Source organism: Prenolepis imparis, unplaced genomic scaffold, assembly GCF_030444845.1.
Source record: "Prenolepis imparis isolate NDT839.2.m4 unplaced genomic scaffold, iyPreImpa1.0 SCAF_6, whole genome shotgun sequence".
NCBI classification, from domain to species: domain Eukaryota; kingdom Metazoa; phylum Arthropoda; class Insecta; order Hymenoptera; family Formicidae; genus Prenolepis; species Prenolepis imparis.
In genome coordinates this window covers 16,257,783-16,401,961 of record NW_028141164.1, presented here as the reverse complement: position 1 = coordinate 16,401,961, position 144,179 = coordinate 16,257,783, and the positions used below count along the sequence as shown (strand labels likewise).

The 144,179-nt window shown below is 34.4% G+C and overlaps 1 protein-coding gene, 3 long non-coding RNA genes and 3 pseudogenes across 9 annotated transcripts; 2 read left to right on the top strand and 5 right to left on the bottom strand.

The window, feature by feature from the left end:
* Nucleotides 1–25,968: 25,968 nt before the first annotated feature.
* On the bottom strand, nt 25,969–28,205 carry LOC145937101 (uncharacterized). 3 transcript variants are annotated; one of them, XR_014425480.1, is made up of 4 exons: nt 27,372–28,205; nt 26,904–27,024; nt 26,770–26,826; nt 25,969–26,683 (listed from the first exon to the last, which is right to left on the bottom strand). It is a non-coding gene; the product is annotated as an uncharacterized LOC145937101 (long non-coding RNA). The 3 variants fall into 3 exon arrangements; XR_014425479.1 differs by having other exon boundaries at nt 26,770–26,812; XR_014425481.1 differs by lacking the exon at nt 26,770–26,826 and having other exon boundaries at nt 25,969–26,729.
* A 4,395-nt stretch (nt 28,206–32,600) lies between these two features.
* LOC145937150 (uncharacterized) lies at nt 32,601–109,491 on the top strand. Of its 4 annotated transcripts, none has more exons than XR_014425505.1 (9): nt 32,601–32,648; nt 33,531–33,709; nt 34,182–34,393; nt 34,494–34,722; nt 36,267–36,513; nt 45,652–45,888; nt 46,708–46,751; nt 108,548–108,683; nt 109,229–109,491. It is a non-coding gene; the product is annotated as an uncharacterized LOC145937150 (long non-coding RNA). The 4 variants fall into 4 exon arrangements; XR_014425506.1 differs by lacking the exon at nt 109,229–109,491 and adding an exon at nt 43,774–43,904 and having other exon boundaries at nt 108,548–108,763; XR_014425507.1 differs by lacking the exon at nt 109,229–109,491 and having other exon boundaries at nt 34,210–34,393; nt 108,548–108,763.
* LOC145937392 (uncharacterized) lies at nt 78,264–83,393 on the bottom strand (annotated as a pseudogene).
* Nucleotides 84,159–85,538, bottom strand: LOC145937391 (uncharacterized; annotated as a pseudogene).
* LOC145937633 (uncharacterized) lies at nt 89,701–90,500 on the bottom strand. Its single transcript, XR_014425592.1, has 3 exons — nt 90,455–90,500; nt 89,853–89,923; nt 89,701–89,733 (listed from the first exon to the last, which is right to left on the bottom strand). It is a non-coding gene; the product is annotated as an uncharacterized LOC145937633 (long non-coding RNA).
* LOC145937728 (uncharacterized) lies at nt 92,545–94,761 on the bottom strand (annotated as a pseudogene).
* Nucleotides 109,492–117,649: 8,158 nt separating the features above from the next.
* On the top strand, nt 117,650–118,534 carry LOC145937821 (uncharacterized). The gene has a single exon (XM_083041191.1). It carries the CDS (start codon nt 117,650–117,652, stop codon nt 118,532–118,534), a length of 885 nt encoding a protein of 294 aa, XP_082897317.1.
* The last annotated feature ends 25,645 nt before the right edge of the window (nt 118,535–144,179 follow it).

Here is a 144,179-nt window from a genome sequence, read left to right as displayed (position 1 = left end):
GGACGCACTAATAACGACGAAACCTGTAAGGGCACTCAGTACTCTGACCCTTACGGAACCTGGGACAACGTTATCGTTCAAGCCGTCGTCAAAATCTCCTTGAAGACATCGCACGTTCCTGTACAATTAAATTCCGGGAAAATAATATTAAAATCCGGAACCATTTGTCCCTTGAGCGAAGGATTTTGCATCGATTCCGAAAACGGATACTCGTATTGGAAACCCGTGCCAACATCTCCTTACAATTTCCATCAATATGACGTCCTTTACGAGGGTTTAGCAATTAAAATTACAGACGATACAACTAACCCTCCTTCTCCGATTATTTATAGCCTGACTACGCAGGACATCACGTTTGCACTTACGAAGACAAAAGAAAAACCCTTGTGCGGATATACCTTATTTCGCACAGAACACCCTAAACTCTTTATCTTAGAAACAAAGAAGGGAGATACTTTCGCTAGCCGAGGCATCATCCCCGTGGACAACCTGGATATATACGCGTATATGAATTCTAAATTCGTATACGTGGAAAAACACATCAGACAACAAATGATTTCATTATATTATAATTTTATGCAACAAAAATGCGAATTAGAAAGACAGGTAATCACCAACGCTGTCTTTCGCTACTTTTCAACCAGATGAATTCGCATATCGCCTTATGAAAGGACCCGGCTATATGGCAGTCACGACCGGAGAGACCACACACATCGTCAAATGCATACCCGTATATGTCATAGTAAGAAAAACAAAGGAAATACGGAATTACCTGTAACCGCCCGCAACACCTCCTTGTTTCTCACCCCGAAATCCCGAATAATTTCTAAATTCGGAAATCAAAGGGAATGCAGTTTTGAATTACCAACTATGTACCGTATCGAGGATACCTGGGTTCAATTTATACCTGAACCTCAAATCAGACAGTTACCTCCGCAACAATTAGAACCAATGACAACATTAACCTAGGATTATTTGACGCAAGGACCCCTCGCTGTCAGCGGAATATACTCCGAAAAGGACATAGAAAAGCTGTGGGATCACATTATGTTCCCCGCGGAGAAACCTTAGAGCATATAGACATGGAGGGAGAATAGTATATACTTTCCGGGAAACAAAAGTGTCCCCAAGATTGTGCGAGAGAGAAAGGTATAGTAATTCCTATTCGTTTTCTATACGTGTGCGCTAAATTAGCAGACATGAATGACAACTCCAAATTTCTTTTAAAATAGGTAACAACTGCATAGCAATAACAGTTGCTTGGAAACAACATTTGCGCACAGAAGACGAATAGGAACTTATACCTTTCTCTCTCGCACATATGTTGTGAACACTTTCAGACTTCTCCCTCCATATCTATATGCTCTAAGGGAGAAACCCACTCTTCTAAATACAGTCGCAAGAGGAATTACGGGATACTCCATTAACTCGGATGCTGTCTCCATGTATAATCTATCGGACGAAGCCTCTCTCAATAAAATTGCCGAGAGTGCCGCCTCACGAGTATGGAGCGGATTTATTTCATTCGGATCCGCAACTGCTGGAATCCTTAGCATTCTGATAATTATTCGCATCATAAAAATCTTCGTTGATACAGCTATTCACTTCTACGCCTTACATTCCGCCTATGGATGGAGCATGCATTTGCTTGAAGCCATGTGGAGCTCTCTCACTCATCTGTTACTTCATCTTGCACGAGGACCTGTCGATAAGACCGATAACAAAAAACAAGTCAAGGGATCACCTTCTGCCCCTGAAGACCTCTTCAAAGAACCTACCGTAATCGTTACTGGGTTTTTAGAAACAAATGATAATGCCTCATCTAACATCCAATCAGCAACTACTAATAATGTTTCTGATATTAATTCATATCAGAATTTAAGAGATCGGTTAAAAGATCTCGAACAAATTCCTTCGAATACATCGCAATTTGTTCTTAAATAAGGGGGGAGGTGTAACGTCCCGCCATTTTCGCAAAACCATATTTTTACGCGCTACAATTTTTCCTGCATCGATACTTAGAATTTAAGAATAATTAATGATTTTTCTCTTTGATTGTTTAAATTAAAATCAAACATTTATATTATTAATTACTAAGGCAACCAAAAATAAGCTGTGAAAATCTTGTTTTAAGCGCTTAAAATATGCTCCATAAAATAAAAAAAATACTCTAAAAACAGAGAAATATACTCTTAAAAAATTACAATTTAAATTAAAATTAAAATAAACTTAATAAAAAATTATTTACATTGTATATATTCTTATTTTTAGATTTATTAATTAATTCCATTGAATTTATAAAAAACACAAAGCACATACATTTAAATTAACGCATATAAAAACGCATAGTCATATTAAAGTCAAAAGTTTAACTCTTAATTTATATTTTGATTACAGTAAATAATAAACATTTCACTTAAGTTTTCAAACAAAAAGCTTTGCCTATTTGCTCGCAGAACATTTTTATACATTGAAAAACTTCGTTCGACAGAAGTTATAGGTGCATATTTAAATGCCAAGGTTTCTTGAACGCTGTACTTGTCCGTTTTTGTAGTATCCGTATTATCAGATTTTCCAATCAATCGTACTGAAAGTTCCTTTAAAACAGTAAATCCACTATTCTTCGCAATAACGTTTGCACATTTTTTCTTAATAAAATTCGCTGGCTCGCTGTTTATTAATTGCTTCCATAGCATATGTTACAACTTCAATCTGCACAGTAAGTGATAGACCAGATGTCTCGAGCTTTTTTATGGATACCTCAAGAAAGCCATAATTTGATGCAATAAAAATCAAATCAGATTTTATTGTATTGTCACGTAGTAGACTCTTTGAAATTTTAATCGAAGCAGCCTCTTCATTGTCCAATGCATCAAAAATTCGCACAATTTTCTCAAAATTGGTCGCGTAATAATTTACAGCATTAAGCCATGTTCCCCCCCCTCCATCGTGTAGTTATCGGTTGCGGAAGAAGTGCGAGACCAGGTTCTAAATTTTTGAAGATCTCTACTCTCAAAGGAGCTTTTAAAAATACCTTTTTTACGTTAGAGATAAGACGATCAACGTTAGTATACAGACCTTGTATTTGTTCGCATACTCGGTGAAAACCATGTGCAACGCAAGTTACATGTGTTAATTTTGGGTAAAATATCTGTATTGCCTGGGCTGCTTTCATCATATACGGCGCAGCATCTGATATAAAAAGCAAAATCAAGTCTTTATCAAAGCTTTCGCCTAGGATTTTAATGGAATCATCGAAAAGTCGTGCAATGGTGCTGTGATTTGCTTTATGCAGAACTGCAGTATTTAACAAATATTTTCGTGTGGGGCTTAATTCTTCAGAGTCTAAAATACCAATAATTACATTTGCTACATATCTGCCAGTTGCGTCCGTAGTCTCATCGATTGATATCCACAAAAAATGATTTTTGATGAAGTTTTTGATGTTGTCAATGGTCTCTTTGTAAAGATCTTTTACGCTATTTGTGCGAAGAGTAGTTTCCGATGGCACTTTATATTGCGTGTACTTTTCCAAGAAAGACACAAAGTTTTGATTTCGCATTTTATATAACGGTATATCCGCGGAAGTAAGAGCAGTACATAAATCTTTTGCGAATTCAGTATTGTTTGTCTTACAAGAAGATTCGCCAAATAGTTGCTGCGTACTTTTTGTCGCTTCATTCTTGTTAGCAAGCTCAATATGTTTTTTACTTGCCAGGTGTTGTTTTACTGAAAATATTTTTTTAGCTGATACAGATTTATTGCATATTTTGCAGAAAAGAACCGTGCCATTAGTCTTAAACGATGGAAATTCACGTACATATTGCCACAACCTGTTTGAACTTGATGTCTTTGCTTTGGCATCTATAAATAATTTGAAAATTTGATATTTTAGACTTTCGCGGGGTACACACAAATATTAGAATTGGTTTTCAGATTTGAACTGCGTAGACTTTTTGTTTAAATCAAACAAAATGTTTACGCGGTTCAAACCCGAAAATCAATTCTAATAATTAAAAATTTAGTACGATTTATAATTTTAATTGAATTTTTTATAGACTTACTTTTCCGTTTATACACAAATACAATAGCAGTAAATTAGTAGCAGTAAATCACTTTTACATGTGAATCTTAAAACAGCAACTGCGTAGCGCCTAATGTTTCTATCATGTCGAGCACTTTTATCTCCTCTACGACAGGAATCGGCAGAAACAATTGAACGCCAAAACAATTGAAAGAGTACCAATATGTGAGACGCACTGTTTAAGAATTACTATATTACCGAGTTTTTACCTTTATCAGTCAAAACAAAAAATATGTCGCAGCATATTTTCATTTTAGTTATACTATTTATTGCCTTATCAGGAAAAACTAAACGTGAATCTAGATCAGAAAATAATGTAAAATGTAAAATAAGTAAATATTTGATCATTTACATTATATAATTATTATAATTATAATAAATATATATATTATTATTTTTTATTATTTTTATAATATAAAAAGTAAAATAAGCAAAAATATATGCACTTATAGCTAAAATATGCAAAAATAAGTACTGTTCGAGAATTAAGCGTATTATCTCACGATGCTCAAAATAACAAACGCTTGTTATTATCGCGTTTGGCGGGTGCCCGAGACGAACTGCCTCTAAAATCTCCGGTTAGAAACGAAAACAAAACCGTTCTCGAATCTTCGCCGTCCTTTCAGGCGGCTTGATACCGGTAGCCTAGTAAATATAAGAAATATCGCGATTTTATCCGACAACAGAAAATTCTTCGAGAAGGGCGAACCGACGAGTCATCATCGCTCCAGCTGACACTCTCTCACTATCGAGCCTCGCTTAAACACGTGCATCCGTGATCCGTCGGTGAACGAATTCGATAGCAATATATTCTCTTAAAGTTGTCTCTCTTAGAAAGGATCGCTAGTCTTGCAACAGTCTGTAAGAACTCCGATTCTACTCCTTCGGAGTCGATCTTGACATTGAATTAGTGTAAGGAACTTTATTAATTAAATAGTGATTGTTAAACTAGTGAGCCTTGTCTGTTACTTATCCTGCTCTTTCTCTCTCTCTATCTCGCTTTACGCTCGCGACTTTCTCGCGCAAAGTTCTCTCGCGAACAAGTACTTACGACTAAAATATGCAAAAATATGCTGTTACATATAGGGTTTAAAATGCATAGTTTCTTCCGAAATAAATTTATATGTAATCTATTTCTTTATTAATCAAATTAAAAAAATATGCTTTAACATATTTTGATTGCCCTATTAATTACTAACCATACTAAAACTAGGTTCTGCAGTTATCTAGTTCCAACTAGTCACTACCAGGAACTAGCGATCCGACCAATCAAACGTCGTTCGAGACGCCTGAGCGTATACTTCAACCTAACCAGCCGCTATTATATGGAACTAACCCTTAGCAATAAGAATAAATATTTTAATCATGATTAACCCACCTATTTATGAATATTCAATATTAATTAAGCAATATAATAATATTATTTATGGAATCAGAAACATAATAACTTGTCCTTAACAATTTACTATTTACAGTAATGAGTTTTAACAGCATTTTAATCATTGACAGAATTATTGTGACGAAGGTTCCATAAATCTTTATCTTGCGATGCATTGTAATGACAAACTTGCGACAAGCATTTGATAAATTACTAAAAGTGTTCAAACACTTAATATTTTAAGATTCTATTCGCAATTATACATACAAAGCTTTATTTTCAGTCATTAAATGATTTCAATAACGAACCCAAGATCATTAAGATTTATTGTGTAAATTATTAAATGAAGACTCACAAATGAGGCCTACGTAGATATAATTAAAGAGAATATTCTACTAGAATTAAGCCATCCGAGAACAAGAAATTCTCGATATTACGTTATGGAATCATAATTCTATAATTTAGAAATAATTTGACCCTATTCTATTGCATTTAAACTCAAGCTTGACTACAAATTACCAAACCTTAAGAATTTTTATTAAATAAATAAATTATATAAGTAGTTAAATTTCAAATTGAGTTGACTATGAGAGCCCGGGCGCAGTTAATCAAGCGCATGCTTATTAGATTGAATATATTTAATCCCATCGGTGCTTCTTAAGTCATGCAACTATATCTTGTCTAGAGTTCTGTGGATAATTTTTAATAAGTCCTTATCAAGTGGTATCTTTCCGGAATCCTGGAAGCTATCTATCGTTACTCCGATTTTTAAGAGCGGGGATGGGTCTTTAGTCTCCAACTATAGACCTATAAGTAAGCAAAGTATTATACCAAAAATATTTGAGAATTTGATTACTAATAAACTTGCTTTAATGTTGAAGAATGTAGTGATTGAGCAGCAGCATGGATTTATTGCTGGTCGTTCTGCGGTTACGAATTTATTGGTGTATCAGGATTTTATAAGCGCGACAATTGAGGATGGCTCCCAGGTAGATGCTATTTATACCGATTTTAAAAAAGCTTTTGATAGTGTTGACCATGCTATACTGCGTTGCAAATTGCGTGCCTTTGGCATTGGGGGTAACATATTAAAATGGATAACTAGTTATTTAACTGATAGATTGCAGACCGTTAAGTACAATAATTGTCTATCCAGAGTTATAAAAGCGTCGTCAGGCGTACCACAGGGTTCTCATTTAGGCCCGTTACTATTTAATTTATTTATTAATGATATTGGAGAAATATTTTATCATAGTAAATTTTTGCTCTATGCTGATGATTTAAAGATTTTTCGTCGGGTGGATAACTCTGTAGATGCGGATCTTTTACAGCAAGATTTGCTTCGCCTTGACCATTGGAGCAATAGGAATAAATTACACTTTAATTTATCTAAATGTCATGTAGTTCGTTTTAATCATAAAAGATTAGTGTATAAGCACGACTACATGATAGATGGGTTTACTCTATCAGTTGTTGATGACATACGAGATTTGGGTGTCACTTTTAGCGCGGATTTATCGTTTGGTAAACATATTCGAAATATCACGAGTTGGGCGTTTAAAAAACTTGGCTTTATAATGCGCTCTCTCAAGTATTTTAAAAATGTTTTTACTTTAAGATTGTTGTATTGCACGCTTGTTAGGTCTCAGCTGGAATATGCATCGATTGTCTGGGATCCGTATCGGAAGAGTTGTTGCATTCTAATTGAAAGAGTGCAGCATCGATTTCTCCGCAGGATGAGTTTTCTTACGGACAGGCCAATGCGTTTCTCCGATCATACGTATGATGTAATTTTGAAGAAGCTTAATTTAAGCACATTGGAAGATAGAAGAGTTTTTTTAGATTTACTGTTTTTATATAAATTGATCAACGGCCATATCTGTTGTTCGGAATTATTGGCACGAGTAAATTTGCGTATCCCAGCTAGGCCTCTCAGAATCAGTCCAATTTTCGGGGAAGAATTTCATCGTACCTCATTTGGTAAATTTAAACCGCTAAACAAACTTAGCATATTGGCGAATAAATTTTCAGATCGTGTCGATTTCTTTCACTGTTCGCTCTACTCATTCAAACGATCTCTATCGAAATGTTTTCACTAATTTATCATGTATTTTTTGTTTCTGATTTTTAATACTTATATTGCGTTGTCTCCTATTATAATTATTTTAATTATGTCTTTTACTGATGTTAATACATAAAATTTTCAATTTTGTTTTTTGTATTAGAGGGATGAGTCCCGTTAAATAAATAAATAAATAAATAAATAAATAAAATTACATAGATGATGATAGCGATTACATAATTAATAATAGCGAACTCTTTCTTTGAGCTTTCTTCAGCGCATACAATAGATGAAGGTATGAAAATTAAACGGATAAATTAATTGGTGATGTTCAAGCCGCGAGGAACTGTATCATTCCGCAAGAAGTCATGTAAAGTCGACGTTTTTTTTTTTTTTTTTTTTTCCCCTTCACTAGGTTGAAAAGCCCAGAAGTTGATAATGAGAAAATTATATTCGTGTTATCGCATCTAGATGCAATATTTCTTTTTTATAGAGTGAAGCTTAATGTGAATGTTACATTTTAATTCAAAACAAATCCAATTAACTCACGAATGTGTAGATCTCGTTATTATCTAGCGTCGCAACTAGAGGACGGAGGTATAGCATTAGATAACATACAGCAGAACGATGTTAACATTGTAAGGCGGGTGGTTGAACTAATCTGAACAATAGGCAAATTATATAAGTCAGCTAAATAATGGAAATAAAGTCAAGTAAAGGTTAGATGTGTGAACAAGTGAGCCCGTCGAAAACAAAAAACAAAATATAATAAACATACGAAGGAATCTCTCTGTGAATAATTATAGATAAATATTAAATCAAAAAGATTAGCGTTACAATTTTTTTAAAACATAAAGGACTAATAACCAATAAAGTATATTTATGTTAAAATAAAATTAAATAAAGGATAATAGATGAAAATGATTTAAATTTTGGGCAGTCTGTTAATTACGGTAACATAAGAATCTGGCAAGAGTTCAGTGTCTGTATGTGAATTTAAACTGTTCTTTTGTCTCTTAATATGTAGCATTTCGGAGACAAGTCTTTTTTCAAAGATAGGTGTCTAAAATTTGTGTTTCGTCCCATTTAAAGTCATGGTTAAATTCACGCCTATGTTCAGTGATGACAGAACGATTTGCTGTGTTTCTTCTTATGTGGTTGCGATGTTCAGAGACTCTTGTATGTAACTGTCTGCTGGTTTGGCCTACATAAGAGGCGTCACAATTGTTACAGTTTATCTTATAAACTACATTCATGCAGTTTGTGTTATTCAGAGGGTCTTTATGGACTTTAATAATATTGCGCATCTTATTGAGACCAGTGTATGCAATTCTAGTATTAATCTTTTTTGTGATAGTTTTGAATTGCTCCGATATGGTTGGAACGTACGGTATAGTAAAGAAGAAATCTCACTCCTCGTTCTGTTTACAATATCACTTTTTATTTTAACATAAATATACTTTATTGGTTATTAGTCCTTTATGTTTTAAAAAAATTGTAATGCTAATCTTTTTGATTTAATATTTATCTATAATTATTCACAGAGAGATTCCTTCGTATGTTTATTATTTTTTGTTTTTTGTTTTCGACGGGCTCACTTGTTCACACATCTAACCTTTACTTGACTTTATTTCCATTATTTAGCTGACTTATATAATTTGCCTATTGTTCAGATTAGTTCAACTACCCGCCTTACAATGTTAATACGATCGTTCTGCTGTATGTTATCTAATGCTATACCTCCGTCCTCTAGTTGCGACGCTAGATAATAATGAGATCTACACATTCGTGAGTTAATTGGATTTGTTTTGAATTAAAATGTAACATTCACATTAAGCTTCACTCTGTAAAAAAGAAATATTGCATCTAGATGCGATAACACGAATATAATTTTCTCATTATCAACTTCTGGGCTTTTCAACCTAGTGAAGGGGAAAAAAAAGAAAAAAAAAAAACGTCGACTTTACATGACTTCTTGCGGAATGATACAGTTCCTCGCGGCTTGAACATCACCAATTAATTTATCCGTTTAATTTTCATACCTTCATCTATTGTATGCGCTGAAGAAGACCCAAAGAAAGAGCCGAAACGTTCGCTATTATTAATTATGTAATCGCTATCATCATCTATGTAATTTTATATTAAATATATTCAATCTAATAAGCATGCGCTTGATTAACTGCGCCCGGGCTCTCAAGCCAACTCAATTTGAGATTTAACTATTTATTAATACTTAGCAAAGCTAAGTAACGATTGTTTTTAATTTAATTCAATCTTGTCATTAAATTATATAAGAAATGATTCCATGAACGTATAAATAAATATTTAGCGAATTGTAAGAAACTTTAACATGTATCTATGCGCGGACCCCTCTAAAATCAGCTCACGAAAACAGCAAGTAATTAAAAGCCGAAAAACACTCTTTGATCATAGGCGACAATCCGTATCCGTTCGTTATCTCCCCTGCACTATCGGATGCTAGCGCATAAACAGCAAAAGAATTATATAAATTAGACGCTTCTTGGAATCGTCGCTTCTCATCTCAAGCGCACTGCCGAATTTTGATATCCGGTCCAGATTACCTAATGTTCGTAAATTGATAGTTGACACCTAGAGCGCTCGCTCTTGCGGGTCATCGCATCGTGACCCCTTAGTACAATTTATTGCGATATATTCCAAGAAAACGTTTTTCTTAAAAATCCCCATCAAAAGGGAACTGCACACGACACTAAGATTTTTCTTGATTTGATGGGTATATAAACCCTTAATTCTTAGCTTCACTACGGCATATCATCATCGGCATTTTACCGTAACACTACGGCATCTCATTATCGGGATTTCACCGTAGCTCTACAGCATATCATTTCTGTAGCTCTACGATACTTTGTGTAAAGTTACGCGTTTGCCGTTAACAGCGTTGACCCGATTTGTTAGTTGCGCATAGAATTATAAAGTAAAAGTTAAATAAAGAACTCTTGTGCATCAAAACTCGAGTACGTTGATTTTGCCAAAACATCCCGCGACCAAGGTCCTAGAGAAGGGAAGAAGGCGAACGAGCGTATAACTCCACTGCCTGAAGTTCACGGTCTATCACAAGGTAAGTACTTATAATTACCCAGACTATTTAACACGCCGCTTCACACAAATTCTAATTCTTTGTTGCACTAGACTAACAATTCTCTTTCAATCATTATTTTCTCCTAAAACAAATAAACGAAATCCACTGTTAAGCACCGCATGCAGCTAACAAATTCCCGTTGTTAGTCAAGATTTATTAAATCAGAGTCCAATTACCTTCGCATATTTTATTTAAGGTATCAATATCAGAAATTAGTAATATTAACGTAGAAACGATACTCCTGGTATCACTCGGACGTTGTCCAATCCGCATTTTACCTCTAACCGTTGGGCGTATCTTTCGTAGATCCACACGACTCTCTACCATTTCCTCAACTTCCCATCGTTGTCGAGCATCCATCGCTAGTGCCCGATGACAAAGCTCCCATCAACACCCTGCGTATCTCCATCGTCGACGAGGCATTCTTCGTATTTGCCCGAAGACAACTCTTCATTACCTTCTCTCTCCTAATAGAAATCGATAACAGGAGACAAGATATCATATAAGAATTCTTAAACAGAATTCCGGAACTAATTTCACTTTGGACGTGGTTCAATCCTCATTTTACCTATAGTGGCAACGCATACTTTTACCGTAAGCACAAGCAACTCTTTGCCATTTCCCCAACTTCCTGTCGTTGTCGAGCATCCATCGCTAGTGCCCGATGACAAAGTTCCCATCAACGCTCTGAATAATCCCTCTCGTCAACGAGGCATTCTTCGTATTGCCCGAAGACATTCTTCGTACCCCTCGACCTTCCTTTTGAATTCGTATTTAAAATCAAATGAATAGACGTATCGGATATTGATACCCCACTCTCTCAAGTTCCCCTTCATGTTATCTCACGATAGTTCTTATCTAACTCATTATAAGCCCTTTATTTTGACCATGTAACCCCTTGTAGATGAGCAACCCGAGAAACAGAGAAGCACGTCGGAAGAAGAGGAATCATCGAGCCGGCTTGAAAACTCGCGAAACACGCGTTGTATCGACTTTACGCTGGTTTAAGCGTAAAGCACATAAAAATAAGCCGCGTATCAAATCTTGCGAGATAGTATCATTTTCTCCAGATACATTGCGTCGCTTAAAAACCTCCTCTTCTCAAATTAATACCCCAAGAAGCTTAACTAATGAGCACGAAATAACGCCTGTAATAAACTTACCTTCAGGTTTAGATTCATACTCTCCAGAATTAATATTATTCTCTGAATGGTGTCAATGTTTTTAAGTGATACGCTAACTTTCGATCAAGTTATTATTTTAAACGACATCGAAGATATCGCTGGAAGATTCGACACTCCCAACCATAGACATATTAATATGGACTGCTCATGAGGCAGTGGAATCGGGATTGGGGGCGTCCTCCTCTGAAGTAAAGGATGACACGAACAGTCCTAGCTTGCTGTTTTCTTCTAGTGGACGTGGCTTATGACGTAATCTGCGCACCAGTATGCGCAGTATACCATTAGAAGAAGACAGCAAGCCAGGACTGTTCGTGCTGTCTTTTTCCCTCAGGAAGACACCTCCCACCACCTTATGAGCAGTCTATATTAATATGTCTATGCTCCCAACTAGTAACTAATACCCCCACTCCTGTGACCTACAACATTCCCTAGATCCGTAACCTCTGTCCTAGCTCTCGGCGTCCCTGAGGTATAACAGATTGCCTTACAAAAATAGAGAGCGCCCTTTTTCTCACTAGGCATAGAGAGAGAAGAAAGGTCACCCAGACGTGACACTAACAATCGTAAAACCGCGAACACTCCCAGATTTTACGACCTCCCATAGAAGAGATACACTTTTCCCATCTCCGCACAACTGAATGACATATTTGGTCAAATATCTAGTACATCCGATCTCATTGGCCTCCTAGCTGTGACCCCTTTATATTAAATAATTTATTATAAAAGGTTCTGAGAAAGAATTTTTCAAGAAACCCCCACCAAAAGAAATTGCACACGACACGGAGATTCTCCGCGTTTCGGCGGGTATATAAACCCCTAAAATTCGAGCCTCAGCGCGGCATTTTAATACTAAACGACATTGCAACATTTTCTGCATCGCCATAAGGCACTTCAATATTACACAGTATTACGTATCTCGACGTTATTACGTTATAAAGTCACGCGTTGGCCGTCAACCGCGTTGACTCTTAGAATTGTCAAGTCACTCATAGAATTGTAAAGTGAATTGAAGATAGAATAAAGAACTCTTGATCAACGTATCCGAGTACTCTTGGTTTCGCATCTCGTGACCGAGGTCCTATTGTGGGAGCGAGAACGAACGAGCAGTGGGTCGTCCGATAAAAGCTCATCGTCATTGCGAGGTAAGTACCAAACTACCCCGACGAACTCATATCCCCTACTTTACATAAACTGCGCTAGACTGGTGATCCTTCTTTAAATTTTATTTTATCATTCATTCTCCCAAATAAAGAAAAGAAATTCACTATTAAGCACAGCACGCTGCTAACACCAGTCAACTTTTAACCTAATTTTCCATTACCCTTATAAATAAATATCAATATCAATCGTTGATAACATTAACATAGCAATCAGAACTCCTGTTGTTATTCGGACGTGGTCCAAACCCTTAATTATCTATAGTTGCAGAGCGTACTTTATGTAAGTTTTGCAACTCTCTATACCTGCTTCCTCAAGATCCTTTCGCCCCCGAGTATTCTAGAAATGCTCCGATAGGCAACTCTCCTCTTACCACCCTGTGAAATTCCCATCATCAACGAGCATTCTCGGATTGCCCGAAGACACTTTTCTTTTGCCCTGTCTATCCATAAAAAATCGATAACAGGAGGCAAAGTATTTAATAAGCATTGTTTCAAGAGAACTTGATATTACTCTGACGTGGTCCAATCCTCATTTACCCTGTTATCGAGGGCACGCCCAGGCAACACTCTGTTCCCGTACCCTTAAAATCCTTTCGCCCCCGAGCATTCTAGGAATGCCCTTGATTTGGCAAATCCCCATCGTTACCCTGAATAATTCCTTCGTCAACGAGCATTCTCGGATTGCCCAAAGACACTTTTCTTTTACCAATTGACCTTCCCCTTTGTATTAGAAATTAAGGATACATAAAAATATTGACTCGATATTAATATTTTCCCCATGAATCATATTAAAACCCTCATCAGAATTATAATAAATACTAACTATTCAAATGACCACTTTTGTAGATGAAAAATTCGAAAGATAAAACAGTACGCCGGAAAAAACGAAATCATAGAGCCGGTGCGAAAACACGCGCTAATAGAGCCGCTTCTTTTTGCGCTGGCTTAAGCGACACGCAATAGGAAATAAGCCGCGTGTCAAATCCTGTGAGACGATTTGCCTGTCTCCAGAAACGCTGCGCAAGTTGAAAACTTTGTCCACACAGACAAATTCTACCAGTGTCCCTCGCGAACTAACAATCGTTTCTGCAACAAACAGCCCTTCCAATTCACCAGTAGACTCTCCGGAATTATTATTGTTTGCTGAGTTATGTCAATTTGTCGTTCATTAAAAGGAAAACACTCCTCAGGAATTATCTTCCTCTAAAGATCTTATTCCACAATTAAAAAACCAAACTCCAGAAAATTCATATTTAATAGATGAATACGCTAATTATTTGATCTACTAATATAGTTGTACATTTTCTTACAAATAAATAAATCTATCGTTACCATCATCTTGTCAATTTAATTCAAATGCAACCCGAATACTCGGACGAAAACATACAAGGAATAACGAGTGACGAGACTTTTTCAATAATCTCTTTAATTATCGGACTATTGACCGACGTTGTGGCAGGACATATTGATATAGACCAATTTCTTGTTTGTTTAGACGACATTACGATCCTTGACAGTAGAGCAAATGCAGACGGCCTAATTAACTGATTTAATTAATCAATCACCATAAGTTATTAACTGAAAATTTGACTAAATAAAAATTCAGATGAAAAATTCAGATGAATAACACTTGCAAGAGTTAGAATTAGAAAGTTATATTATAAGTTGACTAATTTCTTGTTTGATGTATGATTATTTAAAAGGCGACATAACTTTAGATCAGATGATCTCCATTTTGGAGGAAATCGAAGAATATTCGCGAAGCGAAGCTCCTCCCCCTAACCATTAACGTTCCCACTTCTGTGCCTTACGCCTATTCCAAGGATCCCTAGCCAGAATAGCTCTCGACGTCCCTAGGGTTGCCGGTAGGTAGCCGGTAAATGCAGGTTGCCCCACAAAAAATAAAGAGCGCCTAGCCTAGGAATAGAGAGAGAGAGAGGGAAAGTCACCCGGACGTGACAACGCCCATCCACATCCCGATCGCGCTGTGCGTTCGCGGGAGTTTGAATCGCGGATTTGTTCGCGCATTGCGTTTATTTTCGTACGCATTTTTGTTCGCAATTTCCGCATGCCTTGTATTATTTCGCATAGCAGAGGATTTTCTGTATCCATATTATGGTGACCTATGTACGTCGACTTCTACGCACCGCTCGTTGCCATGTGTTACAGTATTGCGTAGGCGAACGATTTCACGGTCGATGGCACTCTCGGACGTTAGCGATACCGTTCGGTGAAGTGTGCATTAATGATATATTGTCCTCGTTAGGATAAGAAATGCTGCTATCGTACGAAGTACGATAATTTAACGAATATTTATCTTTCTGCGATACGTTATTGGAGGTTTGGCTTACGCGTATTTTAATTTCTTTCCTACTTTCGTTATTATCGTCAGTTTGTCTCTTCAGTACACTTTCGTCAAAGCTATCAAACTCGCGTTTGATGGTGATATTCGCGGGTAATTCGGCTTCGCTTTTGTTCGAGTATTCGCTCTCTAATTTCCTTGAACTTGCTCGAGATTTTCTAAAGTCAACGGTAACGCTTTTATCGCTAGCTTATCTGAGTCGCTTAATAGTCAAGATTGGTTCGCTATCAGTTGTCGGGGTGTCAAAAACATATAAATAAAATTTGCTTCAATGTATATTTTCAAAAATTTTAGTTTAATTATAATACAGATTCATATTACATAACTGTGCGCGATCTAACAATAAATGACTAAGAACATTGTTGTACAAAAGTTATTATCTCAAGTCACATGTAGAAAAACAATGATTGTGTATCAGCAGAGACAATATTAGTTAAGAGATAGAACTGATAGACGCTGAATAAATTAAGGGAAGCGATCCAGGCAAAAGATGGAAACAAAGCGGAAAGAGGTCCAAGCGTTTGTTCCTACCTCATCACGTGTTAGATATAGTTGGAAAAAGAGACTCTCATTCTGTAATACAAAATCGATTAATTATTAGATATAGATTATATTATAGATTAATTATTAGATATAAATTATATTATAAATAGATTATACTACTAAAAACATGCTTTCTTCGATACTACTAATAATACAAGAGTAATATTTATTCCGCAGAAAATATAAAGTGTATATTTCATTACGTATAATATGTATTTCAAGATTGTTGACTTTTATATCTGAATTCGTTGTATCTTTGACCTTAGAGGTGCTCTCGTATACTGGATCAACCGGTGGTGGTTTATTTTTATAAGAAGAATGCAGTATTTCATGTGAATTTCTATTATAGGACCCCGCATATAATACATAGAATTTTCGCTCTCAGTGGAATTGGCTGAATTTTTAATATGTTGTAGTTTAAGACATTCTGATCAAAGATGTAATAACCTCAAATAATGGATAGTTACGGAGTTACAACCAGTCAAACAACTCGCAAAGTCCTAATTTTTCGTGTTTGACTGGCTGTAAAGCAGTAACCATCTATTATTTAGCTTTGAGCCTATTACAATTTTTTGTTTAGTAAATCATAAGTTACAACATGTGAGAAAATCAGCTAATTTTACTGGGATTCAATTTTATCTAGGATTTTATATAAGTTCAAAAATCCCGTACTAATCATATAAAATTGAATCTTAGTAAAATCAGCTGGTTTTCTCATATATTGTAGCTTATGATCTGCTGAACAAAAAATGTAATGTATAAAAGTCAACAATCTTGAAATACATATATACGTAATGAAATAAATACTTTATATTTTCTGCGGAATAGAGTGGATATTACTCTTGTATTAGTAGTATCGAAGAAAGCAAGTTTTTGCGAGTTGTTTGAATAGTTGTAACTCAGTAACTATACATGAGGCTATTACATCTTTTGATCAGAATGTCTTAAACTACAACATATCAAAAATTCAGCCAATTCCACTGAGAGCCAAAATCCTATGTATTATGTGCGGGGTCCAAAAGATGAAAGATATAGGTTTTTCCGAAGTATCGAGAAAGATTCTGGTTCCGCTGTGCAAGGCGATTGCAGGAAATTCATACAAGGAAGGTAGGTGGGTATTATTTATTATATACTGTATTGTACCTAACTGATCTTTTCAATCTGACGGAGAGTTAACAATTTTAGTTAGCGAACTCTTAAGGAAGCGATTGGCTCTCTCTGCCAAGCCATTCGCCCAAGGGGCTGCGACAGCTACCTTCCTGTGTTTGATACTAAATCTATCCGTGAAGTTTGTAAACTCCTTTGATGTGAACGCGGTTCCACGGTCTGTGACTATTTCCATGGGTTTACCAAAAGTGTGAAATACCTCACGTAAGTTAACTGTCACCTCTTTCGTGCTAGTGGATTTCGTGGGGAACAGCGACGTGAATCGCGTGTACGCGTCTATCATTAATAATATATGCTTATATTCATCTTTAGTCTCTTGTAGGGGACCAAAATGATCGACATGCACTATTTCGAGGGGAAGCTTCGGCAATGGATATAAATGTGTCTCTCCCTCAAGGCGGTGCGGTGAACGGTTTGCCATTACGCATGTAAGACAATTTTCTATGTAATTATATATTTTTTTCCGCATGTTGGGAAACCAAAAATTCTGTTTAATCTTCTGCAATGTCTTTTCAGCGGCGCAATGGGCCATATCGTCGTGGTGGACGTGCAATAAATTGACCACTGGTTGACGTGCAATAAATTGACCACGTGCAATAAATTGACCACGTGCAATAAATTGATCACAAAGTGATACCGTTGGCTGATACTATGTATCCCAAAAATTCTATTTCCTTCTTCAGGAACTGACACTTTAAAATTTAATTCGTATATTTTTTCAGCGTGAGCAACACTTCACCTAATACTTCAAGGTTTTCATCTACGGTTTCCGAGGATATCAACACGTCGTCAATATAGACGACGACCTTGTCTTCGCGAATAAGCGGATTCAAGATTTGTACGATCCTTTTTTGGAACTCGGCCGGAGCTTCAAAAAACCGAAAGATAATGTTTTGTATTCGTATTGCCCGTCAGGCGTCGCGAAAGGAAAATACTTCGTGTCGTCGCGATGTACCTTTATTTGATGGAAGCTATCTTTTAGGTTAAGAGCGTAAAAACCATTTTTTTTATTTAAACGCGACAAGCAGTTTTCTATTAAAGGGAAGGGATATTTCTGCTTTTCTATTCTGCTATTAAGAGGTCATAGGTCCACGCAGAGCCTCATTTGCCAATTCATTTTTTTAACAGGGACTCGCGTAGTATGGAGAGACGCTCGGCTGAATTATACCGCGGCTCAACAAATCATCGGTAATCTCCCCAATTTGCATTCGCTCCGTATAAGCGAATCGACGGGGCGCGTAGGCATACGTTAAAGCATCCTTTAAATTAACGCGGACAACATAATCTTATGTTTACCGGTATTATCTTATTTACTTTGTTGTATGCTCATAACTAAGTCCTTGAAACGTTGCTTAATATTTGTTTCGAAATCTATCTTGCAGGTATCAATTATTTGCTCAACGAGAGGCCGTTCTTCCTCGATACATAATAGAAGGAACGTAAACAAGTTTATCTGCTCCTGTTTGCTCTGCAATCCCGGTTTATATACCAAGGTGAGTTTTTGTTTCTCTAAAAACTCGCGACCTAATACAAATCGCCTTCGAACGAATTTCCGTCTAATATATACAAGTCTACTTTGAAATTTATATTTTTCAACGGTAACAATAACAAATCTGTTTTAATGATACCAATTAAATCCAACGGCCGATTATTTAAATTTCTAAGATTTTTGATTGCAGGCAATATCGGATTGCCAAAAGGTTCAATAAACTTCGCGTATATTTCGTACTTAATAAATGAAACGGAATTCCCCGTGTCTATTAATGCTAATAATTAATTTTTTTCGTCTCTTAATGCTCTAACCTCGACAAATGGCTGATCTACTTCTAACCTGGTTTCTACGTCCTGGACTGTAGCGGCTGTGCTCGACGACGGTGCCTTGTCCGTTACGGGAGCCACTGAGATCGCCGCCGTCGCTCCTTTTTTTCAGGGATAGGCAGTCAAACTGGCGATGACTCTTCTCTTTACAGTAGAAGCAGGTAAGGTCGGTTCTGCAGTCCTTGTGTGCATGACCTTTTTTGCCACAGTTCTTGTACGCGCCATCCTTGGATTTTTGTGCGTCGCTCGGCGCGGAAGACTTCTTGTCCAAGTCCGTGAGACCTTCAGTTATATGCCTCATTTTTTCCAGGAAGCCATCTAAGGTATCCGAAGATACGAACAAAGCGGTGGCCCGAAGCGAGCCCTGCATAATGCCGCCGATCAGGAGATTGATGGCATCTTTGACCGGCAGTTCGAGGCGGTGTATGAGTGCCAACTTGTCGATGACATATTGGTCGAACGTCTCTTTGTGCTGGTTCCATCGTCTGGCTTCCATCTTCTGCATTGCTTTGTAGAAGGGGATCCTCCGGTCGAAGATCCTCGACAGCTCCTGGCGAAGATCTTCCCAGGATTTCAACACTGAACCGATCTGGATTTCATACTATCTGCGTGCCGCTTTCACTAACTTGCTGGAAGCGGCTAATAACGTCACCCCGTCTGAGGCGCCGTAGACCTGCGCGACCTTGGTCACCCTCTGTATCCAAGCGGACACATTTTCGTCCTCCGAGCCGCCAAATTCCGGAATCTGCGACGGCAGCCACGAGACTGCATTCTTGGATGGAGCGCCTTCGGTCGACCTTAGCGGAGTCGACGCCGAACTCGGAGACGAGCCCGCATGATTAGGAAACGACTCACCTCTTCCTTCGGCCAAGGCTGCTTCCCTCGACGTTGACGCCGTCGGAACACTGCCTGCCTGAGGCGTTAGCAGCTGTATTAGCTACATAAACTGCTGTTGCTGCATGAACTGCTGCTGTCGGTGCTGTGCCTCCTCCTGGAGCTGCATCATGTTTGATGTAACCGAGGTCAGGATTCTCTGCAGTAACCGGCTGGTCTCCCTCGCTCGCAGACGGAGCACGCGGTTCCGCTGTGGTCGCTGCTTATGGTGGATCTTGTTGATCGCTCCCCAATAGATCCATCGGAGCATTCCTCTCCAAATGAGCCATTATCGTATCTATCAATTTGTTTCTGTCTCCTGTTACAGGAAGTCTAAATCTAGCGGCCTCCTCTTGCAGCTGCTTAAGGTCGAGTTGCTCCAAAGCGTTGCGGTCCATGGCTATCTGCTTCCTGGTCCTGACCATCAACGGAAAAGCTAATTCGAGATCGAGAGGACTGAGGACTAACCCACTTCTGAGATGAAAGAAAGGAAACAACGGGAGAGAGCGGTCGCTCTCTTTGATATATCGAAGAGAAAGCGGGCGGCGCGCGATAATTCGCTTGTACGGAGCGGGCGATGATTCACGCGTACGCGAATGTAATGCAACGCGGGGTGGATCGGCGTGCCACGGCCGTCCGCAGTTAGAAAGTTTGAGTCTTAGGAACGCACCGGCTGCCGCGAAAACTAGGCGCAGGCGGCGGAGCTCTATCCACTTTTGGCTGATGCGTATATGAGAGCGTGGTTGCAAGACGGAATTCCGGTTCCCGAGAATATCTCGGGAGAAGCGGAGTACTCTTCCACCTCGAAACCGGAAATGTGTTCTGGATCGGAAAATCGAAAATAAGGAGTGCTGAGATTATCTCAGCGGATGTAGAATACGCTTCTGCCTCGGACTCGGTATTCCGGTACGGTTTTAACTGTGCGATGCCGGAGCTGCTTGCCGAGTTAAAAGGATTTTGATCTCTCCGTCCCGGGGCCCGGCTTTTTATTCGGATCCGAAATACGGGAGATCAGTACCGAAATTCGGTATTGTAGTGGGAGAGGCGATATTTAGGAAATTCTGACGCGCGTCGGAAATTCTCGGTATCGAACTCGCTCCCCGCCCTTAAGGCCGTTTTAACGGCTGTTAATTGTTTAAAAAATAGGCGCTACGCGCCTGCTGCCCTGTCCGATGGTTGCCGGACGCAGCCTTTTGATAGGTGGATAATCGGGAACGATGGAGGATGCCATCGTTACAATGTACTTAAAAGTTCGAATCAAACAGTCAAGTTTTATTTTCTAGGATTCGAATAATACTTATGAAAAATATTATTTGTTTATAAAATATATTTGCAAAATATTCGAATCTAGAACAGTTTTATTCGAATTTTCGATTAAGTATGAATATACTTCAGTACTTAAGTATACATTTAATATACTTAAATAATATACTTAAGTATATTAAGTATATAAGTATAGTACTTAAGTAGTATATTTATTAGTAGTATACTTAAGTACATTTAATATACTTAATATACCTAAGTATATTTAATATACTTAATTACTATATTTAAGTATATTTAATATACTTAAATAATATATTTAAGTATAAATATACTACGTAGTATAATATACAACGTAAAATTTCTCGTAAGTACTTAAAAGATTCCAAATAACCATCGAAAGCATGCAAAAAAATTCGAACTTGTAAGATACTTAATCTCATCACTAGAGAGGATAGCATACCAAAGATACTTACAAGTTTTTAAGAAGTAGGGATTCTTGAGTACTTGCTTTATATAATTATATATAAGCAAATATATATATATTTAATATTATATAATATTTAATTTCGGACTTACAGTACATTATCTTATTGTTAACTCTTTCGAATAGGTCAAAGTACCATTTTAGGAATTATTAAAGAGACATGTAAAGCTTTGTACACTGTCGTAAAGGACACGTATCTCAGGTTCCCATCTGCAAAAAAGGAATGGATAACTGTGGCTGCTGAATATGGTGATAGATGAAACTTCAACAACTATATAAGCGCAATGGGTGGCAAACTGTTGTAATTTCCCTACCATTATATATAATCAGACTCTTTATATTACAATTATAAGGTTTCTTTTAACATTGTCTTTCTTACTGTTATGGATCCTCAACTACGCATCATCTATGCAGATATGGGCACTAATGGGCGCATATCAGATAAAAGTATGTGGAACAAATGCTCACTGAAGCGGCATTTAGAAGAAAATATAATAAATTTTCCCCCACCACACAGCACCTCTTCTTGGCATACAAAAATCATTTCCATTTATTATTGTGGCAGACGAGGGGTTTATGTTAACCAACAAAATATTAATCCCAAAAAACAACTCCGAAACAAGAAAAATCGTCGAATATTTAACTATAGGTAAGCTTGGTGTCAGAATTCAGAACTCTGTAATGTGAATGAATTCAATGGAACTATATAATAATTTTGCCTTTACTTTCAGGTTGTCTCGAGCAAGACATGCCTTTGGAGTTATGGCAAACAGGTTTCAAATTTTTCGTTTTTTAATGCGCTACGATCCAGATAACGCACATAACATAAGCATGGCTATTTTGTGCTTACATAACTTGTTACGCAGTGACACTATTGGACGTGCACTGTACACTCCTCCTAACATGATAGACCATGAAGATGAGATTACTAGACGGATTAGACCTGGAAAGTGGCGTCAAGAACCTGTTTCTGAAGGATTTTTATTTTTTGGTAATCTTGGAGGAAATCGTCATACCAATGACGCATTAACTTTAAGAGACGAATGGTGCGCTTATTTTAATGGTGTAGGAGCAGTATCTTGGCAGGACCGAATGATTAGTTCTTGAAATAGAAACTGATTATTATTTGTCATTAATTTAGATTTTCTACCTCTGAAGATATAGTATTACAATATGTTCATATGTATAAAGATGTACTATATATATGTTTATATTATATAGGGGAGACTGGGGTAAAATTGTCACCTTAAGGAAAAAATGCTGCAATTTCTATATTAATTTTGTTTTCTCTCTCAAACTTTGCAAAATTGAAGAGACATTTTCTTACTTTTTTTAGTGGAATAATTACAAATTATTTATTAGTTCAAATTTTTCTGCAGTTAAAAATTTTCTATATGCCTTCATAGTGACCATTTACCCCAGTCCCTGGAGTAAAATGCTTCCCCAAAAATATTTTTGATACAGGTAATAATTTCGATTAAATAATTATATTTATAATTTGAATTTATGTAACAAAAAATGTATTTTAAGCATTTTTATCTAATAGTGCATATTAACTTAATGTTGCAAAAAAAATTAACAAAATATAGCACTGAAATTTTAATTGGGCTTCAACTTTATTGTGATTTTATGCGAGAATGATTTCTAGGCATTTTTGTACTATATTTACAATAAAAACGCAGAGTAATGCATTTAAAAATTTTTGGGACAGAGTGATTTCTTAAAAAGAAACAAGGACTGTTTTACCCCGATTGTTCTATTTTTATTAAAAAAAGGCTACGAAAAGAGACTGCCATCTTGTAGACTTTTTAAACTCATTAAAATATATAGCATGAAATTGTATCTTACTATCTTACTAGTATAATAACTTTATATAGAATCTCACTTAATCACAGGACGTACAATGAAACAAAACAGGAAGTTTACCTTATATCAGATCTCTAAGAAATTGAATTTTTTTATCTTATTGTTAAACATATCCAATCGCTTCAACAAACGTTCACATGATGGCAGGACAAAGATAGAAGTAACATAAAATTCTATACACGCAGATAACAATACTAATCGGAGAAATAAGTACAGGGTACCATTTTACACCGGGGGACCATTATAGACGGGTTTCCCCTATGTATATAATATATGTTTATATTATGTATGTATTATTATATATGTTTATATTATGTATGTATTATTATATATGTTTATATTATGTATGTATTATTATATGTATTAAGTAATATGTATTATTTTTGGGAAATATATAAAATAATGTGTACTAAGAAAGATATTGATGTTATTAATTACTGTTTGGTTATTGACTGCTGATTCTCTCTCGACGGGGAGACGGCGTTTTGGAAGGAGATCAATAATCACTTGCACTAGATTTTACTATAAAAGTTTATTGAATCACGCTGAGCTTGACAATCGGATGTCCGCGAGTCACTTAATACAGAAGCGGTTGGTTTATCGTACGCGAATATATGTATACTTTTATTGAGCGAAGAGACTGTCTTTCGATCGCTCTATCAAAAGGAATGCTGCTCGATTCTGCGGCGAGCGCTCTCGCATTTGCTTGGAAGGCGGAATTTTCTCCCTGCCAAACGCGAATTGCCAACACGATCGACCAAACGTGACATTGATCGATAGCGAGAAAAAAGGGGGGTCCTGAATCAGGTGTGAGACACGTGCCACGGACAAGTCGAGACAACACGTGTAAATCACATGATTCTAAATGTGAATCCTTAGATGTTCTCAATAAGTTTCATGAAAAAGGGAGAACACAAAAAAAAGTTAACTGATTGAACAATGAGATATACATAAGATATCAAGCTAAACATAATTACATGAGAAATTAACGGAACAATTACTGTTAAACAAACTTCATATATAATTGAGTTAATATTGTGATAAGGCAATATAATTTAGAAGTCATATATTTTTCAAGAGATTTATCTTTTTATTATAACTTTAGTAATTTCAATATTGATACACCAACTAAAAATATTTCTTAGAACTTAAGTAATAAGACCTACTAAATATCACAGTTCTATTCAAATACTATTTTGGCACTAGCTTTGATATAAAATTCCATGCATCCCGTAGATAAAAGCCTAAACTATCTTTGCAACAGTTCAAATAATAATTTAAATGACATCCTCAAACTTTCTTAATGATGATGACAAAACCAATAATAAAATAAACTAATACTAGTATTTGCTAGTTAAGAAATTTCATATTTATTTTTTCATAGATATATTAACTTTCATATACATAAAAACATATAATATAATAAATATATAATAAATGTATAATATATATAATAATTTTTTTTTATGAGTTATTTTTATATCGCTAGTACATTAATCGACAGGGTAGTTGTAAATTAATCGACCAAACTAGCCAATAAATTTTGTTTATTTAGTACAAATTACGACGTTTCGACCATATGGTTGTGGTCCTTTTCAAGTATGAACACATCATCAAACGACATATACAAAAAAGAATTAATGTACTAAAAAATTGTAACCACAATGCTGATAGTGATGTGAATCGTAGACAACTTGACAGGACGTCTTTTATTTCATTACCTTATGCGAAAGATGTGAGCTATGATTTATGCCGTGTTTTGCGTGTATAGGCTTTAACGTTGTCTATAAAATAACAAAAAAACTAAATATATTAATTAAACGTGGTAAAGATTGTTTACATAAAGATCACAGAACTAACATTGTATATAAATTAGATTGCAAAAATTGTAATGCGTCATATATTGGCCAAACAAAAAGGCATTTACGTACTCGAGTGAGAGCATTTTAACAATATAAAATTGCATGAAACTAATCATTCCGTTATAAGTAAACATAAGTTGGAATTTGGACATGAATTTGATTGGACAAAACCTAATATATTACATAACGAGAAATATGTGAGAAAGAGAGAAATTGCGGAAATGTTATATATTAAAAAATTCAATAATACAATCAACCTACAAAAGGACACGGATAGTTTAAATAAAATCTATGACAAAATAATAAAGGTCGTTTAGCTGTGTTCCTAATTTAATATTCAGTTATTGACAAAGTCTTATACTGATACAATGTTTCTCTCTTTTATTAAAAAATTTGACAAGATGTTAATTAGCTCGTAACTAAAACATGTAAAGTGTTTTTCAACAAGAACGTATGTACTCAAAGTGTTACAGCAAATCCATTGTATTACCGTTTTTTGAACTCAAACCGTTTAAATTAAATTAAATTATTATTTCAGTTCATACTTGAAAAAGACCACAACCATATGGTCGAAACGTCGTAATTTGTATTAAATAAACAAAATTTATTGGCTAGTTTGGACGATTAATTTACAACTACCCTGTTGATATATAATAATAACATATAAATATATAATAATAATTAACAGTATAAATGAGCAAATATATAATAAATATTTTATATTTTATAACTTTTATATTTTGTTAGAGATAGAGTTGCTTTAATGCGTATTTTGTCAAAACCTTTAGAAACTTAGTAATACAAAAACAAATATTATCTGTATGTAAACTAAACGCAAATAATTAAAAGAAATGAAATAAAACTAGAATTCACAACTTAGAAATCTTAGTAATATTTGAGAGTGACTTCTAAGAGCAAAACTTCAAATTTTAAAAAATGTCAATCTTTTAAAGTTAAAAAAGTTGTCATTTTATATTTGGTTTTTGATAGAGTAGCTACAATTAGTATTTTGTTAAAATTTTAAGTATCTCGTTTTTACACTCTTTACGAGTCTCCTCTTTCATACTGCAGAGTCTGGTAGCAACAAATGAACAAAAATCATCAGGAGCATCTACTTCTGAATTGAAAGATGGTACTGGTTGAGGTGCAATTTTTTCCATAGCTTTCACAGCGCCTTCAAGGAGGCGCCGTTGACGTCTTCTTACCAGAGCCTCTTTCATTAAAAAAATGATCTTCCTGACATGGACGTTTTGTTGTTGTTTTTATATTGATGGGTGCTGAGGCTGGTCTGGGTGGTGGTGTCGAAACGGTTGATGATAATATTATGATCTCAGCAGAATCAGAGTTTGGGTCAAGTGATACCACTAGAGGTATATCAGCCGAAATATCACAAACTGCCAAGACTCTCATTAGAGTTAATGGCATTTGAAGTATCTTCGGGCACTTTCATAAATTTCTAACGAATAAGAATTTTAAAAAATTATATTTTGGAAGCTGCACATCTAAAATAAAGATAAATTGGTAAACTGTACCTGTACTCACCCGAGTATTTTCATCGTAGTAAATGAAAGTTAAATTAGTATCGCTGCAAATAGCAGACTAGGTAAATTTGATTCAGATTCTGCCTAAGCGTAAATCTTAATCAAAAACAATAGGCATTTATAAAGTATGAATACCAAGTAGACTGGAATCCATCAGCATCATTTCCACTGCTCTTGTTCTTGCATTCTTCGATTTTCGCCAAGTTTTTCATGAAAGTCTCCTTCATATTTTTCTAGTGCTTTGCAACAATTACAGCTGTAAATAAAACGTACATATATTAATAATGATCAACACAATGAAAAACCTTATTTGCTGCTAGAAAATAACATTATCACTGTTCTGAGCTGAACATAGTGACACATTGTAGTGAAATTGAAAACTTTCGTTTTTTTAATGATTATAATTTTTATAAAAACCTACTGGTAATTAATGGAATTCCGAAAGCATTGGCAATTTCTGCCCATGTCACCATGGTTTTAAATCGGCACGTTTATAAATCGAAGAAGTGACATTGTGACTGGTCACTTGTGACACAGCGTAACAATATGCCAAAATTATGCCACGATGGCTTAGAGAGTATTAGTTCCGAGTACTTGACTCACCTTTAGTATTTAACTTTAGGTTCTTCACGGTCGCCAGGTAGTTTTGACCTCCAAACTCCAAGGTATTGACCGGAAGACAATATGCCAGAATTGCTTGTTTCTCTGAACGGACAACGCTCTGCACTAGTTCTGCTAGGAAGAATCCTGTTGCCGCCACGTTGCAGGCGCCCCTTTCAATCCTCCGCTGTTCCTTTCCCGGATATAACGCTTCCTGCCACGACGAATGTGTTGGGATAGCGAAAGTAAAGGACTGAGCGATAATAAGAGGATTCCCGAAAATCACAAACACTCCAACACACCGAATTCCAATTAAATAATAATTTATTCAATTATATTTGCTGAATAGAGCATTTCGAATACATTTGGTACCGAGTATGTGTTTATATTGATGTTCGGGTGACATTGACCCTTCGCGGACAATGCTACGCGACGTCTCGTCGTAACAAACAAGTTTTTCCTTTCACTAAGAAATTTCGATAACGCGCGTGTGTAATGTATGCGTCGCAATGACGAAGTGAATGTTAATAATTTTAGCGCGGCGGCAATACGCGGTGGCTCGATAGTAACAGAGCAAACGCACCAGCCTTACAAATAACTGGCTTCACTATTCGAGCGAATTACGCGCGTCAGTACAATTGCTCGAGCCGATACCAGACTTACAGCGACTAAAACGGATAACGAGATGCCCGAGCCCGATACCTTTCCCGACACTCTCCGAGATTTAATTACATCAACGGTTGTTATAGGTGTGCGACTCGCGAACAATTTCATGTAGCGCGACGGTATATATGCCGGGTCCCGGGACAGCGACGTACGTAACGCTTGTACGACTTTATTTTGCCGACTGACCTCGATCGCTTCGTGGTCATCGCATATATCACGTTAAACTCCTCCTTCGACATACTACGGAGCATCCGCTTTGCGCATACAGATTACGCCTTGGGAGATACAATGTCAACCGTAACAAATTTTATCCAATGACATTGTTGACCCGACGTATAATTTATCCGAGAATAAATTATGACATAGCATTCATGACCTGTTCATAAATTATCGAGTATGTAAATAATGATAAAAGTTCAATAATCTATTCATGGCTCACTTTTTAAAATACTAAGATGGGGTAATATTGGCAATACAAGCCTATGCGCGGTCGTTAGGGCGCTCAATAAAAACTAAGACACATTTAATTATGTCAGTATATATTAATTTAAAACATTTTTTTATAAAATGTTTTTTCTCTTACAAAAGCGTACGTTTCGATCCCTTTTTTTGGGCCATCTTCAGCGCATTGAAAATAATAAAAGAAAAGAAAATTAGAAGTAATTTTAACGGTAGTGGTTAATAAAATTGGAGTTCGCCGTCATTACCGCAATTCGCAGTCGTATGATTACAGAGGTTTATATTTAATTCGATATCGGAATGCAATGTCGTTTGACGTTGAGATTGATCGATGACAGTATGATATTCTTGTAAACTAATAATTTCGGAATGTACCACTCCAAAGTTGGTCGGCCATGAAGTAGTGTCAAAATTTGTTGTGACGGTCTCCATAATGCGAGCTGGTAATTAAAGTTTCAATAAATTACTTACGTTTGTATTATATCAAACTTGTGTGACTATAAGTTTTTAGATCAATCTACTTTTGCATTACAGGCTATTATTTTGCGTTGCGAGAGGATGGACTAAATGTGCTGATAATGTTGTCTTACAAGACATTTATACGAGACGCATTTTTAAAGTAAGGTCCGTTTTGAAATAAAAAAAGGATCTTAACATACGAGGGTTGTCTGAAAAGTTTCTGACCTAACAAAGATACAAGACATTTTTTCTTCAAATTAATTTTTATTTTTCTACATAGTTTCCTTGTAAGTCTATACACTTCTCCCAACGATGCTCCCATCTCTTCAACCCGTCCAAATAGTACTCGGCGTCTTTGGTTTTCAACACGTTTTTGGTCCAAAGTGAGCAAACGCGGCACCCAACGCGCGGACAGCTTTCTCATGCCTAAATCTTGATTCAATATGTGACAAACACGTTCTTTGGATATGTTCATAGCCTCTGCTATCTCTCTAACTTTAATTCGACGGTTGTCTAGCACCATTTGGTGAACTTGAGCGATATTATCGTCAGTGGTTGCAGTTTGTGGACGTCCCGAACGTTCATCGTCACCCAAGCTGGTACGGCCACGTTTAAATTCAGCAGCCCAAAATTTCACAGTGGTAAATGATGGTGCAGAGTCCCCGTACACAGCGTCCAACTCGTCTTTGATTTGCGTAGGCGTATTGCCTTTCAAAAACAAATATTTAATGACAGCTCGATACTCGATTTTTTCCATTTTCACAAAAACACTCACATCGACTCACTCAAATGATTGTCAAACAACAACTGCGCGTCCAAAATGGCTGAAATTTTGGTGAGTGCCTTTCAAAGCATGCGCAAACACATTCCCCAACTTTTGTTTACGAGTGCTGCCATCTTCATGTTGAGGTCGGAAACTTTTCAGACAACCCTCGTATATCAAAATAATTTATTATGGCCAAAAAACTTCTACAAGTTTATTTTTCCATATAATCATTATTGACTTCCACCCATTTTTGATATCGTTTCAACAGCTTCCTAATTCCATTGTTTTAAGAGTCTGCCGCCTGTGTCTTGAACTAGTTAGTAAATAGCCATTCTTTAGTTCGCCGTTAGGAAATTGAATAGACAACTTTGTGAGGTTTTTGGATCAGATGTTATGAGTGACAGTAAAGTTAGGAAATGGTGTCGTTTGTTTAGAGAAGGACGAACAAATGTTCATGATTAAGAGCGTAGCGGTTGCCCAACAATGATGATAGAAGGTTTAATGGAAGAAGTGAAAAAATTATTGAAAATTAGCGGCTTACGGTTTCAGAATTGTTTATTTAATTTCCTAAAGCAAACTAAAGAACGAAAAGAAAAGCGTACTAAAGAACGGCATTAATAACTGATTCAAGACACAGGCGACGGACTTTTACGACAATGGAATTAGGAAGCTGTTGAAACGATATAAAAAATGCGTGATGGAAGTCAATGGTGATTATGTGGAAAAATAAAGTAAGCTTGTAGAAGTTTTTTGGCCATAATAAATTATATTTATATGTTAAGATCCTTTTTTATTTCAAAACGGACCTTACTTTAAAAATGCGCCTCGTATATACTTTTTTCTTTTCTACATATTTAAAAATGAAGAGACTTTTATATAATGATAAGATGTATCATATAAAATAAAATATTGTTTTTCTGTATGTCGTAAAATTTTGCCTGACAGTAATGGGCATATATACTGTTATGGTTCAAAGACAACTTTAATGTATAGCGCAAAGTATGGTTCGCCGAATCTGGTATATACAAAAACAATATACCAACCAGTTCTAATTCTTATAATGTCAACTATCCATCTTCGGAGATCAAACCAAGGATAAAAGAACGAATAAATTCAATATTACTATTTCAAATTTTTTCAGTTATTTACATACAATATTTTTGTTGCATTTAAATAGGTACTGCATTGAATAGAATGATTTAAATGTACAATAAATTAAATTTAAATGATTTAGATATTTAGCCTGTGTTTACCATAAATATTACATATATTCTAGTCATCTTAGTTAATAATAGTATAACAAAATACGATCAAATAAAGCTATGTTGTATTATATTACATACACCTGTAAACGGCAATTTGACAATACAAGTATGAATAGATGTAAAAATTAAACAATTAGCACAATTTTTTGTATTTAAAATAAATAATATTTGCATGTCGAATTTACGAAAATATATTAAATTCAAGTTTCCAGGGACAAATGTTTGTATTAAAAAAGTATTTATTAATATTAATATATAATAACAAGTGTGTATTTAATAATTGTATATTTTGCACATTCTCAAGGAAGACTTTATACTAATGGTTAATTCAGCCATTTTCATTTTCTATTTTGTGCAAATTATTGAGTGGATTAAGCAATTTTCACAGTTCTAATAAATATGCTCAAGATATTGCTACACTATATGTATATAGTTATTAGTTATTAGCAGCTAGCAGCTAACCAGAGTGCTAACTTTTATATTAACTATCCATCTTCGGAAATTAGATCAACGAGGTAAAAAAACGAGAATAAATTTAATTATGACTATTTCTTTTCAATTATTTACATATATTTATGTTGCATATACATTTGCTATTACATTGAGTAGAATAGTGCATAATAATTTAAATTTAAATGATTTAAATATTTTAGCCTGTGTTTAAAGCAAATATTATGTATATACAATATATACATATATAGTATATTCGAGTCCTTAACTTATTTAATTTTACATCAAAATACAATTACACAAATTTGCTTTATGTTGTATTTTATTTCTGTAATCGATAATGTGTGATAGTTTAAGTATGAATCTTAAATATAAGAGTAAAAATTAAGGAATTGGCAAGAATTTTTGCATTTGAATAGTATTTGTATGTCGAATTTATATACATAATGTATATAAAAATGTATCGAATTCAAATTTTCAGCAACATATATTTGTTAAATAGAGTGCTTTATTATTAATTACAATTTGAGCTTTATAATTATATAGTCTGTAAATGTGATTCAAACACGATTTCGTAATAATGATTAACTTCAGATGCTGTACTTTGTATAATACTATGCTGTATTATACAAAATTACATCTTATGATAATAAATTTAATTTTTAATTTTTAATGATAATTGTTATTAATAAATATGTTGTGGAGAAATTTGCTTTAAATTAATAACATTTATAATTCCATTTGAAATTTATTAATCAGTTAAGTTACTTTTTTCAATAAAAATAAACCTGAAATGCTTTTTCAATTGATTACAATTTATCGATGCTTGCGTACATATTATACATGAATATATGGATACGTTCCGATATAAAGCCAATACTGAAAATCTATAGTTTTGTCGTACCGACAGTGTATATCGGAACATGCCCTGTATATGTATCTATAATCCTGTTCTGTTTTGGCACGCGCGATAATTCCTGGACAAGCAAAGCGCGTCGCGCGTTGCGAATGTCAACAAATTAGGACGTTCGTAGAGAGCTAATATTTACATATAAGAATCGCCTTAAGATTTCCGAATATTACACACCTTGCTATCTATTTATCGCACGTTTAATGCTTCTTTTCATCATCGCCATGTGGCATTCGCTATTTCTCCCTCTTTTCCATTTGGGATTTCACGACGAACAGACGTGTGCGATCAACGATATTCAAACTGTAAGTAATATGAAAAATTATATAACAAATATTATATAATATTTATAATATATAATAATATAATAATATAATAATATAAATTAATATAACAAATATGATGAGAAAATTTATTAATTACACAAATTCAAATCAAAATTTTGTAATTAACTTTTATTTTATGATTATTAACTTTCGTATTTATATTAATTATTATCATATTTAATACTTTTCTCTATTGTCTGTCATGTGTCATGCGATGATTCGCTCCTAATATAATTTGTAGTGGTAAGTGATATTTATTCCTAAAAATATTGGTAAATCCCACGGCCCTGTGTGTTTTTGCCCGATATCTTTTCGTCCTACTAATGTAATTCACATGTTATAAACATGAGATCACAAACGTGAAACGATGAATTTGATATACAATAGAATATATATAGAAATATATTGTGCGTAGAATTTGTCGATTTTGCTGACTTCGATAATTTTCGAGGAATGAGAAACGTGTTTAATTAAATTAAAATTAAAATTTTTATTTAATTTCGTCAAAATTTTCTATGAATATAGTTTCTGTTACTATACTAATAATTATTGAAGGTACAATATTAATTTTGCTTGAAAGGCATTTTTAAAAAAACATAATATTATATCGTCGATTTATATTAATTTATCTCCAAATAAGTACATGTAAACTAGTATATATAAATATTTTTGGAAAAGACAGATGAATTAAATGCATTGCAGATATCTCAAAATAAGTATTTTGGAATATTGCAAAATATTAGGCATGAAATATCGCGCGAGAGAATAAAGAACATTTATATTAAAGTATAAAAGATCATTCAATTATAAAATTTTTATAGAAATTCATGTATTTAATAAATTATATTTTTCCCATATTAGGCCGAATCAAAATTCAATGTGGGTCTGGTTTCAACAGTTGCACCAAATATATACATATCTACAAGATTTATTTAAGAATTGGATATATTGACAGCTCAAACGCAGACTCAGATATTTCCACTTATATCAGTAATCTAAATCCAACTACATCTGTAACAGTGCCGAATAACTAGGATTGGGTAAGTTAATTTTTTAAAATTAAGTTTAGTGGCTTATAATATTAATTTAATTAAAAGTTGCATGAACAAATCTCAGTTAAAAGTTGAGTTAAGATTAAATTAACTTAAGTTAATTAATTACAGAGAAATTTTTTTTTATATAAAAATGTATTTTTTTATATAACTGACTTCGATAATTTTTGAGGAATAAGAAACGTATCTATTTAAATTTAAATTAAATTTTTATTTAATTTCGTCGAAATTTTATATGAATATAGTTTCTGTTACACTCATAATAATCATTGAACTTAATATAATTAAAGATACAATATTAATTTTGCTTGAGAGGGATTTATAAAAACTATAATATTATATCGTTGAATATATATTTATTTATTATCATATCACGCAATATCAAACATAGATTCATCGAATATCAAACTGAATATACAAACACTGAGTCCTGTGAAACAAACTCTTTTCTCCTATTCAGGTTCAGATTCAAATTGGTTTTCCTACAGGACATGTAACCTCGCCTAGAATGGAGTTGGGAACACAAGAAGATTCAGATTTCTCTAAAAATACGACAAAGTAACTCATCAGGCCCAATAGCAACTCCAATCTTTACTTAAGTCCGAGGCAAGGCGTAAAGAGTGCGGCTAATGCGACTAGTTCGATTTGTAGGCAATTGAATCATGATGATTTGTACGTACTTATATAAAACTTCTGTTACATTTAATATAATGATTGTCTTGTAGATTCAATGACATTGATATATTTAATTATATTATTATTTTTTGCACAGAATGAAACAACACAGCTAAGAATCAATCAAAATGGTGCAATCAATTCAGATATGAATACATCATTCTCAAGAACAAGCGTTTAGTGAGAAATTATTATTTAAATGAGCAAATATTAAGTCTCAAGTATTTAACAAAAGTAAATAAAAAATTTGAAGAGATGGAAAAACATCTGTTGGACAAATTCAATGTTATGATGAATAAATGCACTTCCTGTTAATGGAAAATATGGTATACGAATAGTTTACTTATGAAATGTATAAAATTAACGTTAACTTTTGCCTCTTGTTTTTGTAACTACAATTACTTATTCGAAAAGGAATTAAAGATTTCTAGATTATAATGATAATTAAATAATAATAACTGATATTAATCATTTAAATATTTTAATTGTTAGGTTGGAATTTTTATCCATGATTAATGCGCAAAGAACGAAAATTTGTTTAGAAATTAAATTTAATATACATATTAAATTTAACAAAATTAAATTTCTAAACAAATTTTTGTTAGTATCACTTTAATCATCCAGAAAAATGATTTAATTTGACAATTGAAATAAAATATTTAAATTGTTTATATCAATTATTATTATTCGACTCTTATTATAAACTCTAATTATATGTTAGAAATATTCTAAATATTCCTGTTCGAATAAATAATTGCACTAACATTTGTGAAGTTATAGTATAAAAAAGTGATGACGTCGGAAATGATATAATGATTGACAGAACTTTTATAGTTAAAGAACAAAATATTCTCAACAAGAGCAGGAGGCAAAAGTTATCTATATGTATATACAGGGTTCGACAATAGGTGATACAAAAAGGAATAATTCTACATGATAAAACAAGAGACGCAAATTAAAAATAATAAAATGAAGGCTTGATAAAGTAGAGTGGCCGTTAAAATACACTATAAATACTATTAATATACTATAAATAAAATGTTAATGTACTATAAATATATTCTTCTGACGTAGTTTATGCACACCAGAGATCGGCGGATTGCCGTGCTTCAGGCACCTTCCCATACAAATGCGAATTTGCAAACATTTGTAACTAAATATGGAAACGTGGAAGCCTCTACTTTAATGTTTTATTATTCTTGATTTTCGTCTTATTTTATTGTGTAAAATACTTCTTAAATGTTGTCCTATCTGTTGTCGAACACTCTGTATACATATATATAAAACATTTTACTATATTTAAATCACAATTATAGAAGCAAGTATTGCATGTATACAAGGTATATTGGTTTCTTCTGGAATTACAAAATCTTTCATTCTGTAGTTACGTATCTACTTATTTTATACTTTGAACATATACATGCAAAACACACTCACTATTACTGTCTCTGTGTTTACATTTCCAACAAAGCGTCGTTAACTGTCTTTCTTTTTTTTTCACATGTTTCTTTTATTTAAAAAAATTGTTTTTAACATTATATATATATATATATATGTATACAGAGTGTCTCTAAACAGAAAAACATTTTTAATGAAACCTTGAATATTTTTACAATAATTTCACTATTATCAAAAGCATCCGATTCATGGGACCGAAACTAACAATAGTGAAATTATTGTAGAATTCATAATCTTTAAACTTTTCTTATTTGAAAAATACTATATCCTCGACATTTTCGTATTAGAAATTTTGTCTTAAAAATATTACAAAGAATTTATAATTAAAATCTTTATCGCTAGTTTAGGGACATCCTGTTTATATGTATATGTACTGTAAATAATAAAATATACTTATTTTACAAAATTGTAGGAGAGTTTAAGAAAGAAGAAAAACCGTTGGTATCTAAAATTGAACCTACTTTTAGAAAAGGACAAATCGACATTAACAACGTTAATCTGTAAAATACGAACTAGATGATGCAAATTCAGAAAGAACTGGAGTATGCCTATCCATTACAGATATGAAATCCTTCAGATATGAAAACGGTAATCACAGTAGTGGTGATAATAGTGCTGTTACGAGATCATCGAAAATTGGAGGAACATAGCTGCCAACGGTGAGTACCTTCATGCAAAAATATCTAACGTCGAATATAAAGTTGCATGTAAAAGGACGTTGGAGTAATGGCTCGGATCTCAAACAAGATTTATTTAATATTGAGATTTGTTTGATAGCTTGAACGAATTGATTTTGCATTTACAAACGTAATGTCCAAGTATTGTACATGTAACGAGAAACGATATATAAATATTTATGTATTTAAAAAATTTTTTAAAGTAAATATTTCTCATCAAGTATTTAATTTTTAAAAGTAAATATTTCTTATCAAGTAGGAGAATGAAATATTAAGTTTAACCCTTTTGCGACTGAGCTAGATGCAGGGTCTCTGTCACTTTATATACAACCCTGCCACCGAACGCTCGTTATTGATACTCGCAATGCGCGATTGATGTATGTTGCTTTGCGCTAAATAACTTATTTATATTTATATTTATATTCATATTTATTTAGTGTATTACAAGTAATAATTAATTATGTTAGCATGATTGTTTCTTTATACTATGCAATTCATCAAAATTGTGTAATATAAAATAATAGCTAATAAAGTATAACATTTTTATTTATTTATATGCAATAAACTAGAAAGAAATACACTATAATATAACATTAATATTCTTATAAAACTCTTACAACATATAAAACTCTTTAATATTTAATAATTTAATATTTTTTAATATTTTACTTTAATATTTAATATTTAATAATATAATTGCGTGTGGTAAACTTTGAAACAAGGATTTACGCATAATCCCACATTTCATCATATCATCATATCACATTAATATCTTGATCTCCGTCTTTTATCATTTTTAGCACATACTACACAATCGCGTAATGCTTTCATTGCTTTACTATTCACAAATAGGGGGAAAATGTCTTTCATAAAGTCGAAGAAGATGATCGACAGTAGATTTTTTTCCTTTATTGCAATTATTATTTGTTGTATAATATTTACGCAGTATTTCTTTAATTAATTGCAAATGAAACTTTTGCATTGAAATATCTTTTTTGCTATTGAATTTATATAAATAATACGCATTCTAAATGGATATACGCATTCTAAATGGATATATCCAACAAATAAAAGAAAGATTTTTGGTACCATTTCGTACCTTTTTCTGTGAATTCAATATTATTTATTACCATGTCAGTTTTATCTACAGCACTCTCATAGAGAAACTATAATTAACTACGCAAGAAAGTTTCTGAATTATGTCTCCTGTGTGATAATCTCTTTTTGTTATATGTACAAACTCTGCTGAATGATAAGTAGATAACATGTATTCTTCTCGCTTATTTTGCCATTTGATTGCAAATAACTTGTTTGTAAAGCGGAAATATATATTCACCCTTTCTTAATTTTTCTTCCATTTTGGCATATATTTTTGTCGTCGTTTCACTGTACCTCAAGCATTTGTATTATTTTTATGAAGCAAACTAAACAATGTCGGAATATCAATTATCAACAGATAACATATGCCCTTTGCCTAAATATGGCTCTAATAATGTAAGTACATTTTCGCCTGACATTCCAAATGCTTTTTGATTTGATACATTAAAATTACATTAGAATTACATTAGTATTATAGCCTATATGAATAATAAAAGCTTGGATATGTCCACTTTTACAATCGCACAAAACGAAAGGTTTTATGCCGAATCTGTTCCGTTTAGACGGAATATACTACTTAATCTTTCTTTAAATAACAATAAACTTTCATCTATTACGAAATGGAAACAAATAATTTTTAAAAGATGCGCGGAGTTTATTAACAACTTCATGTATTTTTATCAATCGATCAGAACTAACTGTTATTAAAGTAATGTTTTTAAAATAAGTTATTAAAATAATGTCATTAAAGTGTAACATTTTTAATAAAAAAACATATCTGTCTCGAAACATAATCTGATTAAAAATATCTGTACGCAAATATCTACCTTTTGACCAGAATTCTGTATAATGTAATTTTTTTACTCGCGACATCAGTAATCTAATGGCTAAAAAACAGAAAATTTCATTTACTGTAGTTTCTTTTTCATAATTATTTGAGAAAAAACGTTTGTTATTATTCATTGCATAGTGACTATAAATATTTGCTTTTACTGCAATAAATGCGACTAATTCTTCAGAAAAAATAATTGAAAATAATCCAACGCAGTGGAAAACCAATAAAGATTTTATGCCAGAACCATTTGTATCAAATTTGAATATTTTTAGTTCTAAATTTTTATGTGACCTATTAATTTCCTCACATTCTACTTCTTCTAAACTAAATTATCGACTTCGTTTTCCGATTCCGATGAATTCAATTCGTCTTCGTACTTTATGTAAATTTGTACTATTATTTAATGCAAGATGCGAACATTCTCTATCAACATCTCCCACCATATCTGATTCTGTATCGCTTATAATTTTTCTTTTATTATACTTAATATAATCATATTAGGACAAACAAGTCTACAAAATTAAAAGAAATAAAATAATGAAAAATAATACTACTAATACAACTACAAACTCAAAAGCAATAATATCTGATAATGATACGTCGACAAACAAATAATAATTTTTTTTTTAAGATTTTATCAATATGCTATTAAGAAATGGAAGTATATCTTAATTGTGATGTGAACTCTTGGTGGTCATGCTTAATACTGCCGTTGATTATTTTTTTTGATAAAACAAATTCAGACAAATAAAACATGAAAATATTTCTATGGTGACAAAATATAATAATAAAAAAAAAAAAAAACTATAAGCAATACAAATGAAAGAAATGGAAAAAGATGTTGATAGAGAATTTTTTCATCTTGCATATTAAGTAATAATAATAACAACAAAAATTTTCGTAAATATTCCAATAATAAGATATTTAGCGATATTATATATAAAATATAAAAAGAAGTCACTATAGTGACGTTTCGTCCCAAACAATCGTTTAGAGGGACGTCACTATAGTGACGTCTTGTCCCAAAACATTGTTTAGAAAGAAGCCACTATAGTGGCGCATCGTATTCAAAGGTTATATCTTTTATTCCATTTACATTTACATTCAAATGATCTTGACAACATTATAAGTTTGATTTTGTTAGCTTATATTCATGTCGTACAAGTTGAAACCATTGTTATCGTCTTTTTTCGTCTTAAGGGACATACACGAACATTTTTTCATGTATATTTTTATGAATTTTTTTTGCAGAATGGAACAAAACAAGAACGACATTCTTTCAATTGTTTTAAACCACCAATTTTTTTGCGTTCATATTATTTATGAAGAGATACACAAAATTTTAAAAATTGTAAACTGTATATTTTATCATATATAAAATCGGTTTCAACTTTGCGTCGCGATATTTTCGGTTAACTTTGGGCATTTTCGGAACATTACTGAACATTTTGAATATTCATTTTTAAAACACTTCAATTAATAATAAACTCAAGTTTTTTTGAGAGTAACCAATAAATTACAATAAAATTTATATACAAACTATCAAATTATGTTTATAAAAAAAATTGTTTTACTCACTCTAGGCGCAAAGATTATTGATAGAACTTGCGGGAAGTAAAATTAAATTATTTGCAGCTAGAAAATCACAGTGCAATAAAATTAGTTGAAAACTTAATCGCAGAATCAAATATATTAAAAAATTATACTGAATGATGTTCATGATTTCTGTACGATTTTGGTAATTTTTATGTATTTACTGTCAGTATTCGATAAATATTATTTGTCAGAATATCAAGTTATTTTATGTTAATATTAATAGAATTTTGGTGTAGAGAGATAATATATAGTTAATAACACTGGTCAACATTTTTCGACTTTTTTTATGTCACAAAAGGAATGACAAGTGATTTCGATAGGATTTCTCCCGTAGATTACGAATCTGAAATTCAAAATGTTTCATCACGTCACGTTTGTGAGAAAAACGGGGTCAAAGTGTTAAAAAACCCGTTTTTGGCACTTTTTGAATCTCTGTCACAAAGAAACGGGACGTGATAGAATACTTTCTATGGGCTCAAATTAAAGCTTGAACCTTAAACTTTAATGTTATGAAGCAAAAAAACATGTGATAATACTGTGAAATCGTGTAGCACAAGTTTTTTGACTAGCCGTGCGCCAATTTTGATCTCGTAAGTAAGTGGAGTCCTAATATGCTGGCTGACTACTGTTGGACACTTAAAAGATACTTTCCTGGAGCAAAATACTCCAGCAAATCATAAAATTATAGCCCCGTAATTAAATTATGGGTCTTATCATAAAATGATTTCTCTCGCCTCTTACTACTCGAGGTGTTTTATTAAGTAAATAAAAAAAATTTATTGATGAACAAACTAATTTGAGGCTATAATTTTATGATTTTCTGGAGTATTTTGCTTCAGGAAAGTGTTTTAAGTGTCCAACAGTAGTCAGCCAGCATACTAGGACTCTACTTACGAGATCAAAATTGGGGCGCGCCCAGTCAAAAAACCTGTGTTACACAACTTTACAGTATTGTCACATGTTTTTTGCTTCATAACATTAAAGTTTAAGGTTCAAGCTTTAATTTGAGCCCACAAAAAGTATTCTATCACGTCCCGTTTCTTTGTGACAGAGGTTCAAAAAGTGCCAAAAACCGGTTTTTTTACACTTTGACCCCGTTTTTCTCAAAAACGTGACGTGATGGAACATTTTGAATTCCAGATTCGTAATCTACAGGAAAAATCCTATCGAAATCACCTGTCATTCCTTTTGTGACAAAATTAGTGTTGACCAGTGTAATTTTAGCATGTTCTGAAGAATTCTCAAGTGAGAAGAAAATAATTCTAAAATATCATTCAGGTAATAAAATTCTTTATCAGGAAATAAGATAAAAAAAGAGATAATATTATGCTATTAAACAATTAGCATAATTGTATTGCTATAATATTAATTTGTTATATATTTTATATCCTCTTAAGTTGACTACGATAGTGACAAAGAATATGTTTTAGAAATATTATTTGAGATAATTATTTAGGATATTATTGTTCCTTATATTAAAAAAGATAAATAATTAAATACATCATGTGTGTGCATTTCAATATTTTGTACAAAAATATTCTTTCTTGTATATTTTAAGTTTTACTTATTTTTCATTGCATGTCTTTTTCATGGTCTCCATATATCTTTTTAAATTATAACTCTGTACAATAATTGCAGTAATTGCAAGTAAGTTCCTGAAAAGAAGAGAAAATAAATTATCAAAAATTTATTTTAAACTATTAGTCTTTAAATAAAGTCTTGGCATAAGTACCAAGCAAAAATTCGTGCCTCGTGCACAATGAATTAAATTCCAACGAAAAAATTAATTTCATTGGAAGTATACGTACTGACATCCACGTTTGGCTCGCATAGCCAATGTAATTTTCATTAAACTATTAGATAAAAATATATATTATGTTTGTTTATTATTTTTTGGATACTTTATATTATCTTTCTTTAAAGTAAAATTTTTATTTAAATTATTTTCTACCAGCTTATCCTTCAAATCTTCAGCTTTTTTGTCATTAATTGTTAATTTTTCTACTTTGGGAATATGCTCTATACAGAAAATCATCGATTAACATAAAAATTAAATTGTTGATTCAACAAAGCTATTTGTGAGTTAAATTTAATATTTGTAATTAAGCAGATTTGTTGGACAGAAAGTTATATATAATATTTGTTCGACAGAAAGCAATTATATACATGTCCCATTTTAATCTATCACCCCTCGTAACTTTGCAGGAAGCGATCGTAGAGAAAAATGTTTCATACAAAAGTTTTTTGACTTTGAGGGGGTCATAAGATGGTGTCATTGATTTGACCTTGGATAGTCGTTTGACGGTCACGTAAAGGTCACCTTTAATTTCTTAAACGGAACCCCCTATTTTTCATTGCATATTCTTGTAGCTTACCTCGAGAGCTTTTCAAAACCCTATATATGAGTTATTTTTTATTAAGTACTTTCCGAGTTATGAGACTTGAAGTTTATAGTATTTTGACATAAAATATAAAATATCTTGTGAAACATTCACTTTTCGGTAATCTTACTGTAATACTTTTATGTACAGAATATTAAGACCAATCAATTGGTGTAAAAAAACACATGATCTCTACGATCGCTTCCTGCAAAGTTACGAGGGGTGATAGATTAAAATGGGACACCCTGTGTATGTATACATATATGCATTAAAGCAATTGTGTCAGTATGCTCATGGAACAAACTCTTTTGTTAGCAAGTTTAGTCATAGCAGCAAATTATTTTGTGTAGTTAATTAATAGTAAATTAATAGTATAAAAAAATAATTTGTTTGAAAAATATAATTCAATAATTTTAATAAAAATAAAGCAATTAAGGTAAATGTCCCAGTGATTGGACGTTTAAGGATATAGATTTATTTGTTTAGATTTGTAATATATTCAAACAATTTATTTTTTAAAGTATTTTCAAAGTATTTATCGGATAGATTGGAATCTCTACTATTAAAAAAGTGCACAAATTTTTATTTATTGAATACTTCAACATAAAAATTAATTAAAATATTAAACTATATAAATGTCCCAATGTTTGAACAAGAAAAAACATTCGTTCCAATAATTGAATTATGCTGTCCTAGTGTTTAAACTAAGAAAAATCTTTTTATCGGCTCTCAGTATTTAATAACTAAAATGTGATTCTTAAAATCGGCCACAGAGCCAAGCCCGAAAATTAATTCCAATTTTTCGGCACGGTATCTCGAATTGAGATTACAACGTTCCATCAAATTAATAATCCTCGACTTATTACAACGGGAACATAGGCGAGAAAAATATTGGTCCGAAAAGTCGCTGAAGCGGGAATTGAACCCGCGTCTTTCGCTTGCCGGGCGACTGCTCTTACCACTAAGCTATTCAGACCCTTTCAGTGTTTAAACATAATAAGTTGAAAAATATTTATATTATTTTTAAATTAAAATATCCTTTAAATTAATTTATAATTTTACCAATTTAACTTATAACTTATAACTTTTTAACTTATAATTTAATTTGATCTAACAGGAGAAATACTTTTATAGTCATAAAATAAAAATAAAAAGTTTACTTATTTATGAAAGAATAAAAAGAAAAATAATGAGGAGGCCTCAACTAAATAACATTTAATTATTTAAATACAATTAAAAACATTTAATTAAATAACATTTAAATTAGTCAATATTTTGTTTTTCTTTGGATTTTTTCTTATTTTCTGTCTTTTTTTTTTATTATCATTCCAGAGAAATCCCATTACTGGGCCAGACATGGGCGCCATTATCGCGCCAATATTGGTAGTCTGGCAACCAGGTTTGGGCCAGAAGCAGGTCGTTAGTAAAATCCTATATGGGATGGTGGCTGCTGCGACAGTGAGGTGGTTTTTTTAGTTCCTGCTCTTGTGCCTTTTTTTCTTTTCTTGCGTCTATCTGCTATGTCTTGTTGCTTTTTAAGTTTTCCCTCTTCTTTTTTTAAATGATATTGCAACCACACATTTATCAGACGTTGCAACCGTTGGAATTTTTTCTCTTTTTTCCGCTTTTTTTAGTGGTTGTGGCCAAAACAATTTATTTTTAAACAGCAAAGGAATCTCACTTGGCACAATAGATTTATTTTGAATTTCCAAATTTTCTGTAAAAAAAACTGGTTTTACAAAAAATACTGATTATAAGTATATTGATTACTTTTAGTTCTTATATGTGTACCTTGAATAATATCAGTTTCAGAAACATATTATTTGATGCAATATCATTTTCAACGATTGAGTCGTTCATAACTTCTTGATTTTGAATTTTTGTAAATATATATAAATAAAATAATATGAATAATAAAATCAATAAAATATATAAATACATATAAATATTTATTATATTAGAGTAGATTAAGTATTATAATCTTAATTCACAAACTTTGTAGAATTCTGTTGAAACATTTTTCCACTGCTCTGATTATCTATTTGTACCAAGTTGGGTTCTTCATTATTTACAAATTTTATTTGGAAACATATCAGAATTAATATCTATATCTATATTATTAATATTTATTATATCTTCATCTATGATTATGTTATTAATGACCGAATCATATACTGTATCTTCTGTATTTATATCATGAGCTTCAATAATAATATATATTTTCTGCTAAATTTTTTAATTAGTAAAATATAAAATTACTTGAAAGATTTACAAATTTACAACCATTCTGAGGAATAAATTTGATTAAATATCAACTAAAAATACTTAATCAAATTTTTTTAAAAAAATAACTTCTTTTATTATATACCACATTGCTTTTTTACGTTCATCCAATATAAGGAAAATCCTTCATTTTGTACGTCACCATTGTACAATCCACTGAATTCGTTTTAAAACTTTCTAATATTTGTTTGCTTAAATTTTTTTTGAAAAATTCCAAATGTCTCTTATATTCCTTCTGATTATTCGAAGTTGCATTTGTATCCCTAATTTCTTGTTTGTCTGTTGTATCATTTTTATTTTTATTAAAAATATAATTTATTGCGTCAGCAGAAAAAGGCAACAGACCACATGCTCTGAATCCATGTTTTATAGTATCGGTCAAATTTATAGATTCTATTGCTATTTTTAATAATGGAGCAAAGTTTTCTTTTTTCAAGCGTTCTTCTGCATTTTCTAATCTCCATTTGCTCACTGTTTGTTTCTAAAAATTTTTGAGAAGACGTAATACAGCAACATCTAAAGGTTCAATACATGAGTTGCATTTGGATATAATGTAATCAATACGATATTTACACTCCGACAAAAATTGACTACTGGCATGGTCAAATGAGACGAATGTCAACATATAAAATAACTGGGAATTCGATATTATTTATAAGCCATGGATGAAAATAATTTGAAATGTATTCAAAAAAAGTTTCAGCAGTCATCCATCCCTTATTATATCCCATATTATATTATTTTAATATATTATTATTTTAAAAATTAATTAGCAAATTAACGCTTTAATCAGCTGATTTCTGTCAAAAAATATTAATAAAGCAAAAATTTGCTAATTAAATATTCTAGCTTACATATTTATATTGTATGTTATAATGCGTAATAATAAGATTATTCTAATATATGTATGTATTTTATTTGTTACAGGTAGCATTGCGATACACTGCGATTCATGCGTCGTGTCGGGAGTGCCGTGTAAAGTGTCGCGCGTCGGGAGTGTCGTGTAAAGTTTCGCGTGTCGGGAGTGCCATGTAAAGTGTCGGACAATCGTAATTATTCGTGTTTTCGCGAGTATCGTGAGTGCTACGAAGGAGCAATGACAGTCGACCAAGAGAGGAGGAGGAGATCCGGGGAGGCATCGGGCGACAGCGGAGCAATTATGAGGTATGCAATATTGTTCGAGATTCAACTCAAATTCGCGGTAGAAAAACTTCGAGCGCGTGTTATTGTCGCGCTTAGCGGGTACCCGGCGCGGCAATCTTGAGCGATAGAATTAAACATCATTCACCAAAACAAATAAGTCGAATATCTCGTCTGCCCTCCTAGAAAGATTCAAAGCCTTCGATAAATAAGGATCGTCAAAACGAACGAGCTGTGGAATGTTGTCGAAATAACGAGATCCTTCTAGAAGGGCGACGATATAAAACAGCTCCGCTCCTGCGGCTCCCCGTTAGGGCCTGAGCAGAATAGCTGACTTATAAGATTTGAGACAATGTTTTTTGTTTTAAATCTTTGTCTTAAGTAACGCACAATACTGTCTTTTGTCTCAAATCTTGTAAGTCAGCTATTCTGCTCAGGCCCTTACTCTCGCGCAAGTCTTGAGTCAGCGCTTATTGTCGTAGTCGTTCCGCTTCAAGGATCTATATCGATCTATCTCCGATTAAATTTCGAGCGAAAGGAAATATCGTTTCTGAATAATTCTCGCGTAAATTAGAGGACAATTTCCGGGATTTCTTAATAATTGTGAAAGATTTATGTACTGTGAGCTTTAATTAAATTTATTGTGTTAGTTAAACTCGGACTGTGTTAAATTGTTGGATTATACTTCTCTCGCTCCGTCTCTCTTACGTTCCTCGCGGCTCTCCCTTTCGCGCACTCGTCTATTCGCGAACAAATATAAAAACATTTTTTCTAAACTACATTGTTTATAAGATATTCGACACACACATATGTATGTATATAATTTGAATATTTTATTTTCAGATCAATGTGTACTGTGTACTACAACTCTGCTATTGTACGTATCGGTGAGTGAGAAATTGTTTATTTTATAACATTTCTATAGTGGTAATGGGAGTGTATAAAATATGTTGAAAATATTAAAATAATAATATGTTTCAAATAATATGTTATATCTTATTCGCGATTAATATTTTTTGACAAAAATCAGCTGATAATTGTCAAAAATATTAATCAAATTAAAAATATTATAACATTCCTTTTTAAAAACATATGTTTAGTCGATTCTTCGCCGGGGGTGTAGTTCCGAAAAGCCGATACCTCCAATTGTTTTGAAATATCGTATACTTATGTATTTTGACGCACTGATTACGAATATGACAATGAAAAATAGCGACAAGGTCATCTTCAAGGTCAAAATGAAAGAAAAATGGCTTTTTTGTATATTTTCTTTCATAACCTTAATAAATATTTATCCTAGTAGAAAAAGTTCCAAATAAAAGTTGTACTTTTAAAAACTCAACTTTTATGTTCTATACACTATTAATGTAAAAGCAGTACTTTACGACAAAAACGCAAATTAACATTGTAACATTTTAGGTGTTGTATCAACTGGGGCACTAATGTTTCTACAATTTCACATGGGTTTATATAATTTTCCACGCAAACCTATTTGTCTAGTTTTTTGGTAGTGGAGCCTCCCGCAGCGGGGCGGAACCCTAGTTTACACGCATACACTTTTCCACGCGAAGCGAGGTTCCACATGGGTTTGCAACTTTCCACGCGAAGCGAGGTTCCACATGGGTTTGCAACTTTCCACGCAAAGCGTTTACCAAACAAAATGTTTTAGCAAATATTCTTTTATAGTTGTACTAAAAAGTGCATAAAAGAGATGAGGGCCAGTCTCTATATGTATTTTGCGTGATGAATTTGGATTGGAAATGAAAAGCACCTGGCCGTGTCGCACTATAGCGTCTAACAGCAGCGGCGCAGCGCTAAAGTGCTCAGCGTTGTTTGCTTGAAATGCTAGATTAAATTTATATGGAATCTTTCAGTATTTTGGATTCTGAACGTAATTGTAAAACCGAGGCGCAAGTGCATAGAACTGTTATTACATTAGAATAGCAACGTACTCCAACGTAGTAAATGAGCTTAAAGTTTAATGACTTTATTAAAATAAAAAGAAATGTTAATTTGCGTTTTTGTCATAAAGTACTGCTTTTACATTAATAGTGTATAAAACATAAAAGTTGCGTTTTTAAAAGTACAACTATTATTTGGAACTTTTTCTACTAGGATAAATATTTATTAAGCTAATGAAAGAAAATGTACAAAAAAGCCATTTTTCTTTCATTTTGACCTTGAAGATGACTTTGTCGCCAATTTTCATTGTCATATTCGTAATCAGCGCGTCAAAATACATAAGTATATGAAATTTCAAAACAATCGGAGGTATCGGCTTTTCGGAAATTTATCCCTCGCAAGTATTGTCGCATTTTTTCCGCGATGGTGATTGACTGTTTCGATTTGCATTGTGCGTTATATTCATAGCATCGAGAGGCTGTCATCGCGAGAGTTAGTAGTTTAACAGTTTATTCAAAATAAAATTAAATAAAAAAGCGACAATAATAAACTTCGACATATGCGAGTATCGACTTTACATATCTTTTTTAGAAAAGGATTGTGTTTATATGTCAGCATGAATTAATGCTTTGTCTAGATATTCAATTTTTTGATAATAACGTGAAGATTCTGTCTTGGATTCTTCTTCCGCTTGTCGTCTTTGGGTGGGAAAAGCCAGATTTACAGGAATTCGCTATGAATAATTAATAACGATTAAAAATTTAATCTTATAATATAATCACGGTTTCATATTTTTTTCTAATCAAAAGTATAGAATAAAATAATTACCTAATAACTGTATCCCTCGATAATTTGCGATTAGGTAGGCTATATACCCACCCACATCTTTGTCTCGTGTTGGAAACTTTCACGCATAAGTATTATTTCAGCGGCGAAGTTTAACAAGACCGCCGAATTGCCCCAATCTATATAAAATTCCGAGTGAAAAATTGAGGCTCAAGCACGCTAATTTCGTAGAAATATTGTAATTATTAAGCGACCTTTTTCCGTCAGCCGCGATAAATACGAAATAGCATTTATGGTCAGCACTAAATTCTTCGGCTAAAATTACGCATTCAGATATTGAATTTTTGAGAGCTGTCATTTTTTTTTCCTCACTCACACGTTCACACATAACTTATAGCATTAATACAACGCACTAATATGATATGTCGCAACGCGCACATTTACGAAACGTGTAAGTTCGGACAATGTCAAACTCAAAATGTTTATTTTCTATTACACAATGCATCGAGTTGACTCTGATTGTTCATGAATTTTAGCAACAAGCTATCGGAACAAGTGCTTAAATACAATAGCACTGTTTTTGCATTATACGATAATACTTTTTCTAAATATTTTGCAACTTGAGAAATAATACATAATTTTTTTTGTTTCATTATAGTCACATATTTGACGGCGTTTCTTACATCGTTTATCTTTATCAAATATATGATTAGGAATATTTAATATATCTTTTTGTAATTTTTTCTCTAGTCTTATAATGGTCAAATTGCTTTTATTATCTTTGTAAATGAATTGCTTTTATCACTTCTTGTTGTATCTTCAAAACATTGTTTTTTACAACATTTCGTAGCTGGATAACGCTTTCTATGCATTTCTTGCTGAGTTGTCTCTGCTACAGCTCTTAACTTTTTGCATAGATTGCGAAACAAGTGATTGATACATTCAATATTTGAACGGTCACCATTTGGTCGCGGTATGGTCTCTATTATCATCGATGGTCTGATATACGCTGCTATTACTATCAATAGCAGTTCTTTAAATCATTCCATGCATTTCCAGGCTATTTTTAAAGTCTTTTATAATAGTATCGCTCTTTATGTTGTGGAGCTTGTGTTACGATCGAAAATTTTGTAGCATTTATGGTTTCTTGATTCGATTTAGTTTTGTAGACTACATCACATATCGTGCAAAATTTATTGCGGACATCGACGAAGGAATCTTTTTTGTGCAGTAACCAATTATCAAGAGACACGGTAGCGTCTCGCGCCAAGTTTAATAAGTGTAGCTTTGCGTAGCGACCGCGAGCCGCGAGGCATGCCGTGTGTATTATACGCGAGTCGGACAGTTGAGAGTATCATATTTCAGATACGTAATAACGGCCTAAGCGATCGAGTTCTTACTACGCTCAATCGATAGATTGAGTTCAAATTATATAATAAAAGTGCCTTTATTTTTTCTCTATGTGCTTTATAAACGGAGATATTATAATGTAAAGATTGTTTTTATAAAAAATTTATTTAAGTTTTGGTCGTCATCGACCTTCTCAATACGCATGTACCAGAAAATGTCCAGTTCGAACATTCATTGCAAGACAGCGTTGATGTCGCTCCATGAATGATGTCATTAGGTTATTAGTTTTGACACATAGGATAGGTTTTTTAACTAAAATTTTTTAATTTTTTTATAATTTGTATTAAATTTTAATTTTCGTATAAGTTTTTAATTTTCTATTTTCTTGTATACATTTTTATTTATTTGGCGCAACTTTTTGATATCATTATTTTTTTTTAGAAATATTAATTTTACCACACAAGTTTACAGTACTTTAAAACACAGTTTTTTTTATAACACACACGTTTTCACATGGCGCGTAAACTTGGCGTTTTTTTTACCTTTTTTTAAAAAGGTAAGTTTTTTATGTAACATCAACGCCGGAAAGAGAATCGTAGGCGTTGATGTTTTCATCCAATTATTGCCCGCTATAACAGTTATATACAGTTTATTGTTTCTTTCCTTTCGAGATCGAGTTGCTCTTTTCAACTTCGCCAGTATTTTTATATTTTCCACGGTTGTTTTCTTAAAACCATTGATTAAATTTTCTTGATATTTAATATACATAAGTTTTATCGGACATGCATGGAATATTCATGACTGCACATAGCTCTCTTCCAGAAGGATAAAACTAATTCCAACTATAATAGTTCCTGCTACAACAGCCGTATTAATATGTATTTAATGTTTTCGGCTCTGTAGGTTCTGATCAGATGTTGGCTTCATAATTACACATTTGAAATTTGAAGACTTGAGTCATTAACTCACGCTGATGAGATTTTATGAGTTTTCAATCTTTAAATTGCTCTCTATTCCTCGCACATAATTATTAAATATTCTGTAGATTTTATTTTATAAAAGAAATATTGACAATGCGATGGCCTTCAGGCATGGTTTCCTGGATACAATTTATATCCAACCGGCTATTAGAGTATATATATATATATATATATATATATATATATATATATATATAGATAGGGTAAACACATAATCGTAATAAATGAAGAAAACTTTGCTATAGTAAATAATATAATGATGCTATGATGATAACATAATTGTTTGTGTGTGTGTAATAGAGCGCTTTTCAAGTAATACAAGCAAATAAGAAATAATATTTGTTCACTATATTAGAGTTACAAATCTATATAGTCTACACAAATCTATATAAATTATTGATTAATAATTCAATGAATAATACAAGAAAATTATCGATGGTTATTAATTATAGCAAATAAGAAATAATATTTTCTCACTATTAAGGGGGACACCAGGGTAACTACTCAAAAAGTAAAGGTGTTTTTAGGAATTTTTTTCAAAGAAACTGTACAACGAATCTTTCTGTGACTTTCTGAATATTTCATTAAATGTTTAAAAAAAATAGAAATAATCTTTTTTAATTAATTTGGAGCCTATATATATTCACTGTCCAGAGCTCGAAAGTCAGCGCTTCAAAAAAAAGATGGTGGTCGCGTTGACAGCATTTCAGTCGTACAGTTCATCTGAAATAAAAATCCAAAATATTTATGAACTATATACCAACGACTATTACCTGACGTAGAAAAAAATAAAAATATAAAAAAATGACAAAATAGCAAACCTTTGAAAAAAATAGACGAAAAAATGAAACCCTTTCATCGATAAAAAAAATAAAAGGGAATAACTTGTCAAAAAAATCCTACGTCGGATAAAAGAGATAGATTTTGTAAACAAAATTATATTATTACGACCTTAATTATAGTAATCGGATGCATAATTTTTTATATCTATTGTGAACGCGGTTAAAAAAATCCTTTTTGAGAAAAACGCGTTTAAAGTTTCAGTAGTCATTTATTCAAAAATAAAAAATAAAATTAATTAACTTATTTCTAATTAGCTATTCCTGAACCATATAGCAGCTCCTCAGCATGCGAGTTTTCGTTGGCATTGTTGTTTCCACCTTTTTAGCTTGCAAACGGCCCTCGTGCGTTTTCTCACGCGCGACGCTCGGCTTTAATGATACGTTTCGTATGTCCATTGTACAATATGATACAAAGTTTCGCCTATCCTCACACCTAATATCTCCAGAACATTCACGAGGCTTGTATGTTCATCATTAAATAATATTGTGGCAATATTAGCAGCAGTTTCTATTGTAGAACAGCCGTTAAACAATGTCTTCGGCGCAAATTTCCAAATAATAATAGCGTTGAAACTCTCGTTATTATTTTGGTTAAAAATACTGCTTGTACTCGGACAATATCCTTTTTGCTTTTGTTTGCTGCCAAGAGTCTTCGCCTTTCGCACAATTTTGATGCTAAAGAATTTTTTCGGTAGAAATTTTATGAAAGAAAAATTAGTAAACAAGCTCTAATAACGTTAAAATATAAAAATAAAAACCGGCTATAGAGAGAGAGAGAGAGAGAGAGAGAGAGAGAGAGAGAGAGAGGGAGAGGGAGAGGGAGAGGGAGAGGGAGAGGGAGAGGGAGAGGGAGAGGGAGAGGGAGAGGGAGAGGGAGAGGGAGAGGGAGAGGGAGAGGGAGAGGGAGAGGGAGAGGGAGAGGGAGAGGGAGAGGGAGAGGGAGAGGGAGAGGGAGAGGGAGAGGGAGAGGGAGAGGGAGAGGGAGAGGGAGAGGGAGAGGGAGAGGGAGAGGGAGAGGGAGAGGGAGAGGGAGAGGGAGAGGGAGAGGGAGAGGGAGAGGGAGAGGGAGAGGGAGAGGGAGAGGGAGAGGGAGAGGGAGAGGGAGAGGGAGAGGGAGAGGGAGAGGGAGAGGGAGAGGGAGAGGGAGAGGGAGAGGGAGAGGGAGAGGGAGAGGGAGAGGGAGAGGGAGAGGGAGAGGGAGAGGGAGAGGGAGAGGGAGAGGGAGAGGGAGAGGGAGAGGGAGAGGGAGAGGGAGAGGGAGAGGGAGAGGGAGAGGGAGAGGGAGAGGGAGAGGGAGAGGGAGAGGGAGAGGGGGGAGAGGGAGAGGGAGAGGGAGAGGGAGAGGGAGAGGGAGAGGGAGAGGGAGAGGGAGAGGGAGAGGGAGAGGGAGAGGGAGAGGGAGAGGAGAGGGAGAGGGAGAGGGAGAGGGAGAGGGAGAGGGAGAGAGAGAGGAGAGAGAGAGAGAGAGAGAGAGAGAGAGAGAGAGAGAGAGAGAGAGAGAGAGAGAGAGAGAGAGAGAGAGAGAGAGAGAGAGAGAGGGCACGGGTCAAAGCGCGAACAATAAACATTCGTCTTAAATACAAGAAATATTTTATTAATTTAAAAACCAAACGTTTCGGTCTCTCTTCGAGTCATCCTCAGTGACTACATGAAACAGATAGATACAATAATAAGCAAGTGCCAATCGTGCGACCGAAATACGCGATTCCCACTTAACGCCAAACACCATTCTCTCCGCGAGGCGCTTCTGATCGGTTAGTAGAGAACGGATAGAGAACGGATGTGTGTCGTATGTGCATCATAAATCACTATAAAAACAAGTGTTAAAAAGCTAAAGCTGAGAGATTATGAGATAGACAAAAGAGTTAATTCTCAAGAGGTACTATTCACCGAGAGAGCGCGAAGGCATACGAGGGAGCACACGACCGATCTGCACTTGTCAAAATAATCATCGCGAGTAATTCAAAATATAACTTTGACATTTAATAAGAAGTTAGATGTTTGTCGTTAAATAAACATTGGGGGGGACCTTGTGACCGAACGTTATTATATTTTTGGTAAACTTTCGATAATAGGGACATAAATATGGTCTAGACATTCCGTGTGTCACTATGTAAATTAATTACAAATTCAAAAGGAGGCTATATGGAGCCACGCGTAGGGTGTAGGTACGCAAATATTAAAAACAAACTTGTTGGAACAACAAATTTATTGAATCTAAACGTTTCGGTCCTTTCTTTGGACCTTCTTCAGTAAATTTAATACAATAAATTATATTATTATAAATTATAAACGGATCACATGAATAACCACGAATTTGATTGGGATAACGTTGAGATCTTGGATGAGGAACCGTTTCTAAGGAAGAGACTTGTTTCAGAGATGCTGTTTATCAGGCGCCAGATAAATGGCCTAAACCGACAAGAAGACACAGAGTGTTTAAGTCAAGCATATATATCTGTTGTGACAAATATGCCTCAAATTTCTTGAAAGACGGTCTTCGTTTAGTTGTTATCGAATTCCTTTAGAGAGCCATAAATCATTTGTAACATTAATCTCCATACATTGTATGTTTGAGAGAGGGAGATAGAGAAAGGGGGGTAAGCGAGAGGAAGGGGGGACAGGGATAGAGGGAGAGAGACGGAGGGGGGAAAGGGAGAGAGGGGGCGAGAGAGGGAGAGAGAGAGAGTGGAGAGGGAGAGGGATAGGGAGAGAGAGAGAGAGAAGGAGAGAAATAAATTCCACACATTGTTTGACATTGACTTCGATAACAGGCTATGAGCCGTGGTAGGGCGCCTTATAAATAGCATCAAAACGAATATCTTCTTCACTCGTGCGTCGGGCGCGTCCGCGTACGGTCGTGTGAACGTGCGATGGATGAGTGTATGAGTAAGAGTGAGCTCCCTTTCGGAAATTCCTCACTATACTCGTCATTAGAGTCCACTTTTGAGTACCTCATGACCATATTATGTCACTTTGTCTATTTAATGGGATATCGATAGGGGGGGCTCACGGCTTTTGCGCTACGTGCGGTAGTATGTAGATTCCCCATTATAATTTATTGTATTAAATTTACTGAAGAAGGTCCAAAGAAAGGACCGAAACGTTTAGATTCAATAAATTTGTTGTTCCAACAAGTTTGTTTTTAATATTTGCGTACCTACACCCTACGCGTGGCTCCATATAGCCTCCTTTTGAATTTATAATTTATCAATGCAGGGAGCCTACATTGTTACTTATTATGTAAATTAATACTGTTTTTTTGTCGTTTAATATAAAATATAATATTTCTGACAACAGTCTTTTTTATAAATTAGGTTCCTTATCCAATATCTCAACAATATTCCAGTCAAAATCTTGATTAAATAATCTGTGATCGGTAATTACTGATTGCTGTACCGTATGTGTATTTGTGTTTATGATTTCGGTGCTCACTTAATCTGGTTTTTAAAAATCTTTTAGTTTGTCCAACAAAGGGGGGATGCGTCACAATCGGTACACGATATTTTGTACACGACATTTTTATGGAAATATCTATGTAACGTGTCTTTTCACGTACTTTGATGAACCGATTTAATTTATTAAATCCCGTATATGTCAATTTTGTATTTGTTCCCTTAAGTAAACGATCAAATCGTTCTGAGATTGTTGAGACATCTATATGGAATGTTGAAAAAAGAAGCTTATGAAAGAACGTTGCCCAAATAGCCTTTTTCATATCTTGTATAGAGTTACTATTGCGACGTATTGCAAGGCCATAATATGTAGTCAATTCTTCAATTAGTTTACCAGTTGATTTTCCTTTTCTGCCGAGGCCCTTTTTTCTTTTTTTGCAGCTACGCAATCTAGAACCCATGCGTTTTTGTACGAGATTTACACATTCTTTTTTTCAACATTATGCGAAATAAACTGTACAATTTTGACATAAGTTTTGGAATCACCATCGCCTATGTAATTTACTATGTATATTTTGCTTTATGTAAGTTTTCAGCTCTCTTAAACATTTCGACGATGGCATCAAGTTCCATTTTACCTGCGGTGCCGCTGTGATTTGAGTCGCATTTATCAACGTGATCCTCCTTCCAAGTTTCATATTCTTCTGTACCAACTTTTTTCCCCACAGTGTACATGTCTTGCAGTATGCTGATTTAACATAAATATCCAGGATTTTTTTTGGAGTAGTAGCCAATAATACTTACTACACCATGTAAAGAGCTAAAAACGCGTTTACGCCACGAGCCATCGTCGGAAACGGATTACTTGATTATTTTTTCCACATTGTTTTGTAATTAATTTTTTTTCTTCTTTGTCAGTTTTTATTAATGATAAATTTTTAATACATTCTGTAGCTTGGCAAATTTTCTTTACTATATCATCGCAAAATAATTGAAAAATTGGGCGCAGTAAGTCCATGCATGCAGAAAACTTTTCTGCTCCAGCTAATGATATTCTCAATAATCGCATTGCAAAAATAAATCGACGATTAATTTCATATGCATTTTTGATTGTTGGGCACGAGAGAATTTTTTTTAGCTTGCACGAGTTGCATTTTAACACAATTTTAAATCTAAGTCCTCGTCGATTAGTTTCATAAAATTGCACGTCACTTCCGCACGCCTTACACTTGACAAATTGACTTATTGCTACGAAAACTATTTAGAAATTTAAAATTGTATAGCTGATTGTTTGGTCTAATTTTATATAATTGTTGATGCTTTTGTTCTGCTTTTTTGAAAAGAAATGCTAATATTTAGATTTAGATTTTCTTTTCCTATTTGATATCGATTAACCGGATTTGGCCTGCGTTGTTTTCTATCAACCCTTTTTTCTGACTACGTGACTTTCATTTCTTCAATTCATAATAATACAACACAAAAAACAAAAATAAAAGAAACTCGAATAATTATTATTAATATGATGCGAAACGTAAGTATACTTCGCGCGTCCCTCTGTATACGATCTCAATTATATACAAACAGGTTTACCAATCGAAATATATATTAAAAATGAATTAAAAGAAAGTGTCAGAAAGGTTACATTAAGTTTTCGTTGCTATGGATAATCCTGCTGCTTAGCGCAGTCAACTTCACGTCAAATGCTATAGACACAACTTCACGGGAAAAGATATACCTTAGCCAATTTTACAGATTTCTTTCTGAAACTTTTGAGAGAATATTTTTGAAATGTGTATATTTCAAAATAAGTAATAACTAAAAATTTGAATTTTCGAAAATTTTACAGTGATGTATTCCCTTAAAGTTACAAATCTATATAGTCTAAACAAATCCCCTTTCTAAAAAAGGCATGTCATTGACATTGTTGTCGCTTTTCCGCGATGCTGATTGGTTGTCTCGAAGCTCGCAAAATAAAAAATCGAAAATTCTATCTCACCTTTTTAATCTCGGATTTCTTAGGGACGTCTAACGCGTCCCGCAAACCCTTTCGATTGTTCATCACCATGGTATACAGCGATTGTGGAGCATACTTAATATAAGGTTGCATCTCATTTGCAATAATTTGCCAAATTTGGGCATGTCTTGTTCGAATTTTCTTAATGCCATATTCATCGATATAAATTCATTTATCAATATTCATTTTATGCGAAATTATTATTTTTGTAAGTATTTCTGTCAAGTCATTATTCTGTCTTTCTTGACGATGCATTTTTAATTTAAATTGAAGAAATCTGCAATAAAACGGTAAAACAATTTAAAAATATTATTTTTGCGTTATATAAGGTCTTGAAGAGACGCGCTTACAGAAAATTTTGTAGACCTTAATTTTTGCAATCAAAATTGAAAAATTTTTCGCCAAAATTAAGGTCTCTTCAAGACCTACAAGACGAGCCGATAGAGCTCGAACATACAGTTAATCTGTTCTTCAGATATATTAGCTTTTATATTTAAAATAATTTTTCATGAAAAGAAAAAATCCAATCAGAAAATTGTACAATTACAAAAATGTAAAAAGAAATATATATTCTGTACTTTCCTCTGATTTTTATACAAAATTAATGTATTTATTGTAATAATTTTTACTAAATTTTGTGCAAAACAAGAACAACATATCATAATTTCTTCTATATCTTTATCTTATTGTTTTATTTTTGTATATTTTGCCGGATTTTTTATATATTTCTTTACAAAATTAAGCTACATAACTATATCTAGCTGGTGTAACTCTGGAATCAAGATCTGCATTTAACAATATAACAGGTTAAGCCCCTCGCACAATGCCAGGCAACAGGCAATAGGAACAGGAAATAGGAAATATCCACCAATAAAAGCAGGGAATAATATCTATTCCCTGCTCTTATTGGTGGATATTTTTTATTTCCTGTTCCTATTGCCTGTTGCCTCTGGCATTGTGCGAGGGGCTTAAAACGCACTTATATTAATTTACATTGACGCACATTAATATTTTAATATTCCAGAAAAATTTTAAATTAAATTGTGCCAAAAAATACTATGATAAATATGTATTTCCAAGAAAAGGATTGGTTTTTTTGTTAATATATCATAACTAGTCTATATAAATTATTGATTAATAATTCAATAAATAATAAAAGGAAATTATCAGATAATTCAGTAAAAGATGGCAGAAGAGAAAAAAGATATAAGTATTCATAAAGTAAGAATAAGGAGAGTTATCTCGATAGTGTAGAAAGAAAAAAGTTGATCACGAAAAATGTTTCCTATATAGCCAGGGTTACCAAATGGAATAACTTGGACCATTTTGTCGACATTTTGAATATTCATATATATGCATTTAGTTATATTAAGTAATTAGAATTAGAGTAAGTGTGTAATGTTTGATTGATATTGGAATTTTAATAATATATTTTGAAATGAGTTTACATTTAGTTACAATTTTATTTGTAATCGCAATAATATTAGATTTTGAAGAAAATTATAGAATTTGTTTTAACATAAACTTTAACTAAATTTTTAGCTTTTATAGCCTAATTTTATTTATATGTTAATGTTAATCCTTTTGTGCTTTCCAAAATAATTCAGTTTTGAGATAAAGAGCACAGATAATGAAAAAAACTCCACTTTTCGAAGAATTAATTAATGAACAAAAACTCACTTTTCGTTAGAAGTTTTATACTTTATTTGTTACTTATATACTTGGATAAATCTTAATTTGTGATAAGATTTGGCTTGAATAAACTAACGAACGATGTGATCATATAAATAGTCGAAAACCGATTGACTTTAAAAAAAGATGTTTAAAGATAATAATGTCGAATCCGTTAGAATAGACGATCAACGATGAGCGCTTCGATCAGCCGAGCCGAGCGCTCTACACGTGATGAGACGAGCGAATATGCCAATAAAAGCGTAAACACTAGCGATCGATATACCGCGACGTTGCACTGGAATTGATGAGAACTTTATTTATAGATTGATTTATAGATCGAAACAAATAAAGCATATTAAAATGATACCGATTTCACTCAGCAATTATGCGAATAATTAAAATATCTTGATATTACCGACATTCTTAGGGACGTAATTAAGGGAATCTCTCAATTGTCTGTATTATTGACAAAATTGTTATTTTTGTATTTCTCGTTTTTCGTCGCATTAATTTGACAGAATTAAAAATGCTCTTTCACGATTGCAATATATCAATGATCTCAGGAAACTCCGGTTTCATATGGAAAATGAGAAATAAGTACAAAATTATACAATTTTCTTTATCTATTTTTATCTCAATATGGCGTCTTAAATTGCAGATGAGCTGTCAACTTATCATAATATTATATAAAAACTGCTTCCTATAAAAAGTGTACACTTTGTATGAATCTAAAATAAGTTTCCTGAGATTGAAGTACACGAGAAAACACTGTTATTCTCTAAATCTAGATTAGAAATCTAATATAACAATATAGTTCGTATTACGGTTCATGCGTATGTGAGCGTGCGTTGTAGATATAGTAGAGCGAAAAACAGCAGTACATATTTGCATCCAAACTTATAATAGTATTGAATGTAGCAAAAAGTGATTTAATGTGTGCAATATATACATAGATTTCTAATACATATTTGATCTGCGATGATTGATAATATGGAATTCAAAATGTCAGTAATTACTCTAAGAGTCAGTCGGTCATTATCGATATTTTTAATTCCAAAATGGGGGCGCTACTATTTCGGCGAAGTTCGCCGTTCGCTGAGGGATTCCCTTAAGGCTCCTGCATACTCGATTGCCAAATCCGTAAAATTTGTACGACAGTGCCACATTTGGCAAAACTATAAACTATAAAGCGTGAAAATGACATAAATTATTCTTGCGACTTACAGCGTCATTTATCATTTTAGTGCAGTGTTTCTCTTTTTAAAATATTTGTTATAGTGTTAAAATATACCGAAGACTCTCATTTTGTTATAATTTAATATGTAAAAGCAAATATTTATTTCATTTCGATACCTGTCAAATAGCGGGTTTTCGTCCTTGATTAGGTTCAATTCAATTCGAGATATACAATGTTATTTATTGCTTACCCAAACAAAAGAAAAGTTTTCGATATATTTTACAAGTCGGTTCTATCGGTTACAAACCTTATTTTATTGAAAAACATTTTTATTTTAGCGTAAGTCGCAAGAATTTTCATGGTATATTTTCTCGCTTCTGACGTCATCAATTCAAGATGGCTGCAGTGAGCATGCAGGAGCCTTAACGTCGCTGAAACTAATAAAATTTGTAGAACGCGAAATAATGATATAAATGATGAGACAACCAGCGAAATAAATGAATGAGTGAATGAATGACAATGATAATTTTATACATTTTTTGTGAATTGCGTCAAATTAAATTGCGATTAGAAGTGGGCAAAGTTTGAAAGTTTAACGATTGGCCGTTTAATTTATTCTACTATCGGATCTGGGATGAACGGCAATGATGTGCTATTTCATAAGTAAAATCGTTCGTTGAGTATTAGCACAAAAGATCTGATGTGAGTGGACAGAGTGGTTGCCATTTATTTCTGGTCTCCTGGCGTTATAAATAATTCGATGGACCAGCAATTCTAGAAGCGATCGAGCATGTAACGGAGGAGTTGCCAGCGTGACAATGTTGAAACGTCGGTTAGCGAAAGTTTTGGAATGACAATCAAAGACATGTTGATGAAGAAATGAACAGGTGTAAGTCGGCAGAATCGTCGGAAAGAGCGCAGAGCGGACACGAATTTAAGATCGCTTCTACTTGAGGAGTGTGCTGAACTTCTCATAAGTAAACACGATGTCACCAAGAATGCATCAAAGATGAAATTTCGTTGATTTCACCGCTATTCACTTACCTTTGAAGTGTGAGGTAAAGGAAGGATTAAATTTCTAAGCAGTTTTATTAGTGGCGAGAAGATGAGCCATTTCCGTGTTTCTCTTGGATGTGAACTAGAATGGGCGAAGTTCGGCGTTAGCGCCGACGAGATTTGTCTCACAATCACTGGTGAGAATGAAGCATCGATCTCACCGATAAATCATCGATTGGCCACAAAGATTCCTTGTAATCCGTGGCTAACTCGAGATGGATTGCTGAATGGGAGCACACCAAAATGACTAAGTATCCCTTGTATGTTTGAGAAGCGTGTCAGAATGTAAAAAAGAGCGCATCAAAGTGAGGCAGAAAGTGAATTCTTCATTTCTTTGGACTATGCGGTGTTGAACGCACTGAATATATAACGCGCTGATAAGAGAGCGTTCGCTGATGATCCAATACTGTTGACGCAAGATTGTGAGAACCATCTGCACTCTATGAAACGTTTGTTGATGAGCATCTGTAATTAAAAGACGAGAAAAAAAGGAATCACGGAATAGGACAATTGGATGCTTGCTGTCTGGATCCAGCAAAGAGTTTTTGAGATGTCTGTCCACGCGAAAAACTCCTCTCGATGAATGACGCCAGATTCAACATTGGATGAGAGCGCGGAAGTAGTTTATCCAGATAGAATATGCAATGCCCTGGAATATGTCATCGTCATTCGCTCATTTCTGCAGTTGAAAGTCGACTATCTTAAGAATCTGAATTAGCTGCATTGCCTTGTCTCGAGTTGCGGAGTGCTAGTGCCAGAAAGAATGTCGTCCATATAGGTTTATGTCCTTAAGATTTCGGCTGCTTGCGGAAAATTCCTCTCCTCATCGGTTTTGAGCTGGATCACTCAAAGAGCGAAATACGGAGTGCAAGTCAATTCGTATGTAATCCATACGTGCAGAATTGATATTTCTGAGGAGCTCCGGGTGCATTAATATATTTTAGAAGAATCGATCTTCGGAAAGTTTATTTGCGCATATACGCGATTATACACGCAATCACTCATATTGATCAGTGCCTAGAGTCATTAACACGATTAACCAATCAGAGAGTCATATGTTTAATTGACCAATAAACAATGTGTCCAATTGAATGCCACTTTCGATCTTCAGAGTGTATCAGAATCTGTCAATACATCTTTTCGATGTCGATTGCGAAGACAAATGCATGCGTTCGCCAACATAAAAATGACGGTGTTCAAGTTTTGCTGTAGTTTAGGTCCAGCATAAAGATAGTCATTGGAGAGACTCCACTGGTTGCACGCGATGAGTCATTAAACACGCAGACTTGCAGCTTAGTTGTGGCGCTAGATTCTCGGAAGACTTCGTGCTGTGGAAGAAAGACCTTGTCATGTCTGTGAAAAGGAGCTACTGACGTCATGTGATCCAAAGCACTGTATTCTGTCATAAATTCGGTGTAAAGTTGACCGAAGGACTTTCGCGCTGAATTTGTTGGCGAACTCGCTCAAGTAGGCGATCCGAAGAACGGGAGTCCCCCCGACGCTTGTGAGCGGACCGGAATAGTAAATGAACGATGTATCGCTCGGTCTTGTTGCGAGAATGCATGGTTAGAAAATGATCTTGTTTTTCTGGATTGAGTAACTGACGAGTCACTTAACTTCTTTCTGCAGCCAAAACCACTCAAGCTCTTCGTTGAAATTTACGTCTTTTAAAGCGGAATAGAAGATGAGCACAGTTTGCTGAAACTTTAAAGTGTTAGTGCGAATGGGTCCAGAAACTATTCAGAGTGACATTTGTTGTCGACATTCAGCGATGGACACGTTTGACGGTCTTCGCTTGATGGATTCGACTAACAGGAATCCGTAAACGTCTGCTTCTAATATGATGTTGATTGGATCAGGAATCGTGAAATTCGGATCGGCTAACGGCAGGTAAGATAAGTCCAGAATATAATCGTTATTGAATGGATGAATGCAGCCAGTGATCTTAGGAGGACGAATACAGAAACAATGAATTCGATCGATACGTGGGCGTGGTTGCAGAGAAACGACGCCTCGAGTAGAGCAGACGTTGTGAACGCTGACGCTGATGATCGACATTGAAGATACATTGAGGATGGAGCAACTGCACCAACAACTTCTGGTTTGAGTCCTTTGATTCTTGATTTAACAACGCACGAACGTTGTCACCATACTTTTGATAATCGTCACACAAGCTGTTGCAAGTAAAACCTGCGGACATTTAAATTAAGCAGCTGCGAGATGGTGAGACAGTCGTGATTGACGCTCCCGATCTGCGCACTGGATATCGAAGCAGTCGAAGCAATCTCCGGACTTATGGTCGCAGCAATGGAGGTGGATGCAGCTTTTCAATGGAGCAATGTGTGATGCTGGCCTTTGCATTTTTAACATTGTTTTATAGTACGACATTTGCTGAGTCGATTTGATCAAGACATGTGATGAAGACAATTGAAGCAGAGGTTCTGAGTAGCGAAATCATGTCGCTAATTGAGTGATTTTGACGCAAATTCCGGACATAATGCGATGTAATTAACGGCATTACAGAAGAAACATCCAGAATTACTTACAACAGTGTGAACGCAAATTGAAAAATTGGACTTGTTAAAGTTTGTTTTTTGCGACGTTGCGGATTTTGAAGTTAGCGCGATATTGCATCGACTCGAAAGCACGAATGCGACTTTCCAAGAAGAACTCGAGTTGCGCAAAAGTTGGAAGATGGTTTGAATGTCCTTGTTCGAGTTTCCAGACTTTGATGGCTTTTGCGTCGAGTCGCCGAGCAACAAAATAAATGATAAAAATATATGTGAATGCATTCGAATGCATGCGTGCGTATGCATCGACGTTTATATAAATGTGTGCGGATGCGTATATGCGTATGCAACAATGCGTATATAGAAATACATAAATATGTGCAAATGCACGCGCATGCGTGTGTGCGTATGCGTGGGCCCGTATATAAATGTGTGCGGATGTACGCGGACGCGTGTATAAATGTATGGATACGTATTCTTAAGCGTGTACACAACTTGTGTAACACAAACAGTATGCATGCGGATGCGTATATGCGTATGCAAACGCTTATACATCAATATGCGGATGCAGAAAGATGCGTATGCATAGAATCCCGGATGACCGGGAAACGTGCCAGTGGACGAGAGAGTTCATCAGAGACGAGAACTCTCCATGAATCGGCCGGCAGTGCGGGCGGTCGAATATGTGAATAGGTGAGATAGCTCGGCGGAGAAAAAGCATGCTTTACCCCGTTTATATCGCAGAGAGATTTGTGTGAGTGATCTAGCGAGATGCCGAGAAGGTAAAGCAGAGATAAAGTACGCTCTATCTTGTTTCCGTGTCAGGATTCGGAGAGGCTAGGCGTTGTACTAGCTCCAACCATAGACATATAAAATAGACCTAGCATTCCTTAGGTTATAAGTTGGGTTTGGCAGAATGGAGAGAGAGGCAAAACATCGGTGAATCTTTGTCCTTTTCTTGCACACGTATTGTGACAGCAATGGCCGGCAATTGACAATAAATCTAACCTCACCTCACCTGAAAGTATAAATTCTCGTGATGAAAAGAGAAAATTCCCCTATGTTTTGCATTTTTGTCCGTTCTGCCAAGGAAGTAGGGGTATAATGCCGATTCTAACTACATGGCAATGAGGGGGAGGAGAGGGGCGAGGGGAACCCACGGCGTTGGGGAATGACGTCACGCGGGGAGGGGGAATGACGACACGCGGGGCGGGGGAAGCGTTCGCGAGGGGTGCCGCGGGGAGGGGGAAACGTCCGCGATGTACCGCGAGGGGTCCGCGGGGTTGGGGGGAAGCGTCCGCGAAGTGGCCGCGGGAGGGGGAGGTGTCTGCGAGATGGTCCGCGAGGTTTGGGTCCGCGAGAGGGCCGCGGGTAGGTGGTGGACCGCGTGGAGGTTTGTTGGCGAGGGGTCCGCGGGGGAGGGGAATGCGAGGCGCACGCGAGAGAGATATAGCAAGAAAGAAGTAGCGCGAAGAGAGAGATAACGCAGCGACAAGATGACGCGAGGCGTTCGCGAAGGAGAGAGAGGTAACGCGAGACGCATGCGAGCGCAACAGAGAAAGAGACAGCGACAAGATGACGCGAGGCGTTCGCGAAGGAGAGAGAGGTAACGCGAGGCGCATGCGAGCGCAAGAGAGAAAGAGATAGCGACAAGATGACGCGAGAGAGGTAACGCGGCGAAGGAGAGCGAATGAGAGAGGCGTACGCAAGAGAGATTTTTTCTTTCTTAATAATAATAAGATTTTAATAGGTGGAAAGGAGAGGAATTTTAAATAAATACATTTATTTAATAATAACAATTTTTTAATTAATATATATATGTATACACATATGTGTGTACTGTACAAATGTGTGTGTGAATTTAAAATATAAAATATACAATATATAAAATATACAGTATAATAATATAATATAAATATAAAATATGAAATATAAATAGGGGATGTGGGGCGGTGTTGAGTGATGATGCGACGGCGGCGGCATGGCGAGGTGGATGCGGTTTCTGCATAACACAAAATTTATTAATATTTTCCTAATTTTTTAATTTATTCTAAAATAAAAAACTTACCCAGATTACCAAGAAAACTAGTTTGCAATACAACCAGGATTGAGTTCTGTTACATAGAAATTATGAACTCGCTATTCAAAAAAGTCGAGTGGAGAATGATATAAATTATGCGTAAAGATGCAATCATACAGGTTTTTCGTGTGACGTTTTTTGAAACCTATTTCGCGCCCGCGTATTGCCTGCACGATTGAATTTACTGGAGTGTTTGTCGATAGTGCTGGAACATTGGTATCTACGCTTAAGTAACGTCTGCGTAGCGATCTTCTTATTTCTTCAAGTCGCGCGATTCGAGCGGTCCGTGACTGCAAATCTCCGATCAATAATTTTGGATTTATTTTTATTTCATAAAATTTCCAAAAAAATCTCCATGGTTGTGGGTATTGTCCTTTCAGCAAATCGATACATCCATCGCACTCCAACTCCCATTTACTATAACTCATTTTACGTTCATTTGGATGCACTACAAAATTTTCTTTTTCGAAGAAATCGGCTTTCTTCAACACATTTTTTTCCAGCGATGCAATGTATTCGTCCTGAGTTAGCATCTTCACATCACTCGCCATTTTCACAGCACTTTAAGTGTTTTAATTTTTAAACAGTTTAATGTGTGCAAATAGGACACACACTGCACGATAAAATTTGATTTAGGGAGCATCTACAGTTGCAACACGTTTTCCCTTCAATTAAAGTATATCTTACAGTTTCATGCAACCGCACAGCACGAACATGTGAGTATAAGTCTGCTACTCGCAGGAAGCATGTAGAACAAAATTTTTCATGTTCATTAATTTTATAATAAAAGAAAATATTGCACATTTTTGTCAGTTCATTAAAATCATTTATATCGGCCTGTTTTAAAACTCGTACACATTTGTCATTAAAGTCATCGCTACACTCACTATCGTAATCAGAATCTGCTGTCGATGATATTTCAATTTCAGATTCTTCTTCTATAATTTCTTCATCATTTACTTCTTCGGCATCTATATCCATGTATTCATCACTATCATCAATTACAATTACTTCTCTATCCATTTTACATTCAAGACTGTCAGAAACGTGACGATGGGGACACATATTATACTGTTGCTCCCCTCTTGATTTTTAATTCTACATCTCTCTTGTTCTAACTGGAGTATCACGTCTCAGCTAGCTCATCACTTTTCTAGAGAGCGAAAAAGTTTTGTCAACTATGCACTTATCAGGCAGGGAAAAAATAATTAAACGCAGATTAACAATGAAATAATTTATTTGTTAGAAGCATCGTGAAGAATAACATTTACAGCATAAGTTATCAATTCACAATCTATAAGTGATTCGTTGTCAAACATACGACTTTCACGTATCGCTTTTGCGGCATTGCTCGCATCGCAGATATTATCACGTTGTAAAACATTTACAAATTGTTTAAAATTTTCAGTAACAATATGCATATTTTTACACAGCCAGAAATACATATGATCAACACATTTTTCAAAATCGAATAAATGTAATAAAGTTGATGATTTCATGTACAAAGTATTATCTGATAATGTAATCTTTATAATTTTTGAAGTATGCATATTAACCACTTCGAGTGTCAGATCTCGAATCCATAGTGGAGTGTCAGTTAACCGCTCAATGTCTGCTCGTTTCTGCATTAGCAATTTCCACGTTTCAATAGACAATACTATTTGATTGCTTCGATTATCTCCGAGAGCTAATTCCACAGAAGATATATTTCCAACGCTGATACCAATTTCCAAATATTTGTACGATGTTGATGTTAGGGCATATCTTCTTCCAAGAATACGAACCGCACGATGAGCGCTATAAATTTGAGGTTATTTAAAAATCATTATATAACAAAAAAAAGTATTAAAACTTACATGTCACATTTCTTCTTGCACAAAACATCGCTCTCCTGAATTCTTCGAACGTAATAATTCATGCTGCTTAAAAGAACTTTTCACTCAAGTAATCAACGCAATACTAAATAATTATTATTACAATTTTACATTTTTGCATTGCAACTGCAATTATTGCTGACGCGATAATATTTTCAACCAATCAAAGCGCCGATGCACGGCTGCTGTCATCCCCAGGTGTTCAAAACCTACGTGACAAAATCAGCTGATTAGCAAAATGTATCAAAGCGCCAATGTACAGCTGCTATGATATCATCTTCAATGAAATCATCGTAAAAATGCAACATATCTAAAATTTCAAGCTCCGCTATACGGCTGCTATGACATCATCTCCTCAGATGAACTATTAGATGTAAAAAATGCAACATATTCACAATTTCAAGCGCCGATGTACGGCTGCTATGACATCATCTCTCTGCTCAATGAAATCATCGAAAAAATACAACATATCCAAAATTTCAAGCACCGATGCATGGCTGCTGTCACCCCCAAGTTTTCAAAATGTACGTGACAAAATCACACCGATTTGCAAAATCACAATTTTCGAGCGCCAACGTACGCCTGCTATGATATCATTCTCAATGAAATATTAGACGCAAAAATGTATCAATTTCAAAGCCGATGAACCGCATGTGACAAAATCGCAACATACTCGAGGTTTTCAAGTGTCAGTGATCAAATAAAAATGCTGGTAAGGAGGCATACTCTGTCAGTAGCTTTGTCAGAGGTTCAAGAAGTGCATCTCGAGTAAAGAAATATGGCACAATTGGAAGCAAGTTTGTTGGAGCAATCCGCAAGGGTGAAATCGGTGGAAGAATTCATTGTGTGGGAGCAGCGATGTGACGAATACATCGAATCATTGCAAGAACACAGCCGAATCAAACGCCCACGATTACCGATCGGAGTTCGACAATCACTTGTCGCCCAAATTGCTCGCCTAGAATGGTTGAAAAATTCGGTACGCAGATGTTTCGTACATGCAGGTGCCGGATGCAGTACGCAAAAAAAAACAGATTATTTTGGCGAGAGATTGATACAGCGTTCGAGAGCCGCATCTTGACTGGTGCGGTAATAAACTGTAATCACATCGAACCTCGTCAATTTTTCGAGGATGCCAAAGACATTGTGATCGAACATGTGCGACAAGTTATGCAAAAACATTTTAATGTAAAAGTGAACACTGTGTTTAATGGTGAGTTTGTGTCGGGTGATAAGCGCGCCAACAAAAGTATCAATACAAAAACTGTGAACTCTTTCGCACGTCTGATTTGCGCGAATGGTACGAGCGTCGCATTATTGAGCCCACATTGACATCGCTCGAAGAATTTCAAGAACGCGATAGTGGGTGGGCATTGTCGCGAATAAACAATTTGACTATAAATGTAAACAAATACAATGCAATGCGTGCGGGATGCCACATTAAATTATCGCGAGAAATAATGATGAAAAGAGCGGTGGTGAACGTGCAATCAAAAGACAATGCATGTTTTGCGTGGGCGGTGGTCGCTGCTCTGTACCCCGCCGAAAGAAAAGTGGAACGGGAATCTTCATATCCTCATTATACGACAGTACTCAATTTCCAGAACATTGAGTTTCCAGTGACTGTCAATCAAATTAAAAAGTTTGAACTTGCTAACAACATCACCATCAACGTTTACTGTATCGAGAACGGCATCATCCCGATGCGTCTCTCGGAGCAAAAGAAAGACAGACATGTCAACTTGTTGTACGTGGAAGATGGCAACAGCGTTGGACATTTCACATGCATCAAGAATCTCTCCCGCCTCGTGAACACACAATTAAGCAAAGATGGTCACAAGAAACATATCTGCGATCGGTACGATATTTATTGCAATAAAATTAGATATTAAATAATCATAAAATAATTATAAAATTATAATTTTACAGATGTTTGCATTACTTTGGGTCTGAGGACAAGTTGCAGACACATATGGTAGACTGCGGAGAGATGAATGACTGCGCTATCCGGTTACCGAGCGATAAGGACAAGTGGCTCACGTTCACCAACTACAACAGAAAAGAACGGCTTCCTTTTGTCGTATACGCCGACCTCGAATGTGTGCTAGCAAAGACGGAAGAAGAAAAAAACTTTCAACATCACCAAGTATTTAGTATAGCATATTATGTACAATGCTCGTACGATAATTCATTATCCGAGTATTATTCACGTCGTAGTGTAGATTGCGTTTCATGGTTCGCCGAACAACTAAAAAATTTAGCACAACGCGTAAAGACCATTTTAACCACAAATGTTCCCATGGTAAATTTAACATCGGATGAGTGTGAAAAATTTCACAGCGCGACGCATTGTCATATATGCGAAAAACCGTTTGCAGAAGATGATACATGCGTACGCGATCATTGCCATCTGACCGGGCGGTACAGAGGTCCCGCGCACTCAAATTGCAATCTAAATTATAAATAATCATTCTGCATTCCGATAGTTTTTCACAATTTATCAGGTTATGACGCACATTTCATTATCGAGGATATAGCTACAGCGTTTGAAGGGAGCATCGAATTACTTCCGATAACAAAGGAAAAATATATATCATTTACAAAAACTGTAAAACTCGAACAAGACAATTCGAAAAATCATATTAAATTACGTTTCATCGACTCGTATAAATTTCTCACGACAAGTCTCGATAAATTGGCATCTTTTTTGAATAAAGAAAAACTCAAAATTTTACATTCGGAAATTAAAATTTTTACCGACCGAAAATTTCAATCTATTAACACGGAAGGGTGTCTTTCCGTACGAATATATAGACTGTGTCGACAAGTTGCAAGATACATGTTTACCGCCGCGCGAATCATTCTACAGTTCCTTGACCGGTGACACAGTATCAGAGAGCGATTACGCGCACGCCGAGAACGTCTGGAACCGATTCTCCCTTCGAACGCTAGGCGAATATAGCGATCTGTATTTAAAAATTGATGTCTTGTTATTAGCAGATATTTTTGAAAATTTTCGCGATAGTTGTATCAAAAGCTATGGACTCGACCCCGCGTATTATTATACTCTTCCCGGGTATACATGGGACGCCATGTTAAAACATACAAATATTACGTTCGAATTGCTTACCGATATTGACATGGTTATGTTTATCGAACGCGGCGGTCTAAGTCAATGTTCCAACAGATACGCTCATGCTAATAACAAGTACATGCAGTCGTACGATCCATCGAAACCATCATCATATCTCATGTATTTTGATGTAAATAATTTATAGGGATGGGTAATGTGCCAATCATTGCCATATGCCGATTTTCGATGGGTCGACGACGTATCTAATTTCAACATCTTGTCAATAGCGCTCGATTCGCATATAGGCTATATCCTCGAAGTAGATTTAGAGTATCCACAACATCTTCACGACACACACACTGACCTACCGTTTTGCCCGACACGTGACAAACCGCCCGGGAAGCGGGAAGATAAGCTTCTCGCAACGCTATATGATAAGAAGCGTTATACACTACCGCAACCTGCAGCAATGTATGCGACAGGCCTTCAAGTTACAAAAATACATCGCGTATTACAATTCACTCAATCTCCATGGCTCCGAAATTATATCGAACTTAATACAAAATTTCGAACACACGCGAAAAATGATTTTGAAAAAAATTTATACAAATTAATGAATAATGCGGTATTTGGCAAGACGATGGAAAATGTGCGTAATCGTGTCGATGTAAAACTCATCACACATTGGGATGAACGATACGGTGCAGAGGCAATGATTGCGAAACCAAATTTTCACAGTAGAAGCATCTTTTCTGAAAATCTAATCGCTGTCGAATTACGCAAACTCGAGGTAAAATTTTATAAACCAATCTATGTCGGCATGTGCATACTCGACATCTCCAAAACGTGTTTATATGAATTTCATCACTAGTACATGTCACCGCTGTATCGTGACAGATGCCGGGTAATGTACACCGACACAGACAGCCTAATATATCACATTGAATGCGAAGATGTATATGAGAATATGAAGCGCGACGTGAGCAAATTTGATACGAGCGATTACGCTGTGGATAATGCGTACGGTATACCGCTCGTGAATAAAAAGGTACCCGGTCTAATGAAAGATGAAAACAACGGCGCGATAATGACCGAATTTGTAGGGCTTAGAGCAAAAATGTATGCCTTGCGAGTGGATGGCAAGAAAGATACCAAAAAAGTAAATGGTGTCAAGAGTAACGTCGTCGCGAGAACGATAACGTTTGACGATTATACGGTGTTTGGATGATGATATTGAAATGACACGTAGTCAGTCTTGTATAAGATCGAAATTGCACGAAGTATACACCATTCGCGAGACAAAAATTGCTCTAAGTCCGTACGACGACAAGCGATATATCATACCTGAAACCACTGATACATTACCGTGGGGACATTATAAAATACTATTGTAAATAATAGATATATATTTGTTGTAAATATGTATATTTTGTAAAATATGTAAAAACTGTATATTATATGTATGTATATTATATGTATATTAGTATGTATACCATGTAAAATATAAAATTGTATTATTTATAAAGATTATGTGTTAGATGTTTTTACAATATATTATTTGTAAAATAAACAGTGTACAGATATTTTAAATAAATGTTTATAATACATTATTTTTATGTATCCATGAGTTGTGTGATTTATCCAGTCCCAACCATTTCACATAAACATCATCGCCTTTATCGAGGTACAAACGTGGTTCGAAAGTGGTTCGAAGGTGGTTGATCGAGATACAAACGTGGTTCGAAAGTGGTTCGAAGGTGGTTGATTGAGGTCTTTTGGGATTTGGGATTGAGATGCTATATATTATAGATATATCTGTAGTATATCGATAGAACGTTGCCGGTATATTTAGGTATATCTGTAGTATATCGATAGAACGTTGCTAGTATGTATAGGTATATTTATAGTATATCTATAGAACGTCGTCAGTATGTTATTGGTATATCCATTAGGATTATAGGTTAGGGTTAGGTTAGGTTATATTAAATAGTAGTTAATATTTGGTGAATTTATTAAAAATATGTATTTCAATAAATTCAAAATATTGTTTTACATTTTTATATTTACATACATTTCTCTATCTATATATACATATATATATCTATATATACATTATCTACATCTACTACATATATATATCTAATATTATCTACATATATACATTATCTTATATTTTTCAAGAGTTTGACTAGCAAAGTCAACTGCATCTTGCTACATCTTCTCTGACATAATACTATATTTAGAAGATACGTACAGCTACCGGAATTACGTCCTACAATATACGTCACGTTGAATTATACTTTTTCGAATTCTTTGATAAACACCGCAATATGTCTTTTTTAATAATATATTTTGAATTATTCGCTACTCTGGGGGCCAAGATAACGTGAATCCATAAGATTCAAGGCACAATGCCTGGCAACAGTCAATAAGAACAGGTAATAGAAAATATTCACCAATAACAATTAGAATTAGAAACGTTTATTGCTGCCCCAATTGGGGATTACAAGGCGCTTTTTCCCTTAAGGAGCGGTCCCAAACCTTTACACACTTTTTACATCCACTTATAATCTATCCTTAACCTATGACTTAGCCTATAAAATATACAGAAAAAAAAACGCCACGCAACTCCGCCTTACTCTCGCCCTATCTCGTCGCACCATTTACCTCTCTTTCATCTCTCTCTTTACGCTCTATCTACCCCTACACACACACTCTCACCCTTCCCCTCCTATCTTACGCAATCTTATTACTAGCTTAATCTAATGTGGGACCTCCGCTTCCGGTTACTTCCGCCTTTCCTCCTCCACTTTCTCTCTCTCTCTCTCTCTCTCTCTCTCTCTCTCTCTCTCTCTCTCTCTCTCTCTCTCTCTCTCTCTCCCTCTCTCTCTCTCTCTCTCTCACTCTCTCACTCTCCCCCTTTCCCCTCACCTCCTTCCCCGTCCCCTCTCGCTTCCTCCAACAGTTTTACCCACAATTCCCCTTCTCCTTCCTCTCCCAGTACCTCCCTCACCATTTCCTGCCAGCTTTCTCCCCTTCCCCATTCCATACATTCCTCCCATACATGTTCCCATGTCTCCACCCCTCCCCCACACATCCTACACCTCCTTTCCTCCTCCTTCGCCCAATATCTATTTCCCCTCATCCCATTCCCCAATCTGTACTTCGCCATCCTCTGCCACCTTCCTTCCGTCCATCCTTTCCTCAGATACTTCGGTACTCCCTCCCCCTTTACCTGCTTGTACCATTTATTATATACCGAATTCTCAATCTTTTCCCATCTCTCCTCCCTCTGTCCTTTCTTTTCCCATTCCTCAACCTCCTCCCACCTAAATTCCCCTCTTTCCCTTCTTTCCTCCACCTCCCTTAAATTCATCCCTTTACCCTCAAAAAACTCTTTTCTTTCTTTCTCCCACTCCGATATTTCCCCTCCCTTTTTAGCCCTCTCCTTAATTTCCTCTAAACATACTCTCGCCAACCCCCCTCCCTTACCCTCCTCCAACCTCTTCTCATATCCCCACGCCCTTCTTCCCATCCTTGATCTTAACTTTTCCCTTTGGAGCTCCTCCCTTATCATATACCCCGGCGTTCCCCAATCCGCTCCTAACATCCATCTCATATACCTTTCCTGCACCCTTTCCAATCCCTCTCTCTCCTTTCACCCCCATATCTCAACCTCATACCCTAAAACCGTCCACACTAACGCATCAAAAAGCCATAATCTCCTCCCCCAATTACCCCCAAATCTCCTCTTTCCTATCCCCCATACTTGCCCCAATACTGCTGCCCCCCTCCTCATCCTCTCCCTCACCTGTCCATCCTGCCTCCCATTCCTTTGTACTACATAGCCTAAATACTTGTACTCCTTTACCTCCTCCAACTTCTTTTTCTTCCAATACCAACTAGCTTTCTTCAGCCTCCCTCCCCCCTTCCTGCACCTCATCACATTCGACTTGCTCTCATTCAACTCCAATCCCTTCTCCTCCAAATATCTACCTAATCTTTCCATCATACACCTCATTCCCCCCTCATCCTCTGCCATCATCACCACATCATCCGCGTACGCTAGCGTGTATATCCTATCCTCTCCCAACCTCACTCCTCCCCATCTCCCTTTCCTCATCTCCTCCTCCAAATCCGCCATCATCATATTAAAAAGCAGCGGACTCAGAGGACACCCCTGCCTCACTCCCCTCCCTGTCCAGAACTTTTCTCCCCTCTCCTCCCCTATTCTAACCCTGAATCCTATCTCCCCTACTAACTCCTCACATCTCCTTACCATCCCTTCCTTCACCCCCTCCCTCTCAACGCCGCTATTAATTTCACCCTGTTCACCGAATCAAACGCCGCCCTCAGGTCCACAAAAAATAGTACCATTTGTCTTCCTTTCCTGCTTATCTGTCTATTTATCAGATAGTTTAAAACGTAAATATTATCTACTATCCCCATCCCTCTCCTGAACCCCGTTTGATTCGGTGGCACCATCCCTCCTTCCTCCACTTCGCCCCTCAGCCTCTCTGCTAACACTGTCGCATACACTTTGTATAACGACGGTGCCAGCGTTACTCCCCTGTAATCTGAGACCTCTCTTCCCTCTCCTCTTTTCAAAATTGGTATCACCAACCCCTCACACCATTCTCTAATCCACCCTTCCCCCTTCCATATCCTATTACATAATTCCCACACCCACTCTTCTAGCCCCTCTCCGCCATATTTCCACACTTCTCCTGGTATTCCATCCACCCCCACCGCCTTCCTATCTTTTATCCTTCCTATCGCCCTCCTAATTTCTCCCCTTTCTATCTGGTCTTCCTGATCTTCCACCTTCTCCCTTATCCTCCTGCTTCCTCCCAACACCACTCTCGACTCCACCCCCCCCTAATAAATCCCTAAAATAACTGTTCCATTCTTCCATCTCAATCCCTTCTCCCCCCTCCTTTCCCCCTTCTCCTCTCCTTCCTAATTACCTCCCATACCTGCCCCTCCGTCCTCGCTTCCATTGCCCTCCTAGTCCATTCTTCATTCTCCTCCTCTTTCTTCTTCCTACATAATCCCTTGTACTCCTTCTTCCTTCTCTTATATTCCTTTCCCTCCCCCCTTTCCTCTTCCATCTTTTCAACTCCTTTGCCACCCCTTATCTTTTCTGCACTCCTCATCAAACCACCCTCCCCTTTTTCTTCTCTCTTCCCTACTTTCCCCCCCATTTCCCTTACTTAGCACTTCCTGTATTTTTCTTTCCATCCTCTCCCACTCCACCTCTACCCCTCTCTCTTCTTGTTCATCTCCCTGCCTCTCCCCTATCACTCCTAACCTCTCCCTGAATTCCTTCTTCCCCTCTCCCGACCAGTTCCACCTCTTTTCCCTCTTTTTTACCTTCTTCTCCAATCCTCCTCTTTCCCCTCTGATCCTTACCACTACCGGCATGTGGTCCGAGTCAATCCTATCTCCTATCTCTACCCTCATAATTTCCTCCATCACCTCCTCCTTCACAATCACATAATCAATGACTGATCTCCCATTCGGCCCCATGTACGTCCAGCTCCCCTCCTCATCTCCTGCTACCCCTCCATTCACAATTGCCCACCCTATCTCCTCTAATCTTCTCACTAACAATTTCCCTTCCCCATTCACCTTTGCATCCTTCGACCTTCTTTCCTTTCCCTCCTCTTCTCCCTCCTCCCCTGTCCTTACCCTTCCCCCCAATTCTCCTGTTCTAGCATTAAAATCCCCCCTATTATCGTTCTAATCCCACCTCCCTCCTCCTCCATCCACTCCCTCATCTCTCCTAATTTTTCTTCTAAATCCCCATTTACGTACACACCCACCAATCTCCATCCCTCCCCCTTTTTCCTTATCATCACCTCCATCATTCCTTCCTTATCCGCCCCATCCTTTCCTTCTATTCCTACTCCTTTTCTTACCCCTACTACTATTCCCCCCATTGCCCTTCCTTTCCTATTTTTCTTCCTCGCATATTGCACCTCCCACTTAAATCCCACAGGCAACCTCCCTCTTATCTTCTCCCACCCTTTTTCATCTACCCATGTTTCTAACAAGAACATTACGTCCCATTCCCTTATCGCTTCCCAGAATTCCGCATCCTTATTCTTTAGCCCCGCTACATTCCAGAATGCCACTTTCCATCCTTCCTCCCTTCCCTCTTCTTCGCTCTTACTTTCTTCCCCTACTCTTCCCAACTCTCCATCTCTCCCTATCCCTCTCTCTCTACCTTTTCCCTTTTCCACCTTCCTTCTCCTACTCATTCTCTCCCTTCCTTTTTTGCCTCCTGCAATATGTCAATCTCCATTTCCCCCTCGTCCCCTCCCCTCCTTTCTACCCCTTCCCTTCTTCTCCCCCTTCCTCCTTCAGCTCCTCTCTCACCTCATCCCACCTCCACCACTTCCCCCTCATCCATATTCTTCCATATCGTACCCCTCCCTCTCTTTCTTCCCCCCTAGCGATCTCTCCTAATCTCCACATCATCCTTCTTTCTTTTCACGTAAGATCTTCCTCAATCCTCTCCTCTCTCCCCCTCAATCTTCTTTTCTTTTCCATTATTTCCCTCTTAACCTCCATATTTCCTACCCTTACCAATGCCATACTAGTCCCATCTCTCCTTCCCTCCCCTATTTTCCTCACCTCCCCCACCGGCCCCTCTACCCCTATCTCTTTTAATATTCTCTCCACTTCCCCTTTTACTCCTCCTACCCCACCCTTTATATCTTTTACTATAATGTTCCCTCTCCTTTCCTCCCTTTCCTTCCTCTCCCACCTCCATTCCATCATATTAATCCTACCTTTCATCTCAACCATCTCCTCTCCCTTTCCCTCCCCCTCCTCTCCCCCTCTTCCTCAGCTCCAATTCTTCCACTTTCATCCCTAATTTTAAAATCCTCCCCTCCAACCCCTCCTTCTCCCTCCCCCACCTTCTCTCCTTCTCCTCCATTTCTTTCTTCAGCTCCCTTATCTCCTCTTTTATTTCTTCCTGTCCTCTTATTCCCTCCTTAATCTCCTCTTTAATTTCTCTTCTTATCTCTCTCATCTCTCTGATTATTTCCTCCTTCCATTCCCTCCCCATCTCTCTTATGCTCTCCCCCATCCCTCCTGCCTCCTCTCTCCTTTCTGTCTCTGGCGATCTTATCACCTTTTTACTTTTCCTAAATAACCACTGTATGTCCCCTTTCTCCTCCATCTCTTTTCTCAATCCTATATCTTCTAATTCATCTCTTTTCCTTTTCAAAACCTCTTCCGGCGTCCCCGTGCTACCCCTTCTCTCCCTCTTCTCAACATTCTTTATTCTTTGCACCTCATCCATTTCCCTTCTATACTTCTCTTACTCTATGTCTAGTGACTTTTCTCGCGCCACCTACCTCTTTCTCTTTCCCTATACCTACTACACCTGCTCCGATCTCTCTACACCTGTTCTCACCTTTCCTAGTTCCCCTCCTCTCCCCCTACGCCCCTGACCTATCTCCCTAATTGCTGACTCACTCCACCTGCACCACTTTACTCTCTTCTCACCGCTCTTTTCCCTTCTCTACCAACTCGCCTGCAATCCCCCGGCATGCACTCACTCCAGACTCTCACTGACTCACTCTCTCTCACCTCTTCTCCTCCTCCTACCTCTAATAACCACTCAAAACACACTCTCTGACAGCACTCCAACCTTCTATCACGCAACCGGAAACGGAAGTGCACCAATAACAAAAGGGAATAAATATTATTCCCTGCTTCTATTGGTAGATATTTTCTATTCCCTGTTCTTATATTGCCTGTTGCCAGGCATTATGCAAGGGCCTTCATTCTTGCTGCAGATTTCGAGAACGCTCCATGCGCTCTTTAGCATGAGCTAGCCATATTTTTATAGGTGCAGCAATCTGCTCATCTGTTACATTTTCATGCGATTTTCGTATTACACCTGGAAAAGTAATATATTTTTATAACTTAATTATTTCTCAAGAAATAAGAACAAATAGATCTATAATTTATTTCAATCAAGTAATTAATTTAAATCAACAAATTAGTATACGTTTATTTTTAATATACAGGGTGTCCCATAATTCGCGAACCACCCGTCAGTTGCAGGTAGAGTAGGTTAAACTGAGTAAAAAAGTCCTCTACCATTTTGCGATTTTCTCAATAATTAATGAGAAATAAATTAAAGAAAATCAGCCAATTCGAGCGATGATAAGCGTGCAGCGAGAAGAGACAGCCCACTCGGGGGTCCAAAGTTAGCGCTACTCGTATGTAATTACTGTCTTTTATAAAGCGCTCCTCCCCGCTTCATCGTGCGCCTAGCAACCGTGTAATATTATACTGTTTCTTTTCGCCGCATGCTTAGTAACGATATGAAACTGGGCTGTCTTTTCTCGCCGTCGTCACGCGAATTGGCTGATCTTCTTTAATTTATTTCTCATTAATTATTGCGAAAATCGCAAAATGGTAGAGGACTTTTCTATTCAGTTCAACATGCTCCACCTGCAACTGACGGGTGGTTCGCGAATTATGGGACACCCTATATATACATATATGTTTATTTCTAATATATTTTTATTTCTAATATATACAGGGTGTCTGATAGATTATGCCAACGAAAGTTTTCATCGTTTTGCAATTTTCGCAATAATTATTGAAATAATAATTTTATAAAAATGGCGAATAAGTGCGCATTTAGGATGTATGCTCTCTAAGTATGCCAGCAGTGAGTCAGCGAGTGTCGCAAGGGCCAAATTTCGTCGCGCAATTAAACTTTTCGCGCCGTGAAACAATCGTCGACTGGCCATATTTTTTAATTAATACTTTATTAATTATTGCAAAAATAAAATAGTAAAAAGAAATTTTTGTTCAGTTACAATATGTTCTAACTGTTCATGAGCGTTGGCACAATCTTTATCAGATATCCTGTATGAGATAATTAAAAAATATTAATATTTTGTGGACATGTTTTAATAATTATAATAACAAAAATTTACAAAATGTCTTTCAATTTGTAAGCAATTATCAAATTTATTAATAAAAAAGATAGATTACTTTTATTTAAATATTTTATTATACTTACTCATAATTATTTTGCATATATCCAGATTTGAAAATATTTTTTTTTTCTTGGCCCCGTACCAACTGTATTTCTCCGCAAGTTCATTTGCTAATATAGATTTTATTATTTGTAAACATGAAGTTTTCAAGTTGTTGCAAGTTAGACGTGTCAATTGTTTAATCTGAAATTATTTTATAAAACTAGCATTATTAATAATTATTTTCGAAATATATATAATCGAAATTTTATATTATTTTTTAAATAATATTCTTTGCATAAAACATATGAAAATGAGAAGGGTATAATCTTAGGATTTGCAACTCTGAATAAAAATATTCCAGTAAATTCATTTACATGTTTGTAAATGCTTTTTTTAAAATTGCTATTAAAAAACTTGTTTCATATAAATATATAATTTATATACATATGCGTCCGCTATCTGAGAAATTTATGTATGTTGCATGAATCAAATACATATTATACAATGCAGGAGGTAATAAATATGATTTTATCATGCAAGAAATACGTAAAACTTTTTTAACGACTTCTATTGAGGGCCACTTCGATCAACTCCGATTAACTTTAATCGACGATTAAACTATATCTTTGTCTCTTTTTAAGAACGTATCTTTGTCTCTTTTTAAGAACGTATCTGAAAAGAGACAAAGATATAGTTTAATCAACGATTAAAGTTGATCGAAATTGGTCGAAGTGGCCCTGCTACTCTTTTCAGAATTGTCCTAATTAGATCCTAAGCTGTTGTCCTTCTTTTTTTTTAAAGAAATATAATATTGAATTATTTTTAATATTGAAATATAGATCTTCGACTTACTATTTGATTTCGATAAGATGAGTCATTTTTTAATTTTTCTTCCACGAGTTGAAGACTGTTCTCATCTTTGAGCGGTAAATCTTCAAAAACATAAATTTCTCTTTGTTCCATATCCAAAGTTGAGCTGACTGAAAGTTTATCCAATATGAGCTTTTGATTTGTATTTATTACTTTCACTTTTTGGCTTATATTGTTGATTTTTAATTCCAAATTTGTTAATTTTCTAATTACAAATTTTGAAAATTTTCCATTCCTATAAAATATAAAATATTGAAAAAAGTTAATTCATGTACGAAAACAAAAGACAAAATTTTTAAAAAATTTTAGTGATTAAAAATATAAAAAATTGGAAATAAAAATAAAAAATATAACGCAAAATTGTTTCCAAATAAATAACATTATGACAAAATATCATAAGTAAAATAGAAACTATTTGCATACTAACTTTATTCATTCAAGTTTGGACCTGACGTGTTATTTGCTAATATGATTGGAGGGTTAACATCATCGTTATTGTTGTCATTCTTATCATCATGATCATCATCATCCTCTTCTGAGTTAAACAAATTTTCAGTACATTGCGGCTTTAAAAATAAAATTACTATTATTACTATTTCAATACAATTTAAACATAGATTTAATTATACAATTATAATATTGATCTAATTTTTTATACATTAATGTTTTTTTAATTTATATAAGAGCGTCAAAGTTGGGTGTTTTCCAGCAAAAAACATAGAAAACAGTGTAACACATCAACTGTTTCTTGTTAAAAATCTCCCATTATAAAGAACATATTTAGATGTATAAACAAAGTATAAAATTTTTTAAATATTTTAAGAGTTAAAAATATGAAAAAAGGTGTAAGAGATATATTACGTTAAATTGTTTCATACTAAATAACATTATGGCATTCTAAATTATATCATATAGTCATATTATATAGTCATATTATATAGTCAAGTAAAGTAGAAATTATACTAATTTGGTTTAGAATTTTATTTGGTTTAAAATACGAACCTGTTGTCAACGTGTTGATTGCTATTACAATTGGGTTATTAACATCATCATTAACATTATTATGGCACTTTTCTGGGTCGGGTACATTTTCCATATATTGAAAATCTGAAACTAATAAAATAGTATTACCATTATATATATTTTTATAAATTTTTCGATTTATCTCAATATACAATATTTATCATAAACACAAGGTTATAAAACAAGTGAACTAAAATCAAATATTTTTTACTAATACATACACAGGATGTAACATGCGCATTTACAAATTACGTAACATCATTTCTTAATGAAAAATAAATCGAAAAGTACTTAACTATTTTTTCTGCGACACTTGACGATAAAAGAATTATTAATTAAATATCATCTAATCAGCGCCATTTTTTAGGCGGGCCGCACATCGAGTAGTGTGGCTACACATTTTACTTGACGCGCAATTCACAGACGTCTGCCTAAAGAACGACGCTAATAAGATGATATTTATATATATAATAATACCTCTATATATACAATATAATATACACATATATATTTAAATTTATTCATGTATACCTGGTGCATTATAGTTGCAATCGTACATGGTCATTACATTATTCAAGTCAGCATCAAAGAGTTCAATATTTTTATCCTTTTCTGAAACAAAAGAGGTTAATATTTTTATATGTCATTTACTCCTCATTCATTTTTGATGTTTTCTTTCAATATTTTTTCTTATAAGTACGTTAGTTTTTTAATCTTTCTTTAATATTACATATCTTTATATTATCTTATATATTTTTAATATTACATATCTGCTTTTTTTACATTCAAATTTCATGAAAATATAAAAGTAATAGAAATTAAAAAATATAATTTTATTATGTATTTATATATTATATTAAAGCTTAATAAAACAGTTTATTTTTAACTGTTAATAACATTATAATTATTTACTCCGCAAAAAATAGAATCCAAAAATGTACTAACATTTACCAAAAGTTAATTATTTATCCAATAATACCAAAAAACTCTGTATACAAGTGCATGCGTGCAAATTTGTGTATGTATGAGAGAGAAAGCATATATAATATATTACAGTATTCAAATATATAAATCTCTTGTACAAATCTTAATTTCAACAAAAGTTATACTTACGAGAATCAATTTTTCTTCCTGTTTCTATACAGTGTAATGTAGTTGTATTTTCCACTTTATTCTCGATTCTTTTGGCACATTTTCTTTTAATATTTCTCTGATTAAAATCTAAAATTTATGCGATAATATATTTATATTTAATTATTGAAACAATATATTTTTTTAAAATTTATTAGTGTTTTATAATGCTCTTATCTTTTTGTTCTTTTCTTGCAATTATTGTTTTTTTTATATGTAGTCATGTTTGTAATTTTTGGAACTTTTGATAATTCACTTAAAAATTCATCGGACAATTCATCGGACAATTCGTCACTGCTACTCATTGATGCGTCATCAATGGTTTTAGCAGCTCTAAGTTTTCTCGATTTTTAAGATACTCTTCTTTTTCGGTATTAGAAGTCAGATCTGACTCTTCTTCGGCCTGCTTTAATTTGTGTCTTGCCACTGTATAATTTGCTGCAACAAAATATAATCGTAATAAAAACGTATCATTTTTCTATAATTATTAAAAAACAACATACATTAATATTATATGCGTAAAAATAATAATAATACATTCAAGAAAAGAACGTTACTTACAATATGTTCCATATATTTTTGTAATAGTATGTGCCGTCCAAGTAGATTGCGGTTCCTCCATAAATTTAACGGCTTTATCATATCTTTTATTGTTGGTGAAATTAGGCCAAACTGCTTTTTTCAAATCTTTATCCAACCAATTTTGTGGAATAATTTGAAGTCCATCTTCAAATTCCACAATTACATAAAACTTTGTTGTCTCAGTTTCTGTCATTCTGTTATTCAAAGCAATATATAATTTTGTATCACATTTTACTATGAATCAATGGAAAAACTGCAAATTTTTCATTTTTATATGGTAATTTCACATATTTCCTAGTTACATTTTTTAATGGCCACGATTTCAAATCTGAGTACAAGTGTACAATATAAATTCCAAGTAATGAAGATGGACAAGGCATATTAAATAAATCCTCTTTTTCTAAAAATTCGTGGCCTATAATGACAGGAATATTTTGTTTTGTGCAGTATGCTATATTTTTTATAGCTACAATGCTGCCACAACAATTCAAGCCACAACAATTATCCGCAAGTGTGTCACATTTCAATGTTATTCCGTTGTATTTTACAATTTTATATTGTGGATTCTTGCAGTTGGATATAAGTGGACCATTCTGATGCAACGATATTAAATTTGGATGTACCAGAACAGAATGTGATAAAATAGTTGATGAACCTGAGTTAATTTCTTTTTCAATATATCTCCGTATAACTTGTTGCAACGGTTTGTCCGCTTTTCTAATGTATTTCTTCAATATCTGCATATAATTTTCAAATTTGAATGCACTGAAATTATCAAGCGGCCCAAATTTTTTGACGTCATCAACAAGATGTATGAGATTGTGAATATTATGTGACATATTCTTAACTCCATAAAGTTTCATAAATATTTTAATAAAGAAAAGTATTAAGTCTTGCGCATAAGTTACATATTCGTTTAAATCTTGCGAAGACAGAATTCTGATAATCACATGTAATGTTAGAAAATGTATATACACATTCTTTTTTAATATAGATTTAAAAGGACCAGTGTATAACAATATCAATCTATATTCCGTAGCTTTCCATAGCTTCACACAGTTCATTGATCGTGGCTTTCTTGCAAATTCTACAGGTATAAAAGGCTTCAATTGTACTACCAAACGTGTAGAAATTTCTCCGACAACTCTAGATGGTAGTCGATAATGTAACTCTCCATCAAGCCATAAGTATATTAACTTGTGCATAATTCCCAGACATATCAAATGCATATAATCTAACGGGACACCAGTAACAGGTTTAAAATGAGGTATTTGTAGTAAACTACAAGTGATATCTGGTTTGTGGTAATTCTCATCTATCTTTTGTTTGAAATCATCATCTGTTTGAAGAGGTGCATCGACCTGTGGAAAACATATTCGATTTTCTACAAATTCTCCTTCTGTCTGACACTTGGTACAACTGGAATATCCAGAATGTCCCTTTACACACAAAACGAATGATTTCGCTGGTGTATCACAAATTAAAGCCGCAAGTCTGCATGGTATGTTACGACCATTTATGTTAATGTCATTTTTGCATATATCTTTAACTTCATCAACAAAATCTTTTAAAAAATCATTGGAATTTGCTGGTTTTTCATTTCCATGATAAAGTCCAATTAGAAAGACATTATCGTATGGAAAAACTGAACCTAATATAGGCCAGAATTGTTGTGACGATGATCTTGACAGTGGTAATCCATCAATATTGATGCTAATTTTCACACAATCAATATTATCTTTTATAGATGTCAATATATGTAATAGAGAATTCAGTAATCCAAAATGATGATATATTCCTGGTGTTACTGTACGTATTTCTTGTCTTCTTGGTGTTTTTAGAAGTGAGCGTGCATCTAACGTTAATGTTGAAAAGCAAGAATGTTGTTTTAATCTTTCAATTCTCTAAGAGCAGTATGTGAAATTTGATGGTTTGTAGCCCACACAGCAAGACTATTTTTAAAATCGTTTGTTGTATTTGCATTTTCAGATGCAATATAAGGTAGTGATTCTTGAGAAGATTCTTGATAAATGCTCACAGATGATTGTTCTGAATCTGATTCATTCAATTCCAAATATTCATCATTTTCACATTTCATAGATATATTATTTTGTCCATAAATAGTGTCATTTTCAGTTGCAAATGTCTCATAACGATTATGTGAATTAATTGTGGAACTGGTTATTCTCAAATATTCTGGATTTTCATAATTATTATCTGATAATATATTCGTATTTAATAAACTGTCACATATAAGTTTTGATTTTTCTGCAGCTAGTCGATTTAAGTGCCTCTTCGATATATGTGAAATGTCTTTTCTGGGTCGCTTTCGATTCATTGTTGTATTTCTATTCAAATATAAATATAAATAATTTGTGGTATGATATTTTTAAGTATATTGGCACCTTGTGTCCTTGTCAGAGCGCGAATATTAGACAAAGACAGAAGGGGCCCATATGCAGCTTTCTCTTTCTATTGCTATATCGCTTTTTCAGCTTGCTCGCGCACTCTATTTTTAATATCTCTATGATTTTAAATAGATGCGTTTAAAATGGAAATGTACAATGCCTATTTTGTTTTTTTTTCAAAAATTAGTTTACATTTCCATAATTAAATGATATATTTTCTAGTTGAAATGCAGTTTTCTTGCAAACAAAATTAATCGAGATATCAATAATATATATGTGCGACGCAGTGATACCATTGGTAGAACATTTTCTCATATGATAGGTTAATTATGACCTCGCAAAAAAATGAGGGATAAAATCATGGCCGGCAACTTAATAAAATTCCGAGTGTGGAGTTCTGCTATCGGTTAAGTTAGGTCGAAAGGGGGGAAGTGGGGAGGGCCAAAAAACTGTAACAATATTCTTATTCTTTGATTTATCGAACATTGAAAAATCAATGAAATATATGACAATATTATAGTAATATATATATATATATATATATATATATATATATATATATTAGTGCAAGACAAGTTTAAATCTTTTTATAGAATTCATATCAATAAATAAAATTTATCTTATCTTTTATTGCTGTTTACTATTGCAAACGTTGATCGTCGAATTGCATTTGCGCATATAAATCTATTTGCAAGTTCGTCCAAATCTAAATTTTCAGTTACATTGCGATGAACGTGGAGGATTGCAATGCTATTTAAGCGACTTTGCCACATCGTTGATTTTAAATACGTTTTTAACTTTCGCAAAGTTGAAAACGACCGCTCAGCAGTGCATGACGTTGTCGGGATTGTGAGCAAAATCCTAATTAATTTGGAAAACTCACTAATCAATTCACATAGAGGCAAATTTTCTTTTAAAAATTTTACGACATCTTTCAAAATAGTAATTGCGACTTTTCTTTGTTTGAGAATGTCAAGAAATATGTCACGATGAAGTTTCAATTTTTCTTCCTCAAAGTCATCTTTGTAAAATTCTACAATAGGAGTCGAATCACTGACTTTACATGTAATAAAATTTTCGCATATATTTAAAAATGTCATTGTTTCGGAATTAAATCTTTCTTTTAATGAAAAAATCAATTAATCGTATATTTCATTAAAATTCTTTTGATAATATTCGTCAACAGATTTAAATACGTGGACATCTGCTGTTTCAAAACGTTTCGGAGCTCTACGAGTGCGAGGCAATTTAGGTTCTTTTAAATTTAGTTTTTTTGCTTCATTTGTCGCTTTTTCCCATAAGGGATCGAAACCAGATTGTCTCATTTCTACAAGACACTCTAATATGGCTTTTACTTTTTCAGCTCTCATTTTCAAAAATTTGATAAGATTTGAATATTCATCATTATTGTTTCCTCGGAAGGCTATACCTTGTTGTGCTAAAACACTTACAGTGCTAAATATCTTTAGTAATGCGACTCGAGAATCAGCCATTTCTTTAGCTTTTGCATGAGAAATATACTCAACAATAGACTTATCTTGTAAGTTTTGTAATGCTACAAATGATTTTCTATGAAAACTGCTTGTTTCATGCTTATTAAAGCGATCTAGCGCATTCTTCCAACAATTAAAGCCATTCGTGACAAATGATTCAACGGAGCGTATAGCACGGCTATCTAAATTTGATGATAGATTTTTGCTCACTGCTTCTGAGCATACTTTACAGATTGCTTTACCCTCTGAATTAAATTCTAGCCATTTGTATAGGTTTTGCCATCTTGCAAAAGATAATGGTTTTTTTTATCTATAAAATAACAATATATTGTTTACGTTTTTTCTAAATACTTTTAATTTTAAGACAATTTTATAATTAATGCATCTAAATAAGATTTCGAAATTATTTTTTAATATTTAATTTTTTAATTAATAATTATAATTAAATTCTAATATTTTAATACTATAAAAATGTTATATTTTAAAGTAAGTACCATACTTATTAACTATTTAAATATATTTATACAAAAAATTGCATTTTACTCAAAACAAACATACATACTTTTGTTTAATGCCTTTTTAGACGCAAAATTTTCTTTGTCTGGGTTTTGTTGAGTGTCGCTATAATTTATTGCTTCCGTGATTTCTAACTCCGACTTCGAACTATCAACTATCTCTATCTTATTGCTTGAACAGCTCGGCTTCGAAACTATAGAATTTGGTGGCTCTTGCTTTCTGTCTCTTTCTCTTACAAATTTGTCCATGGTCCATGATGAGTGACAAAGAAAGATATATTTTGTTGGGTTAGGGGAAGAACCGCGATCTCAGGTCAATAGGAGTTTCGTCACGAACTGTACGGACTTAAGAGGAAAGGGCATCAATTCGGACATGAACAATGAGACGCCTACAGAGACGTTTTGCCACACGCACATCTAACGCCCTCTACCTCTATCATATAATGTTATAGTCTATGGCGGTAGATTTCGTCGCAATTCCTAAATAATTTTAAAATTTTAGAATAAATTGGTCAAATTCCGAGTGTGGAATTTCCACACTCAGATTAATCCGAGTGTGGAATCCTCCACACACTCCATATATAAGTTGCCGGCCCTGGATAAAATAACAAGCTTTTGAAAGAAAGAATTCCTCTCTTTAAAATGCTAATTATTTTAAGAGCACATTACGTTTCTAAAAATTACAAATGTCTTAAAAGAATAACTGAATATCTGTTTAATTATATAATTTTATAATTCAAGTTTAAAATAAATAAAAGTTAGTATAAGAATATATATAAGAAATAAAAAAATATAAATAATAAAAAATATTTAAATATAAATAAATATTAAAATAATAAAAAATATAAATATAAAAATATAAATATTAAAAAAACTATTTGTATTTTAAAAAACCATTTAAAAAATGCCTACTTTCCATGTCCTATTTTAAATGCGTGTCTAAAAAACATTTTGCATTTTTAAATGAAAAGGCTTCAACTATTTTGCAATTTTTATTTCAAATAAGTTTGGACACTCATTTATTTGCACATTTCTGTATATCTATCTATATATACAACAGGATGTTTCAAGAAGAATGGTCTATATTCTAGGATTGTACACATTATTTTGAATAAAAAAGTTTATACATATAAAGTTTATATATATATAAACATGTGTCCTATTCTGAACGGTTATAAAGATACACCATATTCAATCTAAAGAACGAATACATTTATTATCTTAGTAGAACCAAATTCTATAAAACAAAATTACATTAAATTTTCATCAAATCCTGTTACGAATGTAAACATTAGATAACGTTTGATAAATCGTGTTAGTTTGAAATTTTTAGTTTCCGATATAATAAAAATACTTGATATACACTCCAAACTGCCAAAATTATTATTAATTTAAATTATTATTTTTTAATTATTCAAATTTATTGTAAGCTTAAACTGCTTTAATGTAAGTTTTGTTTCATAGAATTTGATTCTATTAAATTAAAAAATGTATTCTTGACAGAACACACTTTATCTTTATAACCGTCTCTAGAATAGGAAACATGTTTATATAAATTTTTTCTTTAAAAATGTGTACAATCATGTCTTAATAAAATACTAACCATTCCTCTTGAAACACCTTGTATATGTGTATATATACAATGATCTATCAGAAAAGTAATGAAATTAATTATGTAGTGCATATTGTGGCAACAGAAATCATAATTACGCGGAATATAAAAAGTATAATCCTTTTTTCAAAAGTAATACTTTTCAGTGTTACTTTTCTGACAGACCATGTTTATATATACTGAAAGAAAAGAATGGTTGGATTGACTAAATTTTTCAACAAAATTTTTATTTTATTTTAACAACAAAATGTTTACTCATTCTAAGAAAAATTTAGAGCAGTGAAGTAAATTATTCTTTGATTGAGCAAACATTTTGTTGAAATAAAATAAAATTTTATTGAAAATTTTAGTCAATTCAACCAATCTTTTTTTCTCAGTGTAGATACAGATATGCAATACATAAAAAATGGCACTTACTTGATGCTCTCTGACCAGTAATAAATACGTAGATGTGCAGATGATGTGCAGAGTGGACGGACACTAAGGCAATTTTCTCTTGGTTATTCTGCAACATAAATATTATAAATAAAATTACTTAATAATACTTTAAACATATAAAATCTTTAACATGTATTAAATACAAAGCTAACAACACACATGCGATACACAAGAGTTCATACTTACTTTAGGTTTTGCGTTCCAGTAAATAGCTGGACAGACTGGTCGCACACTCAGCCAATCTTCTCTTGATTATGCTGCAACATAAAAATTACAAATAAGAATGACATACTTTACATGTATTATGTATATACGAAAAATAATATACTATAAAAGATATTATAGTATATTCTGAGAATATACGAGAAATAATATACTACAAGAGATGTTATAAGAATGTTCTAAGAATATACGAGAAATAATATACTACAAGAGATGTTATAGGGATGTTATTAGTACATTGCGTATATGTACAGTGCGTAAATAATATACTGATGATTCACAATATATATAGAATATTCGTATATCATGTGTTAATTATTGTTAGGGTTAATTATTTGAGGTTTGATGTAAATGAAAAGCAAGTAATAAATTCATTGATAATTAATTATATTTTTATATTTCTCATGCGACTTTCTTAAACATAACCTCAATTTTGTGAAATGTTTTACCGTGACAAATTATGAAATGTAGCAAGAAATACTAAAAATATATAACAAATAAAATATTCTTAAACTTTATTTTATGTCTAATAAAATATTTAGAAAAGAAGGAGAAAGATTACTTACCTCTGAATTCGTCGATAATTCGTAGAGAGAACCAACTACAAACCACGCGGTATCAAGCGGTAGTCAAGAAGACCGGTACCGGTAATATATCGGAAATGACGCTCTCAAATGGCGCTATTATCTGCGTAAATTAAACGTATATTCTGAGAATATACGAAAATATACGAAAAATAATATACTGTTCAAGATATTAAACGTATATTCTGAGAATAAACGAAAATATACGGAAAATAATATGCTGTACAAAATATTAAACGTATATTCTGAGAATATACGAAAATATACGAAAAATAATATACTTCTTAATATATTACAAGTATATTCTGAGAATATACGAAAATATACGAAAAATAATATACTTCTTAAGATATTACAAGTATATTCTGAGAATATACGAAAATATACGAAAAATAATATACTGTACAAGATATTAAACGTATATTCTGAGAATACACGAAAATATACGAAAAATAATATACTGTACAAGATATTAAACGTATATTCTGAGAATATACAAAAATATACGAAAAATAATATACTGTACAAGATATTAAACGTATATTCTGGGAATATACGAGAAATATACGAAAAATAATATACTTCTTAAGATATTACAAGTATATTCTGAGAATATACGAAAATATACGAAAAATAATATACTGTACAAGATATTAAACGTATATTCTGAGAATATACGAAAATATACGAAAAATAATATACTGTACAAGATATTAAACGTATATTCTGGGAATATACGAGAAATATACGAAAAATAATATACTTCTTAAGATATTACAAGTATATCCTGAGAATATACGAAAAATAATATACTACAAGAAATGTTATAGGGATGTTCTCCGTATATTATATACGGTACGTACATTCACAGTATGAGTATAGAATATTCGTATGATATCATGTGCTGTTGCCCTTACATGTCAATGTTACTTACAATTATTATAGTTTTACTATAAGTACTTTTTGAATAAAACTTAAAATATTCGTATTATTTTTAACGCAAAATAAAATAAATTATAATAATTGTTGATAAAATCTTATCGACATTATATTTGAAAACATAAAATAAAATAAATTATATTTGCTTTGGTTTTGCATTTTTGGTATTTTACTTAAATTTAGTACTTATAACCCTAACAGCACAGGTAGATTCTGAGAATGTTCGGAGGATATCGCAAAAGTACATTGTGTACATTCTCAGAACATTCGATATACCGACTACGATATACTGAGTACATACTATAAACGTTCCTATGTCCCACTTATTTTAGTTCGTAGTATATACTGCGAATATCTTTCAGAGTATATTCGTTGTATAATTCAGAGTTTATCTTTTTTTCAAAATATATAAAAAAGATAAACCCTGAACTAGTGTAACCAGTTCAGCTAAAAAGAACAGACCTATTGATTAGGATAAAGATAGGATATTAGGTTATATTTTTTAATTTGTATTCTTTATTAAATATTCCTTCATTAAATACACACACACACACATACACAGACAATGCAATGCCACGTAAGATTGTACTTTTTTATCGAACTCTGAAATAATCCTAAATTATCGTCGAGAAGAGACTGAGTTGTGAGACCGCTGTAACAGAAACAAAGAAAGATCGATACTGACAATATCGGAAATTACGTTTTTTAAGGTGGCGTTGCTATCAGCGTAAATCAAAAGTACATTCTAAGAATATACATAAAAGTATATTCTGAGAATATATGTAAAAGTATATTCTGACAATATACGAGAAATAATATACTACAAGAGATGTTCTGAAAACATACTGAGAATATATGAGAAATGATATACTATAAGAGATGTTCTGATAATATCCTGAGACTATACGAAAAATGATATACTACAAGAGATATTATAGAGATGTTCTCAATATATTATATACAGTACGTACATTCACAGTATCAGTATAGAATGTTCGTATGATATCATGTGCTGTTAGGGAAGTAACTATCATAAATCCAGTATAACATATAAAATTTTATCCACGTCTTTATAAAAACAATACGGTTATTAAATTTGTACTTTAAGGTACTTTAAGGAACTTTTAACATTTTTAATGTTCGCTATCACATGAACGATTGGCTTTATTTTGCTATATTGGTTGTTTTGTTTTTAATTTGGCTTTTACCAACCAAGTTTTAATGATGTTTATAATTTCATCATCTGTTATATTTACATGACTTTTCTTTGTAGTAAGTCTTACGGATTCTGAAATGATAAGGAATATTATTTTGATTGTTTTTTTTAAATAGATATTCTAGCAAATTTCTTCGAAATTTCTTTTATTTTCCACTGCAATTTAAACATTTTCTGAACAAATAAACTTCACTAAAATCTTGAATGTGATTTAAATATTCCCAATATATTAATTAGTTTAAAACAAAAAATAAAATATAACTTTTCTAAACATCATATAGAAATCAAGATAAAATTTGTATTACTTACTAAGGACTAATTTTGCCAGAATTAAATCCTTAAAAATCAGGTTTCCCTTGTGCCCCTCCCAGCTGTATTCTCTTCCAATTTCCGGTGTTAAAATTCGGCACATCATTTTCTTGACAATGATTCGTAGATTACTACCGCCCATTTTCGACAATTCCGTAGCCTAAAAGATTATCATATAAAATATATTTATTTATATTTATATTTAATATATTTAATACTATTATTATTATATTCTTATATTTATTATATTTATATTATTATATTTTTATATTATTATATTTATTTATTTATATAATTATAGTATAATTTTAGTAATGTAACAATCTTCTTACCACATTATGGAATATTTATTTATCTTGTAAAGTTCTCTCAATTTCTTGAAGCTCGATTTTTGATTTTACTGGCAAACTTTCTATGCATTGTAATGAGACTTCATTTATAATATTTTGATTAGCATTTTCTTGATCAACGAGAAAATTAGATTGCTTTAATGATTCTACGTACTCATTTAATTCCCCCATGCGGCCATTAATGCTATGTAAGTGTCGTAGAACTTGGCGTTGAAATTCTGAAAAATTCAAAATATATAATGAACACAAAATAGTCTTAATACATTTTACGAATTGCAAGTGAATTAGAAAGTATGCATAGCAATAAGTACTGAAACATATTTTCTTCATACATAGAACATATTTTCTCCATATATATTACCTTTCATTTCATTTGCGTGTTTTTGAAAATTAGTATGGATCTCAGCTAAAATATTATCAGAATTTTGCTTCTTGCTTTCGCCGATTTGGTAAACATTATTATTCGATTTATTATTAGTATGGATTTCAGCTAAAATATTGTCTGAATTTTGCTTCTTATTGTTTTCGCCGAATTGGTAAATATTATTATTCGATTTATTGATATATGCTTTATTAACTAAATCTGAAAAAAACAAACTTCTTAGAAAAATAACTTCAAAATGTTTCATATTATTTTACTTAATTAACCGTACCTTTATGTGCCGAATTTGATGAAATTACAGTCTTATCTGTCTTATATGTCGGAAAATTAATGGACAATTCTTCTTCGCTACACTCGCTTTCCGTATCGGTGTCTATATTACTGTATTTTCTTTTACGCTTTGGTACACGAAATCCTTTTCCATATTCAGCAGATTCAGATAGTGATGAGAGATTATCTTTATCCAATGCTGTTTTGCATTTTCTTTGAGCTGTTTTATAATCGTCTAGAAAAAAATATTGTTGTTAAATTATAGTTACTTGATAAAAATTCTTCTTTTAAAAAATCTTATTCATATAATAAAGTTCTACTTGCTATTTAATTAATTTAACAATTTTTAATAAATAAATTAAAAGCGAAAATTATAAAAAATATAGACAAAACATAAATTTATCTATTAATTATATTACATATTTCAAAAGATCTTTTTTTACAACAAATTATACAAGATCTAAACTGTTGCAATTGTTTCAACTTTATTATTACATTTATTCTGTTTTACGTACTATTATTTAAGTTATAAAAAATTGTATACAAATTCTTGAAAATAAGCATAAGAAACTGCAATTTAAATATATTAAAGTATTTAAATACATTAAATATATTAAAGTATAATATTTACTATATTGTCCTAAAATTCTGATAGTCATTGTTTTCCAATCATCTTTTGGAATCTCTTTTTTTTAATGAGCTCAAATAATTTTGATGATTTTATCGTCAATGGCCACACACATTGATTTTCACTTGTTATCCAATTATTTGGGACAACTTCTACGGAGTCATCTATTTGAAAATGGCAAACGCACCATTCCATATTTCTGAAAAATGCAAATAGTTTGTTCAGACATAGTTTAGTTACATATAGACTTCTTGCTCGTATCATATCCTCGCACCATCACAGTAAGATAGGTCTGGTTGCAATATTGCATATATTAAAAGCTGAACACAATAATACACACTTAATTAACTCAATGTCGGTATTTCGCTGAAATCAAAGATGATACGGCAACGAATAGACAAATTTAAACGTGCACGGGTTGCACGAGTCTATTGCCTTTTCATTCTGTTTTTATTGAAACATATTTTATTTTATAAAATTATTTAATATTGGATTGAAAGAATGCAATATTTATATATAAAGCCAGTTATTTAAATAAAGACTGCAACAGCAGAATCAATGAAATTGAATATTTAGAAATAGAAAATAAATTAAAATCTCTTGTTAGATTTACAATCGAATTAATAATAAAACATTATTTAATACTTTAAAGTGTTAATATTCTAGCAACATTTTGATAAGCACTACGTAATGGTAACAGTAATCGTTAAATTGTTACCATCACCATTACTTTGCACTAATCAGAAATGAATAGAAACTAATGAGATACGAGTAACTGATACAAAATTTTAATAATTAATTAATTAGTTAAAACTTATTGTTGTTTGAGCGAACTTATTACAAAAAAGTATGAAAAATATTAAAATTTTATTTACATGTGTAACAAAGGAAAAATTACTGCAATATTATTTTTATATGGCAACAACATTGATTTGCATTTAATTTCTAATAATGAATATATTTTTAAACTACTAAGTTTGTCAAGGTTTACAGTATAAATACCTAAAACTGCAGAATCACAAGATTTCATAAAAAATAATTTTTTCTCGAGAAATGTTTGCCCAATAATACAAATAGTATTATTACAGTATGTAATATTGCATATTTGAACAATGTCATTATCAAACATTTGCACATAACAGCAGTGTTTAATTTAAAAGTACAAGATTTTAATTTTAATTCTTTATATTGACCTAAACAATTTGGTAATAAAGGTCCGTTATAATGTTCTTTGGCAACAATATTATTTTCAAAGTGATTTTCTAATCTTGGAATATTATTATATTCGGAAACACGACGTATTATTTGTTCAAGTGGTTTTTCTTTTTTCCTGATCATTTTTTTTTAATTGCGTCATATAATTCTCGAACGGGAAAGCTGAAAATTCATTTAAATTACCAAATCGTATGACATCTTCATGTATATGTAATAAATTATGTACGTTATGAGAAACAAAATCTTGACCATAAATATTAATACTTGTTTTAACAAAGCATTTCATTAGATCTTTTGCATAATTTATCATGTCTATTTTTTTGCAGAATTCGTTACTACACATTATTAGAGTTGCAACATGTAATGTCAAGAAATGATTGATAATAATTATTTTTTGAAAGAATTTGTTTAAAAATTATAGGTCCTGTATATAATAGTATGAGTTTAAATTCCGTTGCCTTGAAACGAGGACATTCTTCAAGCGATCTACCTTTACGTGGAAATTCAATAGGGATATATTTATTTAAGCTTTTGATTTTATTTGAAATCGATTCTACATGTCTATGTGAAAGCTTATATGGTGGTTTACCCAACACCCAACCATATTTTTTATGTGTAATCAATCTTTTCATTACTCCTAAACAAAAAAGATGCATGTAATCTAGTATAACATCTTTAATCATATGAAAATGAGGCAAATTCGTTAAAATAGTTATTCCTTTGTGATAATCTTTATTATATTGTTGTCTAAATTCAACATCTGTTCTGTTTATAAAATTTATCTGTGGAAAACACAACACATTATTAACAAAATAACCTTCCACCTTGCATTTAGTGCAGCTATAATAACCGGTATGGTTTTTTACATTCAATATATAAGATTTAGCGGGCGCATCACATATTATAACTTTTATTGTAAAATTATATTTTTGATTGTTGATAAAAATTCCATTTGTAATCAAGTAAATTGCTTCATTTACAAATTCTTTTAAATATTCATTCGGATTTTTCGGTTTACCATTACCATGATATAGAGCTACCATTAAAACATATTTTTTCAAAACTTTAATAGACTTTATTTGAACTAATATTGGCCATAAACAAGTTGAACTGCTTTTACTAATAGGCAAACCATCTATATTTACGGCTAATTCAAAAGATGTACAATTAGGAAGGAATATATTACATTGATTAATTAATATATTAATAGACTGAGCAATTCCAAAGTAATAAAAGGAACCAGTGCTCATTTTTACAGAAGTAAGATTGCTTGGAGTAGATAACATTGTTCTTGGATCTTTTGGTAAATTATGAAATGAAGTCAAGTCATTTTCATTTCGGAGAATTTCTAAAAGTTTTTTAAAACTATTTTGAGTAATATTTTCCTCAATGGCCCATGATGTTAATTTTTTTCGCAGTGATGTATTTTTATCTTTTTCTTGGCGCAAGTGGATAAATCATTATTACTATTCATTATGTCCTCATCATTATCAACGCTATATAAGGATACCATAGAATTTAAAGATACCATAGAATTATTTAAAAGAGATGTATTATTTAGAAAACTTTCTTCAATATTGTTGACATGAAAATTTAATTCAGCAATATTTTCGCGAATCTCTTTACTTAATGATACATTGGTTGGCTGAAAATCAGGACTTCGTGTATCAATTTGTGTATTCACGTTATTTATATCTCCGATACTTATCATTTTATTGCTTGAACAAGTAATTTTGGTCGATTCAATTATGTTGATATGACTTTGTAACTCAATTAAAGCCAACGACGCTTTTACATTGTTGTTTATTTTTCGATTAAAATGTCTCTTACTCTTAATTTTTATTTTTGGCATATTTATAGATAAATATTAATTGAAATTGTAAAGATTTATGTAAATTTATAACTATTAATTAGAAATTAATCAAAAATTTACAAAAAAAATTAAATATTATTATATAGGTATTATATTATATTAACGAATTTTTTATTGATGTATATTAGTCCTACAATATAGAGTATAAAGTACCAGTACCTGAAATAAAAATTAAAAACATAAACATTATAAACAATTATAAATCTTTAATAAATTCCCAAATTAATATTAATATCAGTCACTAGTCAATAAACAGCGGAGTTGTGAAATCAATCGACCAAACTAGCCATAAGAAATTTTATTCAAATCACAACGTTTCGACCATGTGGTTGTGGTCCTTATCAAATGGTTACACTGTAATTTATATTGTTTACAAATTAGATTGCAATGATTGTGCCGCCTCATACATAGGGCAAACAAAGAGACACCTTAACACACGGGTGAAGGAACATTGCAGGAATATTAAATTACATCATAGTTCTCATTCTGTTGTAAGCAAACATCGGTTAGAGTGCGGACACGAATTTAATTGGAAAAAACCGAACATTTTGCATTCGGAGAAATATGTAAGAAAGAGAGAGATAGCCGAAATATTTTTTATTAAGAAACTAAGCGGCAACATAAACTCGCAGAGAGATACGGAGAGTTTAAACGATATATACAATAAAATAATTAAGGTCACATAAATTCTCAGACCAAAAATATTAGAAGGTGACGATCTTCAGACGAGATATGTTGTTGCTAGACTGTCTCTCAATTTCAAATAATTGACTTGTCATTCTTCGAGAATAGACAATTATTAATTGTGTCATTATGCTGTTTAAATAAATCTAATTAAATGTGTAAGTAAATTCATACCTCTATATCAATCGTTGATTTGTAAGATTGTGTTGATCGTGATAATTTCAATGTATATAATATAAATTACAGTGTAACCACTTGATAAGGACCACAACCATATGGTCGAAACGTCGTGATTTGAATAAAATTTCTTATGGCTAGTTTGGTCGATTGATTTCATAACTCCGCTATAAATCTTTAAATTATATAATACATTTCAGATATAATTTTATAAAATTTTAATATATATTAGGCAACATTTCTAATTACATATATATATATTATTATGATTAAAATCTGCAATTTTAACATAATAATTAAACATGTACTGCGACTTATAACTTAACCTAACCTAATCTTAACCTATATCAAATTATTTTTTATGAATGTATATCCATAACAAATATTTTATGATTATAATTTTTATTTCCATATAGATTATATCAGAGCTGTCCACGTTTTGCACTTTTCGGCCGATTTCCGAGGCTCACCGCCTAGCGGCCCCCACTTACGCTCGAGACCTTAGCAACGCGTGGCCCGATAACCGTAGTTGCTAAGGTCTCGAGCGTAAGTGGGGGCCGCTAGGCGGTGAGCCTCGGAAATCGGCCGAAAGTGCAAAACGTGGACAGCTCTGGATTATATAAACACGTGTGCTGCGACTTAAATATAACCTCTCAAATTATAAATCTTACGAATTTATATCTAGAAAGTTATATCTAGAATTTATATCTAGAAATATTAAAAAGTTATCATTAACTTACCTACAATAAATTTTAAATATTTCTAAAAATTGCTTGGTACTCACAGGATTAACGCAGATACTAGATTTTTATACGAACGATTATATACCTTCCTTCCTTCCTTCCTCGAGATTATTGGCACTGGGTTGGAAATAGGGAATACAATCCCGGGATACAGGATCCCGGAATCCCGGTATCCCGGCTATTTTTTGGTTCTGACAATCCCGGGATTGTAAACTACTAATTCCGGGATTTTCGGGATTTTTAATAATTATCTTCTAAATATTTATGTATAAATTTGAAACAATTTTCACTAATAATAAGTTGTGTATGAATTTAAAAGAATTTTTACTAACGTAATTAAATTATAAATAGTTGTTTAAATATATTTCGCATATAAATGTTTGTAAAATTTTAATCGAAGATCCGCTTATTACAAATCCTACATGTATTATCTATTAGTTTTATCCTCAACAATATTTTTATTAGCCGCGCGCGCGCAAGTCAAGTAAGTCGCCCGCATATCCAGTGTCGCACTGGTTGCAACGTGTTCCGTATTTCGTCCGAACTCCCGACAGTCCCGACCTCCGTGTACAAGTTAAAACGTGTACATTATCAGTTCACATTACGCTCTCGTTAAAATAAGTTGCGTCTTGCGTTCCGAAAAATACTTTTTTAGAAATGTCGAACACCTGCGTTTTCGTGAAACACAAAAAAGATTCCGATACGTCATCAGTGTGGTGTCATTATTTAATTGCAAAGGACGGAAGTTGTGCCCAATGCAAGCAATGTAATGCAATTCTTAAGACTTTGGGAGGATCAACTAAGGGTTTGCACACACATTTGTTATCCAAACATAAAATGAAAGTGTCAAGTGAAGTAAATTATCCGTCTACAAGTCAGAGCCACAAAGACACACAGTCGCTAACTAAAAAACAAAAAATAAGTGAATATTTTATTACATCTCAGAGTAATACTCTTGATGCCATTTTGGCGCGTATGACGGCACTGGATGGTTTGACGTTCAGCGTGTTTATAACATCGAGTGACTTAAGAAAATTATTAATTGCGAAGGGTTTCGACGATATACCAACATCAGCAGTATCGATTCGAAATCGTGTAATGAATTACAGTCACAAAATCAGAGAGCAAGTTTCTGCTGAAATATGACACTTAAAGAGCTCGGAAGAAAGATTTAGTTTAACTTTTGATGAATGGACATCAACCGCCAATAAACGATTCATGAATGTCAACGTTCATTCGCGCAACAAATATTGGAGTTTAGGCCTAATTCGTATCCGCGAATCTATGACTGCTGAGGTGTGTATAAAAATTTTAAGATATCGCCTTACTCTACATGAAATCTCACTTGAGAAGGATATTGTCTGTATTACGACCGATGGGCCAAATATAATGGTCAAAGTAGGAAAACTTATTGATGCTGAACACCAACTTTGCTTTGCGCACGGTATTCATTTAGCAGTCTGTGATGTTATTTATAATAAAAAAACTGTTCAATTTGAATCTTCTTCGAGTGAATCAACAAATATTGCAAATATGAGCGACATTGATGACGAAAATTTAGAGAATTTGGACTGTTTAGAATCAGGATTCATAATTTCGCAAAATAATCTAATTCAAGAAATCCCCGACCTTACGACCGAACAAAATATTAATGACATCATTAAAAAAGTTCGTAAAATCGTGATATATTTTAAAAGATTGCCGACCAAAAATGACGTTGTTCTTCAAAAATACGTCAAATGCGAACATGGAAAAGAACTTTCACTTCTTCTCGATTGTAAAACAAGATGGAACAATCTTCTTACTATGCTAGAGCGTTTCGTTCTTTTAAAATCCAGCATCCAAAAAGCGCTTATAGATCTAAATCATCCTATATGTTTAAATGATAACGATTTTGCATTGATGACAGAAATTATCGACGTACTTGCACCAGTAAAATTAACGGTAGAAGCACTCTGTCGCCAAGATTCTAATTTGTGTACAGCTGATGCGGCTTTTAAATTTCTGATCAATCAGTTAACGGAAAAGAAAACAATTCTTGCCAAGGAAATCAAGAAATCTTTATTACATCGAATTAAGCAAAGACAACGCGTGGAATTATCTGGTCTGTTGAATTATCTACAAAATCCTCGATGCAGTGATGAAAATGCAGCAGACGATCTATTTTCAATCCCTTGTCAAACTGTTATAAGAAAACAAATAAAAGGATTGATCGAAAGATTAAAACATCACACTGAAGACCTAGATAACGAAGAGGAAGAAAGAGAAAGTGATCTTACCATAACGCAGCCATCTATTTAGCTACGTTGAAAGAAAAATTACAAGAAGAAATAGAAAAAAGTATGGAAATTATGGAACCGCAAACTCAAAAAGATTCTGATTTATCGACGAGCATAAAAAAAGAGATGAATCTGTTTGAGAATGGAGGGACTCGTGGACATCATCTACAATTAGTCTACAAATATTTGTTGACCATCCCTCCTACAAGTGTTGAAGCGAGCTTTTCTGCGGCCGGATATATTGGAAACAGATTAAGAAGTCGACTTGGTGATGATACTTTAGATGCTCTTCTATTTTTGCGTTCTTATTTTCAAAAGTCTAAATAATATATAAGATATATAAATAATATAAGTATTCTTTTCAATTAAAATTTATTTTTTTTTAATACCGGGATAAGCCCGGGATCCTGGGATACTATTTCACAAATCCCGAAATCTCGGGATCGAAGATGAGGTCCGGGATTGTATTCCCTAGTTGGAAAGCTCAAAGCCTGCTTATACTGGTCAAAACAGTGGTGTGGTTCTATACAGTTTTAGCCTCCCAAAGAGGAAATAACAGAACAGGACACAACAGAACAGGACACAAACAAATATATTCAGACTTACTCACTGAACAATATACACGGCTCTTGATGCACACGCGATACGATGGCAGGACAGAATGCGGGACGAGTCGCGCATGCGCAACAGTAAAAACAATTAACTAGCGCAATATATCAGCTTATAAACGCAGAAAATTTGGCGGGCTCAAGTAATAATTTAACTTATTTTGAGCAGTTAAAAATGAAGTAAAAAAGATATATTAATAATACTTCCCATAAAATATAAAAACGTTTAAGAAAATTTTTTAAATATTAAATTTACGAACGACCAGTGGCACCTTTCTGTCTGTATAGATATTATATTTGCCTGTATAGATACTCTATTGAAAAAATTATATTTATTTCTAAAAATTTTTATTAATGTTGATTTCTATATACAGCAAGGAATTTTCTAGAAATGTGCTATAAACATTCTATAAATATCCTAATATTTCATGCGTCATTCAGAATATTCTATAGAAGTTCTATAAATATTCCATGGAATTTTGTCTATTCGGAATTTGCATATAATATTCCAGAAATATTCTAATAAATGTAGTATATTTAGAAAATGCATGGAATGTTCTATAAATATTCTGATAAATATAGAATATTTAGAATATTCATAGAACATTCTGTAAATATTCTTAAAATATTCATAGTAAGTGCTATGAACATTTTGAAAAATTTTCTAAAACTTGCTATAAATATTTCGATAATATTCTATAAACATTCCGATGAACATGAATATGCTGAATATTAATAGAATATTTTTTAGATATTAATGGAATATTCTTGGAATATTCTATACACATTTTAGAAAAATTTTGAAAACATTCTGATTATTCTATGAATATTAGAAGAAAATATTCTTAAAACTTTCAATGAATATTCTAGAAAACAATAAAAACTTTTTAGAAATATTTCTGCAATATTTATAGAATATTTTGCGATTTTCTTGAGTATCTACAATATGTTATACATATTTCAAGAACATTTTGTAAATATTTTGAGAACATTTTGCGCATATTCGACCATATAATATTCATAATGAAATAATAAGGAAACTAATATGAGCACATTATATATGTACATATATCTCAACCATATACGGAATATGCGCAAAATGTTCTAAGAATATTTATAAAATATTCTTGAAATATGTATAACATATTGTAGATACTCAAGAAAATTACAAAATATTCTATAAATATTGCAGCAATATTTTTTAAAAGTTTTTGGTTTTCCAGAATATTTATAGAATGTTCCAAGAATATTCTTCTAATATTCATAGAATAATCAAAACGTTTTCAATATTTTTCTAAAATGTGTATAGAATATTCCATTAATATCTAAAAAATATTCTATTAATATTCTGAATATGTGCATGTTCATCGGAATGTTCATAGAATATTATCAAAATATTTATAGTGACGTTTTAGAAAATTTTTCAAAATGTTCATAGCATATACTATGGATATTTTAAGAATATTTATAGAATGTTCTATGAATATGCTAAATATTCTATATTTATCAGAATATTTATAGAACATTCCATGCATTTTCTAAATATACTACATTTATTAGAATATTTCTGGAATATTATATTTATATTCCGAATAGACAAAATTCCATGGAATATTCAGAAAACTTCTATAGAATATTCTGAATGACCCAGGAAATATTAGGATATTCATAGAATGTTTATAGCACATTCTTAGAAAATTCCTTGCTATATGGGTTGTTTGTAAGCCATATGCAATATATTTTATAAAATCGTCAAAATATTTATATTTTAATGCAATAATAAAGTCGTCTCAGCATGGATTAAGGTTTTCAGATCTCTCTGGACATCCTCGAGGGTCGTGGTGACGTGCAACATATCCTTTTTCGTAATTCCGCTGAATTCAGTATTATAATCGATGATTTCGTTCTTCGGGTTGACGAACTTGTTATATACTATTTTGCCACACAAATTTACAAGGATGACTTTGTCGAGCTCGAGACCGTATTGCGTGTAGCACATCTTACAATTCAGAGCGTAGACGTTCAAGGCGTAATACGGTCGTAGAGACGGTGTTTTGTAAGATGGCAAGGTACGCATGTAATTCGCGAAGGGTCCGTTTATCCCGGGTTGTATAAAGCCGTCCCACACGTGTACATCTGCTTGCTTGCAGCCCAGTGATGATGATGATTAGCCACAAGACATACAATATTTTTCGTCATTGTATTCCCTGTCACATAATTTGTTGTGATAGAAACAACATTCCTCCTTCAAGTACTTGCCAGTCTCGTCGACATAAAATACCATCCGACATCTAACACATATTCGCTTGTTTTTTCCGACAAATTCTTCTGCTCGTGTTCGAAAGTACTATCGATCAAACAACTGGGGCCCTATTCTTGACTTCGTTCGCAATATTGCGTATGCGCATGTCTCGTACGATCAAAATGCGTATACGCTTCTGAAAGTAGATTCTTGAACACTTTTTTGTAATATTCGCAATTGGAAACGTATACGTTTTGTATTGCACTGTATTTTCGAAAAACATTGGGCAAATATTAACATGTGTTACATATCGCGTGTATATCAGTGTATGTACTGATGTATTTTTAATGTATATATTATATATATATATATATATATATATATATATATAATATATCTTAAGAAGATAAAATCTTATACAAATAAATTGCAGAAAAATTTGCATTTCAAGTTTTACTATGAAATTATATACACAGAAAATTTTCTCTTAGAATTTACCCTGAAAATCATGGTAATCGTGAAACAATATAATATGGCAAGAATTTTATGAGAATTTCTTTGATTAATATTTATCACAATGAAAATAATAATATCTATTATACAATAAAATATATAAAATATGTTTGATTAATTTTACTATGCAGTTTAGTAAAATTAATCAAACATGTTTTATATTTTATCGTGATAAAGATATTATTATTTTTATTGTGATAAATATTAATCAGAGAAATTCTCATAAAATTCTTTCCATACCATATTGTCTCACGATTACCTACCATGATTTTCAGGATAAATTCCGAGAGAAAATTTTCTCAGTGTATCAATGAAATTTTATATCAATGTTTTATTTATATATATATATATATATATATATATATATTTTTAGAAAATATATTTCTATAAATATAAAAAATTTATCATTTAGAATAACAACACATAATAATATCTTTTTACATAATAATATCTTTTTACATAATAATATCTTTTTATAATTTTCTAATCTGCAAAATTAATGGAAACCTTGATGTAAAAAATTTGTAACTAAAAATTGATTGTTTAATATGACTGCACATGAAAATAAAAAAATTAATGAAATTGTAATTAAATATAATGAATACTTTTTATAAATTAACTAAATAACTAAATAACTTAATTTAATTAAAAAATTGAATCAAACGTTTTTACTGTTTTTTAAAATTATTTATGTAGATTAATTATTTTCAAATTTATTACTTATTTGTACAAATATTATTTCATTACAGATAAATAGTATTGCAAATTAACAGATATGCGCGTGAATACTCAAATAGCTAATCTTATTATTAATCTAAGTTAGCTTTATCTAATTTATATAAATTTAATTCTATATTCCAAATTTAAAAAAAATACCAAAGAAAAAACCATTGAAATTATTTTGAATAAAAGTTTTGTCAAATAAAAGTATCATAGATATTTCAATTAAACTGACGCAGCTTTATTCCTCCTATGGTATGTACAACAGAACCAAGAATTAGAAAGATTATTATAATATATTTCTGATGTCATTTTAGTATAGCGAAAAAAGAGATCTGCATCATTTTTAAGCTCTTTCACAAAAAAATTTAAAAATTATCTAGAACTATCTCTTTGTAAATTAATGAGATCCACTAGCGCATCTATTTCTCCAAAGTTTATATATTTTTATCTTTAATATAAATATAATTCCCATTAATTAAAAAACTAAACATGATAATAAAAATGTTGCTCTGGGATTACAGATTTTTTTACTTGGTTAAGATTATATTTGGTTAATAATTTCTAAATCTATATATTGTTTAAATTTGCAAATTTATAAAAATATAAATATTTTTGGTTGTTATGTTATGACTGAATGACACAATTTCTAATATTTATACTTTATTATGTTTTGTTATTTTTCATTGTGCGTTACATATATTTAATATCTATTCCTAATTTTTATTCTTTAGTATTGTTACGTCCAGACTCAAGGAAGGAAGAGTCGAAAGGAAGGACGTAACTAAATTTATCTCGAACGACGACAGACAATCCGTTTGTTCGACCCGAACGAACGTCTGGGCCCAAATAGGTCAACGACCGCAAGGGTCGCTCTTACTCTATTTAAAGGGCAGTTCGCTCGGTGGTCCCTTTTCGGTAAGAGAATTTAATCTCTTTTGCGCAGGATGGGACCTTGTGCGATCTTGGTTTGCGGGAATGAGTGGGAACGGGTTATAAATTAAAGAGTATTAGGCTTCATATTAAAACAATTAATTTATTTTACTCTTAAAAAACGAGAAAAGAAGAATTAAATTCATAAGAATCATATTATACTTATTGTACATTATTATACATTATTATTCTTATTATTATTTGTTCTAATTTTGTGTACTTCTCTTAGTCGAGGAAATAAAAAAATGATTTGATGCTCGTGTGTATGAGTGAGTGATTGTGTATAAATCGCGGTACATAGATACGGAGGTCGTCAATCGAGACAACGAGGGAAAGTGTTATTGTTTAAATTTTAGGGTCCCGATTGGTGGTTACAATAATTTAAACGCTAATAGATATATAATTTTGTGTCCATGTTTGTGCGTGTGAGAGAGAATGCTAGGTTATGAGAGTTCGGTAATTATGGCGGTGGAGGGGGGATAGGTTCGTAGGAGAAGGTGTGCAGGGACGGCTGATATCTGCGCTCGGGAACATACCAGGGGATGATGTTATTCCTATCAGGTCTCTAGAAATTCGCGTAAGGCCTCGTGGTCTACGGGGCCTGGACCAATTGTGAAAGCTCCCTCAGGGACTTCTCGTATCCCTGGGAGCTAGTTTATCAACCAAGCTCTAAATTGCTCGTATGAGAGCTTGGCAGGCGATTCTGATTCCTCGGAATCGTCGTCGCCGATATCTATTACTTCAAACCCTTCCGGATGTTCCCTATTTACAGAGGACGTTGGGGATGAGGGAGGAGAATCCTCGAGGATGATTGTTGAGGGAGCCGGAGACGGAGATCTAGGTGGATCAGGGCGTTCGGGAGAAGCAGGGGGAAGAAAGGGAGAAGGGCTCCGCGGAGAATCGGCGTCCTCAGAGGAAACAGAGGAGTGAGGGGAAAGGGCCCGCTGAGATATAGCGGGTTCGGGAGAATAGACCGAACACCTTGCATTGAGCTATTTATATGTTATTCATAAGTTCTTTATATTATTCTTTATGCAGCTGATATTTTTATACAGTAACATCAATAAGAAATCAAGATAACACAAACTTGTCAATCATATATATATATATATGTATGTATATATATATATATATGTATATATATATATATACATATATATATAAACTTATAAATATTTTAAATATTCTTTCTAAATTATACATATAATAATCTTTAAAAAATATATATATTTTAATATTTAATAAATCATTATTCTATAATTTGAGATACATAATATATGCGAGATACGGCATACAATAAGATACAATTATTGGAAGATATTGTTAGGAGCAAGATCTAAGATATCGTTATCCTCGTTTTACATATACAGAGAAACAAAGGTAATACGATAGCCGGTTCTTGTTGACATTATCTTTCAATAATCGCATCCGTGTGCTCAACATATTAGTATTTGTGCCTACATGGACGCTACTACATACGTAATGCAAGAGAGACAAAGACAGAACGATTATCTCTCTCCTTGTCAAGCTGTCAGTATGTTACCACGGAAATTTCCCCATGAGCTGCTCTTAGATATAGATCTAGTGAGATTCGTTCATATAAGATTTTCGAAGAAGTCACGTAGCTTCATGACATTTTTTTTATATATTCTTTATATAATAAAGCAAGTCGCTAAAGAGCCGGATTTTGCATTTTCGCTCTTAAAAATTTATAATAAATAAAATACGGACTCGCGGCTAACTCAACCTTACCCGCTGGCTAGTTGCGTATTTCACAAAATTTATTATAAATTTTATTTTTACGTTTTTTCCAAAAAATCGCTCTTTAGCGACTTGCGGACAATCCTACTAATTAAGAATCTCCTAAATTTAATGAGATTCATTAAGTATTTTGGCTAAAATCTTATATAAACGAATCTGTAATTCCCGGCCGGCCGACAGGCGTCTCCACCGTGTCGCCTGCCGACCCTTAAGAGTTAAATTTTTTCTTATAGTTTTTCGGACGCTGAACACGAATCTGGTTTCCAAATTGATTCATCATTTCACAATTTTGAGAAATTAAAGGACCTAAGACTTGCCACTCATCGTGTCTTCGAGTGTCTTCGTCGTATTCATCAGATCTTGAGCTCGGTGATTTTCATGTCTTTATTTTTCATATATTTCTACTATCTTTATTGAAATACATTTTGTATCAATAATAAAGCAATGAGTGTAAGCAATAACTGAAAATATAATTTTCTTCCACTCTCTATTTTTCAATACTATTACTATAGATCGTATAAGAGAGAGAATATTGTATATAATATATAATATATTAAAAGTTTATCATAAATTTCGATTCAGAAGTTATTCAGATTAAAATTTCTCGATTTCTATAATATAAAAATTACTTTAAAATTAAAAACAGTCGTATCTAACAATAAGTATTCCTGTGTTTTTAGTTTGAAAAATTATATATTGCCAAAAAGTTGTGTAACTAAAATTATTTTAACACATTGAGAGACACTTCTTAATTCAAAATTAAAATATGAGGAAATATATCTGTCGTGTATAAGTTTGTAAAATATTTATCAAAATGTGAAGTTTTTTTTATAAAATAAAGATATTATAATCATCTATTAAGATTGGCATATCTTATTATTATATTTATATTTATTATAATATATTATATTAAGGGTGCGTTCCGTTATTGACTGCGAGTACTGATAGTATTGTCAATAGCGTTTTTTATATTGACGACAATGCACTGCAAAAGTATTGGTTGAAATCCATGAAGTCATTGATTTTGACGTACTTTCTCCGGCTACTGCAACCAGCGAGGTGAAGCAGTGCAGTAATCAAGATGGCTTCATCCATGAGTGAGATAACCTTAATTGATGGCAAAGAAAATAAAGCATACAATATTATAATAAATGTCGAAGATGCAGAAAGAGCTCGAAGTGGTAAATAATTCAAAATACATAACAATTACATAATTTTACATTTTATAGTATTACATTTCATAATATTATAATTTCATAAAAATGTAATTATAATATAATTACATATATAAATTACATTATAATTACATAAGATTACATTTTACAATTACATTTCTAACACAATTTATCGAAATTTTTAAAATGTAAGATATTTTGGATTTAATTATATTTATTTTTATGTTTCTATTTTATTTCCATAACAAAATTGTTAATAACTGTTTCAATTTTTAAATTGCAGTAGCACTATTTTAAAAGATGAAAATACAAATATTATAACTTCTATAGAACCTGCCTCAAATGAAGATAAGAGTAAAGGTATGTTGAAATGAGTATTGAATTATTTAGCTACTTTATTAAAAATTATTAATTTTTTTTGTGATAATTAGAACAGCATAATTGGTCGAAAGAAGAAACACTACTTCTGATTGATATATATAGTATGTATAAGGATTATTTTTATAATGAAAGAGTACGGTGAAAAATTACTGGGAAAATGTCTCGAAAGAAATAAAAAAAAAGAATATGTACCATAAAATTCCAAGCAATGAAGAGAACGTATAAATCTATAAAAGGTCATAATAATCGTTCAGGAAATGATCATAAAAAATGGGAATATTTTGATGTAAATATTTTTTTATTTAATTATACATCATTTTTGCAACACATGAGAATATTCACTATTCAACAAATGTCAAATAATTATATGCAAATGTATTATTTATGTGAGCATTTTAGTTGATGGATAAGATATTTCATAAAAAACTTTGAATAAAAGTTAGCAGTTGCTGGAACAAGCGACATGTTGAAAGCGACATAGAAAATTCTAAAACTTCTGATAATTCTTCTACAGAAGACAGTCATAATAAATTAGGTAAATTATACATATTAATAACATTTAGTAATCTATAATGTTTAATTTTATTTAAATTTGATTCAAATTAATTCTTTAATTCTTTAAATAATTAATTTTATTTAATTTGATTTGTCTTTTAATTTGACTTGGTTTAATTTTATATTAAATACTTTTAAATCATTATTTTTATTTTAATATATTTTCCTAATTATCATTGACACATGTTTCTTCCTTTAACAATCCTGCTGTTTCCGGACATATTTTTGCTTCGCCTGTCAGATCGTATGCTTATCTGTGAAGTTTTTAGATTTCGCTTTGTATTCTGCAAAAGAAAATAACTCGTGAAGTTCGTAGGACGTAACATAAATACATATATAAGGGAAAGAAAGTTAAATAATTAATTGATAATTTTTCTATGACAGTAACAAATAAAAAAAATTAATTAATAAAAATAAAATAAAAATAAAAATATGTTCGCAATATAATGCTTGTTTAGCAATAGAAAACGAATAATATTAAAATGAACAAATACACGAAGAAAAGTGTACAAAGCGCTCACACTTAGTTATTCACAGACATTATTAAATCCTGTTATTTTGCGATAAAATTTGATTTAAAATTCTCAGAAAATATTCTCGAAACAATCAATGAATTTAAATATTATAAAATTTGCAAAATAAATATATTGCAAAATAATTTAGAAGCTTCTAAATATGCAAAGAAAAAAGGGTTAGATGATGAACTATGATTGCTAATGTTTCGAAGACAATAACGAATAATTCGATTGGACAAAACTCAACATATTACATAATGAGAAACATGTGCGAAAAAGAGAAATTGCGGAAATGTTTTACATTAAAAAATTTAAGAATACAATTAATTTTCAAAAGGACACGGAGAGCTTAAATAATATTTATGATAAAATAATAAAGGTCGTGTAACACATTTTCTAAGTTAATATAGTTAGTTATTGACAAAGTTTCATACTGACTTAACGTTCTCTCCTTTTAATGTTGACAACAAGTGAGCGAATTTTTTATTTGAACATACTTACCTAAGATTTACATTTTATAACATATGTACTCTTTTTATATCCAATTTAATCTATGCATATTACTATCTTTATTCAAACCGTTTAGAAATATAAGTTTAATTATTAATTGTATTATTTTAGTTTATACTTGAAAAAGACCACAACCATATGGTCGAAACGTCGTAACTTTTAATAAAGTGTAAAAATTTTTGCTAGTTTGGTCGATTATTTTTAATACTGATCCTTTGTTTATTTTATTTATTATTTAGCTTTTTTAGTTATTATAAATATTCTTCTAAATGTTATCGTCGTTACGTTGAGATTTAAAAAAGGAAGAGTCAGCGGAAGGGATTAACCTACTTACCCCAAATAATGCTAAATAGTACATCTATTTATTTTGACGATTTGCCTCGGTGCGATACAAATATATATATATTTTGTATTTTATTATAAAAGAGATACTTACATATAATCTCGATCTCTTATTCGATACCCCAAATTTCATCCCCCGGATAGGGCTCGAGCCCGAAAAGCCGTCGGAGGTAGAATATATATCCTCGAAGTCAGGATGATCCATATTTTGTTCGGGGAATTCACCCCACAACCAATCATGGATCTCACGATCCACCCGCCGCTATCACAGTACTCTTCTACATTTCTCAATATTTACAAATCCGTGGATATTAATATTCTCAATCAAAATGTACTAGAAAAATTTGATAAGCTTTTATCATAATTGTTTGTTTTTCGAATAATCGTGTAGCGGAATCTTCTGCTGCATGTACTTACGATAAGTGAAATTATGTCAACATTTATATATGTCGATCTGTGGACAAACGTTACTATCGGTGTATACAAACTGAAAAAACCGAGCTGCTTTTTGGGTTAAGAACCCAGCTGCCTGCTGTGACACCATTTACTTGTTTCCGGAATTCCATCTTTACACGAAACAAAAGCATCCTCTTCTTTGTCGCGATTTTAATGACAACAGAAGTACAGTAGTGTGCATCGCAAATTTTCGTAAAAATATCATCGGCATGAATAAATTTCTTCACAGTTTTTATAGTCCCTCAAAAAGAATTGTGAAAATATAAAAAGAGATTTATCGATTTTAATCTCTGTAATCCCGCGAAAACTTGTTTCTTTCATATTATATTATTAGAATGTAAGTGAAAAATTCACTCTTCTTATCTAGCTATATATGTCAAATATTTAAAAAACATAATCCTTATCATTAGTTAAATAAAATATATTATATAATAATAATAAAAAGAATAAAGAAAAAAAGAAAGAAAGAAAGAAAGAAAAAGGGTTTAATTTGCATGTGCTTGTGAACATTTTTAGCGATAGAAAAATATTTCTCATAATAAACTCTCATAATAAACTATAATAAACATTTATAATAAACATTACATTTTTGTTTTTTCACATGATATAAAATAGATTACTTCAAGAAATTGAATTACTTCAAGAATCTTTTACATCCGCACCAAATTATTCCAAATAATACACCACATATGAATGTAACAACATCATATGCGCCGGAGGCGGTTTTACGAGAAAACAATTTAAAAATACAATCAAATCAATATAATTACAAGAATCATAAAAGGAATGAAACACAAGGACAACTCATGATTGACAATGCGTCAACGAAATGCGACAAAAAAAGAAAAAGCCAACGGAACATGTGGATACCGAGGTTTACTACTCTGTTTAGAGCCAAGAATGTACAAAACGAGCAAGCTGCCGGCGATTTACATCTCGATATTTACGAGCAACAGAATATGTTCAAAATCTATATCCAATTTTATTTTATTTTCAACAATCTTACAATGCAACCGGACGAAATGGAAAGACGCGGTTTCCCGGTGCACCTGCCCGGTTTTCCGTGTTGCGCAATGATAAATAACATATATCCGTCCGCTCAGAATGCCAAGAATATCGCCACTGCAGAAGGGAAAGATGACAAAAACGACAACAGGGACCCTATTCTTGAAATAGTTGCGTATACGTAAGTTGCACATTGCGAATAATCGCACCTGAAAATCCCTAGAACGTTATTCTTGACGGTCGCAACTGAAACGTATACGCAATTTTTCATTCGCAATGCAGCGAATGGGTCATACCATACTTTTCAAGAGAAACGTATACGTTTTTAGAGTTCGTTGTCGCTCATAGCGTGATATATATGGTTTATCAAAAAAAAATATATATAGTATATAAATAAACATAAGAAATAAAAGAAATATAAGAAATTTAACGAATTTATATGATAAAGATATAATAAAAGGCTCTGCCCACAATAAAGAAAATATTAAGAATAAAAATAAATATTAAATATACTGTTACGTTCTGTGGACTCCACGATTCTTTTCTTTCAAAGAATGCAAGGCGATGATTGAAAAATCACAGGCGTGGGAATAAGACTATGATCTGGCAGGCGAAGCAGCTGACCAGAGACGGTTAATCGTAAAAATAAAAAAAGAGATATATACATACCAGATGTAACTCGCGGTGCCCGAAATTTTGCTTTGACTAGTTGACAACTCGCGCTTGAAAAGCAATAAAAATTTTTTTTTTAAAGGAAAATTTTACTTAAAAAGTAATAAAAACTTTTTAGAAGGAAATCTCCACTTGAAAATCAATAAAAATTTAGAAGAAAACTTCCACTTGAAAACGAATAAAATTTTACCAGACTAACAGCGATAACCGAATCCAAACAAATGCCGCCTGACAGATCACCGAGATAATCTCGAGAGGATAATAAAAATATAAACCTCAACAAATTCTCCATTGGTCAAAACCTAGGGCCCTAAACAAAACCCCTGACCAATTCCGGTAAACTTTTAAAGTCAAGAGACGCCTCCGGGACTGAAAGGGCGTTATTGAAAAATTCCCTATTCGTCAGGAAATATTAACAAACTAACGGGAAGGAGGAGCAAGAAGGTATATATACCCGCGACATCTCTCAGAGAATCTCAATCTTTTCTCAAACCTACGCATGCGGATCATTCGCGAAAAGTTGTATCACCATCCTTCGAGTAAATTGTTTGAATCTCGAACTCGTGAGCATTCGCAGTGACACTTGTGAAATCATCGTGTGCCCAATGCTCACCGAGTACGACGATTTTCGCGAGTGAACAACTGTGAGTGGAACACCATCCTCACGGAGGAGTCCTTAGCCAGATTCACACCTGGAATAGTTAACACCTACCTGCGCACTCCATAAGTAGTAAGTTTATCAAGCGTGCTACATCTCCACCCTTATACTTAAAAATAATTCTGGGACTTCAATTAAATTATAATTGTTTTCCTTTTTGATTTATTAATTTATTATCCTTGTTTAATTCTAACTTCGAAAAACTGTCCTTTCTTTCCCCATCCTTATCCCTCTCTCTCCCTCGAAATCACTTTGGATTTCCCGCTATAGCGGAGCAATCCGTGATTTCTTCCATCTTCTCTCTCTCTCTCTCTCTCGAAATCACTCTGGATTTCCCGCGATAGCGGAGCAATCCGTGATTTCTATCATCCCCTTATCTTCTGAAATCACTCCGGATTTCCCGCGATAGCGGAGCAATCCGTGATTTCTATCATCCCCCTTGTCTTCTGAAATCACTCCGGATTTCCCGCGATAGCGGAGCAATCCGTGATTTCTTCCATCTTCTCTCTCTCTCTCTCTCTCTCTCTCTCTCGAAATCACTCTGGATTTCCCGCGATAGCGGAGCAATCCGTGATTTCTATCATCCCCTTATCTTCTGAAATCACTCCGGATTTCCCGCGATAGCGGAGCAATCCGTGATTTCTTCCATTCTCTCTCTCTCTCTCTCTCTCTCTCTCTCTCTCTCTCTCTCTCTCTCTCTCTCTCTCTCTCTCTCTCTCTCACGAACGAACGAACGAACGAACGAACGAACGAACGAACGAACGAACGAACGAACGAACGAACGAACAAATAAGTAATAAAATAACTAACTAAATTATTAAATAACTAAAATATCAAAATTATATAAAAATAAATATATATATATATATCCCCTTTTCTTTCTCTTACAAGAACTCCCAGAGTTATTTTTTCAGTAAAAACTCTTCTTGTCCGGTTATTTTATTGTTCGCTCTCGTAGTGGAAAATCCAAGGAGACGACCCTCGCGAAGCGCTGCTAAATTGGCGCGAAACCGGCGTAATAGGCGGTTAAGGAAAGCGTTGGCACGGAGTCTGGCTGCGGGCGAAACCTTCGGCTCCCTAGGAAAAATTAACACACCGATTCACACAGAGACAACTAACACATATCACCCTACGGTCTCTCCTATTTCCTCACCCGAACGTATAGAAACCCCGCTGACGCCGTCTCCCGCTACCTCTGCTTCTGCAGAACTTTTCGATTCCCCGCGAACTCCTTCTCCTCCCTTCACCCTGAAAACTCGAGTTCAAGTCTATCGGTATATATATATATTTTTTTTATATTTATTATTATTGGAATATATAGAAATTATTAAAAATATATATTTTTAAAGATACTTAAGAATTTTTTAATATTTAAAATATTTCAATAATTTTACAACTACAAACACATTGTATATATAAATGCAAAAAATTCGATAAATAAATTAATCCAATAATAAATCTATCTCTCTAAATCAGTAATCAATATATATATATATATATATATATATATATATATATATCAGGGATCCGGATCGAAACAAAATTAGGGTTCGGTTTCGGTTACGGTTTAATAAAATATTGAATAACTGTTCCGGTTCCAGTTTCGGTTTTTTGATAAATAAAAAAACCGAAACCGTTTAAATTATGATTTTTTCGGTTACTGTTCCGGTTTTTTATAATTTTTACTTTTTGTTTTTCTAATTAAATTAATTTCTAAATTATATTACTTTAAAAAATTATTATTAATTTTTATGACATAAATAAACAACACTTCATATTATACATAAAAATATATTATTTAGATATAGGTAATTATAATATAGATACATATATAAATATATTTTCATATGTCATAAAAATTAATAATAATTTTTTAAAGTAATATAATTTATATATACTTTATATATATATATATATATAATTAATAATATCAAAATTAAGATAAGTTTTATATATATATATATATATATATATATATAAAACAGAAAATATATCTTCACAGCTATCATTATTGCGATAATACATACACGTTTCAGAACATTTAAAAAATAATTATAATTAAGCAATTATTGTAAACGACCCAACTGGCTTAATTGATCTTTATTAATTCGATATCATATATAAATATACAGACTACGTTTCGACCTTTGGTTCAGGTCCTTATCAAGTCTAAAATTAAAGGATAATACTTTATAGAAGGAATCATTTTATAAAAGCATAGCGCAAACCAAGTTGAAAACAACAATTATTATAAAGTAAATGATTAAAACATACCTTACTTAAAATTTTTTTCTTTTTTCATGTTACAATTCTCTCTGTACTAAACGTTTCGTATAGATGGTAAAAAACGAACTAAGTTAGACAACCTTTATTATTCTATCATAAATAAGGTTTAAATTCTCTGTATCTTTATGTAGGTTAATCGTGTTGTTAAATTTTTTTATATAAAACATTTCAGCTATCTCTCTTTTCCTAGTATGTGTTTCACGATGTAAAATATTAAAGGTTGTCCATTTAAAGTCATGTAAATATTCATTTCTATGTTTGCTTATAACGCTTTGGTTACACCATTAACAATTTAGTCGATCACGCTATTTTGTTATCTGATGAACATTTCCATAATAAGAACTTACACATTTAAAAAATATCGCGATCTCAGGAGAAAACTTCTCTCGCGCTTGGGACTCTCTAGTCTCTCGCTACGAAAATAAGCGCATGTTAATAGACGCGCAAATTAACGCTCTTTATTCGCCTCGTAAAATCAAGATCGAAAGCGCAGCGGTTCTCAAACAATTATTAGCTGACGTTAAGGAATCTCTCGGAGCTCTCGAAGCTCTCGGTTGTCCAGTACAACATTGGGACATCCTCCTCATTTATATGATGACTCGAAAACTCGATACAGAATCGCTGAGACGGTGGGAAGAAAAGCTTGGAGCCCAGCAAACTCCGCCCTCCTTCGCCGACCTTGATGACTTCCCCTCAGCCGAATCTACACTCTCGAAGCTCTAGAGAGATCGCTATCGAAAAATCAACAAACCAGCTCGACACCTGCTCGCTCTTCTACCAATGCCAGAGCCTACTCCGCAGCAACAACTGAACAAAAATGTGTTATGCGGGTCAGGACATTATCTCTCCTCGTGTCAGAAATATCACGAGAAGACGCTTGATCAACGCCGAGAACTCATCAAGTCAAAAAATCTGTGCTTCAATTGTCTCGGACCTCATCAAATGAAGACGTGTCGCAACACGAAGCGTTGCCGACTCTGTCGCAAGCAGCATCATACCACACTACACACGCCAAACAGCAATCAAGACTCTACCTCGATATCAACCTCCTCGCCGTCGATCTCAGCAGCTCAGCCGGCGGCATCTCTCACAAGTGCACAGTCAAACGAATTCGCGGTCTCTTCTATCAAAACCGAACCTGAACCTCAAACCTCGAGTCACGTCGTGCAGTCACGAGCAGTGCGACGCGTTCCTGCTCTCCTCGCTACCGCGGTAGTGACAGTTCTCTCTCGCCATGGTGATCCATTTCTGTTTCGCGCTCTTTTAAATCAAGATTCGGAGGTGTCGTTCATTTCAACAGCTGCTCAAACGTTAAAACTCTCACGACGCTCAGCAGCTATTCCGATTCTCGGTATCGGCGCTCAGCAAAACAGTGTCTCAAACGGGCTCGTCTCTCTCACCATCATCTCAAGGATTAACTCTACCATCTCATTCAAGATTGACGCTCTCGTGCTACCAAAATTAACCTCTTATTTACCGCCGGCTCAAGTCGAATACTTTCAGTGGTCTCACATTCAAGGTCTGCAACTCGCAGATCCAAGCTTCGCTACTCCCGGAAAAATTGATCTCATCCTCGGTGCGCAGATCTACGCTCAAATTCTGGAAGACGGCCTGTGTCGAGGACAAATCGAAACGCCAATTGCTCAAAAAACCTCCCTCAAATAGGTGATCTCCGGACCGCTAGCGACTGAAAGTCTCTCAAACTCCTGAAAGCTATCCAGTCATCGGATTGCAGTGTTCTTTGGATTCTGAACTCCTCGACTCTCTACAACGCTTCTGGTCTCAGGAGGAAATCGTACCTCAAGCTCAAGTATCGCTCACACCAGAAAAAGATCAGTGCGAACATCACTTCATAACCACTCACGCGCGATGATCAAGGTCGATTTGTTGTTCGCCTTCCGCTCAAACAACAAGTAAATAACTTTGGGGACTCTCGTCTCGCCGCACTTTAATCATTACATCGGATGGAAAAATGGTTTAACTCAAACGCAAACCTCAAATCGGCTTACGTCGAATTTTTACGCGAATATCGTGACCTCGGTCACATGCGTATAATCGAGTCGCCTAAGCTCTCTCACCGACGCGAATTCTTTCTTCCGCATCACGGCGTCATACGTGAAACGAGCTCAACAACGAAACTCCGTGTCGTATTCAAGGGCTCGCAAAAGACGAGTTTCGGTTTCTCATTAAACGACGTTCTTCATATCGGGCTGAAATTGCAAACAGACAATTACTCTGCAAGAACTAGGGTGAGGTAATCACAGAACGGGGAGTAAGTCATGCACCGGTGTGCATGACTTACTCGCCGTTCTGTGATTAGAGGGGAGATTTCTGTCGCTACACACCGGGCATCTGACTTCCGCATTGCAATCTTTTGCCAAGTGTCCCTCCTCGCCGCAGCGGTAGCATTTGCCGCTGCGGTCCGCATTGTTGGGGCAGCGCTGGCGTACGTGCCCTCTCTCCAGGCACTTATAGCACTGGAGGGGGCGTGCCCCCAACAATTCCACCCTGGCATTTGCCCACCCGATTCTGATATGGGCCTTAACCATTATCAGGTTGGCCGTTGCGAGTGGGCAACGTGCCCATATGATTCCCATTTCGTTGGGGGTGCGGTTAATGTTCCCCAATTTCAGTTCATCCTGTTCGCAGTTACCGGCTGTGGCGATTGCTTCGGAGATTTCGGAGATTGTGACAGATTCGTCAAATCCCCGAATTCTGATCTCCGCCATCTTGTTGGGTCGTTCTATTTTGACTCCCTCTTTGCTGGTGAGAGCGTTTTTTAGCTTTATAGCTAGTTTATCTGCTAACTCCTTCGCGTTCGTCCCTTTTGCGTTCTCGCCTTTTTGCTCGGGTATTTCGAAGATTAACGCCCCGGTGATGGCCCTCCTGATCTTAACTCCGTCGATCCCTAGTTCTTGCAGATTAATTTTGAGATTTACCAACATTCTCTTACGTTGGCGTCGACATCAATACGTATTCGCGGCGGATATCGAAAAAATGTATCGCCAAATTCGCGTGCATAAAAATAATTGGCCGCTCCAAAAAATTCTATTGCGAACTTCATCTGAAGAGCGACCTCAAGAATTCTATCTATGCACAGTGACGTATGGCCTTACATGTGCCCCGTATCTCGCGTTACGCTGCTTGCGACAGCTCGCTCTCGAATCTGACGCTTCGCGCACTTTCGCTGCCGATATCCTTCGTCACGACACATACGTCGACGATGTTCTCTCCGGCGCATCAACGATCCTGCAAACGAAGGAGCAGATTAAACAGTTAAACGAAGCTCTCACGGCGGGCGGCTTTTGTCTTAGAAAATGGATCGCGAACGACTCACAGATTCTAGTCGACATTCCGCACACTGATCGAGATCAATCATCAACTCTCAGCGTCGACGATGGAACGTCTCATCACACACTCGGAATCCGATGGGAACGACGCTCTGATCGCTTCCTTTTCTCAATTCCAGCGTTCTCATCATCTAACTGCGTTACGAAACGATCAGTTCTCATTCATCGCGCGAATGTTCGATCCTCTAGGATGGCTCGCTCCTATCATCGCTGTCGCAAAGATGTTCCTTCAAGAATTGTGGGCAATCCGCCTCGACTGGGACGAAGATCTTCCATCGGATCTTAAACATCGGTGGACGACCTTTGCAAAACAACTTGAAGATGCGACAACTATCTCAATCTCGCGTTGGTTCGGGATCAACTCTTCCGCATTGGCAGTTGAAATTCACGGTTTCTCCGATGCATTTCAACGAGCTCTCGCCGCGGTCGTTTATGTGCACGTTTTATACGAACTCGATGACGCTCGCGTGACTCTAGTCAGCGCGAAAACGAAAATCGCGCCTCTCAAAAGTATGACAATTCCGCGACTTGAACTATCCGCCGCCGTACTTCTCGTTCGTCAAATAAGTCAAATCCAGAAAGTACTCGATCTCGATCAAGCTCCAATCCATCTGTGGACTGATTCCACTGTCACTCTCGCATGGATCAAGAGCCATCCTTCAAGATGGAAAGACTTCGTAAGGAATCGTGTCGCATTTATCCAAGAACTCGCAAATTCTCGCTGGCATCATGTTTCAAGCATCGAGAAGACTATCTCCTTAATGTCTCCAACAAGAACAGCTGGTGGACTGGACCGACCTGGTTACGCAACCATTCAACCTCTTGGCCATCTCGCACCCCGACTGTAAACGCAACAACGAACCTCGAAGAACGATCCGCTGTGTGTGCAATAACTGTCGAAAAATCGGAACCAGAGCTTTGGACTCTTATCAACAACTATTCGTCGCTCACGTCTCTACTCCGAATCACTGCATGGCTTCTGCGAGCTCGCGATCACTTTCGCAAATTAAAAGCTAATTATCAATCAGCTTGTCTCTCTCCAGCCGAAATCGATTCAGCTCTCATACTCTGGACAACACTCACTCAACAGGCCTACTTATCGCAAGAGATTCAAACCCTAAAGAAAAAGGGACGGCTAGCCAAATCTAGTTCTCTACTACGCTTAGTTCCGATCTTCGACTCTGAAGGGCTTCTCAGATTACGAGGACGTCTCCAACACTCTCAACTAGAGCCCGCAGAAAATCAACCACTCATCCTGCCGCGAAAATCAAAGTTGACGACGCTAGTTATCGATCACTATCATCGACGCACGCTGCACGGTGGACCGCAACTTACCCTGTCGTCCATCCGCCAGAAATTTTAGATCATCGGTGGCCGTGTTCCGATCCGATCATTCATTCACCAATGCGTAAAATGCGCTCGTCAGCGTGCTGTCGCCGGTCAGCAAATCATTGGCCAACTGCCATCTACCCGAGTTACTCCGAGTCAGCCTTTTCTCAATTCCGGAGTCGACTACGCAGGCCCATTACATCTCAAGACTTCGCGAGAACGAGGATCCAAAACCTACAAGGGCTACTTCATAATTTTCATCTGTTTTAGTATCTCAGCTATTCATCTAGAAGCAGCTACCGATTATTCGACTGACGGGTTTCTAGCGGCCTACAAACGTTTCACCGGGCGTCGAGGTCTCTGCTCCACTATCACGAGCGACTGTGGGACCAATCTCGTAGGCGCGGATTCCGAATTGAAGAGACTATTCAACTCTTCTTCAAAGGAGTGGATGCATCTTGCAAACCTCCTCGCCAATGACGGAGTCACTTGAAGATTCAACCCTCCCTCCGCTCCACATTTCGGCGGAAAGTGGGAGGCTGGAGGGAAATCTGTAAAATTTCATCTCCGCAGAGTCATCGGCAATGCTCTTCTCACCTATGAGGAACTCTCCACGCTTCTAGTTCAAATCGAAGCAATATCGAACTCACGTCCTCTCGCCGCCTTATCCGACGATCCTTCTGATGCTACTGCGATCACTCCAGGTCATTTCCTCATAGGATCAGCGCTCAACACCGTTCCAGAACCATCTCTTCAAGAAGTCCCGCGGAATCGGCTGTCGCGCTTACAACTTATCCGTCAAACCGACTCATTCTGGAAGCAGTGGTCATCGGAATACTTACATCAAGTACAGACATCCTCCAAATGAAATCAACCTCAGGAATCCGTTAAAAAGGGCGCATTTGTCCTCATCAAGGACGAACGCTTTCCTTCGGCTAAGTGGCCTCTAGCACGAATCATAGACGTACATCCCGGTTCCGACGGGATAGTTCGTGTTGTTACCGTGAAGACTGCCGCATCAATGTTAAAAAGACCGATTGTGAAATTGTGTATCTTACCAAAAGTGGACTGATAAAAGAAACTCTATCAAACTATTCACGCTATTCATTCTTAGAGAAAAGAGACCTGGGGCCCTATTCTTGAAATAGTTGCGTATACGCAAATTGCACATTGCGAATGATCGCACCTGAAACTCCCTAGAACGTTATTCTTGACGGTCGCAACTGAAACGTATACGCAATTTTTCATTCGCAATGCAACGAATGGGTCATACCATACTTTTCAAGAGAAACGTATACGTTTTTAGAGTTCGTTGTCGCTCATGGCGTGATATATGGTTTATAAATATATATATATATAAATATATATATATATATATATATATATATATATAAGAAATAAAAGAAATATTAAAAATTTAACGGATTTATAAGATAAAGATATAATAAAAGGCTCTGCCCACAATAAAGAAAATATTAAGAATAAAAATAAATATTAAATATAATAAAAAATAAAAATTAGGAATAAAAGATATTAAATGTAACGCACAATAAAAAATAACAAAACATAATAAAGTATAAATATTAAAAATTGTGTCATTCAGTCTTAACATAACATAACATAACCATAACCAAAAATATTTATATTTTTATAAATTTTTTAATTTGAACAATATATAGATTTAGACATTATTAACCAAATATAATTTTAACGAAATAAGAAAATCTGTAATCTCAGAGCAACATTTTTATTATCATGTTTAGTTTTTTAATTAATGGGAATTTTATTTATATTAAGAAGAAAAATATATAAACTTTGAAGAAATAGATGCTAGTGAATTTCATTAATTAACAAAGAGATAGTTCTAGATAATTTTTAAATTTTTGTGAAAGAGCTTAAAAATGATGCAGATCTCCTTTTTCGCTATACTAAAATGACATCAGAAATATATTATAGTATTTTTTTAGAAAAAAAAGTTTCCATTTTTAATTAAAAACAGTTTAAGAAAACCTTCAACTCTACAGCAGCACTTATTAATAACGCTAAGGTATATTTATTTAAATTTTTAAATATTTTGTATTCCATTATTATTATATTAATATTTTCTATATTATTCATAATCTCAACTGTAACGACCGCTTTCGCGAGACACGGATAGGTCAACCGGGATCAGGGCTCGAGAAAGGGTTAAGTACAGAACGCCGATGGTGTACAAAAGAAAAATAAGAAATATATTTACTGTGGTGTGTATATTTACAAGTGTGCATAAATGTATGTGTGGTGGTGCGTGTATGCGTGTATCGGTTCGAGCGTGCGGCTTACTCGGAAATACGAGGGTATGTGTGTGTGTACGTGTTCGTCGTCGCTCGGCCGTGTCGACGGTGCGTATAGGCGCGGGGTCGGCGCGGTGCGGCGAGCGGCCGCTCTCTTCGATATATCGAAGAGAGCGCGGTCGGGCGGCGCGCTTCGAATTCGGGTATCGGCGGCTTTACGCGGAATCGCGCGGTTCGTGGCGTAGCAGGGCGGCGTGTTTACGGCCGCCCGTTGCGTCGTTTATGGATGGTGTGTAGGAGTGCACTGGCTGCCGCGAACGCGCGGCGAGGGCGGCGGAGCTCCACCCGTTGGGGCCAGTGCACATAGCAGAAGTGACCGCGGCGATCTGGTTCCCGAGATAGTCTCGGGAGAGGCGGAGCACGCTTCCACCTCGAAACCGGAAAGGCGCTGGGAATAGGAGACCGGATGTCAGCGAGCGCTGAGATTGGCTCAGCAGAGGTCGAGAACGCTTCGGCCTCAGCTCGGTAACTCGGTAGGTTTAGGTCGACGGTGCCGGAGCGGCGGTGTCGCTGAGAGATCTTTCTCTCGGGACCCGTCTTTTTATACGCGTGAGATTCGGGACTCGTGGTGGGGAAACGAGGTTCGGGAATTCTCGATCCGCGTCGTGGTTTTCCGGAGCGTCTCGCTCTCCGTTATTACCGCCGTGTAACGGCTGTAGCGATTTAAACGCGGGCGTTAAGCGCCTGCTGTTCTGCTCGGCCGATGGTCGCCGGGCGCAGCCTTCCGGTCCGTGGTCGACCGGGAACGATGGGGTTGCTATCGTTACACAACATAGTATCTAGTATAGAAAGAAATAGATTTCACATACTCATGATCGGCCTACTGCACGAGTTAGCCCTGCGCACAATAGCAAAAAATATTAGAAATCAATAATAAATATATATTAGTAATAGAAATTATTTTAAAATAATAAAATTAAAAAAACTTTGATAATATAAGTACAAATTCGGATATAAAAGGCTCTTACTAACCTTGTAGCTATAATACGAGTCTTTTATACCTGAATTTGTATTTGTATATCCAGAGTTTTTTCGATTTTATTATTTTAAAATAGTAGTGATACTAGGCGGGTTCTAACCCATGGGGCAATGAGGGGGGGTGAGGGGCGAGGGGAACCCAGGACGCGGGGGAATGACGTCACGCGGGGAGGGGGAATGACGTCACGCGGGGAGGGGGAATGACGTCACGCGGGGAGGGGGAGGCGTCCGCGAGGTTAGGGGTCGCGGGGAGGGGGAAGCGTCCGCGATTTAGGTGACGGGTCCGCGAGGGGTCCGCGGGGAGGGGGAGGCGTCCGCGAGGTTAGGGTCCGCGAGGGGTCCGCGGGAGGGGGAGGCGTCCGCGAGGTTAGGGTCCGCGAGGGGTCCGCGGGAGGGGGAAGCGTCCGCGATTTAGGTGGCTGGTCCGCGAGGGGTCCGTGGGAAGGGGGAGGCGTCCGCGAAAGACCGCATGAAGCTTTGTTGGTGAGGGATCTGCGGGGAGAGGGGAATCCGCGAAAGACCGCATGAAGCTTTTTGGGTAAGGGGTCCGCGGGGAGAGAGGAACGCGAAGGAGAGCGCGAGGCGAACGCGAGAGAGAGAGAGATGTCGCGAGAGAGACGTTCGCGAAAGAGAGATAGCGGTAGCGAGATGATGCGGCGATGGAGAGCGCGAGGTGTTGCAGCGAGGCGTATATGCAAGAGCGAGAGAGATAGCGGTCGCGAGATAGTGCGAGGTGAGCGAGATGACGCGAAGGAGAGCGCGAGAGCTGATGCAGCGAAGGAGAGCGCGAGGCGCACGCGAGCGAGATATCGCAAGAGAGGTAGCGCAGCGACAAGATGATGCGAGACGTTCGTGAAGGAGAGCGCGAGGCGCACGCGAGAGAGAGATAACGCAAGCGAGGCGTATATGCAAGAGTGAGAGAGATAGCGGTCGCGAGATGATGCAGCGAAGGAGAGCGCGAGGTGTTCGCGAGAGAGAATTTTTCTTTAATATTCTTCTTGTTAATATGAGGAAAGGAGAGAAAATAAATTTCTCACAACAAGTCTCGACAAATTGGCATCTTTTTTGAATAAAGATAAACTCAAAAATTTAAAATCAAAATTTCAAAATTTATCCACCGAAAATTTCGAATTATTAACACGGAAAGGTGTCTTTCCATACGAATACATTGACTGTTTTGAAAGGTTACATGATACATGTCTACCACCGCGCGAATTATTTTACAGTTCCTTGACTGGCGATACATTATCCGAGAACGATTACGCGCACGCCGAAAACGTCTGGGAGCGGTTCTCCATTCGAACGCTGGGCGAATATAGCGACTTATATTTAAAAACTGACGTCTTGTTATTAGCCGACATTTATGAAAATTTCCGGGATAAATGTATCGAGAGTTATGGGCTCGACCCCGCGTATTACTATACTCTCCCCGGATATACGTGGGACGCTATGTTAACGCACACAAAAATTACGTTCGAATTACTTACAGACGTTGACATGGTAATGTTTATCGAACGCGGTATACGCGGTGGATTGAGTCAATGTTCAAACAGATATGCACACGCTAATAACAAGTACATGCAGTCGTACGATCCATTGAAACCATCTTCATATCTAATGTATTTCGATGTAAATAATTTGTATGGATGGGCAATGTGTCAACCATTGCCTTATGCTGATTTTCAATGGGTCGACGATGTATCTAGTTTCGACACATCATCTATCGCTCGATTCACCCACAGGCTACATCCTCGAGGTAGATTTAGAATATCCGCGACATCTTCACGACACGCACACTGACCTACCGTTTTGCCCGACACGCGACAAGCCGCCAGGCAAGCGGGAAGATAAACTTCTCGCAACGCTATACGACAAGAAGCGATATATGATACACTACCGCAACCTGCAGCAATGTACGCGTCACGGCCTTCGCGTTGCAAAAATACATCGCATATTACAATTCGCACAATCTCCATGGCTTCGAAATTATATCGAACTTAATACGCAATTTAGAACGCAAGCAAAAAATGATTTTGAAAAAAATTTATATAAATTGATGAATAATGAAGTATTCGGCAAAACGATGGAAAATGTGCGTAATCAGGTTGATGTAAAACTTATCACACATTGGGAAGGAAGATACGGTGCAGAGGCAATGATTGCGAAACCAAATTTCCACAGTAGAAGTATCTTTTCGGAAAATCTAATCGCTGTCGAATTACGCAAACTCGAGGTAAAATTTTATAAACCAATCTATGTTGGCATGTGCATACTCGACATCTCCAAAACATGTTTATATGAATTTCATCATGAGTACATGTCACCGCTGTATCGTGACAGATGCCGGGTAATGTACACCGACACAGACAGCCTAATATACCACATCGAATGCGAAGATGTGTACGAGAATATAAAGCGCAACCTCGACAAATTTGATACGAGCGATTACACTGCGGACAATGTGTACGGTATACCGCTCATGAATAAAAAGGTACCCGGTCTAATGAAAGATGAAAACAATGGTGTGATTATGACCGAATTTGTAGGGCTTAGAGCAAAAATGTATGCCTTGCGAGTGGATGGTAAGAAAGATACGAAAAAAGTAAAAGGTGTCAAGAGTAACGTTGTCGCGAGAACGATAACGTTTGATGATTACACGCGGTGTTTGAATGAAGAGATTGAAATGACACGTAGTCAGTCATGTATAAGATCGAAATTGCATGAAGTATACACCATTCGCGAGACGAAAATTGCTCTAAGTCCTCACGATGACAAGCGGTATATCATACCTGAAACCACTGATACATTACCATGGGGACATTATAAAATACCTTTGTAAATAATATTTGTTGTAAAATATGTATATTTTGTATAAATATGTATATTATATGTATATATGTATTTATAAAATTATTAGATAAATATATTGTAAAATAAACAGTGTACAAATATTTTAAATAAATGTTTATAATAAATTATTTTTATGAATCCATGAGTTATGAGATTTATCCAGTCCCAACCATTTCACATAAACATCATCGCCTTTTTTCCGCAAAACCTTTTCCACGAGATATACATCGGGATTTGCAACATGATGTAACTCGTACTCGTAGAATCCTCCGGCGACGGAATTTCCGCGCAAATCTTCAAGTATATATGTCGCAGGATTAGTTTTCTGCACTTTGATAATTTTAAATATTTCAGTAGTCCAATTTGGTGTAAAACCTTTTTCGAAGATGGTCTTGAATTTACTCACGCGTACCTGACAGCCTACTTTGAATCTTGCCGGAGCAGCAATTTTTATGTTACTGTATACCGTATTTAAAAGTTTTTCGGCAATCTCCGGAGTAACATCGATAGGTTTCATACCGATAGCACAGTATATACAGTAGCGCAACTCTCACGATTTTGTGTTGGCCAAAATGGAGTGCGCATGTGCGAAGTAAGCGAGTTGCCCAGTAGTGCCATCAGAACTTCTCTCTCACTCACTCTTACTTGTTTCGGTCTCTCTCAGTCTCATTTTTTATAAAAATATTATTTATAGATTAATACTATATGTATTTTTACTATATTATATGTATTATAATATTATTAATTATTATATAAAGTCTCTTTTGCTCTTCTGTGGTTCTTTCTTGTTTGTATCGAGGTGGATCGAGTAGCTGAGGTACAGACAGGTAAAGAATTTGGAAGAAAAAATAGAGATATTAGGTATATATATATGTATATGCATATTTATAAAAATATTTTTTAAACATTTCTTTATTTATCATAAATATATAATATGTAATGTAATTTTTAAAATATCTACATTAAATCAACATGTTATTTTTAGGAAAACTAAAATACTTTTAATTTTATTTATTAATAAAATTTGTAATAAATATTTTATATGTGATTTGTAATAAATATTTTATATGTGATTATATTTTTGTTTCATAAATTTTATTTATATACTTCATATTAACATTATTTAATAACATTACAAAAATATATATTTAATAAATATAATTTTTTTATTTTATAAAAATATTGCATTTTATTATTTCTCTTTGTCACTAATTTATAGCGTGCAATTAAATTTTTGTATAATATATAATTTTATTATTTTGATACATATAATTAATAATACTATGATTTTTTTTATAACAATGTATATAGTTAATAATTTTTATATATTATATTTTTTTTTGCCTTTGTCTATTTTAACATTACACACGTCTCATATTATTTATTAATGATACGCTTTAGAAATTTTTATTTATTTTTTAACGTACATATTATTATAATAATTTTTATTTCTTTCTATTTTGTATTATTTTTGTTAAATTATATTATTCTGATATGTTAGTAATGACTGAGTTAGAAAGAGAATAAGTTGGAGAGAGAACAAACAAGAGTGAGCGAGAGAGAAGTTTAGATGGCATTACTGGGCAACTCACTTATTTCGCACATGCGCACTCCATTTTGGCCAATACTATCTTCAAAGGCGCCGACAGAGAGTTGCGCTACTGTATATACTGTGCCAATAGTGCGATGTTTTCGCGCATTGTACTCTGCAACGAGTCGGGACAGCGCGTCGATCCACTTGTAATTATCATTAAGTGTAAACATTTTCCACATATTGTTCTTTAAAGTACGATTAAATCGTTCCACTACTGAGGCTTTCATAACAGAATACGTCGAGTAATGATTGATGTTGTGTTTTTTTACGAGTTTCTGCACATTTGCATTGTAAAATTCTTTTCCTCTATCGGTTTGTATGTTTCTCGGACATCTCTTGCTATCTCGAATTATCTCGGCGATAGCGTCAGCTGTTTCGCGTCCGCTCTTATTCTTGAGCGGTACGGCCCATGCATACTTGCTCAACACATCGATGACGGTGAGTATGTAATTGTATCCTTTGTTGACTCTTGCATAAGGACGCATCTCGACCACGTCAGCTTGCCACAGGTCATCGTATCCGCGTACTATGACGCGTCTACGCGGAAAATTTCTTCTCGCTGGAGCGTGTAATTCCTCCACGAGTAGCTGCTTTTCAGAGGTGTTTGATCGAGGCATATTTGTAATAATGTGATATAATTTTCACGTACAGTTCTTTATGTATCTTTTGATGTAGTCTGCGTTACAGCCATTTTATCCAGCGTTAATAATAGCGCCTGCATATTCCTTTCAAGCCTGATTATTTTTTTCTCAATTTCTTTCTGTTGATCTCTCAAAAGCTTGACACTCGCTTCGACATATCGTTTGTTGGCTGCATCATTATCATCTTCCGGTTGCGCTACACGTCGTATCTTGCGCGACCTTGCGTCGGAGGCTGTTAGACACAGAGTATTATCGCGCACGTAATTTCTTAGTAATCCATTCCATTGATAATATGAATTATTATTCGACGTTCCAAGTGATAATCCAAATTTATTAATCGACATTTCGATACCACTAATATTAACAGACTGACTCGTATCGTGGATGTATAACTTATTTTATAATAATACCAGCTTCATAAAGTTCCTCGATAATCGATAATATTTCATTGCCGTGAGCGTTGTTGCCGGCTTGACGTGAAGCTTCGAGCAATCGCAGACGATCTACCAACTCGTTGGGATCATTCCAATGCACGTAATCAATCTTATTATTGTTTAAGATCATAGCACGCGGTATACCTTTTCCGGATTTTTTATCAGAGAATAATGGTGCGATTATATATTTATATTTGTATCCCTTGTTACCTAATACTGGCTGATTCACATTATCATTTCGTCTGTGCGCATTTGTTCTTATTAATATACTTTTGTAGTTCTGCAAGTCATTTGCAGTATATATTTTATCGTCGGGAATTCTCTTGAAAACCAACTCGTAAAGACCTGCTGTTCCAACATATTTTGATCCATCGATAATTATATTATCATTTTTATCCACATCGAAATTTTTATTACCGAGCATCATTCCTTTGTCGATAAATTTAACACTGTATACGTAATCCATCTTGGAATTTTTATCTTGACTCAATATAGCTGTCACATATTTTTGAGCATGTGGACCCAGGTGATTTCGCAATGAATTTTGACCCTCAGATGTTTGTAATGAATGTTGAATTGATGTCACAAGCGATTCAGGTGAAGTCTCGAAAATTTCCTCGATAGATGTCTTATCATGCAATAATTGCCTTGGCTGTACATCTTGTATCGGAATAGAAGTAGTTGCATCCAATAATTGTTGCATTCGCCTGCTTTTGATTCGCTTTAGAGTAGAAGTTATACCGCTCAATGATATATTTGATCGCTTTGTTTTAAACTCTTTTTTCTCTCCGAGCATACTCAACGGTTCAATCTTTTCTTCACCAGACTCAACACCGACTGTATTTTCAACAAGCTGTTTCAGAGGTTCAGAGATTGGTTTAAAATGCCTCTCCAATGCATCGTCCTCCTCCATTTTACCAGTTTTCAAGAAACGATATTTTTTACGGATTGAATCGCTCGTTTTCGCAATCTCTCACAATCTTTTCACGATTATTCATCATGTTGCAATTTAGACGTTGCTCGATCAATGCATCGAAAGCGACTAAGTGCTTTGCGGTATTGCAAATTCATTAAATCCTTTTCTGTATCGTCCATTAGTCAGCGGACTGTCCTTGTCAATCGCTGCGAATCCATATTTATGTTGCCAACATTTCTGACAAAATGCGCGAAAATTATCGTAAGACATATCTGTATTTACGTGATCGTTGTACACATGTTTCAAGTTTGTCCCATCTTGTTTAAATAAAATTAATAAGTTTGCATTGTCACGTACAAGATGCTTGGGTATCTTGGCATACGTTTGACAAAGATAGAAACAGTCGACGCTCGAGTGTCGCCCCATTGCAAAGTACTCTCTTATCGTATCTTGCTTGTCACATGCCACGTCATCAAAGATAAAAATGGAATTCGGAAGCGCCTCACTCGGTGGAATGACATCGCTATTATTAGAGAATGTAAAATAACCAATTTCTTCTATCGGTGATAGCAAATTTTCCAAATATCGATATTTCGGTTGTTGAAGCGATTTCGAGTATACGTACACGTTCTCGAAGCAAACACCGTGCGGGCTTTCTATCAAACTAATCAACGCGTTAGTTTTACCACAATTCGAAGGACCGCAAATGATTCCGCGTATAGTATTCGGCAGTATGTTTCCATGTCTGCATATTTCTTTATCCGACATCAACCGTGTTTTATCGTCGAAATTTGTAACTTTGATTATCGTCGATTGCTGAACGAACCGCATGTTTTCTCTCGAATGAATGAATGAGTCATGGAGAGCCTATTTATAGCTGCGCGGAACCATGAATCGCTCAGTATCGAAAAAATGTTTGTTCTGCTAACAAGTGCTTCCGATATTCACGGTTTAAGCGTCGAACAGCTGCAATTTGTGCCAAAAGCATTTTTATTGCGATATGAAAATCACATCCACTACGTGTGGGACAAGCTTCCGGAACACATAAAGGCGGATCCAGAGATTCAGACCTGTCGTCGATGTTTCAAACATTACAATCGACCGTGGCAGCAAACGCACATCGACGGTCCAGCGCCGATGATAAAGGATTGCAGCGAATGTCAACGAAAATAGGTAGTGGTCTCTTTAATCGCGCGATAAACGCGCTTCCGATCGAATTACATATACCCTGCTATCAGTTTTGCGGTCCGGGGACTCATTTGGAAAAGCGATTGGCTAGAGGTGATCGAGGTATTAATCCATTGGATGCCGCGTGTCGCGAGCACGACATTGCATATTCTCAAAGCAACGCCCTCAGAGAACGACACGTTGCTGATAATATACTCGCTGCGAAAGCGCGAAAACGTATTACTGCGAGAGATTCGACTCTTGGTGAAAGAGCAGCCGCTACGACTGTTTGGGCAGCTATGAAAGCAAAGACAAAATTCGGTATGGGGATGAATGTGCAAAAATCTTTGAAAAAGAAGAAGAAACGAATACTGCCTGTGGCGAAGCGTGATGGTATCTTGCCAATTTTACCATTGTTGAGAGTTCTCGGTTCGTTGGCCGGTGGAGCAGCGGGAGTCGCAAAGGCTGTGAATGATAGCAAGGCTGCGCAACGTCAGCTTGAAGAAATGCAACGTCATAATCGCGCTATGGAAGGTCGTGGAGTTTATCTCGCTCCATCAAGCGTGGACAGGGATTCTCAACTAAGAAAAAAAAACGTCAAAAAAAAAACGCTAAAAATGCCTGTGGGTGTAACAACTAATGTACAATTAGAACAACTGGCAAGACGTATGCATATACCATTCTTTAGAGGTGTTTTCATGCGCAATAATTTACCGATAAGCGGTATACGACAAAATGAGAGCGGTATCGTCAATTTGGACGACGTTGATGGTCCCGGTACTCATTGGGTAGCATATGTAAAGAGGGGAAATTGATCAATATATTTCGATAGTTTTGGTAATCTACGACCACCCAAAGAATTGGTGCAATATTTAAATGTTACGAAAATAGAATACAATCACACATCCTATCAAAATTATAATCAGAATAATTGTGGACAATTGTGTTTACGATTTCTTCAAACGGCTGATATAAAGCCTGTCAATCCATCATCACGATTCAGTTTGACAACATGTCGCTAACACTAACGTTGACTGGCAAAAGTAGCGTTCTCGCTGTAAGCTACTTTCCAGCTATAGATTTATCGAATGGTGATTATGAGCTCGGTTTAACAGATTTTGAAACTTATCATACGATACCGAATGTAAATTCTAAGAATAATAAATTTTACTTTGATAACGATGACAAGGAAATTACGATACCCGAAGGATCATACGAAATACAAGCTATAGATGAGTATCTGAGACGTGCAATTTCACAATATCCTTCCAATAAAGAGCAGAATGAAGATGCAATAGCGCTTCGCGCCAATCATAATACTCTAAAGAGCGAAATCAAATGCATCTATAGAATAAACTTTAATAAACCATACAATATAGGATCGCTGTTGGGATTCTCGTCGAATCGTATATTGCAACCTCACAAATGGCATGATTCGGATTTACCTATAAATATTATTAGCGTGAATATTATCCGTATAGAATGTAGCGTCACCACTGGTGCGTACAGTAATGACAAGCGCGTACACACGATACATGAATTTTCACCGAGCGTGCCGCCAGGATATAAGATATCGGAAACGCCTGCACAGATCATTTATCTCCCGATCGTCGTACGGAGCATTACTGATCTAACGATACGCATTGTTGATCAAGAAGGACGATTGTTGGATTTTCGAGGAGAGGAAGTCACTGTAAGATTGCACGTACGGCGTCGACAAAATTAGCGTGTGATGCTCGTGCTAAATGATACGGAGCACGTGAGAGACAATAATTTTACGAGGGACATTACGAGGGACAATACTTTTGCGAGAGCAGCTGCGGCAGTGAGCGACAATAATCAGAGATCTCGTTACACTAAAAAGAAACTCAGCGCATTGAATCGCGAATTTTTAAAATCATTGGGATTCATCGTACGAAAAGATGATTGATATTTTGAATATTGGTGGTGAACCAGTCTTTGATGATCGTATCGTCAAAGTTGAGACACATATATACAATCCATATGCTAACACATCGCTTGGACATAGCGACGAGATACGGATACCTATACACCACCAGGATTTGTACACGTTGCCGTGCGAAAGCTTTTTGTATGTTGAGGGAAAGTTGATGGCATCTAAAATAGATGCAAATGAAACGATGATATTAACAAATAATTGTGTTGCGTTCATGTTTGATGAAATTCGATATGAACTCAATGGTGTGGAGATTGATCGCAACAGAAACGTTGGAATAACTTCAACGATGAAAAATTATGTTTCTTTAACAACCGAGAGAAGTAAAATCTTGAAGAATGCTGGATGGGATATGACACATAATGGGTCATGTAACGAAATTTGTACGTTCAACTTTTGCGTGCCGCTCAACATGCTATTGGGATTTTGCGAAGATTACAAGCGAGTTGTGATTAATGCTCGCCACGAATTAATTTTGATACGTTCGCGCAACGACAACAATTGTCTGTATGGACCTGCTGAAGCTGCTATTGAATTACTCAAGATACAATGGCGTATGCCTCATGTACTATTGAATGAGGTCAATAAACTGTCCTTGCTACGAGCATTGGAAAGCGGGCAATTCTTAAACATGAGTTTTCGCGCTTGGGATCTATACGAATTTCCTCTGCTACATAATACAACCAAGCATTCATGGACTGTGAAAACTGCTTTTCAGTTGGAAAAGCCGCGATATGTGATCTTTGCACTGCAAAGACTGGTAGAAAAAATATTATGACAAAAGATGTTACTGTATTCGATCATTGTAAATTAACCAACGTAAAGCTCTATCTAAACTCGGAATCTTATCCCTACGATGATTTAAATTTAGATTTTGAAAAAAATAGATTCGCCCTCTTGTTTGATATGTACTCTCGTTTTCGCAAATCTTATTACGGGTGTGATATTGAAAATGTACTAACTATCGCGAAATTTCTACATTGCGGTCCTCTCGCAGTTATTGATTGTTCGCGACAAAATGATTCTGTCAAAAATTCTACCGTGGACGTGAGAATAGAGTTTGAATGTAAGGAAGATGTACCGGCAAATACTACAGCCTATTGTCTCATCTTGCATGATCGTGTTGTCGAATATTGTCCGTTGTCCAACGTAGTTCGTAAAATTACTTAATCAGCAATTATCCTCTCCTCCGATGTAATATAAATGATTGAGATTTTTAACAATCGACATCAGTCGTCCAACATTCTTGCAACAAAATGGTTGTACCGACGTTTGTGGATCTGCAAGGATTTATTCTCAATAAACGATTTATCGTGAAGGAAGCGGCGATTCTGAGAAGAGGATTCATTGTTTCACATTATTTTTTCGCATGCCCCGTACCATGGGGTGTGCTCATAAAATCGGAGAGACGTCAAGCCTCATGGTTGACTCGAAATCATCATGGATTGCAATGGGAAGATGGAAACGTTCCATACAGCATGGCTCAGCGTTTGATTACAACAGCTATCGCTGGTATGATACAAGAAGAAGAAGAGTCATCCTCTCTTGTGTACGTAAAAGGCCATGAAAAGCGAGAATGGTTGACCGATATAATGGACGATGCGAGAAACGGTTTCATTATTGAGACCTTGGATGCAAACTATGAAGATATTCCTACATTAAACAACTTAGATACTACCTATAGGCTACGTTGCGATAAACATGTAAAAAATTGCGCTTTAGAAAATGTATTTAAAATATTTAATTGGTGGTCAAATCATCGCAATGATTCGCCACACCCTTTTTTTGAATAAATTAATATTGAAATATTATCTTTGTTCGCTCATTTTCCTCATACGCATACAAGTATTATATGTCCACACGTGCTCGTATTAATTTCAGCATGTGACAGCATTCTTATGTTATAATTTTTTAAATGTAGTCGATTGAGGTTTGAATGTTGTTGATTGATGTTCGATCGAGGTACGAACATGGTTCGAAAGTGGTTCGAAGGTGGTTGATCGATGTATGTACGTGGTTGGATTGATGTTCGATCGAGGTTGATTGATGTTCGATCGAGGTTCGAAGGTGGTTCGAAGGTGGTTGATTGATGTTCGATCGAGGTTCGAAGGTGGTTCGAAGGTGGTTTGCATATTATAATTCGTTTTATGAACAGACGTTGACTTTAATTTTTATGCTAACTTTTGTCTTTTTATCAAAAGTAACTTTATATTTTATCCTATGTAACATTATATTTTATCTCCTACTTTTCCTACCGAGAGCGGGTCTGTCTCCGCGATGTTCGTCATAAAGTTTTTAGCGGTTGTGCTGTTAAGTATCTAAAACAATTTTTAAAAATTGACTGGAGGTTTTCTGCGCCGTACGCTCCCCGAAATAGTAAGTTGTACAATTTATTTAAAACTATTGTACAGAATATTGCAATATGTTTAGATATATATTAAATATTCATATTTTCAGATAATCGATAGCATTGTACAAAATTTACGGCCGCAACACATGGTGGCGCAAGGCTTTACTGAACGAGAGTGGGTGAGAATGGTGAGATGGGAACATCGGCGAATGTTCGCAGAAATGTGGTGCGAAACTGCAGAGGCGCGGGAAATGGATGCCAATTACAATAGGCTATGGGAGAACATGTACGCTCTTCGGGAGCTGTTTGGTCTCGAGCCATATCCACCTGAACCTGTGGTGGAAAATTGGAACTAGTAAGTATTTCTTTTTACTTTTAAAAATTATTAAAATAATTAATAAAAATTTTCTGTTATGCAGGAGTCCCCGCCCAGCCGTCGCCTCGTAGCACCTAGCATTCGGCCGCCTCACCATTATCTAGACACTCTCGTTCAAACAGGTCTTGCTCAACCATGTGTTGCTGCCGTAAATTGTATATTAATTTATATTTTAAATTTTATATACTTTTTTATATCATATTTTATAATATATATTATATTTTATATTCATATTTTATATTATTCTTATATTTGTATTTTTTATCATTCTTATATTTTTACACACACACACACACACACAAAATTGTATGATTGCACACACATACTCATTTTAAAAATAAAAATTATTTTAAATATTAAATAAATGTATTTATTTTAGAATAGGTCCTCTCCTTGCATCCCTACTATTAATAATATCAGAAGATATATTAAATTATTATTACGGATATTATTATAAAAAATTCTCTCTCGCGTCCGCCTCTCGCGCTCTCCTTCGCTGCATCAGCTCTCGCGCTCTCCTTCGCTACATCATCTCGCGACCGCTATCTCTCTCACTCTTGCATATACGCCTCGCTTGCGTCATCTCTCTCGCGTGCGCCTCGCGCTCTCCTTCGCGAACGCCTCGCGTCATCTTGTCGCTGCGCTACCTCTCTTGCGATATCTCGCTCGCGTGCGCCTCGCGCTCTCCTTCGCTGCATCAGCTCTCGCGCTCTCCTTCGCGTCATCTCGCTACCTCGCACTATCTCGCGACCGCTATCTCTCTCGCTCTTGCATATACGCCTCGCTGCAACACCTCGCGCTCTCCATCGCCGCATCATCTCGCTACCGCTATCTCTCTTTCGCGAACGTCTCTCTCGCGACATCTCTCTCTCTCGCGTTCGCCTCGCGCTCTCCTTCGCGTTCCCCGCGGACCCCTTACCCAAAAAGCTTCATGCGGTCTTTCGCGGATTCCCCTCTCCCCGCAGACCCCTCACCAACAAAGCTTCATGCGATCTTTCGCGGACGCCTCCCCCCGAACCCCTCGCGGACCCTAACCTCGCGGACGCCTCCCCCTCCCGCGGACCCCTCGCGGACCCTAACCTCGCGGACGCCTCCCCCTCCCCGCGGACCCCTCGCGGACCCGTCACCTAAATCGCGGACGCTTCCCCCTCCCCGCGACCCCTCGCGGACCCTAACCTCGCGGACGCCTCCCCCTCCCCGCGTGACGTCATTCTCCTGCGCCCTGGGTTCCCCTCGCCCCTCACCCCCCTCATTGCCCCATGGGTTAGAACCCGCCTAGTATCACTACTTAAAATAATTCCTATTCTTAATATTTATTCCTATATTTTTAAGTCCTTGATTGTTTTAATAACAAAAGGGATGAGGTAATAGCTACAGGCGCGGGTTCTCGGGAAAAAGGCTGCTTTTCCGATAACCAACGGCGCGAGAGTAAAGGTGCCTTTTCATGCTGACGCTCGATGCTCATTTTTAGCGTCAAAAGACGTCACGTGACCAAAAATAAAGATACCAATTCGTCAATTTTGGTCACGTGACGTCTTTTGACGCTAAAAATGAGCGTCGAGCGTCAGCATGAAAAGGCACCTTTAGACAAGTGTACATATATATTCTCTCGATAAGATAATACACGTTTTTCTTTTGTGAAATTCTTACAATAAAAATTCATTTTTTTAGTTTAGGTAAATCTATTAAAATATTTTTATTTTCCTACACATATATATCATATCATGGATCTTGAAGACGTAATAATTAACGCACCAATTATAAATGCATTGGAAAATGCTGAAATCGCAGAGAGACAAAACAGAAGAGTATTTCATATTCATGAAGATCCTTTTGAACTTCCTGATAAACATTTTATTAAAATATTTCGTTTAAATAAAGCTGCAACAAACAATCTTTTAGAAATTGTTGAACCTTATTTAATTCCTCAAACAAGAATTTCTGCATTAAGTTCCGTAACTAAGGTAACATAATTACACTTTTATAATATATATGTAAAATTGTATATAAAATTATAATATATATGTAAAATTCATACGGTGTATATCTATGTGTGTGTAAAATATATGTAATATTTTAAATAATTTGTATACTAATAAAATAAATATTTAATCATTATTATTGTGTATAGGTCATAACAGCATTGCGTTTTTTCGCTAGTGGCTCATATTAAATGGACATTGGGAAAAATATTTATATGGCTGTAAGTCAACCTACCGTCTTCCGTTGTATACATGAAGTAATTGACATAATAACAAGACCAGAAATTATGAGACAATGGATACATTTTCCTGACATATTAGCAGAAATGAACGAATTACGAATTAAGTATTATTAATACATCAATATCAATATTAATCTATAAAAATAAATATAAATAAAAGCATGCTATTACACAGTATTTCTCAGTAAATATATCTTATACATAAAATATATTATAAATATTATATTACTTTTTTGTATTATATACTTTAGTTTCTACAGAAAATATGAATTTCCTGGTACCATAGGATGTATCGATTGCACTCATATAGCTATTTTTCCTCCTGCAGCAAATAATAATATAAATCCTGAACATTTATATGTAAATAGGAAAGGATATCATTCTATAAATACTCAATTGGTAATAATAAATTTTATATTGACATTACTTTAAATATATATATGTTATATATATGTATATGTATGTATGTATATACATATATACAGGGTGTAACTAAACAAACGTATACGCAGCACACCATCAGGTGCAGGACAATAAACTAAATCAAAAAGTCCTGAGCCATTTTTTTATCTGAGCTTTACTTTTTACGCTATAAATTGTTAAAGTTTGCCAATCAGCGCGTGGCTACAACGGAAGGCAGCGTAGGCGCCGCCTACTGAGTGGGGAGCGCGGGATCGGAGAGTAGCGAGACAAAGTGGGGCGAAGCGAATGTAGCATGTCTCTGCTCTTTTTTGTACGTTTTGCGTATCTCTTAAAATTTGATTATTCTCGATACTCTCGGCAGTGTGGAATATTTAATTTTTCCATCCGATTAGCTGTCTCCATATTTGTGTTTAGAAATACTTTTTCTTTGAAGAGAAAGGTCACATGAGTTGTAGTCCGGAGATCAGGCTACGTACTAGTACGGAATTCTTCCCATCCTTGAGGAAAATTTTTATCGAAATAATGGCGGATGATACTTTTGAATAAGATTCATTGAAATTAATATTAAAAGTGGTTCCGATAATTGGACTTAAATATTCAATTTATTTTAAGCGCAAAGTATGTTTTTATTTTTAACATATTTAACAAAAAAAAACTTTCTTGATGTATGAAAACATTATAATACATATGTATGTAGTAATGACTACTTTTATTAAATTATTAAATTATTTTTTTTTAGTCTTGATGTGTGAACATGATATAAAAATTAAGCCCTGAGAGTAGAATACAGTATTGAAACTGAGATAGCGATTTTCACAATTTCGATAGATTCTATTAAACTACGCAATAAAATAATAATTATAAACATTTTTATAATAATAAAATAAAAATAAATAATAATATAAATTATAATAAAATTAAACATATTTATAATAATAAAATAAAAAGTAAATAATAATATAAATATAATAATAAAATAAAAATAAAGATTTAAAAATAAATATTTAATTTATAATAAATATAAATTTATAATAAAAAATAAATTTATAATAAAAATAAATATTTTCATAATAAAAATAATTCTTATGTGTTAACAAAATAATTATTTAACTAAAATTAAAGAAATTGTTCGAAATGAGTTCCTCCCACTTTGATACATATTTCTGCTCTTTTTTGTACGTCTTGCGTAGCTTTTTGTATATGATGATTTTCAATTCTTTGAACAGTGTGGAACACCAATTCTTCCATTTCGTCTGCGGTTTTGATGTTGTTATTTAGAAACACTTTTTCTTTAATCGCTCCCCAAAGATAAAAATCACATGGGTTGAAATCCGGAGATCGAGCAGGCCACGGAGTTATTGAACCTTTTCCAAATCATCATTATGGAAAATTTTCATTAAGATAACGGCGGATGATACCTTTGAATAAGATTCATTGATATTAATACTAAAAGTGATTCAATAGATAATTAGACTTAAATGCTAACTTCTAAGTGCAAAGTGTATGTTTTTACTTTTAACATATTTAATAAAATTTTCTTTATGAAAACAAATTATACACAATACACATGTATGTAATAAATACTGTTATTAAAATTTTTAGTGTTGATGAAGCACGATATAAAAATTAACCTTTAAGGATAGACTATAATATTGAATCTGAGATAGCAATCTTAACTAATTTTGATAGATTCTTCTAAACTGTATGCAATAAACATTTTTATAGTAAAAATTTCTTACGTGCAGAATGGGCAGGTGCGCCATCATGTATGAATATCATAGCTCGTCTATTTAATGCTACATCTTCCAAATTATTCTCTGCCGGCATTAATAAATCTGGCAGATCATTTCGCAAGAAATTGAGATATTCTTGAGCATTTAAACGTTCTGGTAGTATAAAAGGTCCAATCTAAGCTCAATTAATAATGTTATATTAATAATAGGAACAATATTAGTAACAAAACAGTAGTATAATTAACGATTACAAATTAGAATTCTATAAAGAAAATGTTTATTGTATTGATTATAAATAAAATGATATGTCAAATCGAGAGAGACATTAAGGGCCAGTTTTTCAATAATAGTTTAAACTTATTGTTAGATCGAAGTTTAAACTTTGCGCAGAACACATGTGCACATAGTTTCAACTTCGATCTAATTTTAAACTATTATTGAATAACCGGCCTTAAGAGAGATATTAAAAAATAAGTTCCATTGAAAAAAAAGATTAAAAAGGACTGAATAAAAATAGTTTTAATTCAATTAATTTAAATTTTAATTAAATTATAATCTTAAAATACTTACGATTTGATCTCCCAGCAATCCACACCAAACATTTACGGAATATCGGTATTGAAAAGAACTGGACCTAGTGAGAAATAGATTTCCATGGCTCCAGTAATGATAATTGTGGGTATTAAACATTCCGTTTCTCGTAAATGTACATTCATTAATATACAAAATCCGACTTCCGTAATTATGTCTCAAATTCATTTGATTTAAATAATATTCAGCAAAATTCACACGAAATGGATAATCTCGTGGAAGTAAATGTTGTACTTTTGTATAATGATACGGGTGCTGCTCATTTTCTTTAAGCACTCTATAAACATTCGTATGCGATATATCAAACTAACGAGCAACAGATCTTGTACTTAATGTGGGATCATTGCGAAAGACAGCCATAAAAGCATTTTCCATCACAAGATTGCGTATTTGACGTGGACGACCTCCGTTTCTATTATTCGGTAAAACATTACCAGTTTCTCGTAGTCATCGAACAGCACCAGCTATTACATTTGGACTTGGATGATGTCGATTCGGGTATAAATTAGCATATTGCACTGCGGCAGGTGCAGCCTGTTCTCCGTTTATAAAATACAAACGAATCATTTCGTAATAATCTTGTGCGTAATAAACGGGCATGATGAGGATTATTAAATGGTCTGTCACTTATAAAAGATCGTTCACTTATAAAAGCATAACAATGAATAATTGAAATAATCAGAAGATTTTGTTTATAAGACCCTTCGCGCTTGTGCTTTGTTTTCATACATACAATACATAAAGATGAACATACATACATACGTATGAAAACAAAGCACTAGAAAAAATTCTTTATAAATAACAAAAATATTAAAGAAAGAAAAAATATAAATCTGATCTTTTTTTTTGAACATTTCAACTATTCGTTGTTACGCTTTTATAAGACTATTTAATAATCTCATGCTCGTTTATTATACATAAAATTATTGCGATATGATTCGTTTATATTTTACAAGTGAACAGGCTGCACCTGCGCTCTCTCTCTCTCTCTCTCTCTCTCTCTCTCTCTCTCTCTCTCTCTCTCTCTCTCTCTCTGCAGTAGAAAATGTTAATTTATATCCGAATTGACATCATCCAAATTTGAACGTAATAGTTGGTGCTGTTCGACCACTACGAGAAACTGGTAGCGTTTTACCGAATAATAGAGATGGAGGTATACAATCTTGTGATGGAAGATGCTTTATAATTGTCTTCCGCAATAATCCCACATTAAATACAAGATCTATTGCTCGTCAGTTTAGTATATCGTATATGAATGTTTACTGAATGCTTAAAGAAAATGAGCAGCATTCGTATTATTATACAAAAGTACAACATTTAGTTCCACGATATTATCAGCCTCGCGTGATTTTCGCTGAATATTATTTAAATCTAGTAAAAACCAAATTATAGAAGTCGGATTTTGTATGTCGATAAATGTACATTTACAAGAAACATTTTAGGAATGTTTAATATCCACATTCTCTTATCATTGTCATTACTGCAGCCATTTGGAAATCTATTTCTTACTCGAGAGAGATCTTTTCAACATCGAATTCCGTAAATATTTGGTATGGATTGCCGAGAAATCAAATCGTAAGTAGGTATTTTAAACTGAAATAAAATTAAAATTTAATTGTAATTTAAATTAATTAAATTGAAACTATTTTCATTGTTTCCTTTTTAATCATTTCTCTAATGTAACTTTTTTATTATCTTTCGTCTGTCTATCGATTTGAATTATTTTTTTATTTAATCAATGCAATAAACATTTTAGTAGGGATACTATGCCGGTTCTAACCCGGGTCCTCCGAGGGGGGCGCGGGGCGGGGGGGTTCTCCGGGGTGGGGGTATGACGTCACGCGGGGCGGGGGGGATCTTGTAGGCAAGGGGGATGACGTCACGCGGGGCGGGGGCGCTTATCGCTGTGCGGGAGACGCTTATCGCGTATTGTTTTTCATAAACAAAACAGCGTATTGTATTACTTTGAATTATCTAACATGTTTTATTATAAACAAAACACCGCAAAATGAGCGCCGACATTCGGCCACCCTCGCGATACCTCCCCCACCCCTCCCCCATAAG

Bases quoted from the DNA above. Each gene is read 5' to 3' on its own strand.
- LOC145937821 (XM_083041191.1), top strand. From the start codon at position 117,650: ATGCCAGAGCCTACTCCGCAGCAACAACTGAACAAAAATGTGTTATGC.